Here is a 144,179-nt window from a genome sequence, read left to right on the forward strand (position 1 = left end):
CCAGAATACTGGAGTGGGTAGCCTTTCCCTTCTCCAGGGGATCTTCCCAACCCAGGGATAGAACCCAGGTCTCCTGCATGGCAGGCAGATTCTTTACCAGCTGAGCCATAAGGGAAGCCCAAGAATACTGGAGTGGTTAGCCTAGCCCTTCTCCAGAGGATCTTCCTGACCCAGGAATTGAACTGGGGTCTCCTGCATTGCAGGTGGATTCTTTACCAACTAACCTATCAGGGAAACCTCTCCCACAGGTTAGATGTTCAGTAAATGTGTGTTGAATGAATAAATAAATACTTTTTAAACCTTCTAGGAGAATATATTCCATTTCATTAATGAATGTATTCAACTGCCTATTCATTCAATGACATTTTTATTGTGCTAAACACTATTTTAAATGCTGATACAGTTAGTGTTCATTTAACTTCTATCACAGAAATAATACTTTTTGTGATTATATAATGGCAACCCACCCCAGTACTCTTGCCTGGAAAATCCCATGGATGGAGGAGCCTGGTAGGCTGCAGTCCATGGGGTCGCAAAGAGTCGGACATGACTGAGCGACTTCCCTTTCACTTTTCACTTTCATGCATTGGAGAAGGAAATGGCAACCCACTCCAGTGTTCTTGCCTGGAGAATCCCAGGGATAGCGGAGCCTGGTGGGCTGCCGTCTATGGGGTCGCACAGAGTCAGACACGACTGAAGCGACTTAGTAGCAGCAGCAGCAAGTACTCTAACATCAACTTGGCAATTTTTCCACTAATTATTTCTTCAATCAATATTTCATTTGCATAAATGAATTTTCAAACTGTCTTTTTAGTTAGTTGCAGTTTCAAGGAAGCAGTAAAATAAGCCTCTAAAAGAAAACTTGTTTATTTTCATGTGTTTGGATTGATTGATCCTAGTTCATAATCCTCTTGGTTTTATTGCTCTCCAATGAGTTACTAAATGTTAATTGATCATTGGACCTTACAAATTATCCTTTTAGAGTTTATTTTAGGTCATGCTGCTGCTGCTAAGTCGCTTCAGTCGTGTCCGACTCTCATATAAAAGACAATGGGGATCTAGTTTTGGCAGAAATAGATTTAATTTAAAAGAACCTATATTCTTAAATGATAGAATGTCTCCCAATTATAGAAGTAATATATCTTCATTGTAGAAAACATGGAAAATTCATGGTATATAAAGAATAAAGGAGCCACTTAAGTGGTATTTACACTTTTTATACAAAGTTGCATTCTGATTTTTCCCTTAAGAGTGTTTTGTGAGCATTAAAATAACTCTTCTGCAAAGTCTTAAGAACTTGTAAATCTTGTAACTAAGTGAAGAGTCATAAGACTACAAAACAGAGAAACTGTTTTCTGTTTCATGCAAAATACATGAAAATACTTGAAGTTTCACTTCAGGGTGCTCATTACAGCTTCCTTTTAAAATAAACCAAGGAAATATTTTTTTTAAAAACCTCTGTTTCCTCTCTTGAAGAAATTTTGTGATATACGTATCAGGTGATCTGGCTTTTTCCTTTTGAATACTTGCTAAAGAGTTTACCAGAGAGGAAACTTTTTCTAAATCAGAAATTAAGAACAAAAAAAGAACAAAAGGAAATTACTTTTCTTCAAGGTCTATCATGTTACTTTCCAACTTCCTTTTCCTTAGTAGGGAGAGAACATAATTCAAATAGTTAAATGATTTGGATTTATTTAGCCTCCAAAAGCCCAAATTTCTCCTGTGTACAAATAAGGGGATACAATTGGAAGATATTTAAATTCCTTTGGAGCAAAATATACATACAAAAGAGAACATATGTGTGTATGCATATGAAACATTAAATATTCATATATATTATATATAAAGATATATATAAGAAGATACAATATATATGTATGTATATTTGGATAGGCCTATAAATTTAAGTGTGTACCTGATACTTATCCTCTATATTGGAGAACCATATTTAACTTATAAATCAAAAGCTGGAATTTGGTTGATCTTAAATTCGATTGTCAACACCAGATAACTAGTAATTATGTTGGCTCCTAAAATTCTTGTGAGATAGAACATTGGATTAGAAGTCAGAATACTTGATTCTCATCCTAGCTCTGTTATTAATGAATTATCTTTCCCTGGATAAGCCACTTAACTTCTCTGGGTTTTCCCATTTTTTAAATAGGCTGGTAGACTAGATGTTCTGTAAGTTCCATCCTGGCCCATAAAATATGATTGTAGGACTAATCTAGTTCAATAATTCACTGATGCTATTTTCTAAAAATTATTCTGTCATACTAATAGTCAAGCAGAGTGTCAGAAAATGAGGTGCATTTAATCTAACACTTGTAACAAAAATTTTACATTATTTAAGGAATGTGAGCCAAGTGAACTAAAAGATATGCACATTTATATATAAAAGATATAGTATGTGTGTGCTCAGTTGCTTCAGCCATGTCCAACTGCTTTCAACCCTATGGACTGTAGCCAGGCTCCTCTGTCCATGGGAATCTCCAGGCAAGAATACTGGAGTGGATTGCCATGCCCTCCTCCAGGGGGATCTTCCCAACCCAGGGATCGAACCCAACAGCTCCTGTGTCTCCTGCATTGCAGGTGGATTCTTTTCCCATGGAGCCACTTGGGAAGCCCGAAAGATATAGCATATACATATTAAAATACATGTATGAAATATTTAATTTATATTCACATATAATTACTGTAAATTAAATACAATAATTTTAAAATTTCCCCTAATTTCTTGATTCCTCATTCTGTTTTTTGCATTATTCTTTACATTTTAAAGAAATAGGTAGATTTTACCAAATCAAATCTTCATCCATTTACTCATCATGTTATTATTTTAACTACTTCATATGGAGTACTACCTGTCAATATTACGGATACTAAGGATGCTGCATGATACCTGTACAGAAGGATATGGTTCCTGCCGTCCTTCAGTTTAGAGCCTGCTGAAGAAGAAAGACATTTAGCCAATGATGACACAATTACATAATCTTGAAATTGCAGTGAAAAACAAGAAGAAGAAGAATGGGGACCTAATTTGGACTTGGGAGTCAGGATCAATCTCTGGGGAAAAAAAAAATGACATTAGACTGAGGTTCCAGGGATGAGTAGGAAGGAATTAATCAGGTCAAGAGAAGGAGAATGAGCATTCAAGGTAGAAGGAACAGCAGATATAAAATACTTGAGAAAGGAGAATTGTGTAGTTTGGGAACCTAGAGGTCTGCACCGTGTGAGCCAGAGGGGACCCTAAAGACTTGGCCCTCATAGATCCAGTTAAGTATTATAGACCTTATTAAGAGAATATTTGGGATTTCTGAAGTAATTTAAGGTAGTAATATCACCAGATTTACATTTTTCAGAGGGAACTCTAACATTATATTATAAATCAACTGAAGGGGTGTGTGCGTGCATGCTAAGTTGCTTCAGTTGTGGCCAATTCTGTGCGACCCTATGGACTATAGCCCACCAGGCTCCTCTGTACATGGGATTCTCAAGGCAAGAATAACGGAGTGGGTTGCCATGCCCTCCTTCAGGGCATCTTCCTGACCCAGGGATCACACCCATGTCTCCTTCGTTGCAGGTGGTCTCTTTACCAACCAAGCCACCAGGGAAGCCCACAACTAAATGGGGTGGGTACAAAGACTAAAAGAAAACCAGCTGGAATTTAGAAAGATGGTAACAATAACCTGGTGTACGAGACAGCAAAAGAGACACTGATGTATAGAACAGTCTTATGGACTCTGTGGGAGAGGGAGAGGGTGGGAAGATTTGGGAGAATGGCATTGAAACATGTAAAATATCATGTAGGAAACGAGTTGCCAGTCCAGGTTCGATGCACGATGCTGGATGCTTGGGGCTGGTGCACTGGGACGGCCCAGAGGGATGGTATGGGGAGGGAGGAGGGAGGAGGGTTCGGGATGGGGAACACATGTATACCTGTGATGGATTCATTTTGATATTTGGCAAAACTAATACAATTATGTAAAGTTTAAAAATAAAATAAAATTAGAAAAAAAAAAGAAAACCAGCTGGAGACTTGCCAATAGTGTCAATAAGAGAAAATTAAACATGGATGAGAACAGTGGAAATGGAAAAAGGAAAGAGATTCAAGATACATTTTTGAGAATAAACCAACCTCAGTAATGGGATAAATACAAGTAAACCGAGGAGAGGTAAATAAGAAAGGTGATAATCTGATTTATGGAATGTGCAAAAGGATGGATGAAGATGGTATTCAGGGAGTTGAAGAAGACCAGATGAGAAACAGGTCTGGAGGAGGCTAGAGGACAGTCATGATCATGCTTATAAATCATTTGAAATGGAAATTTGGATATGTTGAGTGTGAAGCTCTGAAGAAAGTCCTACAAAAATAAATTGGGAATCCTCAGCATATACTTTCTATTAAAAGCCGTGTGTGTGTGTGTGTAGTTGAAAAAAAATGATGCAATATTATATGAAAATCCAGAGCTAGTTCTAAAGGAATTTAATTTTGAGAGAAAAAGAGGTGTCAGCATATAAGAGAACAGCCAAAAAAGGTGCAAGGAAATCCAGGAACATGATGTCACAGAAGCCAAGCAAAAACAATGTTGCCTGAAGGTCATCGTGGTCAATATTGCTGAATATCAGATAGTAATGAGTTCGTGGAGTTCATTGGACCACAAAAGCAATTTAAATGCAATAGGAGAGACAAAAGTTGATTGATGAGTACATGAGGTGGGTTGAAAGGATGAGAAATTAAAAAGATTAAAGAAAGCATATAGTTAAATTTTTTGAGAAGCATGCCTAGGAAAGGGAGTAGAGAGTGGTATATAAAAGATGGTGAATTAAAGATGGATGAGATCAGAACACCTGTAAAGGCTATTGGGAAACATCTTTTAAAAAAGAAGATGATCAAAATTCAATAAAGAGGGAAGATGAATGAAAATATAAACCAACTTGTGTCATTCATCTGGTTAGAATAAAATACATATTCCCCAGCCTGCTCTAAAAAAGCCTCCTAGTTAAATCTCTGGCTTTATCTTGTGCCATTCTTCCCTTCCCTCATTTCCTTTCTCATACACTAAGAATTCTCCCATGATTTCCAGTTTACAATCTTTGCACAATCTGCGTCCTCTTCCAGGAATTCTCTTCCCTCTGCTGTTTCCCTGACTCACTCTTTTCCATAATTCAAGTTTCAGCTGAGATGTTGTTCCTGAATATCCACTGAATCCAAAATGATCTCCAAATTTTCACGTCTGGTTCCTTCTTTTCATTCAAACCTCCATTTGTTTCCTCAGTGAAACCCTTCTGATCACCTACTATAAATTAGTAACACCCCTATCCCCAAGCCATCGCCCTGAGAATTCTTGCCACAGCACTTCTTGTGCCACATTTTACTGTTCATGTACTTGTTTATATGTTAATGGCATGTCACTTCTCTCTAGAATATAGGCTCTGTGAAAGCAGGGATCCCATCTTACTTGCTCCATGCCATATCTCCAGAATGTATGATAGTGCTTGGCACACGTAGGTGTGCAATAAAAGTTTGCTGAATGGTAAGTTTAATTTACAGGTCAGTCTTCTTAGAAAACATCTAGAAATTAAAAGCCACATTATTAAAATTTTAATCAAATTCAGTACAGATATACAAGTGATTGATTGGAAGATCGTAGTGAATAACATTATTTAAAATATTATAGATAATTTATTTTAATAGATGATCTTAATGATTCCATATCTCTTATAATAATATTAACTCTAACTTTCATCCATTAGGTATATATGCTATCTAATAGCAGGAGAAGGTTTCTCAGAAGTACTTTGCATTTAGAAAGTAGCCAGACTAATATAATAAATTTATTACGGATAATCCATTTCATAGATAAAACACATATATGAAATCAAGAATGTATTTATATTTACAAACATTTATTGCTATGCACAAAAATGAATGAAATGTAATAACTCAAAAATGAGTGAGTGAATAAAGGAACACATGTATACCTGTGGTGGATTCATTTCAATATTTGGCAAAACTAATACAATATTGTAAAGTTTAAAAATAAAATTTTAAAAAAAGTTAACAACACTGTGCTTTTAAAAAGCTATGTTAGAGTATAAACAAAATAATAAGGGGTCTGTTTGGTTGAACACCTCTAGGCCATGGAACTCACTCTTTTGAATTTAGACACTATTCAAATGCTTCCATTTCTCCTAGGCACAATTGTTAACATAGAATTCAGTTACCATGGTATCTTAACATTTTTCCCCAAATCAAGTGTAAGTCTTTTTCACAAAGAAGGAGGAGAGAAAAGTTTATTTCTGATGCCAGTGTTTCAGTGGAGACATTAGGCTTTGTCTGTGGGAGAACGAGGTTGCCGTAAGAAAATAAGTACAACAACAAACCAAAATATCGTGCTCAGTGGTTGTGCCATGCCAGCCCATTACTCCAGCTCATTTCTGGAAGGGACTAAAGATTAGAAAATGCCTCTTCCTGACTTGTAGTAGACCTATAAAACCAAGTGGGCTTCCCTGGTGGCTCAGCGCTAAAGAATCTGCCTGCAGTGAGGGAGGCAAGAGATGGGGCTTCCAGATGGGGCTTCCATTCCTGGGTCAGGAATATCTCTTGGAGGAGAGCGTGGCAACCTACTCCAGTATTCTTGCCTGGAGAATCCCATGGACAAAGGAGTCTGGCAGGCTACAATCCATAGCGTCATAAAGAGTCAGACACGACTGAAGTGACTGAATAGCAGCCGCAGCATAAAACTGAGCAACTCAGAAAGTACTGAAAAGGAATACTAGGGAAAATTATACAAAGAAAAAATAGCAACAGAAATTGTGGTGAGCTGAGCATGACCTTTGGAAAAAGAAGAAAGATTTTGCATATCTAAGAAAATCTCATCACAGTCCTCTCTGAAAGATTAAGAGGATTCAGTATTTTCTTTCATTTACTTGATGCAAATAGGTACGGCTTTCTCTGACAAAACATCACGGTTCTTACTTAGGTATTATCATGCAGAGACAGAACATCAAGTTTATGTTGGTTGTTCAAAGTCATTCTTAAAGATCAAGAATAAGAACTAAATTTAATAATTGGAAATATTTGCATGCCAGAGACCTTTTTCTTCCAAACATTTCTTTGGGCTTATAGTCTGTGTCAAAGGATGGGAAGCACTGTTACAAATGTGTCTCATCCAAACATTAATGAGGAAGCAAATCATTCGCCTTTTGAAAATTGCAGTACCTGTTTGGATGTCATTTATCAGCTGTCCGATGGAAAGAAATGAGGGAGAAGCAGGCAGAGAAATATTTCTGAATCCTGAGTTTTCTGGATGAAAAAGATGTATTCCTCTATGTATTACTTCTTATCTTATTAATACAACAGAATGCAATTATTTTACCCACTAGTATAGCATTTAGCATGTAAAGTATTAATTGCCAAAATATTTTGCAGTCTTTAAGAGAGCAGTATCTTAAAAATAATAAGTAAAATCAGTGTAAATGCAAATTAATCAACATTCAACTAGTGACAAATATTTGTGCATCTTCCAAAACACTTTGTCTTTAAAGCAATGTTAATTCTTTTACACATTTTTTCCCACAATAAGCCAATGACGCTTATTTGCTAAAACATAATATAGAATATGATGCCTGTTTTTTCTTTTCTCATTGTGTATCTTCTAGAAAACAAGAGGCTATTTTTTAAAAAAGTATATTGTTTGAAAATATTTTAGTAGAAGTTAAATGCTGTTTTACCAGAAATTTCTAAGGAAAAATGAAGAAAATTTGAATAACGCTTTTTTTTTTTTTTTGAACACCATCAGTCTATTCCAACATACGTAAATAGCACCTTTCAATTTCTGTTTCCATCTATGTTATGCTACAAAAGGCTTGTTTTTTTTCACCATTTCACATTGAGCAGGGGTACCTCCTTTATAGATGGCTCTGGATTCAATCCATTTTGTTACATTTTGATGTAAAAAGAAAAGAAATGGTAAAAAAAATAAAGTTCTGCTTTATTATGATTGGCCAGCTGTAATGCACTTTATAAATTTGAACCTCCAAAATGTGGTGCCATTTCAAGATATCGCTTCAATTGTCTCAGGGTACAGGTTAAGGTCACATTATGAATTTCCCTACATTTATGACCTCGACACGTTTTATATATTTTTTTGGTGGAGATTTTTCTTTACCCTGAGCTATGTTTGTGCTAGTCTGTAAAATCAGGTGATGACCCAGTGGAATCCATAGGGACATTAAAGAGATTGCAGAAACTGGTTTGGACCAAGAAAGCAAGAGTGCCCAGTCTGAATGAGATGAAACCTACATCAATAAACCTCCGTAAGTAAGAACTTAATGATCTCATTATTTACCTCTTTTATATATTGTATCAGTAGTGTATATGTGTCCATCTAATCTCTCAGTTTCTTTCCCTGTGCCCTGCCTTACCCCTTGGTATCCATATATTTATTCTCAACATGTGTCTATTTCTGCTTTTCAGTGAATGGGAAGGAAGTCCAAAAGGGAGAAGATATGTGTATATGTATGTCTGATTCACTTTGCTATACAATAGAAACTAACATACCATTGTAAAGCAACTATATTCCAATAAAAATAATTTAAAAACCTCAATGAGCTGATAAAAAATGTCTTAAGGAAGAATTCAGATAGTATATATTAATGAAGAACATTTTGATAAGGTCTTAAAATTATTAAATATTGAGGGCTTTTTCTTATTGCCAAGGTATTTGTGAAACAAATATCCTCACACTGTTCCTGAATTTCACTTAGTATCTGTGCCACTCCATCTCTCTTCTTCAGAATCAGACTCGGGGTAGAGTAAGAGAAAGCTATAGGTAAAGCTCAGCAAGATGATAAGGACCCGCATTGTCCACTTTTTGCATTCCTTGCCCTCACAAAGCAGCCCAATTCAGTTTTGATGTGAATGCCACTGGCAGGTCATGCAACTTTGACTTTCATTTATTTATTTACAAGAATGCCCTATTAATCATAATCTTGTGTTTACACTCACTAAACATTTGAACTTAAATAGAGTCAATGAATGGTGTAATTTACTAAGGGTTATATATATTTCTATTTCCTATAAATTTTTATACATTACCAAAAATCTCATCACACCTTACAGTACATGTAAAATAGGTCTTACTGATCAACTTTATGGGACCAAAGATATACTGTTCTCTGTTTTCTCAGTCTTGTTCTCTCTTTTCCAAAATATTTCATTATGAGAAACACATCATGCATAAATCTCTTTGCAGATTGATATTAAGTTAGAGAATTTTAGGTTATCAAGAGAACTTCAGAAAATCTCTACTGAGATTTCATTCTTTTAATTAAGACAAAAATCTGATTTGTTTCTTTATATGTCTTATACGTGTGACCTCAAAAAATTAAAAAAAATACTTAAGAATAAAAATACACCATATCATGTTTATAAAATATGAGGATTTTTTTTAATTTGTTATTTTTCTAAAGTATCTTTCAGTACACTATTTCCACATGGATTCCAGTCAAACTGGCTTTCATCTTTATACACAACTTCAAAAAAAAGTTAGGTAAATCCGTTTTTACAAAACAAATCACTTAATATACCAAAGACATACTCTTTAAAGAAATGCTAATTTAAAATTATTTTGTAAAATTATATGACTTCCTGGTTTAACCTGTGATGTTCATTCATTTCTATTATATAAAGGGAATTATAATAGTCATAATTTCTACATGTGCAAAATTATTTGACAGACTTACCTCTTTAACCTATTTTTCTTTATCATTCAGAAGATGAAGATGAAACATTGATTTCCTGTATGAAATTAGCCAAAAGCCAAGAAAAGAAAGTTAATGTTAATGCAAGGGGGAAGGAAGGAATGGAAATTAGACTGGATTCTATTTCTCCATCATTGGCTCGATCCAGTGCTTCAAATGGATGCAGCTGGGCAGAAATGCTATCCCATAATGAAGGGGAATTTCAGATGTGGAACAACTGGAAACCTTTTCCAGAAAACCCGTTGTGGACATACGTTGATTTCCAAATTGACCAGACTGGACTGTGGGACAATTGTTTCCACTGCACTCACCACCCCCGTCTCAAGTCTTCTTGTACAGATATGGATCTCCCACACTCATGGGTAAGTTCGTAAAATGACGGAAATGTATCATCTTATCTGGATGTTTGTACTAGCAGGAAAGAAACAGATAACAAAGGTGCTAATCAGTCAAATTTACCAGTCTCTGGAAAGTTGCCAGAGTTAGAGCTGTCTTTCCAGAAAGCAATGCAACTCTAGTGACTTCTGTTATCATGTTGCTATTGCATATATTCCTTTGCGTTCAAATAAACTACTGCATAGCTCAAACAGTAAAGAATCTGCCTGCAATGCTGGAGAACCAGATTTATCCCTGGGTCTGGAAGATCCCCCTTTGGAAGGGCATGGCAACTCACTCCAGTATTCTTGCCCGGAGAATTCCATGGACAGAGAGGTCTGGCAAATTACAGTCCATGAGGTCTCAAAGAGTTGGACATGACTGAGTGACTAACACAATGTTTTCCAGAGATTTCTTTTTAACTAAAAGAAAATAAAGGATGTTGTTTGCTGAATTATCTAAATTATTGCCGTTGTGTTGAAGTTTCACTGATAGTTAATACATGAAAGAGTCACTCAGTGGCTCAGATGGTAAAGAATCCCACTAATTTAAATGAGCATTTTCTGTGGGCCTGCTATTCTCATAAGTACATCATATGTATTATTTCATTTAAATCTCACAACCTTATAATGTAGGGAGTGATGTTCTAATATTAATTCTTTCCTGTTTTACAATTGAGAAAGATGAGGTATAAAAAAGTAACAGGTATAATATCACAAATCTAACAATTTGTGAAGCCAAAATCTAGAACCTCCACAGTCCTATGCTACAGATCCTGATTTTAGCTAATATATTATAGCATTTCCCACGTACTAAACTAATGGTATATGGCACACAAGAAAGCAATGATCTGGAGTTAGAGAAATCTGGGTTTGAATTCCAGTTCTGCTACTTGGGCAAATTATTGAACCCTTTTAAGCTTACTATTCTCAATTGTAAAATGGAAGGTGCTCAGTAGTTCAGTGATGCCAGACTCTTTGTGATCCCAGAGACTGTAGCCCCCCAGGCTCTTCTGTCTATGGAATGTTCCAGGCAAGAATACTAGAGTGGGTTGCCATGCCCTACTCCAGGGGGTAATAGAGAAACTAAAATTATATAGTATAGATATTCTAAGATTTAAGAGTGTGAATTTTTTTTTTTTTACAGATGAGTTACTCATCTGCCTGGTATATTCCTCTTTCCTTTAAAACCATCATCCTAACCCATAATACTTAGATCAAATACTTTGTCCTCTAGAAAACTTGCCTGGGTCATACCAGATAGGAGCAATCTCTTTTTCCTTTGAACTTCCAGATTACTTAAGGGTATTCTTCTTTCATTGTATAGGCATTAAATCTACATTAGCATCACGATATTAGACACTGACGACACAGAGCCAAATAATACATGCATTGGCCCTATCTTCATGGAGCTTATCACACTCCGTCCTGTAGCAGGACGAGCTGGGCATTAGTTTACTTGCTATAAATAATTTATGTTTATATTCTCCCTAGTCTCTAGAATGTTGCTGTTTGCAACTCTTTGAGACCCCATGGACTGTAGCCCGCCAGGCTCCTCTGTCCATGGAATGTTCCAGGAAATAAAACTAGAACGGGTTGCCATTTCCTACTTCAGGGGGTAATAGAGAAACTAAAATTGTGTAGTTTCAATCATGTTCAACTCTTTGCGACCCTATGTCTGTACGTGGCCCATCAGGCTCCTCTGACCATGGGATTTCCCAGGCAAGAATACTAGAATGGGTTGCCATTTCCTTCTTAGGGGATCTGCCTAACTCAGGGATAGAACCTACGTCTCCTGCATTAGCAAGTAATTCTTTACCAATGAGTCACCAGGGAAGCAGAAGTCATGGGCACTCAAATATTTGAGTAACATTTGCTGACTAAATGAATAGAAGTTTTAGAAACCAATAGAATTTGTTACCATAGATCTAGAGAAAAAAATTACTTCTTCGTTGTCTAACTGTTCTATATTAATGCAGTCATTGCTGTTGTTCAGAGCTAAGTTGTGTCTGAAACTTTGCGACTCCAGGGACTGCAACATGCCAGGCTTCCCTATCCTTACTATCTCCCAGAGTTTGCTCAAATGCATGTCTGTTGAGTTGGTGATGCTATCCAGAGGATGGTGGCTCATCCTCTGCCACCCTCTTCTCCTTTTGCCTTCTATCTTTCCCAGCAACAAGTCGTCTCCAGTGAGTCACCTCTTTGCCTCAGGTGGCCAAAGTATTGGAGTTTCAGCTTCAGCATCAGTCTTTTCAATGAATATTCAGGGTTGATTTCCTTTAGGATTGACTGGTTTGATCTTCTTGCAGTCCAGGAGACTCTCAAGAGTCTTCCTCAGCACCACAATTTGAAAGCATCATATATGAACTCTATTACCATGTGTGTATAGTATGAGTGTTTGTGGATGTGTGTTGGTTTCGGTGTGTATGCATAGTAATGTTTTTCTTTTACTTAGGTAATTTTGTCTATTTTAGTACATAGCTAAGGTAAATAAGTTTTATCTATAGAAAGTCAAACATCTGTAGAATGCTCAGAATTTCAGACGGTAATGTTCAGCATTTGTAACAGGAAAACCTCAGTGGACTTGGACAGAGGGTTCAAGAACATGTTAGAGTTAAATTGGTTTGGTAAATTTAATGAGACCACTTGCACTCAGGGATTTGAGACATAGAGTAAAAGAAGTTGAATGAGGGCAAAGTATTATTTTTATATTTTACATATATATTCTATAATAATAGCAAGTAAAACTATCTAGTTTCATTTTAGCATATCTAATATTTTTCTGTAATAATTGCAGGGCTCTTATTTGAGTTATACTCACTTTCATTCTAGGCAAGATACAGAAGGCAGGTAGTGTCAAGGAAAAAGCCTTCTCAAATGAGTGTTACATCAATGACAGGTAGTCAGTAGTGACCAGATTTTTTTTTTCTAAATGTACCAACATATGCAGATTCATTGGAGCAAGGCCTAAACCCCACATTTGGGGGGAAATAAAACTAATCCACAAATTAGTTTCTTGATCTCAGAAATCTCAACAATAGTGGATTCCTGTGTCTTTGATCTCATCATTGTATCAGTTTTGAGGCAGCCTGAAATTGGCTTGTCTTCAGACAGTCCTCATTCTTCCAGATACATCTCTGCTAACCAACTTCAGGCTCAAACTCTCAATTCTAGTTCTTCTAGAGCTGGGTGTAAATGCCAACTCTGACATCACTAGCAGAGTGAGATTGGGCAAACTCCTTACCCTCTTTAATGAACAAATTTCAATTCTGTATTGGTTTCAGATCCTACTCATTGCTTTTCCTCTGAGTGACTTTTTGCATGCTGAAAGCACTCATTTGTAAAACAGGGTTATCAAGGTCTACTACACAAGGGATGTTGGGATGATTAAATGAAATGGTGTCAGGACTCTGTCAATAGCGGGTGATATTTATGCCCAAATCAAAGAGTCCAGAGCTTGTGCTGGGCTTGGAAAGTAGCAATATTTTACTCAGTTGAAATACCATAAACAAGCTGAATCCAGACAGGGAAATATATTCTTTGTGAAGAGCTCTTCACAAAAGTCAAGAGGGGGAGAATGAGACATACAGATATTTCATGTGTGGTTTAGTTGTTGGTAAGGTCTATGGGATCTGAGGAGTGAGGAGAGAGATGTGATTATAGAATTGCTAGAAAATGAGAAAGACAAAAGATGAGATTTATGAAAGCAAATACCCCACAAGAGAAATGTGAAAGGAAAAGCTATATAAGGATGCCAGTCTTTTCTAATATCCGCGATGAGTGGTGTTGAGAGGGAATTCAGATGCATCTTAAGAAAGATATCAATGAACGCAACCAAAAATAATATTGAAACCAAGTGTTTACAATCAACTTACAAGAAGAGTGATTGAAGAGTACTTACGAAATCCTGCATGCTAAAAACTTGAAACATAACAAAAGAGAAGAATGAGCCATAGGCTTGGTGGGAATAAGGACAAGAAAGAATAAAGTTTGCATGTTCCAAAGGTGATGAGGTCTTCCTTTAATCTTATATTTTAAAAAATAATCAATAGCAGCTAATATATTTTTCCAAATCTGGGATTATTTTCCAGATTTTTAAGAATAAACAGTTTTTCAGATTAAGAAATGGAAATAATCTTGACATGAAAAAGGGGAACAGATATCCATTTTTCACTTTAAGTGTCTAAAACGTTTTGCAATCTATTATATAAAAATAGTGTAATATATTTAAAAATGATAATAACAAATGTTTTCAGGAAGAAGGAAAGTCAAAGGCCTCAAAGAATATAACAGAAACCCACACATAGAAGAATTAAAATGTAGTATAGACGGAAAAATGAGAATGAGAAACAAAAAATTTCATAGAGGTCAAAGAAAAATGAGTGAAGTTTCTATACAAAATCTCAAGGTGAGAAAATAAAAAAAAAATCTCTACTTAAAGCATCTTTATATGTGTAAGAAGAGAATGAGATGAGTGAAGCTAGAAGGTCTTATTGGAGTGTTACATGAACCCTTCAAAATTGCTCCAAAAGAGAGTGTGGAAAGTGGAAGATTTCTTTACTGAACCATTTTAGTGAGAAGAACGAATGTGTGCTAACGTTAACCTAGAAGTAAAGGAGCAAAGATTTTACATTAATCTTCTAATTCAAATAGGGAATACTGCTGCTGCTAAGTCGCTTCAGTCGTGTCTGACTCTGTGCGACCCCATAGATGGCAGACCATCAGGCTTCCCCGTCCCTGGGATTCTCCAGGCAAGAACACTGGAGTGGGTTGCCATTTCCTTCTCCAGTGCAGGAAAGTGAAAAGTGAAAGTGAAGTTGCTCAGTCGTGTCCGACTCTTGGCAACCCCATGGACTGCAGCCCACCAGGCTCCTCCGTCCATGGGATTTTCCAGGCAAGAGTACTGGAGTGGGGTGCCATTGCCTTCTCCATAGGGAGTACTGAGTGCTCTAATTATTGACATGGGAAAATGTTCAAGTGATTTCAGAGTTTCAATACTCTCCCTCCAAAACTACCGCACTATGGGAGAAATGGTCTGTGCCCATCTTCTACTTTCGTCTTCCTAGTCTCAACCTTGGCAAACTCTCCATCTCTCTGATGCTAGCCTACCTCTTTCAATCAACGTGACACATCATTACCAGATTAATCTACCAGATTAATTTACTTGACTAATCTACCTGATTAATGCTGCCTGGATAATGATTCTGAAGCTCAATAATATTACTGCTCCCCTTACAAACCTTTAAGTGTCTCATCAACACCTACAGGGTCAAAAGCAAACTCATTGACGTAATCTACCTTATAACTAGATCCTCACAAGTCTCCTTCACACACACATACACACACACACACACACACGCACACTCTATTAGCAAAGTTATACTATCATTTTGCTAAATCCAGATTTTTCCCCATCTTTATCGCTTTATTTATACTGTTTTCCCATTTGTATCTTCTTTTCTTCTCTATTTGATGAATAATATGGAAGTTTAAAAATATATATATAGTCAAGTTAGAATTCATGGTGTACACGTTGAAGGAAAAAATGTGTGAAAAGGAATGAGGACTGAGAGGACCAGTAAAAAGAAAATAAGGAGGGGCATGGTTTAGGAAAAAAGAAAAGTTAATTTCATAGATTCTATTATTATTTTCTCTGTACATTAGTGATGTTAGACTCCTGACAAAAAGTCTCTGTGGTCCCACTGATGAGGGTATTAATATTTTTACAGGTTCAGTGTATGATATACCAAGATGACTGCTCCCATATCCACCCAGAGGAAAACAGGCTCTGAGCCATCAATGCATAATTCCTCATAGTTTAATGCCCTTGTGTCCAACTCTAACAGCAAAAGCTATTTGTTAGAACAGCTTTAAACTTTTATTTGTTTACCTTGGATTTATGGTGGTATGGAAAGAGAACAGGTTTTAATTAATAGATTTGGACAACTTGTGAAAAGGAAGGCAGAATAAATGATAATTTGGACTGAGAAATTCCAAAGGAAAAATAGGAAAATGGGATAGAAAAGTACCGAAAGATATTTATGCCTGCTACACTTTGTGCTGAAATTAATTAACTTGAGAGTCAAGATAATAAAAATAATTTTAAGGCCCTAAATGAACAAGAAAAAATAATGAGTATTTTATGTGAAAAATTTTAAATTATAGCCAATATAATGTTTGAAGGAAGGATAATTAATATTTACTCAAGAGAAGAATTTGAAAAACAGAAGATGCTGCAACAGTTTGTTCATTCATTCATTTATTCATTCACCCATGTATTCACTCATTTAGCTAACTTATATCAAGTGCCTCCTAAGTCACTTAGGCTCTAAATGTGTGTGTGTGTGGGGCAGGGGGCAGGGCTGGGAAATCTACCATTTCATATCTGTAATGAGAGTTTGAAAGTAAAACTGAAAGTTGCTCAGTTGTGTCCGACTCTTTGTGACACCATGGAATAGCCCCAGAATTCTTCAGGCCAGAATACTGGAGTGGGTAGACTTTCCATTCTCCAGGGGATCTTCACAATCCAGGGATAGAATCCAGGTCTCCTGCATTGCAGGTGAATTCTTTACCAGCTGAGCCACCAAGGAAGCCCATTGAGAGTTTAGAGGGTCTTATTTAAAAAAGGTAAAAAGAAAAACAAATAATCACAATTCTTTGTATAAAAATTCACAAAGATGGGAAACATACAGTAGTAATTGTACATAAAATAATCCTGGAAAAGATCCAGCCAGATGTGCAAGCACATTTACATGAAAAAAAAAGAGTTCATAGAAGAAACACTTAAATTATGAGATATTATAATAGTGCAAGATATCAGATTTATGGAAATTATTTAGGCTGAATTTGAAGAGAGTAAATTGTAAATGTTTATGAAATGTTTAAATGTCTTTTATAATAAAATCCTGTATAATGAATATAAAAATAAAATGAGAAAATATAATTGCTCTATAAGTGTAAAATTGTATTCTAGAAGTCCAGGATAAGTAGAGGTATCATTAAACTAGACTTTTGAATATGAGCAATGTAGAATGCAAACGAATCTAATTATTTGGGTTGGTGTTTGGCTTTTCTCAATTTTACAAACCTTCTGAATATCAGTGAAAACAACAGATCTGTGCTAGTCCTAGAACTGTTATAGAAACCAAGAATCTCTCTTTTTCATGAATGGCCTTAAAGTTTTGCCTCACTTTTCTCTGTGTTGTTGTTGTTGTTGTTGTTTTTCCTTTGTGCTTGTTTATTCAAGTGCATCGGAGAAGGCAATGGCACCCACTCCAGTACTCCTGCCTGGAAAATCTCATGGACGGAGGAGCCTGGTGGGCTGCAGTCCATGGGGTCACAAAGAGTCAGACACAACTAAGTGACTTCACTTTCACTTTTCACTTTCACGCATTGAAGAGGGAAATGGCAACCCACTCCAGTGTTCTTGCCTGGAGAATCCCAGGGAGGGTGGAGCCTGGTGGGCTGCCTTCTATGGGGTCGCACAGAGTCGGACACGAGTGAAAGGACTTAGCAGCAGCAGCAGCAGCAGCATTCAAGTGCATCAAATTAAGGAGAAAGTTGAACTGGTACACTCCATAATAAAATCTCTCTAAAGTCATCATAAAATGTTTGTAATTTACAATAGCTCTTATGATAATGATATAGGATCCATGATAATCAATTATAACTACATTTTGGCTTCTACAATCAAGATGAAATTTGTTTCTCTGGATTCTCAAATAGACAAAGGCAGAAAACAAATATCAGTCTGAAGGGGACCCATTTATGCTTATTGACCATGGGAAACCTCAAGCTCCTCCTTCCTGAGAGTTTAACTCTTCTGCATGTATTAGCAGAATAAAGACAATCTAAAGCTGGACCTTGACCCTTGCAAAGAGAGAGGCGTAAATGTTAGGACATTTTATATAATGAGCCTTGGAGAATGTTCCAAGTATTGGTAGAATTTTTTCTGTGCCAGAGAAACAAGCTCATAATTCAAATATTGCTAAGTAAGCTAAAGACCATGCCTCATTTTGAGTGCACAGCCAGATGTGTCAGAAGTTATGTTGCACATCAAAGGAGCACAGGTTGGAGCCAGGAAAGCCAATTATGAACTCACTGCTGTCACTTACTGGCGTCTCTCTGGATCAGGCTGCTTAATCTCCATAGTCTTCTGCATCTTCATCTTCAGAAAGAGGGCCATTAATGATCTTAAAGGCCCTTTTCTATCTTCAGTATTTGGGTTATGAGGGGACACCAAGAAAGGTATATCCTATATGCAGAAAGAGATTAGTACAAAAAGATTGTCCTTCAGCTTTTTCAAATTAGCTCTCTTTTCACTTTTCAGATGTCCATTGCTGACCTTATTTCTATGATTTTTTTTTTTTTACGTAAGCTATTTTAGGTTTCGGTTTTTACTGTTCTTTGTTTTCCTGACCAACTGCACTTCCTCTGTCCTGGGTACTTCCTCATATTCTGAACTAGCAACCATGTATGTGAATACAGACTTTACTTGAGTTACAGCCAGATTCCTCTGATTATGAAAACTTCTTCATGAACCAAAATGTCTATTTTCTATTCTCAGGAGCTAAGAAGGCTTCCGTCACTCAAAAACTGTTTCTTAAAATCCTTTTGAGTGCCATCTCAAAAGACAAAATCCTGCTTTGACAAATGGGTGGGTGAAGTTTAAATAGGATTGTGAGGCAGGGGCAGAAGAGCAGGGGGCTTTGTGGTATAGAGAGTGCTGGGCTGAAATGAGACAGCCTCTTCTGCTGCCATCAGTCATCACACACACACACACACACACACACACACACACACACACACACTAGGTGCCACCTTTCAGATCTTGTTCTGATCCTGTGTTGTTCAGTTGCTAAGTTGTGTCTGACTCTGTGCAGCCCCATGGACTGCAGCACACCAGGCTTCCCTGTCCTTCACTATCTCCCAGAGTTCACTCAGATGCATGCCCATTGAGTCAGTGATGCTATCCAACCATCTCATCCTCTGCCACCCTCTTCTCGTTCTGCCCCCAATCTCTTCCAGCATCAGGCTTCTTTTCTAATGAGTTGGCTCTTCATATCAGGTGGCCAAAGTAGATGTGTCTAGTCATGTAGACATGTCTATATAATGACAACCATAGTCTCCATTGACTTATCACTTGACTCTATTTCAAGCGTTTCATGTATCTTTGTGTTACGATTCAGTTAGGTGGTATTATTACTCCCATTTTAATAATAAAAGAGAATAAATATTTATGTAATGTAACAGTAGCTTGCATAACTATATTTTAAGCCCAAATCTGTAAGTATCTAAAGTTTTCCTGCAAAAATCGTGGCTTTGTAACTTTCGAGCTTAAGCTAGTAGTGTATCTAGACTTCTTGATCTGTGAAAAACGAAGACGTTAGTTCCTACCTTGCAGTATAAAATGAGATGATATAAAATATAGTGAAATGATTTGACATAAATGAAATGATTCAACATAGGGGCCTAATTGCTTAAATAAAGTTCCTGTTTTTGAGATGCAATATAACTTTTCTCACATTTCATTTTTTAAAATGTACTTTCTAGGGAAAGCATTTATTTATTTGGGCTGTGCTCAGTCTTCATTGTTGTGCACGAGCTCTCACTAGTTTGCTAAGTGGGAGCTACTTTTCCACGTGGTGCTCAGGTTTCTCACTGTGGTGGCTTCTCTTGTTGCAGCGCATGGGCTCTAGGCATGTGGGCTCAGCAGTTGTGGCTCCCACAGCTGTGGCACGTGGGCTTAGTTGCCCAACAGCATGTGGAATCTTAGCTCCCTGAACAGGGATCGAACATGTATCCCCTGTATTGTCAGACAGATTCTTAACCACTGGACCACTGGGGAAGTCCCTCACATTTCATTTTATACTAGCTTTGTTACTAGGAAAAAATATTCTTTCATCCTAGAAATGGTGAAATTGAGACACATGAAGATTCAGTGGATTACCTGGGGTCCCATGGCAGATGATGGGAGAGGTGGTACTACATAAACCTCCTAACTCTCAATCCAGGCTTTTCCTATCACTAAGTTGTCTTTAAATGGTTCCGCAGAAAGAAAAATAAACATGGTGGCAAAGAGGAGCTGTACATGGTAGAAACTACAAGTCTTGGAGCCAAATAAGCCTGGTCTTAAACTGTGGCATCACTGCTTACAGTCCTGTCTGCTGCTGCTGCTGCTGCTGCTGCTAAGTCGATTCAGTCGTGTCTGACTCTGTGCGACCCCATAGACGGCAGCCCACCAGGCTCCCCCGTCCCTGGGATTCTCCAGGCAAGAATACTGGAGTGGGTTGCCATTTCCTTCTCCAATGCATGAAAGTGAAAAGTGAAAGTGAAGTCGCTCAGTTGTGTCTGACTCTTAGCGACCCCATGGACTTCAGCCTACCAGGCTCCTCCGTCCATGTGATTTTCCAGGCAAGAGTACTGGAGTGGGGTGCCATTGCCTTCTGCAATTGCTAAATTACTTGATATCTCTGAGTTTCAGTTTTTTATCCAGATAGATACAATGAAGATTTTTTTGTGGAGTACTTGCAAAGAATTGGATGTAGAGCATTGAATTATACCTGACACACAGTTGGAACTTGATGAAGAAGAGCTACTATTTCTAGTGACAATTACTACTCCTTAATTATAATACAAATTATAATTATGTGTTTGTTTTTTTTTTCTAACTGTTCCTTCTTCACCTGCATACAGGTTTCTCAGGAGGCAGGTAAGGTGATCTGGTATTCCCATCTCTTTATGAATTTTCTACAGTTTGTTGTGATCCACACAGTCAAAGGCTTTAGTGTAGTCAATGAAGCAGAAGTAGATGTGTTTATATATATTATATATATATAATATAAAATATAAAATTATATATATATTTATATAATTATGTGTTTATAATTATTTACCTTTCATTCAGTGAAAAACATTATGTTTATGATACATCAGTTCTTGCTCTGGGCTGCAGGGCCACAAAGCCAACCAAGACACACACCTGATGTTGGAGTCTCTCCATCAGTAGTTCTCAGCCATTTTGTATCATATGCAATAATGTTACAGTAAATGCACATTTACTAGTTTTCACTAATTTTTAAGATTTGTAAATATAGCTTGCCCTATTTTCTTCTTATAGATAAGAAAGCCAGAACTGCCTAGCTCTGCTAGCATTGAGACCACTGCTTATAGCTCCCCAGAAGTATGTGACCCGAGGCTTGTGGATCTCTGAGACATGCAGACCAAAAGGAAGTGGGACTCAGGGTACACGTACTGGGCTCTCCATGGCCCTTTTCTGACTCCCCAGATTATCACTGCATCAGTATATCAGCAGCATCTTATGGATGTAAAATGATTTTAGCTTTTTAAAACTCCTGTCATATATTTTTCCATAATCATATCACTTATGCATGTCATATTTTATTTTAGAGTCAGAATATAACTCTCAGATAAAACACACCTTTTTCCTAAGAGAATGAAAAATGATGGAAAGAAATCATGTCCCCTGTCTTTCCTGGGAAGTTGTAAAGCAACTGGTTGAATTCACTCTTAAAACCCTTATGAATATTCAGAGTAGGATCTTTATGCATCTCATGGTTCCTAGCTATTAAATACAACCATATTGATGAATAATTAGATTAGAAATACACCCTATTTGCCATTCATCTCAAGCTCAACCCAAACTGAAGCCCTCATCTCACCGATTGAAAGAGATTTTCAGCCAGGGCACAAAATAGATTAAAGTCAGGAACTCATTTATTTATTCACTCAACAGTTTGTTTTGAAGTATTTACAGTGTGCCAGATAAGGAAGATAAAACGTTGAGCAGAACAAACACTGCCATCCTCATAGTCCAATGAGAGACAAAAATAGAAATAACCACACAAATAAGAATGATAACTTTGATGAAATCTGTGAGCACCACATGGCTATATGGAAAGCCTGTAATAGGTAAATTTGATCTGGGCAAGGTGTCAAGAAACACTCTCAGGAGTGATGATGTTTGAGCTTCAATCTGATGTCAAAAGCAGGAGTGAACTAGCCAAAAAGAGGCTAGTTATGAGAGTTAGAGGCTGGAATGAGAGTTAGCATGACTGGGAGAGAAAGCAAGGAGATGAAGTGCAAGGCAGTTCTGAAGAACTGAGGAAGGACCAGATGGACCCCTTACAGCCTCATAAGTTATGCAGAATTTTGTTGTCCATCTCCTAAAAGCAATGGGAAGCTATGCAAGGAATGTTTTAAGCTAATGGTTTGGGGGTTTTGTCTGTTTCTTGTTTATTTGTTGAGGTATCCCCTGGAGAAGGAAATGGCACCCCACTCCAGTACTCTTGCCTGGAGAATCCCATGGACTGAGGAGCCTGGTAGGCTACAGTTCATTGGGTCGCAAAGAGCCGGAAATGACTGAGCGACTTCACTTCACTTCGTGAGATATATGCTTAAATTGACAAGATTGCTTTCCATACAGTAGTGAAATAGATTGGAAGGGAAAAATCGATGCCAGAAAATGGTGCCTTGAACTATAATGGGTAGAAAGAAGAGATGAACAGTTCTCAGGCTCACAGACTTGTGTCTCCAGAGTACGCATTTCTCCAAAGGAAAGAAATGCCAGTTTTGAAAGTCATCTTTTGTGATGCAAATAGAAAAGCCCCTTTCGCTTTAGGACAGATGGTCACAGATGACAGTGGAGAAGTGATCCAGTGATGTCACTGCACCTTGCAAATCTGTCTTTTCATTTTTAAAACTTAGAAACTCATAACCACCACAATGCCTTAATGGAATCATTACCAGTGGATGAGGAAATGTCATCCATTTGCCTCCTTTGACTTCACTTGGACATAGGCCATTGTTTCTACAAAGAGTGGCTTGGAGCCATGTAAGGTTTCAAGAGAAATTGGCCTTTCAGAGGGGCATAGGAATAGATAATGCATATTGCCACCGTAAAATCTCTAATGAATATTAAGGGTGGCTTTCATTTGTGGTGATTGAAATGAACTCATAAATTCTCTCTCTAGGATGCAGGAATTTTTTCCTCCCTGTGGAGAGATTTAATGGATTTGTGGCATTCTGAATGATTTGGCAAGAAATCAGAGGTACCTGCGCACTCACCTGCAAAGGGCATTTAGTTTCTTGCCTAGGATAGTCACCGCCACAAAATATTTTCTGTAGGAACCCAGAATGATTGATGCAACCTACTGTAAGTCACGACAAGGTGTCAACTGAAAAACTGGAAAAAAAAAAAAGTGGTTAAAGACACCGCAACTTTAAAAACAAATTTGACTTTCAGAGAAGGGTTATTTCCTTTTAGAAAAAAAGAAAAAAGTGAGACCTGCCACCTGCAAGAAATTTAGATCAGTTGTTTGTGGCGAGGGACATCATATTTTGAGACAAACTGAGCATTCCTACTGCTCTCTGTATGGAGTAGATTTAACTGTTCCCACACAGTGACAAATACATTGCAAAGAGCCGCAACAGAAATACAGTAAGTTGTAGCAGTTAATGGTACAACTTCCAGTTAAAACAATATTCTTAGGATTTCTCTTGCCAGTCCCCATTTTATGTGTGCTATTTTTTGATAAATTAATTTTTCACATTTGCAGAATCAATATCTTTCAAAGGTTCACAGTGAAAAGAATTGGAAGCAAGAGTTCTAGGGATCTTTGTAGTTACATGGGCCTGGGTTAGAAAAACCTACTCTGAAAAGTGCAAAGGTAATCTATGAAAACAGCACATGGGGATTCATATTAAAAATAGCATCCGCTCTAAGTTTTCTGTGTACTTGGAAAGAAAATGGAGGAAAAACCCAAAGCAGCAATTATCCAAAAGCATTCAGATTTTACGATGGAACGTGGCAGAGAAACTCTTTTTCAGAGAAGATAACTTTTAATTCTCTTGAATGCTAGACTTTCAATTCTTGAAGTAAAAAAGAGTTCTGGGTAATTTTGTTCTATTGGAGGAGTTTATTCCTTTGTGGGATGAATCCATGATCATACTTTCATATCTCATGAGTTAAGACATTATGAAAGAAGTTAATAACTCCAATGCCCTGTGTTCTATTTATATGAAGAAATTATGACTATAATTTAAAACACTGGATTCCTTTTTTACTGTTTAGCTGTGCTGCATGGCATGTAGGATCTTAGTGACCCCACCAGGGATCTAATTCATGTTTCCTGCAATGGCAGCATGGAGTCTTACCCACTGGGCCAGCAGGGAAGTCCCTAAGACACTGCATTCCTTTCTGACACAGGAAAACAAAACATGGTTCACTGGGGAAATTCTTCTTCATGTAGACTTGCCTCTCAGTAGGCTTCCCTTGGATGGGAAACTTCTTCATTTGAGAAGTTTCTAGGTTGGAGGATAAGTCAGATAGTATAGCTTACAGTTTCTTTAGCTGTAAAACAAATGAATAATACTGATAATCACTAAGATCTCTTCCAAGGATAAATATTCATGACTCAACTCTGTGAAGGAATAAGTAACAGTAGTTAATTATATTAACACATCATCTGGGCAATAGGACCTGATTCCCATGAAAGTATTCCCAAACTCAAAGTCTTACATTTTAATTTGTAAAATGGTGAGCCCCTATTATTATCTAATTTTACAATAAATAGGCAAGAGAAAATGTGTAGTGTTCTTTAAACTTGGATGTCTTACTGCTTGGATGTGCAAGGTTGATATAGTTCTATTTAGGAGGGGGTCTGGGGGAATTCATTCTAGATGAGAATTAGGGGGCTTTGGAAGCCTGAAGATTTGAAGGAGAGGAAAGATATTGAAAGAAATGTCTAAAAAAAAAAAAAGAAATGTCTGATGATTCCACATAAATCAATCTGTTTTCAAATTTGGCTAGAGTATTTTATTCCAAATCTATTTATCAGTGTATGGCTTCATAAACCAACTATATCAGATTCACCTAAGGTATTTGTTACCAAGGTTTGCCTAGTCCAGATTTACTGAATCAGAATTTTTAAAATCAATATTCTTTGGCAAGCTCTTTAGATGATATTTTTATGTCACCAAAGTTTGAGAATTATGTCTACAGAGTTCCTTGTTCCCTGATTTTTCAGTTCCATCTTCACCAGTCCAGGAAATCTTCTGGAGAAGCTCTCACATGCATATCACTTTCAGAAGTTATTTAATACCATAAGCACAACAATCCCATGAAGCAGATAATTCAGTGTTCCAAATGAGGTAGTAAAGGATAGGAACAGTATGGACCTAACAGAAGCAGAAGATTTTAAGAAGAGGTGGCAAGAATACACAGAACTATACAGAAAAGATCTTCAAGACCCAGATAACCACAATAGTGTGATCACTCACCTAGAGTGAGACATCTTGGACTACGAAGTCAAGTGGACCTTAGGAAGCATCACTACAAAAAAATCTATTGGAGATAATGGAATTCCAGCTGAGCTATTTCAAATCCTAAAAGATGATTCTGTGAAAGTGCTGCACTTGATACGCCAGCAAATCTGGAAAACGCAGCAGTGGCCACAGAACTAGAAAAGACCAGTTTTCATTCTAATTCCAAAGAAGGCCAATGCCAAAGAATGTTCAAACTACTGCACAATTGCACTCATTTCACATGCTAACAAATTAATGCTCAAAATTCTCCAAGCAAGGCTTCAACTTCCAGATGAACTTCCAGATGTTCAAGCTGGATTTAGAAAAGGCAGTGGAACCAGAAATCAAATTGCCAACATCCATTGTATCATAGAAAAAGAAAGGATTCTATAAAAACATACTTCTGCTTGACTACACTAAAGCCTTTGACTGTGTGGATCACAACAAATGGGGAAATTCTTAAAGGAATGGTGAATGCCAGACCACCTTACCTGCCTCCTGTGAAACCTATATCCATGTCAAGAAACAACAGTTAGAACCGGACATGTAACAGTGGACTGGTTCCAAATTGGGAAAAGAGTACGTCAAGGCTGTATATTGTCACCCTGCTTATTTAACTTATATGCAGAGTACATCTTGTGAAATGCCAGACTGGATGAAGCACAAGCTGGAATCAAGATGCTGGGAGAAAAATCAATAACCTCAAATGATACCACCTTTATGGCAGAAAGCGAAGAGGAACTAAAGGGCCTCTTGGTGAAAGTGAAAATGGAGTGTTTAAAATTCAACATTCAAAAAACTAAAATCATGGCATCCAGTCCCATTACTTCATGGTACATAGATGGGGAAACAGTAGAAACAGTGACAAACTTTATTTTTTTGGGCTCCAAAATCACTGAAAATGGTGACTGCAGCCACGAAATTAAAAGACGCTTGCTCATTGGAAGAAAATCTATGACAAACCTGTGTATTTCAATACACAGTGTATTGAAAAGCTGAAACATTACTTTGCCGACAAAGGTCCATTTAGTCAAAGGTATGGTTTTTCCATTAATCATGTATGGATGTGAGAGTTGGGACCATAAAGAAGGCTGAGTGACCAAGAATTGATGCTTTTGCACTGTGGTGTTGGAGAAGACTCTTCAGAGTCCCTTAGACTGCAAGGATATCAAACCAATTCATCCTAAAGGAAATCAATCCTGAATATTCATTAGAAGGACTGATGCTGAAGCTGAAGCTCCAATACTATGGCCACATGATGCAAAGAGCCAACTCATTAGAACAATCCCTGATGCTTAGAAAAATTGAAAGTAGCAGGAGAAGGGGACGATAGAGGACGAGGTGGTTGGACGGCATCACTGACTCAATGGATATGAGTTTGAGCAAGCTCCAGGAGATAGTGAAGGACAGGGAAGCCTGATGTGCTGCAGTCCATGGGGTCACAAAGAGTCAGACATGACTGAGTGACTGAACAACAGCTAATGAGGTAATAGGACTTGGAGGATTGAGGAAGTTGCCCAAGCTGTGTTTCAGGGTCAAACTGGGTTTTCAGTCTTCCAAATCCCATTTCTGTAAGATAGTCAAATTACCGTGGGACCTCACACTGAGAACACAGCAAAGGAATGCACTGGGCAGCCCTAGGGATTTTTCAGTACTAAAGACTCCCATGATCAGCCTGTATGAAAGTGTACAAGGCCTCTAATGGGGGCAGCTGACATTTCCCCAGAGATAGTTTTGTGCTTTCCAAACTGATTTGGTTGAAACTCCAGTTTAAGAGTATTTGGAACTTTTGATATATCAGAGAGTAGAAAGATTCCCAGACAGAGGGTATAACAAATGACCAGGCCTCTTATATATTTTCCAGATTTTATAAAATGCTTTTGAATATAAGTAGCTTCTATGATAATAACATAACTATTATTTATTTTTGTAACGTTCTAAATAGAGTCTGATTTTCTCTACTGGGTAATTGTTGTGTTCTTTCTAGTTTAATATCCAAGCTGGGTAAAAATCATTCACCTTACTCATTTGTGAAATTTTCCCCAATTTATTAGTGATGCTTATTTTTTATGCTCCCATTCATCAGTCGTCTCGTCTGCCAACTCCTCCTTTATATAGATGCATTGGATTGCCTTCCTGTAGTTCCAGTGGCATGGAACTCTGCCAACATTTCTGTGTGACCTAAGGCCCCTAACACAGGGTTCTACCCAACTGCTGAGGAGCGAAAACCATCCATTCTGTCAGAGGGTCAAAGACATGTCCAGTTTTGCTAATTACACAGCCCATTTACTTTAGTAATGGTTTCCAATATCATTTGGTCAGGATCTTTAAATCCTGAAGTGTTTGAACCAAATTAATAGGTTTGAATGGGATCTTGAGGTGATCTGTGTGTGTCTGTGTTTCTTTGCATCAGATAACACTAACATTACTCAAAAAGAAATAGTGAAAAGGTTTCATTTGAGTCACTGTGGCCAACCTTCCTCTGCCTTTATCTTTATTCTAAACCAACTTTTAAGTGGCATTATATGGTGGTAGCCAGATATAACACAGTAAGATTTTTTTTTTCTTTAATGTTTCTTCAAATGTCAGAATAGATTTGGGAAATGAAAATTGTTGGTGTGAAATGATAACAAAGCTGATAATCTTGAAATATTTATGTTAAAAGGCTTTTTGAAATTGAGTACTTAGGTTCTGTAATGTGCTTTTACTGACAGTCTATAACCCTTGGATATCCTTTATTCACCACAGTTAGAAAATTTGATGCCTATATTTATTGTGCATTAATTCAGTTCAGATGAAAGTAGGAAAGAGTCTCCTTTGAATAAAATGCAAGCTGAATTTAAACTCAACCAAAGAAACCACAGTACAAGTGTGGTTACTCCCAAAGAGTTGCCAGCCATCATCCTGGTCATTGTATCTGGGCAAATTGTGGGAAAGGTGAGCTTTCGTCTTTACCAGTAACAAAAGCAGAACTAACAAGAACTCCAGTCTGCATATATGGAAATGGGAGTGAATAAGCTGTGATATTTCTCTGTTCTTTCCACTGTCTACATTTCTGCCCCCTCCCCACCCCACTGGCAAATGTACATTACTTTGCCTTTTAAAATGAAACTGGTCAACAATCACCCAATCAAACCAGTATTTCTTAACCCCCCAGTATCCACAGAAGAAGTTTTCATTTTTTGTGTGGCTAGCATTGTACTCACCATGATGTTTAGAAGTTTCTGCAACACTGTAAAAGAGGAAGGCCATTCGACTTTAAAGGGAGAAATCTTGAGTTTAAATTTGGAATCCATAGTATACACAGGCACATTACTGTCTGAGTCCCAGTTGCTTCTACTGTGTAGTGGGAAAAATATAGCCTTTCTCCCAGACTTAATCATTAGGATGGCAAGAGATATTTTATGTAAAGGTGCTTAGCTCTCCACCTGGCATATAGATGGTGACCAAGACCCCAAGAGTCAAGTTTAAGAGGAAAGAAATACATTTTTAGAAAGCTGTACCTCAAAGCCAGGGTGGCGATTACAGATTCAGGTATAAACGAAGCATTTTGTTAGGCTCATTGACCTGCTTTGAACTTTACTATTGTCTAAACTTTTCAGTATTGCTCCGAGAGTAGATGTTAACTTTATCCATAGATGATAAATAGTTGAAATATTTACTGTATATTTCCAAGGGGTCTGTATGGTATGCGCACTCAGTTGCCACGTTTTGTACACCTCTTTGCGACCTCATGCACTGTAGCCTACCAAGCTCCACTGTCCATGGGATTTCCCAGGCAAGAATACTGGAGTCAGTTGCCATTTCTTCTTCCAGGAAATCTTCCTGACCCAGGGATCGAACCAGAGTCTCCTGAATTGGCAGGCAGGTTCTTTACCACTGAGTCATCTGGGAAGATCATCCATATACTATATATAAATCAGAATTTGTTTTCTTCTCTGCTTTACATGCTCTGTGGTGTGTCCATTACCTCCACTGAATTTCAGTTGTTCCCCAGTCCCTTTTCCATCCCTTTGAAGCCTGCGCATCATCTGGTAAGTATGTGTTTACTACAATGTCTCCTCCTGGGTTGATTTTGAGTCACCCTTGTCTGCTCTCAGTTTCTTTCTTTGACTGCTCCTGAAATATACTCCTTTGAGTTCTTAGGAGGAAGTGAGTGTAGTGAGGCATTGGAAAAGAATAACAAAATAGAAAGTGAGAAAAGGGAAGAGATCAGAAGAAGGGAAGGTGGCCCATTCCCTAGCTCTAAAGCTAACATTTGTATTTACAGCTGCCTGCTAAAGAAATAAGTGGGGTTGCTTTTGGCTTGCTCTTTTCTCCCTTAATTGGCTTGTGAATTTTATTCTACATAAAGGGTTTGTCTGCATGGTATAGTGGACAGAGAGGCTGGAGTTCAATTCTTGACTACTTGTCAGCTTTCTGACTTTAGGTGAGGGAGCTGCTTTGTATCTCCATTTCTTCTTTGTAAAATAGGAGATAATAACACTTTATATAGCTGTTAAGAGGCTTGAGTGAGATGTAATGATCTATAGTAGCATATCAATAAATGTTTGTTCATTTTCTTCTTCCAAAATCTGTCTTCTTCTCATCTCATTCTATACTTTAATAATAAACTAGACTGAATATATGAGCATGGAAAATGTTGGCTCTTCAACTATAAACTATATCCATATAACTCTTCTTTGAAGTAATATTTTGGAGGCATCTAAGTTCCTATCTTTGATGATCTGATTTTAAACCAATGCATGAGTCCAAATAATACATGCAAATCAAAAACTTTTTAAAGTGGAGATAATTTCCAATGCTGGGCAACAAAGCAGGAACTAAAACACGGTGTTTGGAGAAAGGAATGAAAAATAAACGAATGAATGCCATTGGAAAAGTACACTTAAATCAGTAACCTATGTAGACATAGGGAACTTTTGGCTTACTTTTGTTACCACTCTTAAATGTGCTTGTATTAGTTGTTCAGTCTTGTCCTATTTTAAAATTTCTACCACTATGGGTGCTGAGACGCGTCAATCACAGAGAGATAAGGCACTCTTCTGTCAATATACACGTTCACAACTGCTCCCAAATATTTTATATCTGTCCTCTCCTGTTTTGCAGGGTAAAACAGGAGATACAATACAATGTAAGGCCTCTGATCTCTCTAAAACGTCCTTTTATAGGAAACACTAACAGAGAATTCTTGCTGTTTGTGTATCCAGGGCCTAATGAGTGGGCAAGAAGGTCACATGACAGGAATTCAACACTACGTCTCGTGACAAATGACAGATGAAGAGGCCAGCTGCCCTTAGCTGCTTCCTTAAACCGAAATTCCTCATCTCTCTAAGCCTTAACTTTCCCAAGTGAATCATGATTTTTACATATCAGTGTCCAAGACATCTGAGCATTAACTTGTTATACAAGTTTTTCCTGTTTCTTTAGTACTCTGTGTTTGATCATCTCACTGATTTTTACATTTGTTATACTGCAACCTTCATATTTTTCAAAACGAAATGATATTAAATTGCTTCATCAATATAATATGATTAGAAGCATATAGTTTACATTTTGAGTTATGCAATGTAATATTTTGTAACATTATCAGTTATGGTATTCAGCCGATGAGATGAAAGATACATGGAGATGGTTTATATTCATTAGTTTATCTACTTATCTATGCAAGGATGACATGTGTCTCAGGAGGTTATAAGGGAACTACAGAATGTGAATCAGAATGCCTTACCAGGGTCTTGTTCGTTAGTGAATTCTGTGGCTTCAGTAAAAATAGATCCCTTGTAAAGTATGTGCGTGTGCATTTATGTTGCCTGAAACACGGAAAACACACACAAGACTTCTGTATTTATTTTAGGATCTATTCAAACTAGTCAAGATTAGAAACGGATACTAGTCAAGTTTAGAAACAGCTAAAGAGTATATGACCTTGGAAGTGTACGTGTCATCGGTTTGAACGCCACTTACTCCAATTAGAGAAAGTCGCTTGCTTGCGTCAAAGCTGCTGATTGCTGCAGTCCATGACACTTCTAGGAAATACCTCAACAGAAATAACAGCTGTAATCCAGCATCCTTAGTATTGATCTTAGTGATAGTATGCTTCTTAACAAGTTTTTTTGCTGGGGAACAGACATTTCAAGATGTGGATATAAACCAGATTCTGCAATTAAGATAAAGAACAAGAAAAACAATTCTGAGAAAACTTAAATGGCTTGCTACTGGAAAATTAATTTTATTCATATCATGGTTCTAAGATTTTTTAACTGAATTTTTAAATCAAGATCTCAATGTCAACATCATTTTAAGTGTCCAATTATATCATCATTTTTCATTGTGACATTCCCATCACTAAGTAAAGTGATCTGGTAGGATTGAATTTCAAAATATACCCATTTCTTTATCCAGGTGACATTATGCAGAAAGGAGAGCTCTAATATAATATCTTGGACCAAACTGAGTGGAGAAGGATGTTCTTTTCTCCATCCTTTGTGTTTGTTTCATAGACGAGGACATTCTGAGCAACTGTAGGAGACACTGAGGAATAAGCTTTGGAAACTTTGCAGATTCTCTCCATCCCCCATCTATGCTCCACACTTCAGCCGGAACCTTTTATCTAACACACAAGTCTGGTCAAGTTGCTCTCTTGCTTTGACAGCAGTTCTTTAGTAGTTTCCATTCCCTATAGATCATAATCGCATTACATTCAAATCTACACTATTTATTTAATATGATGTATCAGTTTCCTAGGGCTTCCCTGGTAGCTCAGATGGTAAAGAACCTTCCTGCAATGCAGGAGACCTGGGTTCTATCCCTGGGTTGGAAAGATCCCCTAGAGGAGGGCATGGCAACCTACTCCAGCATTCTTGCCTGGAAATCCCATGGACAGAGTAGTCTGGCAGGCTACAGCCCATGGAGTCACAAAGAGTTGGACACAACTGAGCAACTAACACTTTTACTTTTCACTTACTTTTCATCAGTTTCCAAGGGCTTCAATAATCCAATACACATCCTTGGCAATTTAAAACCATAGATATTTATTATCTCACGTTTCTGGAGGTTAGTCCAAAATCAAAGTATTAACAGGGCCATGATGTCTCAGAAAACTTTATGGGAAGATTCTTAAGATTCTTCTGGATTCTAGTAGCTCCAGGTATTCCGTGGCTTGTGGCAGCATACTTCCAATGTCTGCTTCCACCTTCAAGTGGCTATCTTCTCCCTGTGAGTTTCTAGGTATATGTGTCTGTGTCCAAATTCCATTTTCTTTTAAGGACACCTGTCATGTTAGATCAAGGGGTCATTCTAATCAAGGATGACCTCACTTGAACTAATGATGTCTACAACAACCCTATTGCCAAATAAGGTCACATTATGAGATCCTGAGGGTTAGGACCTTACCACATCTTTTTGGAAAGATATGATTCAACCCATTACATGTGATCTCCAAGTCCTTCACAGTCTGGCCTTAAGCCACCCGCCTGCCCCATTATCTGTCTTTCACCTTGTTAGGCGTAACTGCTCTCTGTGGTGAATTACCCCTCCCTCCCAGACCATACCAGACCTTCTCAGGCCTTTCACCCACTCATATACTCTTCTTCTTGGTGGAATGCCCCTGGATTTCCCCTGGTTTTCCTGGCCAATTCCTATTTCACTCACTATTACTCAAGTCCACTTTAGGATTTTACCTCCTGAGTAAAATGTTTCCTTATTCAGTCATATTAGCAATTTGCCCTCTATGCTTTCTCTGCTCGTGCCTCTTGGGTTGATACAGAACATATTATATTGAATTCTCAGTTTGTTGGTCTGTCTTCCCACTGAACTGGTAACTCTCAGCAGGTAATGCCCTTGACATTCCATCTTCGGACACCTGGTAGAGCTCCAGGCCCACAGCAGACATTCAAGACATATTTGTTAAACAAATAAGATACTTGCTTAACATATCTTGGAATACAACAATAATGATGAGAGGAGCTGTATAAGTAATATTTTATGCCTGTGGGGCATGCAGGTCCCACTCAGTCCTCTCTGAGTCTGTCTGATGGAGGGATTCTGCCAAATCTCTCTCCCCAGGGCAAGACAGTGAGTCACAGGAAAGGCCTTAAAGCATGCAGAGGTTTCCTAAGCTTGTGGTGGCCAGACGTGTACTGGCTTAAAGATTAACACCAGACTTCTAGTTTCCAAATTGGTACCTTCTCAAGGTGATACTGAGTGGATTGTATTCACCTGCTGATTTTCAGCAGAGGAGATGACCTTTGCAGGCTGAAATAAAGAAGTTGGCTCTGCATGAACCATATGACATACTTACCGATTGTGTTAGAGCTAAAAAAAAAAAAAATACACATTTCCCCCTAAGTATTTATCATTTTATAAAGAAAGTTTATTTTCTCTTTCAGAGGAGAAGTGTTAGTTTTCTAAAGTATCATCTCTACAAAGATGATACTTTGTAGATGATACTCTACAAGCTTTAATATTTAGAGAATTATAGAGCCAGGTTTGTAGTGGAGATAGGACCAATATAATTTCTTTCAATAGTAAAGGAGCTATTTCACTCCAGTGAATCTTGTGCAGGGAGGTTCCTAGGCTCAGGATTAGATGTCCTAGAATCAGGAGCTGAGTTGGTAGAAAAGAAAATGCAGTTGCTCATGTGCATAAAATCAGGATAAGAACTTCATAGGAAAGCTGTTAGGATAAAAAGTTATGTTAAAATATGTTCAACATTAAGAAAGAATGTTATATAAATCAATAATAGATCATTATCATCATTAGTAAGGTATGTTGACATATCTCATTGAGTTCTCCATAAAAGAGAAAGAATTTTGTGAAAGTGGTTTATAGTCTGTATGTTTCAAAATTTTTGCAAGATATTTTCTCTGATAATCTGACTTAAACATTTATTCTGCCTGGCATAATACCTTTTGGTTTTGAAGGAGTATTAATTCTGAGTTTGATCCTGACATTTGTCAATCCAAAGAAATAGCCTAAATTGTGCAGACCGAGTTGCTGATGGACAGGGAGGCCTGGCGTGCTGCGATTCATGGGGTCGCAAAAAGTCGGACACGACTGAGCGACTGAACTGAACTGAACTGATAGAGCTGACTTACTCATCTTTTCATCAAATACTTCCTGACCTCTTTCTGTGCCAGATACTACACTAGTGCTAGCAACAGAGCTGGCTTAAAACAAACAAACAAATAAAAGAGGTTAAAAAAAAAAACCCTCAAGTACCTATGTGCATTTAGTTGGAGAAGGCCCTCTAAGGAGGTGACATGGAGCCTGATACTTTAAGAATGAAAAGGAGCTGGTCAGGTGAAAATGAACAGAAGAGCACTTCAAACAAAAGAGAGGACTTGACCAGAAGCCCAAGACAGAAAAGAACTGAACAATATCCAAGCACAAAGAGAAGACCAGTGTGAGTGGATCAGGGAAAGAAAGGAGACTGGCATGCACAGGCCAAGGCCAGAGATATCCAGGCCTTTCTGTTCGTGAGAAAGACTACAGAGCTTGTTTTCAAAGTGCAATTACAAATCCACAGTTAAATGTTATCACCAAATCTAAGTGAAAGCAGAACTGAATTCTTCTGTAGAAATTTCCCTTGGTTGGTGGCTAAGGATAAACAGCATATTCAAATATCATCCAGCATGTGACGATGAGAGAACTGCAGGTTAGACTAGTCATTACGCATGTATCAGCTTTGGAAATCAGTGGCCAGACATGGTATCAACAAGTTGGGTCACACTGTGACCACAATCTAGAATGAAAGTAAGACTTGAAAGCCTGGGGATCTACTGCTTTTCTGCCTTTGCATTTGAAGGAGAAAGCATGAAAGTAGCATTAGCTGAGGTCTTTTTTTGTATCAGGAATTTTATACATATTGTCTCATTTAATCCCAACAATAATCTCATGAGGAAACATTATTTTTCCCTTTTACCCATCAGGAAATTCAAAATTGGAGAAGTCAAATGTTGCGCTGTAGTTTATATAGCTTGACTCGACTCAAAGCTATGTCAGTCTTCTAAAGTCCACAAGCTCTCATCACATCACATGCCTCCATGACAGGTAGAAAAGTGGACCCCCAAGCCAGACTTGCTCAGCAGAGGTCTAGTAACCAGAGGCTGTGATTGCTTTAGAGGTTGCTTATGGTGGTTGGAATCCCATGCCCTTAAAAATCAAACAAAGAATTCTCTCTCTTTCCAAAGAGATATCAGGTTTCAATTAACCAGTTAGTTTTCTTAGGTTGCAGGGCATTGATGTTAAGGAAATTATTTGCTTCACCATACTACTTGATTGACAGAGAAAAACAGACTTTTCTTTCATTTCTCACAAGTATAATTGCAAAAGTTATGGAAAATTTTCTTATTCAAGAAGAGAATGGAATTGAATTGTGGGTAATACACTTGTAAACTCCTGTAAATGATCACTTGATTTCTCCCTTCCCAGAAATGACAATACAAATGCTTTAAAATTAGAATGCAGAAAGGTTTCAGAGGACCTGTGCCTTGCTGTGGCTTCACGCTTTAGGTGGAAACCTCAGTCTATGTGTTGGGTAAGGGAGGGCAGTGTGTGCTATTTATAACATACTTGTTCTCTTAAGACCTTCTACCATTACTTTTGAATTAAAAGGTAAAAATGGAATTCCATTTAAATAAAACACATGTATACATGCATACACACACATGTATACATACTTTATAAATATATATATATGCATATATATGATGTGTGTATACATATATAATATTATGAAATTTGATTTTGCTATAGTAGACATTAAAAACATTCACCATAATCATGTTCCACTCCATTTCTTTTGTAATTAAACTGATATGCAATTAAAGTATTTTATCTCATAATTATAGTCAGAGTTGAAGAGATGATCACATTAGGGGTTTGGGTTGTATAAGTAAGAGGCTAGACAGCTACTAACATTTACAGCTTTACAGTTTTAACATAGCTTCAAATGTTAAGGAATGAAAAATATTCTGATCACTCTTGAATCTGCTATAAATTTTTCTGGCAAGTGTAAGTAGAAAGGAAAAAAGTAATTTTGTACTTCCTATTTAAGAATAGATTTCTGAAGAAAGGAAGCTCTTATATATCTCTCCAGGAATATTTTATTAATTACCTTTTTTTCAGTAGTTAGAGGAAATCATGGTCTATTGATCAGCATAGTCTACCTTCCTCCTGTGCTTCTGTGGAAAAAAGTACAAATTAAGCAGAGGATTTTTTTGACTTTAGAAGTACTTTTAAGCCTACACTTTTAAACTAAATGAAAGACTTTTTAAAATTCTGCAATGCTTTATAATTTTCAAAAGTTTAACACACACAAATCTTGTATAATTCTATGATAATCCTTTTTATTCTACCCCTATATTGCCACTTCCTCCCTCCTTCTCAACACTGGTAACCACTAGTTTATTCTCTGTATTTGTGAGTCTCTTTCTTCTTTTTTTTTTAAATTGCCCATTGTACTTTTTAGATTCCACATATAAGTGATATCATACAGCATTTGTCTTCCTCTGTCTGATGCATTTCACTTAGCATAATGCCTTCCAAGTCCGTCCATGTTGCTAAACAGGGCAAAATTTTAATCTTTGCTATAGCTGAGTAGTAGCCCATCAGGCATACTTACTACATCTTCTTTATTCATTCATCTGTTGATGGACACTTGTGTTGCCTGCATACCTTGGCAATTGTAAATAATGCTTCTATGAACATTGGAGTGCATATATATCTTTTTGAATCAGTGTTTTTACTTTTTTCAGATATATACCCAGGAATAGAGTTGCTGGGTCATATGGTGGTTCTGCTTTTAGATTTTGAGAAATGTCCATACTGTTTTCCATAGTAGCCGTACCAGTTTACATTCCCACATGCAGGGTAAGAGGTTTCCCTTTTCTCCGCATCCTCTCCATCATTTGCTATTTATGTTCCTTATTAATAGCAATTCTGACAGGTGTGAGGAGATATCTCTTTTTTTGTGTTGAACCTTATTTCCTTGATGATTAGTGATACTGAGCATTTTTCGTGTGCCTGTTGTTCATCTGCGTTTCCTCTTTGGAAATATGTCTATTCAGCTCTTTCACCCATTTTTAAATTGGGTTCTTTGGATTTTGTCTGCTGTTGAGTTGTATGAGTTGTTTATATGTGTTGGATATTAATCCTTTATCAGTCATAGTCTTTTCAAATATCTTATCCCATTCAGTGGATATTTGCTTTGTTGATGATTTCTTTTGCTGTGCAAAAACTTTTAAGTTTAATTAGGTCCTATTTACTTTTGCTTTTGTTTCCTTTACTCTAGGAGACAGACCCCCAAAATAGAACTGTGATTTATGTCAAAGAATGCTTTGCCTATGTTTCTTCTAGGAGTTTTGCAGTATTTGATCTTACACTTAGATCTTTAATCTATTTTGAGTTTATTTATGTAGATAGTGTTAGGAAATGTTCTAAACTCATTCTTTTACATGTATTTGTCCAGTTTTCCCAGCACCATTTATTGAAGAGACTATCTTTTCTTCACTTTATAATCCTGCCTTCTTTGTTATCAGTTAAGTGACCATAAGTGTGTGGATTTATTTCTGGGCTCTTGGTTCTGTTTAATTGATCTATGTATCTGTTTTTGTGCTGATTCCATCCTGTTTTGCTTACTGTAGCTTTTTAGTATTGTCTGAAGTCAGAGTATGATTCCTCCAGCTCCATTCTTCTTTCTCAGAATTATTTTGGCTACTCAGTCTTTTGTGTTTCCATACAAAATTTTAAATTATTTGTTCTAGTCCAGTGAAAAACATGATGGATATTTTGATAGGAATTGTATTGGATAGATGGATTGCTTTGGATAGCGTGGTCATTATAACAATATTAATTCCTCCAATCCAATCGTTGGATATATCTTTCCATGTGTTCATGTCATCTCCAATTTCTTTCAGCAGTGTTTTATAGTTTTCTGAGTATGGGTCTTATCCTTCCTTAGGTAGATTTACCCCCAGGTATTTTATCCTTTTTGACACAATGGTAAACGGAGTTGTTTCCTTAATTTCTCTTCCCGATAGTTTATTGTTAGTGTATAGAAATGCAACAGACTTTTGTATATTAATTTTGTATCTTGCAACTTTACTAAATTCATTGATGAGCTCTGGTAGTATTCTGGTGGCATCTTTAAACTTTTCTATGTATTGGATCAAGTCATCTGCAAACAGGGACAGTTTCACTTTTTCTTTTACAATTTGGATTCCTTTTATTTCCTTTTTTTCTTTTATTGCTGTGGCTAACACTTGCAACTATGTTGAATAAAAGTGGCTATGTTGAATAAAAGTGGTGAGAGTGGACATACTTATACCTGATCTTAAAGAAAAACAGGGAATTTTAATAGTACATGTACTATGCTCAGATAATAATTAATTTAAAAATATTTTTGTGCAAAGTTAATTCAATTTATTCAGTCAGTATTATATATTACGAACAGAATTTCCTTTTAGCCTAATAAGATATGATTCAAGAAGTACTAGATTATATTCTTAGTTTAAAAATTGCTTTGAAGATTTTCAATAAAACATTTGTTAATTGTTTTAGGCTATAAATAATGAAAAAGTTAACTATTTTCACAGGATACTGTATTTCTGTGCTTGTGAGAAGAATCTACAAAAATGGAGAGAACACAGTTATTTAAATGTGAGAATGGGTTTCTATTGAAAGACTTCATATTTGTTCCTGCCTTCTTCCTACTGTGTAATGCAGTAGCCATGTTTTATATCAATCTTAAATGTTATAAATTTGAAGTGGCAGGACAGGGATCAGCTTTATGTAATTAGCTACATGCTCCATGTAATTAGGAATTTAGCAAGTAAGATAGAGACACACATGTTTTCAAGGGCAGAATGAAGAAGACAGTTGGAGATGATAAAAATATGAATAGTTGGAAAAACTAGACTCTGCTTAAATATAGCATATAATCCATAAATATCTACCAAAAAGATGCAAACCCATTAAGACAAAGGCATTTGATAAAAGAATAGACTAGATGCCAGCTAATGTTTGTGATGATGGAGGGTGAATGGAGGATTGGAGAAAGTCAGTCTCAGAACCTGCAGGAAAGGATGCTGCAATGAAGTGAGTCCATGTGCACCAAAGAGCCCCTCAGAGCATCAGCATTTGAAACCTGCAAGGAAGCTCCCCTACTCCCCCAGAGTTCACTCAGGACATGGGAGGATTATTAATAGAATAATCCTGATGATCTCAGAGAACAAAATTCCAGAACCTGTCATCTAGGGTCTTCTGATAATATGGCTTGATTTTTATATGATGCTCTTAGCAATGTATCAATAGCCAAAAATCACTAGACATTTGAAGAAAGCCTCAAAGGTGAAAGCCAGAGGTCAAGGCAAACAGAAGAAAGAAATCAGAAAGAAACGAAGACAACAAAAGGAACAGAAGGAAATTATAAAATGGTAATCAATCACCTCAGAAAGATAAGAGAATATATTCCATTTATTTAGTTAGTTCTTAGTGTTTAGTATATGCCAGTCACTTTTCTACTAACTTAATAATGGTTTGTTATTTAATCCTCATAGCAATTCCTTTGAGGTAGCAACTACTGTCCATTTTAAAGAAAGGTTAAGTATAGTATAGTTGGTTAAGTATAGCCAAGGACATCTTAGAAAATTGCAGAACCATGATTTGAACCCAAGTAGTCATCAGCCCTGGGATTTCTTTGGAAGGAATGATGCTGAAGCTGAAACTCCAGTACTTTGGCCACCTCATGCGAAGAGTTGACTCATTGGAAAAGACTCTGATGCTGGGAGGGATTGGGGGTAGGAGGAGAAGGGGACGACAGAGGATGAGATGGCTGGATGGCATCACTGACTCGATGGACGTGAGTCTGAGTGAACTCCGGGTGTTGGTGATGGACAGGGAGGCCTGGCGTGCTGCGATTTATGGGGTCACAAAGAGTCGGACATGACTGAGTGACTGACCTGATCTGATCTGAGTCAAGCCTGGAAGGCTGCAGTTCATGGGGTCACTGCGGGTCGGACACGACTGAGCGACTTCACTTTCACTTTTCACTTTCCTGCATTGAAGAAGGAAATGGCAACCCACTCCAGTGTTCTTGCCTGGAGAATCCCAGGGACGGGGGAGCCTGGTGGGCTGCCGTCTGTGGGGTCACACAGAGTCAGACACGACTGAAGTGTCTGAAGACTGAAGACTTAGCAGCAGCAGTCTGTTTGAAGTCCACCCTCTTACCCATTATATTTTACCTCCTTTCCAAGAATTAAGAATAGAATATTCTCAAAGCTTTACTTTTGTTTAGTTAGTTTTTAAAATAGATTACTAAAATATACCCTTGAAATAAAGCTAGGACCTCAAAAATAACCTGTACCCATCTACACTGAACCTCCTTTCCATCTCCCCGACTCTCTCCACTCAAGTAATCGTTACATTAAGCACTATGTTCCTCATTCATTTATTTTATTTTTAAAAACTATATATGTATATTTTCTAAAGAGTTTCATGTCATTTAAAATTCTTTTGTGAACTCTTCTTCTCTTGCATTTCTAAGATTCATCCATATTGTTGCATGTTAATTGATTTCATTACATGTTACCGCTATATTTTAAAAAAAGAGCAAAGTGTTATGAAAGAAAATAATCAGAAGTTTTACAAAATACAACATTATAGTTAAAAGAAAATATTTATTATAATGATTAGTAGAAAGATAATTGAATTTCCTAGAGATTAAAAAAAAAAAAGGAAGAATAAGAAGGAAAAGAAGGAAACAGAGAAATATATCAAAATGAAAATATCAATCAGGGTTTCTAACATTGTCTTATTAAAATTTCCAGAAAGAGAGAACAGAGAAAGAGATGAACCATTTATTAATTAAATAGACGTTAAGGTTGTGTTTTTCCAGTTTGAAGAACCATTGAGTGAGCAGTACAGAGAATGAAACAGTAATGTATATTAAGACATATACTATGACATTTTAAGGCATACCAAAAATAAAAGGAATAATATGTATATATTCTTTCTGTGGGGGCAAGACGGTTAGGAGAAATCCATCTACAATAAACCAGGAATCAAAATAGCGTTAGACTTCTCAACAACAACTTTGGAAGCTAGATGACAATGGAGAGGCCTTCTAGATTCTAAGGAAGAATGAAGCTAGAATACCAACTCAAAATTGTGTTCGAATGTGAAGGATCTACAAGGTCCTAAAGCATTTCCATTAAGGAGCTATGTTTCTATAAATGAAAGAGTAGACAAAAAAGATGATGTGAGACTGAGGTCAAAGAGAATCCAAACCAAGAGGTGGTTGAGAATTTCTATTTCAGCCTTAGGATTGCATCCTTAGAAAACAATCTAACCCCACTCAATGAAGGAAAAAAGAAAATTTAAATGTTTGGTCATTTACAATTATAAATATGGTGAGTAAACTTCAATGTTCAAAATAAATCAGTTGATTAATTTGTTGTGGGCATTAATTTGGGATATATTACCCATTATGAACTCCAAAAATAAACAACAAAGGGAGCACAAAACACTATACCTAATTTTACTTATTCATTTACAATATTTACAAAATGATAATAACTATTGATCTAACTAAATAATTAAAAGGAAGTTGGGAAGTGAAAGGAGTACAAAATCCTCAAGGATAAAACAGGAACCAATAGATAATGTCTAATACATAAGTCAAGAAACTATGGGCCTATCTTATAGAAAAAAATTAATTTAACTAATGAGAAAAATTGTTTTAATACTAGAGGGATCATACAAAGAATTGAAATAAGTCTGGGAAAAATAAAAGGATGTGACAGGGAGCTTCTTTTTTTTTATTTTTTAGGGTAAGCATTTTCATTTCTACAAAATATGAAATGACATTTTGAAGTGTAAAATGGAAACTATATAAATGTGAAGATTATGACCATAATTTGGGTGTGATACTGAAGCAAGCAAAAACTAATGAGATGAAAGTCAAAGGTTAAGAGAATAATAAATAATTTTTAGAAACATAAAGTGGGTTTCTATAGCTCCAGATCAAGGAGGAAATAGAATACATTTATTATAGTAACTGGAGATCAATTTATAGATGGATACCTTATCAAAAGCCATCATAAGGGAACTTCAGAACCTAGGAAATTTCATAACATGAAGACAAATCTAATCTGTGCTCCTACCTCGATTTTAATAATTGTGAAATTAGAGAAAATGATTTTAATGACAGCATTGGGGGGCTTTTGATTCTTCTTAGAGGCACTACAAAGTAGCTTGGCTTGAGGAAGGACCCTGAAAAGCTAGAAGGTTTGTCCATGTGATGTTAAGTCTTAATTGAAGAAGAGGGCTTTAGACTAGTTACATGCTTCCTGGTTTCACATTTTATACACACCTAAAGATTGAGAGCCCCTTGGACTGCAAGGAGATCCAACCAGTCCATTCTAAAGGAGATCAGTCCTGGGTGTTCTTTGGAGGGAATGATGCTAAAACTGAAACTCCAGTTCTTTGGCCACCTCACACGAAGAGTTGACTCATTGGAAAAGACTCTGATGCTGGGAGGGATTAGGGGCAGGAGGAGAAGGGGACGACAGAGGATGAGATGGCTGGATGGCATCACCGACTCGATGGACGTGAGTCTGAGTGAACTCCGGGAGTTGGTGATGGACAGGGAGGCCTGGAGTGCTGTGATTCATGGGGGTCACAAAGAGTCGGACACGACTGAGCGACTGAACTGAACTGAACTGAAAGGTTGAAACACTTTCCAATCAGTAGCTCAGCTTACTCTCTCCCACCCTCAAATAAATCACTCCTATTTTATGTCAGGTCTTTAGGTATAACTATGGTACAGAGTGATGTTTATGAAGTAGGATTTTGGATTGAATCCTGACTCCACCACTTCCTAGCTATGCAAACTGGACATGTTACCTAACCGCACCTGGAAGTTGGGAATGATAATGTTAGTACCAGCTTACAGAGATTTTTTGAGAGTTACATGGGAAATATGAACGAAGCACAGAGCACAATGCCAAGCATATAATAAGCATTCAAAATGATAACTATCATTATTATAGTTAACTTTGAGAATGACTTCATGAATATTAAACCTTTAATCATAAAGGTATGAAATTTTGTTTTATCATTACTTATTGTGGCAACCACTTAGAAAATATATATTTATAATTTGTTGAATAACCTAAGTAATTTCCATATAAGAGCTTCCCAGGTGGCTCAGTGATAATCTGTCTGCCAAGCAGGAGACATGGGTTCACTCCTGGTGTTGGGAAATTCCCCTGGAGAAGGAAATGGCAATCCACCCCAGTATTCTTGCCTGGAAAATCCCTTGGACAGAGGAGCCTGGCGAGCTACAGTCCATGGGGTTGCAAAAGAGTAAGACACAATTTAGCGACTAAACAACGACAACAAATGTGCATATATTTTAATCAGATCCCCTGATTGTTTTAGTCAGTGATGACTGGTCCTCCTCATTTTTTTTTTTTTTTACTGAATCTCCTCTTATATTGTTTCAAACATCTTGTCATGCATAGATGTGATCTAAGATGTTCTCTCTTTCAAAACAGTTTTTTTTCCTGTATGATTCTTTAGGTTCACCATGCATCTCAGACTGTTAATCTTCTTTGTTTATCTCACATCTCTATTTCTCCTAGAGCTAAGATAGTGAGATAATGCACTACATTATCTCTTTAGAAATTTAAAATAAGAAATATTGTCACAGGGCCAAGTTCTCTCCCAAGACGCTTCCCAAGATACCTAGGGTGCGACCAGCAACTCTCCTCTATCAGAAACATAATGTTTTGAGCACACCAAGAGTGGACCCTTTGGGATAACCTTGTGGGATTAACCACCATGACTTTTTTAATATTTATAGTGAGAAACAGCAACTGCAGAGTTTCAGGGACTTGTTGTCCTTATGAACAATGCATTCTCTTTCTGCTGACGGGAATTAATCTGAATCTGAATTTGATTTGAATTTGATTATTACATCTTAGCAATCTGCCAGTAAATATTTTTTGGACTGCTGAAACAACTCTTTTATGTCTCACTTTACTTTCTCATCAAATACACCACGATAGCTGTCATCAATTTGCAATTTCTTTACAATTTTGACTTACCCACTATGACGCAGAGGTTGTAATTGACATACATGCCACAAAGTCCCAGCCTTTTTTCACCTTGCCTGGGTTAAGACCATTAAGGTAATGTGTGAAAACAAAGCACCAAGACTTTGCTCTTTTGCAATTTCCCTGTTTCAGAATATTTTTTAAGCAACATGTGGTTTAGTTCAGTCATGATGGGAAATTTTTGTGCTCTGTACTGACTTTCTACCTCATTCCTGCTCTATATACCTTTGACTTAAGAACTTGCTATATCACTCTGGGTGAGTCATTAAACATTTCCATGGATCCAGAATTCCACAAAATAGAAGATAATTGGTCACAACATTCGTTACTGTGTCAACTGAGGTTTTTTTGAGGGCTAAGGTGTTTAATACAGATTGTAACAGAACCTCAAATGTCATATATGTCTTTTAGTCTTCAGAAAACATTTTTTCTTGAGTAGAAGAGAAGGTTGGAAAATTGCTTCTCCCATATTTAATTCTGAGGATCAAGTTCAAGTATTATTTACATTTTGAATATTTCTTAGAGTCTTGATGATGGTAAAATGCCTAGAGGTCATAAAAGTAAGATTTTCTTCAGCTTCAGTCCCTGGGTTGGAAAGGTCCCCTGGAGAAGGAAATGGCAATGCATTCCAGTATTCTTGTACCGGAAAATCCCATGGACAGAGGGGACTGGCAGGCTACAGTCCACGGGACTGCAAAGAGGTGGGCACAACTGAGTGCAATGCAGAAGCTGCTAGAGTGCAGCACTTTTAAAAACTGCATATAGTCCAGCTATGGTCACCATGAATGTGACTATTTTCTACTCTTTAGTTATCACTGTAGAAATATAATCTATGGAAAACATTATTCCGAGCAAAACTATTAAAAGCTTCTGCGTCTTTAAGATCCATGAACATTTCTTGATATAAAACATCTTTTACGTAAGTAATTCTTTATTGGCATTTCCTTTTATTCTCACCAAAACCCTAACATGTAGTAAGCACATTATCATTCCCATGTTATTGACCAAACTCCGCAATTGAGTTAAATTTCTATTCACAGATGAAAAAATGGGGGCACAGAGGTTGTAAGTGTTTCAATAAGAAATACATTTTTTCATGACTTTCAGTTTCTGAAGTTGTTGTTGTTGTTGTTGTTTTACTTAGATCACTTCTTTAACTTAAGCACCAACAGAAAGTTTGAAAAGAAGCATAGTTCTAGGGAATTACCCAACTTCAGACTACTCAGGTTCTTTAGTGTCATACCCTGTCACTATCTGGAAACTACCAGCCTGATAACTCTTGAAAAATATAAACCTGCTCTTAATATCCAGTAGAAGAAGCATAATATCTTAACAGGTGTATTCCTTCAATTCTGTTACAGAACATAAACTATATTTTAGCTACTCAGGTGGCTTGATATATTATCAGACAGCACAAAACAGACAATTTAATATTTGTTAAATGAATCAGTGAAATTTGAACACTAGAACTGGGTTTTGGGGAGGAAGGGCTTAGAGGTATGAGTAAAGACTGAGAAATAAGGTCAGTTGATTTTTCACCTAGAAAAGCTGCTCATTAAGAATATGGTAACACTGTTTTTCAACCCAGGGGTTTTATAAACAAAATCTAGTTTGATTCCCTTAACAAGCCGGTTTTAATAGAAGTGGAGTTTCAGAGATTTTATAAGTCTCCCTTTGGTAAATCCCTAAGTAATAAGAAAGCTTGAACTTCTTGCTTTTACTTTCCAGGCTATGTTGGTTTTGACATTATAATAAAAAATGCTAAATCCTGTAGTTTGATGGGGAAATTCTTTCTAAGTCATATTAGCTCTACTCCAGGACTATTAAATAAGGACTTGGGATGCTTCATTTGAAGGTACCATTGATCCACTGGATCACCACTCTATTAGCAATTATCAACATATGGCAATGCAGTTTGTAGCAGAAAGACATCTGGTTAATTGAGGGTTCTGTTTAATTCATTTCCTTATTAATCAGAAATTTACAACATAAGGAGCTTCCCTGGTGGCTCAGATGGTAAAATCGTCTGCTTACAATGCTGGAGACCCAGGTTTGATCCTTGGGTTGGGGAAGATCCCCTAGAGAAGGAAATGGCAACCCACTCCAGTACTCTTGCCTAGAAAATTCCATGGCTGGAGGAAACTTGTAGGCTATAGTCCATGGGGTCAAAAAGAGTCAGATACAACTGAGCTACTTCACTTTCACTTTACAGCCTAGTAATGTGTTCACAAAGTAACATTATGCATAATAATTTACTTCTGGATTCATATTCCTATTTATATGAATTTCATCCATACTGTTCTTTAAAATGTGCATATATGCTTTAAATAGGATTCAGTTCAGTTCAGTTGCTCAGTCGTGTCTGACTCTTTGTGACCCCATGAATCACAGCATGCCAGGCCTCCCTGTCTATCAACAACTACCGGAGTCCACCCAAACCCACGTCCATCAAGTCGGTGATGCCATCCAGCCATCTCATCCTCTGTCGTCCCCTTCTCCTCCTGCCCCTAATCCCGCCCAGCATCAGGGTCTTTTCCAATGAGTCAACTCTTCGCATGTGGTGGCCAAAGTATTGGAGTTTCAGCTTTAGCATCAGTCCTTCCAATGAACACCCAGGACTGACCTCCTTTAGGATGGACTGGTTGGATCTCCTTGCAGTCCAAGGGACTCTCAAGAGTCTTCTCCAACACCACAGTTCAAAAGCATCAATTCTTCAGCGCTCAGCTTTCTTCACAGTCCAACTCTCATATCCATACATGACCACAGGAAAAACCATAGCCTTGACTAGACGGACCTTTGTTGGCAAAGTAATGTAAAGTAATGTTTCTGCTTTTGAATATGCTATCTATGTTGGTCATAACTTTCCTTCCAAGGAGTAAGCGTCTTTATGGCTGCAATCACCATCTGCAGTGATTTTGGAGCCCCCCAAAGTTAAGTCTGACACTGTTTCCACTGTTTCCCCATCTATTTCACATGAAGTGATGGGACCAGATGCCATGATCTTAGTTTTCTAAATGTTGAGCTTTAAGCCAACTTTTGCACTCTCTTTCACTTTCATCAAGAGGCTTTTTAGTTTTTCTTCACTTTCTGCCATAAGGGTGGTGTCATCTGCATATCTGAGGTCATTGATATTTCTCCCAGCAACCTTGATTCCAGCTTGTGCTTCCTCCAGCCCAGTGTTTCTTATGATGTACTCTGCATATAAGTTAAATAAGTGGGTGACAATATACAGCCTTGATGTACTCCTTTTCCTGTTTGGAACCGGTTTGTTGTCCCATGTCCAGTTCTAACTGTTGCTTCCTGACTTGCATACAGGTTTCTTAAGAGGCAGAACAGGTGGTCTGGTATTCCCATCTCTTTCAGAATTTTCCACAATTTATTGTGATCCACACAGTCAAATGCTTTTCCATAGTCAATAAAGCAGAAATAGTTGTTTTTCTGGAACTCTTTTTAGTATTGTTTAAAATCTAGCTTATTACATCTTCCAATAAGGTTTACATGGGAATGCAAAGTTGACTACCCTGAGTATTCTCTTCATTTTTTACATACTATAAAGTTCATATCTCAAGTTTTGCTTCATTTATTAGCTCAGATGTTTTCTTCTCTCTACTTATCTCTACCTATCTATCTCATGGAATGTGTTACAGATTTTTATTTTTTTATAAACTGAAAAAATGTGTTATTTTGAAATCTTCATGGCCCTTATAACTGCAGGGATGCTGATGTGTGAGGTTTAGTTAGGGATCTACCTCATAGAATATAGCAAGAACAGAATGTTAAAAGTTACCAAAGAATTACTGTTAAAAAAAAAAAAAACAAAAACTTTACCCATGTAGATGTGAAGTCATATCCTGACCAAAAAGAGGAAGTGGCAGGTTACTAGATTCAAACTTCTCTGTGGCTGTACACATTAGAGAGCACACTGCTGACAGTCTTCAGTCATTTCTGTAACTCCAGAAAGTGCACTCATTTGGAGTAGTGTGAATTCAAAATGCTGAAGAGAAAACCATCCAATGCTTCAGAGAAGGAAAAACATCAAAAGCCTAAGGTATGGTGATTTCATACATAGTCAAACAAAACCAATGTATTTAATAGAACGCACACAGAGACACATGGTTTTTATCTACCCATAAGAAATCAGTTCAACCATATGGTTGAAAGCTTCATGGCAAATATGGGAAAAACTGAATCGAACATTAGCTGTTAAATGATAGCTGACAATTATTGTCTATGTAATTTTATCTTATAGGGCATTTTTTATTATTTACAACTGTAACTGAACTCTGAGCTCATACTGTCAGCTCCATGGAAATCATTTTGGTGATCTCTGAAAGACTGACATTATGAAATCTTTGTGTATATTCTTTTTTTTAATATAAATTTATTTATTTTAATTGGAGGCTAATTACTTTACAATATTGTATGTTCTCAATAACTATAAAGGTGGCAAAGTCTATTTAATAATCTACCAAGTGCATTGTATTTCTTACAGTCTCAACTTTTCATAATGCATTATGAGAAGGTTACAAAATAGAGATGTTTTGATTGAATATTTGATGTTTCTCATTTCTTCAAACTAAAATATGATAGCTTATTATAGAGGCTATTTTTACTACTTTCTCTCTTGAACTAGCTCCACTACTTGAGAGAGGATTGGGTTGTTTGGGAAACATCAAAACTCCATAATGTATAGATTCGTTGAACTGATTCTATTTGAAATGTTATTCTATTCTTTGTCTTGAAAATAATTGTTAATGACTACTTAAAAAAAAGGTATGAGATAACAAAGTTTGGATTCTATTGTATGACTCTAAATTAGTTTCATTAGTATCATAAAGGAAAATATCTCTGAAATACTGGTGTCAGCGAATTTTTCCAAAACCTATACATTTTTTTTAGTTTCTTAGGTAAACATTTTAAATATGCTTGTAAATAAACAATAACTGAGGTCAAATGTCTTTTTTAGAGGGTTGATTTATTATCTATTATTGGAATTTATTTGCTTGGTATCTTCCAGACAGAAAGGAATTGGTAATTGATTGTGAACTTTTGAATTGTCATGGCATTGAACAATAGTCAATATTTTATATTTTATAACTCTTTGCAAGTTACCACAAAACCTCTCTGAAGAAAACTAAAAATAAATGATTTCTGATATTTGGAAACTGAGAATAAATGATTTTCAATATTAATTTTTTCTGACAAAAAGGCCTGGTAAAGGATAGGCAAGCATTTCTACTTAAATATAGCTGGATAACATATCATGATTTCTGTCTTTTCCCCTAGTAGAATAAAAATGCAAATGCAAGGTAACATTTCCCAAAGCGTACAACAAGCATTGCTTACCTTTCTATTTAAGATTAATTTTCTACAAAATTTGCTTGATTAAATGCAACCAACATTGAGTTGACAAAACTAGGTTTTAGGGAAATTAATTCACAAAAATTAATTCAAAGCAGTGGTTTTCATCCAAGTATTTACAGTTTAAAGTTAGAGTACCTCATAAGAACCCTATTATGTAGTGAGCTGCTATCATATTTATGTCATGGAACAACTTTCAAAATGATATTTTAGTCTATGATTATCTTTTGCCTTAATTGCAGGGGCTATTGTAATAGAAGTAGAATATTGTTCATACTACTGAGTTTCTTACTCATAAAAGTAAAAATATATTTGATAAAGTATATATCTGAGAGCAAAATGTATCACAGAAAATAGTCACATTGGAAACATTTTTTGTTGTGAATGGATTCCTGTTTTCTTTAGATGGATGGTTTCATTTTATATGAATTTAAAGAGATATGTGAATGTATATGAAAAAGTATTGTTCATACATTCCAGCTAAATCCTTTCCTTTTAATATGGAGTTAATATTTTTTTCCAATTATTATAATTCTGTCTTAGAAATAACTTTGCTTTAATTCATGTTTATTTTACTGGGTAATTTTCTTTATGTACTTTATGGACAAAAAGCCAAATCCAGAAGAGATGGTGGAGATTCCTACAAATAAATGACTAGTAGAATGAGGATTTCAAATCCTTCATTGACTAGAAGGGAATATAGGGCCTGTGTTTAGAAAGATAGAATAGAACCATCAAGAAACCAGTCTGAAATATAGGGAATTACTGTCTACATGGATTAACTGTATCCAGACAATCATGCACATCTCCTGACCCAGAAACGTACACTTTGTGCTGCAGCTTTTAGCATTACATACTCAGTCGTGTCTGACTCTTTGCGACCCTGTGGCCTGTAGCCTGCCTGGCTCCTCTGCCCCTGGGATTTTTCAGGCAAGAATACTGGAGTGGGTTTCCTTTTCCTCCTTCAGAGGATCTTCCCAACCCAGGGATCAAAGCGTGTCTCCTACATTGGCAGGCTGATTCTTTACCACTGAGCTATCTGGGAAGCCCCCTTGTGCTGTATTCTTTCAAAATTTCTGAGAGAGATTTCCTTGTTTTTCGGTTGTAAGTGCTAAAGTAGGTAAGAAGCAACCACATTAAAAATGAGGAAACTATTATTTAGTCACGCAGTTCATGTTAACTCCTGTGGCTTATAGTCCAGGTGACCTAATGTGCTGCTGGGCTTACTTGCTCAGCTGTGTCCAACTCTTTGTGACCCCATGGACTGTAGCCCACCAGGCTCCTCTGTCCATGGGGATTCTTCAGGCAAGTATACTAGAGTGGGTTGCCATTTCCTTCTCCAGGGGATCATTCTGACCCAGGGATGGAACCCCCATCTCCTGCATTGGCAGGTAAATTATTTACCCACTGGGCCATAAGGGAAACCCCTATACCCAATTCAAATCATGTATGCATATTATACCAAACATTGTTCCTTAAATATGAATTACGAAGCTGTTCATCTGAAATGGAAATAATGGAGAAGGACTTTGTTATTCGTATTTTAAAATATATTTTAAAATATGTCCTATGGTTGTAAGATGGTTCAAAATTTCCATGGATATATAATGCAGCAATAGGTTTTATGAGCTTATATTTTGAACTGTGGTATTGGAGAAGACTCCTGAGAGTCCCTTAGACTGCAAGGAGATCCAACCAGTCCATTCTGAAGGAGATCAGCCCTGGGTATTCTTTGGAGGGAATGATGCTAAAGCTGAAACTCTAGTACTTTGGCCACCTCGTGTGAAGAGTTGACTCACTGGAAAAGACTCTGATGCTGGGAGGGATTGGGGGCAGGAGGAGAAGGGGACGACAGAGGATGAGATGGCTGGATGGCATCACCAACTCAATGGATGTGAGTTTGAGTGAACTCCAGGAGATGGTGATGGACAGGGAGGCCTGGAGTGCTGCAATACATGGGGTCGCAAAGAGTCTGACACGACTGAGTGACTGAACTGAACTGAACTGATACAAAATAATTTATTATTTTCTTATGAGACTTATCAATGTCCATATATCAAAAAAAATCAAAACATATCAAAGTACAGTTTTACCATCTATAATTGATTAGTATGTCTTCTTTTTCATCCTTTATTTCTCTATTTCTCCAGTTTTGGTATGGACTCCTTTCTTCAAATAGTTCATAAATAGGACCAATTGCATTCACATGTATTATAACAGATTCATATTGTAGGTTAAGAAGGAGAAACCAGAAATATTCCATAATTGTTATAGTTCATGTTATAATTCATGTCTGTTATAACTCATGTCTCACAAGTCTCTTTGTAAATGTGCGTGTGTGCGCGCGAGCGTGTGCGTTCAGTTACTCAGTCTCGTCTGACTCTTTGTGATTCCATGGACTATAGCCTGCAAGGCTCCTCTGTCCATGGAATTTTCCAGGCAAGAATATTGGAGTGGTACCATTTCCTACTTCAAGGGAACTCTTTATGGGGCATGCTGCTGCTAAGTCGCTTCAGTCGTGTCCGACTCTGTGTGACCCCTTGGACGGCAGCCCACCAGGCTCCTCTGTCCCTGGGATTCTCCAGGCAAGAACACTGGAGTGGGTTGCCATTTCCTTCTCCAATGCATGAAAGTGAAAAGTGAAAGTGAAGTCGCTCAGTCGTGCCTGACTCCTAGCGACCCCATGGACTGCAGCCTACCAGGCTCCTCCGTGCATGGGATTTTCCAAGCAAGAGTGCTAGAGCGGGTTGCCATTGCCTTCTCCGTTATGGGGCATAAGTAAGTACAAATTAAGAAAGACATTTGATAAATTTCTTTTTGATAAATGATTGAGTATTCTACATTTAGATTAGTCAGTCCATAATAGCCTTGCTTAACATATTAGATAGGTACTGTACTTTCCTTTTTTAATTTTGTTTTTACCTTCTCATCACTAGTATCTACTATTTATTGTGATGTAAAAAAATTTAAGCACATCTAGGACTCAGAGTTCAAAATATATGATCTCAGTGAAGTGAAGTGAAAGTCACTCAGTCTTGTCTGACTCTTTATGATTCCATGGATTATACAGTCCATGCAATTCTCCAGGCCACAATACTGGAGTGGGTAGCCTTTCCTTTCTCCAGGGGATCTTCCCAACCCAGGGATCAAACCCAGGTCTCCCACATTCCAGGCGGATTCTTTACCAGCTGAGCCACTAGGGAAGCCCAAGAATACTGGAGTGTGTAGCCTATCCCTTCTCCAGTGGCTCTTCCTGACCCAGGAATCAAACCAGGGTCTCCTGCATTGCAAGCGGATTCTTTACCTACTGAGCTATCAGGGAAGCTCATGATCTCATTACACTCTATAAATGCTTAAATTATAGAATGAGATTTTCCTTAACTATTTTTTCTAACTGAACTGTGCTAGTTTGCTATATTTATTATGGGGTTATTACATACCAGTGTTTATAACTTTTTGTATGTTTATTTAATATTTGTAACATTTCTGTGACAGAATATCTCTTTTTAGCCTTGTAGATGAGAAGGTGTAGAGAAGGTTAATAAACGTAACACAAATATACACAGAAAAAAGCAAAACTGTGTAGTGTGAAATACATATGTCAATTTCTGGTACTCCTTCATTATTATGCCACAATTACAAGCTTAGAGACTGTAGATATTATTAATATTTCTGTCTTAGTTACCAGCTGAATTTTAAGGAAAGCTAGGACAATGTATCTTTAAGAGCTTCTGTAAGTTGGAAAGGAATTTAGAGGTTCTCCATTCCTGTCTCTAATTAATGCAAGAATTCCACCTGTCAAATCCCTCCAGATGCCCACCCAAGCTTTAAAACTTTAAATTGTAAAATAACAATAAGAACAACTTTGCTAGTATTCAAGTGCTCAGATTGTCAAAAATATCATGATCTAGTATTGAGATAAGTAAAAGCATGTATTTCCCTCCTAAATCTAGTATAATACCTTCAATGAAGTACGCTCTTAATAAGTATTTGTAAAAGGAATGAATTTTCTTGATTTCCTGTATGCAACCTGGTTCAAATATGAAAACTGACCAGTACTATGTATTTTCATTATTCTTGTTTGCAAGTCTATTAGTGTGTACATAAGAAAGTTTGTATGTCTGTGTGTAAATACATGTAATTCATTTCTAAGTTTTATTTAAGTTTTAAGAAAGACTCCAATATGTTGTGCAAGAATCCCTAGAGTGTCCCATTGTTACCTAACAAGTAGACCACTGTTCCAGGTCAGGAAATATGGTAGAAACTTTGAAAATAGAGAAGGAGTAGACCCCACAGAGGCTCTGACACTGTAATTAGAACAAGTTGACCTCTATTTGGCTGGGATTAATGATCTGTGTTAATAAATTTTAACTGAGGTTTTTCTTTTAGTAAAGGAGATTCAAATACCGCTGTTATTTTAAAGGAAAACTTTGGAATAATGGCAGTTCTGGAAATAGCGCTTTTATTTATTTATTTTTTTTTACCATTTTTTAAAATCTAAAGTGCATACTAAATGAGACACCATTAGTGTCACAGATGCTAATTTTCACTAGCAATGACTGAAGTGGCATTCTTTCCCATTTGCATTTGATCCTAGCAATGATGAGAGGTGATGAGTTGATTATGAGTTGTTTTCACCGCACTGCCCGCTGTGCAAATTTATGCTCCTAGACAAGGATGACACATAGTTGTGGCATTAAAGAGCTTTCTTCATTGCTTTTCCTATCAAGACTGTTAAGATATATTTTAACTCTTTTCTAACCAAGTATAAGAAAAAAGGTGAAGTGTTTATTTGAACTGGTGCTTACTTTAGACCAAGTAATTACACAAGGGGCTTATGGAACTCCTTCCCCTAACCTCCAATTTACAGAAAAGAAAACAGCCCTGTAGATATGAAAAATTTTGCCCAGGATAGCATAGCTGGCAAAAAAAAAAAAAAGTTGATTTGAGAGTATACAAGACAACTTTTTTCTTCTAAATCTGGGGGTTTCCCATTTGCTCCTTATTTTTGCAGCTTTCCAATTGGCCTTGGTGGTAAAGAACCCACCTCACAATGCAAAAGACATTAAGAGACATGAGTTTGATCCCTGATGGGGAAGATACCCTGGAGGAGGAAATGGCAACCCACTCCAGTATTCTTGCCTAGGGAATCCCATGGACAGAGGAGCCTGGTGGCTACAGTCCATAGGGTTGGTCCATAGGGTTGCAAAGAGTCAGATATTACTGAAGTGACTCAGCATGCATGCACTTCTTTTTGCATCAGCATCTGAAGTATAATTTTCAGATTTTAATTTATGCATTTTCAGTTAAACATTTTGGATTTTGAAAGAACGTGATTCCAAGTAAGGTATGCAATATACGATGTAGGTAATACTTTAAATCCATTTATTCCATTAAAAAATGGTGGGTATAAATAAATGTTTATTTTTACTTTTGGTTATTATTTCTCTGTGCCACTAAAAAATCTCTCAAAATGTTCTCTTCACTTATGTATTTAGTTAGTATTTATGCCATATTTGTTTTCTAATTAATATTTAAAGTAAATTATAATGCAAACCTAAAAACAAATAGCATAAATCAGAAGAAGAGAGAGGATAGACCATGGTAAAAAGTATCACTGAGCCACCAAGATTGGGTTGAAGGTGATTCTAAGTACTTGCCACTGATTTTGGTCCTACAGACCAGCAATATTGGCATTCTAGAAGTTTGTTAGAAAAACACTGTCTGGCCTACCCCAAGCCTATTAAATCAGAATATACATTGTAGTGAGATAACCAGAAGTTCTGTAAGATCTTTAAAGTTTGGAAATGATGTCTATATTGATGGCTTTTAGCCTAGGTTGCCCATTTAAATCACTGAAGAGTTTTAAGAAATACCGATTATTGGGTTCCATCTTCAAATATTCTGATTTACCTAATGTGGAATGTGCCATCAAGAATGTTTAAGGTTTTCCAATCTGGAGATATTTTTTTCTACTAATCTCTTCAAAAGACTTAGAACTTAATTCATTTTTTCTTTCTTTGATTCATTTTTCAAAGCTGTAAATATCTATTGAATGTTTGGGAATACAGTGGTGAATAAAACAAAGATTCATGTCCTCATAGGATTTATATTTATTAGAGATGACAGACAATAAATGAGATAAATATGTTAAATACAAAGTGTGCTAAGTAATGATAAGTGCTAAGAAGAGAAGGAAGAATATGAAATATTTGGGACTAGGGAAGACTTGCTGAAAGTGGGACATCTGAAAAGGATATGAAGGAAATGAAGAGCTGGCCATGACACTGAATAACGAAATCTTATTCTAGGCCACAGGAAGAGCAAGATCAAAATTCTGAAGGTGGGGGTGAGTGTCCCTGGTGTATTTGGGAAACAATAAATCAGAATATACAAAGGGAAGAGGAGTCACAAAGAGTTGGATGTAGAGGGTCCTCTTGGTCATTATAAGGATTTTAGCTGGTATTAAAAGATTTTGAGAAGGACAGAGAAAAATCTGGCTTACATGTTAGGGGGCTAATTCTTGCTTTTGTGTTTCACATACACTGAAGAAAGTGAGGGAGGAAGCAGGGAAAAGAGACCCTTTAGGAAGCTATTACAGAAATCAGGAAAGGATAATGGTGACTCACACAAGAGAAGTGGCAGGTTGGGTGTTGAGAAGATGTTGAATTGGAGATCTATATGTACATACTGTAAACTTTTGGAGGTATAAAAAATGAACTTACACATGGGCTCTAATGGTAGTAAACAGAAAGACTGCCACTGTCCTGCCCTGTTCTTGCTTCTAGCTCGTGTTCACACATCAAGGAGAAATGCCCTTATCCCTCCCTTCATAGCCACCAGACACTTAGGCCCATATGGATATCCCACTTCTCAAAAGTTTCTACATCTTTCCTCAAAACACAATTTTCTGTTAGATTTGATTTTCCTTTCTAGGGCACCTTGAATCAGAATAGAAGAACCAATAATTTGCTTATCTCACCTTGTTTAATTGTTTGAAAGTGGTAAATAATTTTGGGCTTGAAAAATTATCTTCAAACAAAGTATCAATTCACTCTAGCCTTCCCATTTTATTGAATATGAATCTGTAATCAAGTTTTATGCAGGCAAGTAGCAGAGGTTGAGTAACAAATATACTGGCTATCCTTGAAAAAAACCACTGTGCCCAGATGGTATATAGAAAGTTCTGGAAATAAATGGTTGAGAGAAATGATGGAAGTGTAGACTCCCCTTGGAAATATAGGTATTATACCCTACTGCTGCTGCTAAGTCACTTCAGTCATGTCCAACTCTGTGCAACCCCAGAGACGGCAGCCCACCAGGTTCCCCCATCCCTGGGATTCTCCAGGCCAGAACACTGGAGTGGGCTGCCATTTCCTTCTCCAATGCATGAAAGTGAAAAGTGAAAGTGAAGTCGCTCAGTCGTGTCCAACTCTTCTCGACCCCATGGACTGCAGCCCACCAGGCTCCTCTGTCCGTGGGATTTTCCAGGCAAGAGTACCGGAGTGGGGTGCCATTGCCTTCTCCATTATATCCTACAGGAAAGTACAAAGTCATTACCTTGACTACCAATGCACTGGATTTGCTAAAAATCAATTTAATGAAACACTTATCTCTTTAATCTTTCCTTGCCTTGCTAAGGAGACAAATGGCTTCATTATCCCTGAAGACGGTGTGTGTGTGCAGTGTGTGTGTGTGTTACAATGGAATTAAGCCCATGCTCCAAATATCTAAGTTTCCAAATTTAGCATTCCCAAACTGATTCATTTCTCTTTCTTTCCAGTGTTAAGGATTTAGGTGAACTTTTAGAAACAAGACATTTTTAATTAGCTTCTTAGGAGAGAACAAAAACGTCCTCCATTAAGAACTGATTAATAAGAATAGAAGAGAGTTTTAAGTTGTCTGGTGGTAATTCTTCTAAAGATAGCCATTTGTCAACACAGCTGGTCACGTCCCATTTCTCCCCTCATTTAAAAAGCTTTGGAAGTTTTCACCTGGTCTGTGTTAGTTTTCTAAGGCTTCCATAATAGAATACCATAGGCTAGGTGGCTTAGAGAACAGCCATTTATTTTCTCACAGTTTTGGTGGTTCAAAGTTCAAGATCAAGGTGAGGCAGAACTGGTTTTCTTTGAGGGTCATAAGGGAAGAATCTGTTCTAGGCTTCTTTTAGGCCAGCAGTTGGCCACTACTTGCCTCCCCTTCAGTCCCTCTGTGTACATAACCTCGTGTCTCTCTTTGTATATCCAGATTTCATCTTTGAAAGGCTCTGAACTCTCTTATACTTTCCTGTTTGTGCTTTCCTTAGCCTAGAATGCCTTTGTTCATCGCAACTCATGAACTTAAATCTCTATTTTAATATCTTCCCTCAAGGAAGCCTCCAAGAGCTAACCCGAGGCAGTACATAAAGAGAGCATTCTGGCAGAGCAGGGGGGAATATGAACTAAAGTCTTTTAGATCAGGGTTGAGGTACTATTTAACTATGGGATGTTGAACATTTTACTAAACATCTTTTGGGCTTTATGTGCTTATCTGAAGAAGAGGGGGTGTTAAAGCACATCACAGAAGATTGATAAGAAAATTAAATAAATTACCATGTGTAAATTTCCTAGCATAATGTTCATGTTTGATTAATAATCTCTCCCTCCTTTGTAGTTTAATAGAACTTGTTCCACTATTGTTTCTTTTACCATAGTTTATTCTAATATGTCCTCCCAAATGGAGTTACCATCTTACCAAATGGATAAGAACAAGGAATGTATCTTATCCATACCTGTAGCTCTGCAATTTCTGTTGAGGAACAAAGGGTGTTGAACTCTATCTAACTTTCAGACTCCATGTGCTTTCTGTTATACTTTGACTACCATCAAAAATATTTATAATATGGAATATAGTCATGATTTCTCAATATATGCACAATACTTGTGAAATGACTAATGGATAATATGAGTCATGTAAAGTAGTACTCTACTTCAAGACATAGTGTGCAAATGGGTCACTGGTAAAGATGTGGGCAACACCCACATAAAACAAAGTAACCATTCTTAGAATCAGAATGTAATGAGACAAAACAGTAATCAAAAGCTGTAATCTGTCTGAAGTGGGGGAAGAAGCATTTGCAAAGAGTGTTGCTTCCAGGGTGCTTAGAAAAGAGTGGGAGAATAGAATTTACCATTGAGTCTGCAGAATAATGCATATCAGCAGAAGCAAATATTCCATTAGGCTCAGCAGACTTGCTCACTTGGGTGAACTATATATTTCATGCTATTATAACTTTGTGTCTCTAGCCCTTAATACAACCGAATACAACTTTTCTTTGTCTCTGCTATACTAATCAAACAAACTTCCAACGTGTTCCACGTCTCTAGGGGTGACAACTCTTTGATTAGTCAACAAGAATATGCATTCCTCTTGGCAGTTGAATTTCTCATAACTAATCAACTCCTGATATTGCTAATTTTGGTATCTTATCAGTTTAGTTTATGAGTAAGTACCCCCGCAACCCCTCAGTCATTTATTTTTGAAAGCTTGAAGTTCTTGTACCTGTCAATGTGACAGTTTGACATTGGCCATGGGGACCAAACCAAGGCACTGGCTTCTTGGAAAGACTGGCCTAAGTTGCCAACTGGCCCCACCTTTTCTCTATATATATAAAATAAAGACAACTAAATAATGAAATTTCTTTTCTATACATTTCATAATTTTAACAATTTAAATTCCTGGAATAAGATTCAAGACAGATTTACCTTTAGCAGTATAACAGTACATAGTGATATGACATTAGTCTGTATATTAAATTTTTTTTCTGAATACCACATGGTTTTACTGAGTAACTTTGATTTTTTTAATTACGAGTAATAGAAAAATAACTCAATATATAAAGGTTGTAATGCTTATATTATTTATATTTTTAGCTGTTATTTAGTCATCATCTTTTCTAAACTAAGCTGTCTACAAGTTTCACGCCATCTACTTTAAGACTACAAATATCTCACTATAATTATTTACCAATTTTAATGTACCCACTACCAATGAAACAAAGGGTAACAATTTTTAAAATAAAATTCTTTCAAAGATAGATGTTTTGCAGTTATCAGAACACATAGTGTAGGTTTAGGAATAATCATGTACTGAGTTCATTTCTGCCAGTACTATGACTTTCCAACACCACTATTTATCTCTTAGTAGACTGAAATATTTTTATAGCCAAATCCAAATATGATGAAAGGAAAATAAATGTAATTGACAGTGAAGAAGTTATAGAACCTAAATGTCTCTTCTAAATAGCCTAGCATGAACTTACAGCTATTTTTTTCTACCTATTCTTTTCCTGTTTGGGATTACACACTGTATATTTGCCCCACATAAACATGTCTGTTCTTACTAAGAAAAAAACGTTTAAATCCCTAAGCATAGTGTCAGCAGGTGCTGCCTGAGATGGGAATGTTTATAAGCTTTATGATATTAACTGCAGCACTCAACCTCAGGTGGCATAAAGCATGCAAAAAAGAACTTTCTGTCAGTTTTATTATTTCTAAAAAGGTTCCCCTTGAAGCAGAAGAGTGACCTTGCTCTGCTGGGCTGACATATGCCACTGGATTAATGGTCGAGCTCTGCTGGAGGGAAGCTCACAGAAACATTACAACTCCAGAAGCTGGGCTGGCGGTGACCATTAATCAGGGGGACCAAAATCATGCATCAAACACACTCATTTAAAAGTAGTAAAAATGACTTAAAAAAAAAAACTTTTCAAGAATTAGCTTATTGTTTGTCATTACTTGTGTTCAAGGAGATCCCTGCATGACTAAAATATCTCCTGGGGAGAACTTTAGAAAGGTTATTATATACCCAGAGGCCAAGTGAATGTGGTGGAAACTGAAAGGCTAATGGAGGTAAAGGAGAGTTTTTGTTCCAGAGAATTTGATGGGAAAGTTTATTGAATGGATTCTATTTTCCCAGCTTAATTTTCACACTTTTATTTAACTGTGAATTTAAAGCAATGGGTACTATGACTGTTTGCCTCTTTGTGATGATTTTATTTTATTTTAAAAAGTGAAGTAATTGGATTTAGTGGCAAAAACATTTGGCTAGTAAATTTGGTTAGGAAATTTCTCAGGAACCTCAAGTTTGGGTCAACACAGTCAACAGTTAAATATGTTAATAAATATCTTAATGGACTTAAAGGTACTATACATTCTTCCACCACATGTTAACTAGTAAAATTTTTCACAACCTTTTCTCGGATTACTGAAAAGGAAAAAGATTTAAATCTAAATCCTTGAAAGAGAATATTCAGTTTAATTTAGCTAATAAAAAGTTATCTTGCTTTTTAAAAATTTCTTTGATGATAAAGTTGAATAAGCATAACTTTTATGTTTTCAATAGTTTGTCGTCTAGATTAATGATACTATGCATAATATACATGATATCATTTCATTGGTAGGTAAAACAAAGAGTAGATTAGTATATTTTATCATTAAGATTATGATCAATATAATAAGGCTTTTCCTAATTATTACTTCAAAGTTATTCTTCTCCTAAATAACTGTTGGATTCTTTAACCATGATATTCAATATTATCTTCTTTGTTAGCTGTATACTACTCTGGATAATTATTTATGCAAAATTATTTATTTGCTTTCAAAGATTATAAGATTAAAATAACTGACAATGAAGTGACCATAGTTAAAATATTATTTAATATTTGTCTATAAGTAGAAAAATATAATATGTACACAATAGAAAGTTAATTTCTAAATTTATGGGAGGATTTTACATCTTTCTTATAACTGGAAAATTTGAATCAATTTTTTTACACCCTATTCTATCAAGGTGCCTAGAAAACAAAACTAGTAATGGAAATTTTCTCACACAGAAAACACTTATCACTAAGTAGGGATGATAAATACATAAAATATATTACCTGTAACTCCTCATCCTTTTCCCACCATCTTCCCTAAAGCACATACCATCTTCTGTAAACCTGGTAGACACGGTTATCATGACCTCTAATTCCAAGCCTGAAAATAGCTTCAGAATGCTTCTCAACATAGTGTTCTCCATGAAGGTCCTAACAAACCATCCATGCTGCTGCAAAAAAACTTCCTGCCAATTTTGGTTTGGAAAGATAGTCCACCCAGAAAATGGGGAATCCTAGTGATGCATTCTTGTGAACATACAACACCTTTCTAATGTCCCCAAGTGACTATGTTCAAGTGAAGAGTTCAGACATATTAGACATATTGTTTGTCATCCTTTGCTCCTTTTAACACAGTGTGTGGTTCAATGTGTTCTAATACTTTATCTTCATTTTAGCAATTATTTTCTTCAGACTTGACAATGTCTAAATTGTTCCTCAGTCAATAACTATACAATCTCTTAGAGTAAATAATATTTGAAGATGTTTAAGCAAACTCAAATTGTATTGATTTCAGCTAATTTCATGTCCAAAATCTGAGATCATGTTAATGTATCTTGTTTTTAGACTATCAATAATATAGGTATAGACTTATGCATACAAAATGCCTTTTGCATATTAAGTAGTCAGTGCAAATATAAATAATGATGAATATAAATTTCCAAGATGACATCTAGTATACATTATTAATTTATTGTGTGTGTAAATATAATCTGCTTTTAGGAATTGCTTCTATATTTGTATGGCATTCATTTGAAAATGGCCCTGTTTAGTTCTTTTCAATAGAAATCAATTGATACCACCAATAGAGTGTAAATTCTTCCAGGAGAGATTCTTAACTCTTTCATACAAACAACCCTGACTCTAAGCACAAAGATTAGCCATAGAAGTCACTTAGTATATTTACACCAAATTTCATAATGTAGAAACATTATGCTATTTAATTAAACATCAGCAAGTCATTTTCTTTGACTATAACATGTTATACTTTGCTTTTGTATAACTGGGAAATGTATGTTTTTTGTCATTTAACTTGAAGAGAAACGTGTGAAATTTCTCATCTGCTGTGGTTTTCTCAAGCCTCCCAACTGTAGGATTTTCTCTTTCAGTCCTACATCACTTAAGACCAGGGGCAATCAGTGTGTGCTAAAATGATGCAGGTTGGTAAGTGGTCTCATAGGGAAGGTGTAACTTGATTGAGATCTTGAAGAATGGGCTGGATTTGAGTAGGAGGAAGAAAAGTAGAAGAACATTCCTTGAGAGAAAAATAGCATGAGAAACAGCTTAGAAACATAATTGAATGTGTCCACATTGGCCAGCAAGGAGTGTCAGTTCTGCTTAATCAGATTGCCTAGCATTGCCTGATCCCATGAGGAATCATGAGTGTACAACATGCTAAGTTAGGGCTTCGTGATAACTAAAGAAGTGTCACTTAAACTCTCTGAGCTTCAGTTTTCTTATCTGTAAACTGGAAAAATCAAGAACTACCTCAAAGGAGAGTTGTATTTGTTTAATGAAATGGTTATGGATAAATCACTTGGCATAAAGCAAGCTCTCAGTGGCCATCATAACAATGTGGAGCAAGCTTTACTTTTTGAGAAGAATGGAATGATAAGAACTGGTACTTTAGGAGTCCAGTGGTATGATTTTAGGTGATTGGAGAGTCAAGAGTTGGGACTAAGGGGCTGAAAGCTATTTCGTTGATGCAGAAATGACATATTTGTATGGTGGCAGATGGTGCTAGTGGTAAAGAACCTGCCTGCCAATGCAGGAGATATGAGAGATGTGAGTACAATCTCTGGATCTGGACCATCCCCTGGAGGAGGACATGGCAACACACTCCAGTATTCTTGCCTGGAGAATCCCATGGACAGAGGAGCCTGGCAGGCTACAGTCCATAGAGTCGCAAACAGTCAGACATGACTGAAGCAACTTAGAATGCACACACACAAACGCAAGTCAAAACAGTCAATGGTAAAGGAAATCAACTCTAAATTTTCATTGGAAGGATGCTGGAGCTGAAACTCCAATACTCTGGCCACCTGATGTGAAGAGCCGACACATTGGAAAAGATCCTGATGCTGGGAAAGATTGAGGGCAGGAGGAGAAGGGAGGGACAGAAGATGAGAGGGTTGGATGGCATCACTGACTCAATGGACATGAGTTTGAGCAAATTCTGGGAGATGGTAAAGGACAGGGAAGTGTGGCATGCTTCAGTCCATAGGGTGGCAAAGAATTGGACACCACTCAATGACTGAACAACAATGAGAATAAATGCCTACAACAGAGATTTGGGGAAAGAATTGAGCAGATGTGGAGGCTGAGAGAACGTGTGTGTGGTATCTTACATTATTTTGCATTATGTGGCCAAACTCCCCAAAGAGAGGAATGAGCAAATATGGGTTTCCAACAGTCTAGGTGCAAGGTTCAGAAGGCAGAATCAACACAGACTCTCAGGGGTAAGAGGACATAAGTAGAGAGAGATTTTTGTTCACACATATGCCTTCCAGCCTGAAGACAGGCAGAGAAGCTACTGTAAACTACAGCAGCTGCACAAGTGGATACCCTAGGGAAATTGATTTCCAAGAAGGGTCATAATGAAACAATTCTCGAGGTGGGGGGGGTCAATAGGGACCATTTAGTGTACTTGTTTATGGGTTTAGCAGTTAGAAAGAGAGAAGGAATAGAAAATAAGTTCTATAATAATGATGCAGGAGTGAGTAAGTCAAGCAGAAGTTTTACAGTAGGAAAAATGAGGAGCTGAGACATTTAAGATAACCTGATCATGGTCACATTTTTTAAAGTTTTCCATTTCCTTTGTATTCTATATGGTTTTAAAAGAGTTGGTAATATGAAGTGACAACTTTTGTTGTGTTATGCTTTTTACCTGAAAAGTCATTTAAGACATATCAATATTATTTAAGAATTCCTTTCTGACAAAAGAGTATCTTAATTTTTATTCAATTCCTAAAAGTGCAGCATAACTTACAGTCAATGTATCCAATGCAAATCATGAGATATGGCAATAAGTAATGCAGGGATATGATTGAGAATTCTGAAAGTTTGAGTTCTTTTTATTTATGAAACTTGTTTTTGTTACATTAAATAGACTGTTATGATAACCACTTTTACAGGTATGGCTCATTCTACAATGATTTTTTTTGTTTGTTTTTATAGTTTCCTTTCGGTAATCTTCTTTGAGGTAGTTTCAATTTGCTGAAAACATCTCTCGGCACATCAACTTCTGAAAATAAAGCTTTAGCATGGAAATTTTGACACAACTTTAAAACACTATGGTGGAGTCAGAATCTGCACTTCCTTTAGATGGTCTGTGCAGTTGATAATGAAAGATACTAAACCAAAGAGATCAAATAGACCAACTTTTGTTCTAAGAATCCAGATGTAAAAATATTTAGAGCTTTGATACATATTTGAGCACTGAGTTGCCTTTACTTGGGGTTAATGTTAGTGTTGAAGGTCACGTTTCACACTCTGCTTGTCTTTCAGCCTTCGGGCCCCTGGCACCCAAACAACTGTCTTCCATCATCACCACATGATAGTGTAATTATTTAACACTGAGGCAATCCTAACAGATTATTTTAAGTGAGTTAAACTTGTTTCACACTCTTCAAAAGACCTCAGCACCTGAATTAGTGAGAACAGTTAGATCCTGGAATGCCTTTGGATAAAGGCTGACAAGCTTATTGAGATTGGGCATATTATAGAATATTCATGCAAGCACGTGCTGAAACATAATTCTGAACTTTAAAAGCATATCACCAATGAAGGCTCTATGTGCAATATTTAGATGATGTGAGAACTCATTGGCACAGTGCGTGTAATTCTTATTTGCCAGTGTATTTCAAAATGCTGCGGATGTCTGACTCACATATGCAAATTTTTTCTTTGAAATAGACTGTGAAACTTTTCTGCTGATGCCTTACCCAAATATTAAGTCATCTTGGAGATAAGATTTTACTTGAAGATCCCAGAAGTTGGAGAGTGCTTAAAAAATGAAAATAAGGGTTCAGTTCTTCTGGTTTTGTTCAAAAGGTTGATTTACATTCCAAAAGACAGACTCCCTAATTGTTGTTCATGTTGATAAATTTAGGATGGTCATTGTTTTAAGAAACCAATTCAGTGCTACCTATCAAGCTAAGTTTATATACTTTTCATCCAGCTTAGTAGCAAGTTTCTTTGAAAACAAAAAACAGGATTAAAACGTTGTAATTGAATGATATAATAGAGAGTACAGCAGGATGGAAAATTGAAAAAAAAATTTTTTTTTGCAAATTCTGGTTCCCATGACAATTTCCTAATTGAGAAGGGCTCTATGATTTTCAAGAATACTACAAGCTTCATATGAAGACACATTCTATAATGATTAGAATTGTTATACAAAACAAGACAAGAAATGAGGCTAACAAAAAAGAATCTATTCTTAAGTTCTTATATATCGTTCACTGCATTGTGTAAGAACACACACAAACACAAAACACACAAATGTGTTCAAACACCCCAAATGCCATTTTTTGTTGTTGTTCAGTCACTAAGTCATGTCTGACTCTTTTGAGATGTCATGGACTGTAGCCCACCAGGCTCCTCTGTCCATGATTTCCCAGGCAAGAATACTGAAATGGTTGCCATTTCCTTCTCCAGGGGATCTTTCTGACCCAGGGATCCAACCTGCATCTTTTGGCAGGTGAATTCTTGATCACTGAGCCACCAGAGAAGCCCAAGTGCCACTTATTCATCTCTATTTTTGTGTACACCAAGTAGACTATATGAAAGAGGGTAATCTGTACTACGTAATCAGAGAGTCTTTAAAAGATAACACAATACACATTTATATTGAAACATTTGTTGTACTAAAATAAACTTAGAAACCAAAACTTTATTTTCTCCTTAAATTTGTCCATACCTCTAAACAAACATGACCTAAGCGATGTTAATGATATCTTTAAAAATTGGTTCCTTAGAAAGTTATGCAACCATTAATTTTTAAGACTATCTATTAAAGAACAGTTTTGGGTTCACAGCAAATTGAGAGGAAGATACAATTTTCCCGTGTGCTCCTCTTATCCCCACACCTTATTAACTCTTTGTAAATTATTTTTTGGCTTTTATATAGGTACCTTTGGTTCTTTTATTAACCCAACATTTTATTTGGAAAATTTGAAGCATATGTAAACACAGTTTAGTATAATCTACCCCATGTATGCATCACCTAATTAATCATTAAATAACAAGAGGTCACATGTCTTCTTTATGCCCACATACTTCCTGCCCCTCACTAGATTATTTTGAATTACAAAAAAAAAATTTCCTTAATAACATCATATAGTTACTTATTTAAAAATTTCCTCAGTTGTCTCCTGGATGTTTTTGCTAAAATACTTTACTTGATCTAAACACAATCCATGGATTATATCGTAGTTGATACAATGCTTAAACATTCTTAATTTATACTTTCCTTCTCCTCCTTTCTTTCTTTCTATTGATTGGTTGAAGAAACTGCGTTATCTGTCTGGTAGATTTTCTCATTGCCTAAACTTTTCTGATTGACATCATATTGTTGGTGTCCTTTGGTATGCTCCTCTATCTTATTTGTTGTGACCTGCTAGTTAGATCCAGAAGCTTGGTGTGATTGCACTTTTTTTTTTTAAGAATATTTCATTAATGATATTAGATGCTTCCATGATGAAGCACATATTCTGGTTCATTCCTTTTGTGATTTTAGTGGCCACTGACGATCGTTGCCTAGACCCATTATTGCACTGCCATCTATAGTGTCACTTCACTCCATTTTAGACCCAGTCACTTGTCTTATTCATTTTTAAAAATTTCCTATGTATTAGTTTCTGTCTCCTCCTACAGTGATACTATTGCATGGATAGATAAATAGGTTGTCTGATGTGTATGCTCAGTCATGTCCAACTCTTTGCGACCCCATTGACTGTAGCTTGCCAGGCTCCTCTGTCCATGAAATTTTCCAGGCAAGAATACTGGAGTGGATGGCTATTTCCTACTTCAGGGGATCTTTCCAACCCAGGGATGGAACCCTTGTCTCTTGTGTCTCCTGCATTGACAGGTGGATTCTTTACCACGTTCCACCTGGGAAGTCCCATTATTGCATTAGGGACTTACAAAATGGTACTTTTGTAATTTCATCACTTAATTGATTAGCTAGATTATACACACACATATACATGGAGAGAAAAAATTTCCCTAATTAAGTATCTTGTTACTCTAAAATAGTTTCATACAAGAAGGACAGATTAAATATTTGTCTTTCCTTTTATTTGTCAGTTTTAATAATCTGGATGCAACATTTCAAAAGTAACAGCTGGTGTTTTTCTTTTGAGTTAGTATCATTATGAACTCATGAATTCAGACATATATATTTCAAGGTACCTCAGTTATTATTCTTACTGATACTCCACTTGTCCCATATTTGGATACAATTTATCACAGGGACAATATTTTTAATATGGCCATTGTGTTGTTTTGGCATGGCCCCAGAGTCTTTGAAAGCCTCCCTGCTTTATGGTATGACAAGATTAAAAATTTGACAATATAGACTAAGAAGTCTGATTTCAAATATCATTAACACCATTATTTTCATTATCCCTTAACATATCCACTTATATATACTTATATCATTAATAATGGTGTGAATACTGAAAACAGGTTAAAATTAAAAACTTTTTTCCTTCCAGCTTTATTGAGATATAATTGGCATATAGCACTGTGTAAGTTTAAAGTGCACAGCATAATGATCTGACTTACATACATCATGAGATGATTATCACAATAAGTTTAGTGAGACTCATCATATCATACAGATATGACACAAAAATTTAAAAACTATTTTCCTTGTGATGAGAACTCTTAATTTTTGTATATAACACACCACAGTGTTAGTTATTTTTATCATGTTGTACATTACATCCCTAGGACTTATTTATCTTATAACTGGAAGTTTGTGCCTTTTGACTACCTTCATGCAGTCCCCCGTCTCCCCGCCTCCTACCTCTAGTAACCAGAGTCTGATCTCTTTTTCTGAGTTAGTTTCTGAAGTATAATTGACCTACGTGCTTGTGCGTGCTCAGTCAAGTCCCACCTTTGCGACTCCATGGACTGTTGCCTATCAGGCTCCTCTGTCCATGGCCTTTTTCAGGTAAGAATCCTGGAGTGGGTAGCCATTCCTCCTCAAGGGGATCTTACTGATTCAGGGATCGAACCCACATCTCTTGCATTTCCTGCATCGGCAGGCAGATTTTTTTCACCCCTGAGCCACTGGGGAAGCTAATTGGCCTACACCTTTATGTTAATCCCTGGTGTACAACATGATTTAATATTTCTTTCTTTTTTTTTAATTTTATTTTTAAACTTTACATAATTGTATTAGTTTTGCCAAATATCAAAATGAATCCACCATAGGTATACATGTGTTCCCCATCCTGAACCCTCCTCCCTCCTCCCTCCCCATACCATCCCTCTGGGTCGTCCCAGTGCACTAGCCCCAAGCAACTGGATTTAATATTTCTATATATTTCAACATTATCAACACACTGTCTAGTTAGCATTTGTTACCATATGAAGACACTACGCTATTATTGAATGATTGCCTCTATTTCACAATTTCACTCATTTCTTTTTTAACTGGAAATCTGTACCGCTTGACCTCCCTCATCTATTTCTCTCATCATTCCACTCCCACCCATCTGGAAATCACCTGTTTGTTCTTTGTATGTATGATTATTTCTGTTTTGTTGTGTTTGTTCATTTGTTTTGGATTTTTAGATTCCACATGTAAGTGAAATCATACAGTATTTGTCTTTCTCTGTCTGACTTATTTCAATTTAAAAAATACCCATTAGGTCCATCCACATTGTTGCAGATGGCAAGATTTCCTTCTTTTTTATTTCAGTGTGTGTGTGTGTGTGTATTTGTATACCACCTCTTCTTTACCCATTAATATATGAATATATACTTAGGTTACTTCCATATCTTGGTTATTATAAATAATGCTGCAATGAACAAAGGGACACATGTATCTTTTCAAATTAGTGTTTATGTTTACTTTAGATTAATGCCCAGGAGTGAAATTGCTGGATGGTATAATAGTTTTATTTTTAAATTTTTTGAGGAACGTCCTTACTGTTTTCCAATGTGGCTGCACCGGTTTACAACCCCACCAAAAGTGCACAATGGTTCCCTGTTCTCCCCGTCTTTGCCCAAACTTGTTATTTGCTGTCTTCTGACAATAGTCATATGACGTTATCAAATGTCAAATGGTTTTGATTTGCATTTCCCTGATGACTAGTGATATTGAGAAGCTTTTCATGTGCTGCTGTTGGCCATCTGTATGTCTTCTTTGGAAAAATATCTACTCGGGTACTCTTTCCATTTTTTTAATTGGGTTTCTAGGAGGGGAGTTGATGCTGACTTTTATGACTCCTTTGTATATTTCTGATATTAATCACTTTTTGGATACGTCATTTGCAAATATCTTCTCCTGTTCAGTATACAGCCTTTTTGTATTGTCAATGATTTCCTTTGCTATGAAAAAGCTTTTTAGATTTATGTAGTCCCATTTATTTTTGTTTTGTTTCCCTTGTAGGAGGGGACATATCCAAAAAAATATGTTGCTAAGATCAATGTCAAAGAATATACTGCCTATGAGTTCATCTAGTAGTTTTAAGGTTTCAGGTCTTACATCTAAGTCTATGATCTGTTTTGAGTTTAGTTTCTTATGACTGTGACAAAATAATCCAAATTCATTCTTCCGCATATAGCTTTCCAGTTTACCAATGCCATTTGTTGAAGTAGCTGTCTGTTCTTCATTGTATATGCTTGCTCCTTTCATTGTAGAATTGACCATTTAGTGTGGTGTACTTTGGGCTCTCTATTCTGTTACATGAATCTATGTGCTTGTTTTTGTGTCTATACCATACTATTTTGACTACTGTAGCTGTGTAGTATAGTTTCAAATCAGCCAGTGTGATTACTCCAATTTTGTTCTTCTTTCTCAAGATTGCTGTCACTATTTAAGGTCTTTTGTGTTTCTATGCAATTTTTAGAATTATTTGTGAACTCATGCAGGTCTGTAAAAAATACCTTTAATATTTTGATAGGGATTGCACTGAATTCACAGACTGCCTTGGGTAATATGGTAATTTTTGCAATATTAATTCTTCCAATAGATGAGCATGGTATATCTATTTGTAAGAGTCCTTTTCAGTTTCTTTCATGAGTGTCTAACAGTCTTCTGAGTACATGTCTTTAACCTCCATAGTCAGATTGATTTCTAGGTACTTTTCTTGGATGCAGTTGTAAATGGGATTGGAAAACTGGTCAAAATTTGTCATTTTTGTTGTTGTTCTTTAAACCATCAAATTACTGTTTTTTATTAGTTGCTTAAAATATTTCCTCTCTCTAAGCCATGAATTCAAAATAAAATTAGATTAATTATTTTTATTTGGAATTTTTAGGGATTGCCTTTATTTTTATTTAAATTTGTTTATAAATAGTTTTAAAGTCAAATCTGTGAAATAAGGCATATTTAGAAAATTGTTTTTTCTCTTTTCTTTTTCTTTGCTTATTTTACCCAATTTCTCTAAGAAAGAAAATACATATTTGCCTGTATTGAAACATACAGATGTAGTTCCACTCTTAGATAAAAAGCAGTTTATTATGTACATTTTTCTATGTTTGACTTTTATCATACACACTATATCCTGGGATCATTTCACATCAGATAAGAGATATATTTCTGGTTTTTGCAGATGTACACATTTCTATTATTTGAATTTACCATATACTATTCAATCAGTCCTCTCCTGGTGAACATTGAGGTTTATAGCTTTTCTATAAAAAATTTCCATTGAATGTGGATGTGCAAATCAATTTATATTCAAGTGTATCTGTTATAGTTGTCTAGAAATGAAATTTTGGGTCAAAGGTCAATTGCATGTAATTTTGTTAGTTTTTCCAAATTATCTTACACAGGTGTGTCATTTTACAAATACATCTAACTGGATAAGGAAATACTATACAGATTTATAGTTGAAGACTAAATATAATCTAATGCCAACAGAAGCAAATAATTATTTAAAATACGAATTGCTTTTTTAAGTTACTCTTTTGTTGATATCTATTTGTTTATATAATAGCTCTGTCTTGATGGGAGCTTTGTTACAAAATAATATTTGCCAAGTCTAATCCTCTATAATTATACACTGCAAAATTATCAGTATTGAAATATATTCTCATTGGTAAAGGACTATCATCTATGAAACCAGCTTACCTCCACATGATTCACCTTTTCATTAGAAAGTTAACAAGAGTAGAAATTACACATTTGTTCATTATCCATACCTCATAGTAGACATTAGTCTTTTTTCATCATAAGCCATAGCCTATACATTATGAAACCATCTCAGAAAGTCACTTTCTGACAAGAGAATAATGAAATTGTAAAAACATTATTTTAAATACTTAGATTTGCTTCTTAAGGGTTTCTTAGCATGGATTGATATTTTACTCCTCTGGCTTGAATCTGTTGAGTGATTTGTAATGAGATGACTGACAAAACCCAAAGTAATAGTTCTGAAAACCACTACTTCTCAATCTGCTTCTATTGATATAATGAGGGGAGAATTAATTTTAAAAGATGGTGACTATTGATTACTTAATGGCAGAAGATACTGTGGAGAAGTGCTGAGGTGAGCCTATTCTGTGCCCCTCTGGGCAACCTGACCCATTATCCAGAGGTGGATAACACATTGTAACCTTCATTAATAATTGATAGGCAGGGGATAGACTGGTTATAGGCTACAAAAGTGCCCTAAGCACAGGCTCCAATAGGCCATAAGAATGCTTCAAGTATATAAAAAAGTAACAGCTTTCCCTGTGTTCAGATTGTTTATAAGCAGAACAAGAACACACTCAATTCCCTTTCGCAATTTCCGGGCAATGATGGCCTGGCAGAAGTGCCTACTAGGCAAGTTGAAGTGATTAATGCTCTCAGAAATCATTCTAGGTCCGTAAGCCCTGCATGAGAAGATTGTATTTTCCAGAGTAGTTTTCAATTGCAGTCCTTCTTTTTCTCTCCTCTTGCCACAAGCTGAAGGGCTTCTTCAGCAAGGGTAGCAAGTCAGCAAAAGGTGTTAATTGTGTCTAACACAGCCCTCATCCTTGGGGTGGTGTTCTGTGTCACAGTGTCTATCAAGCTCACCCCTTGTCACATGCCAGGATCTTTTTATATAAACTCATTTAAAAGAGAAACAAGGAGTTTTAAAGATAGCTAGTAGGAAGATCTGAGAATAAGAGTGCTTGCAAGGACTAAGTACCTTTGACGCCGTCTTGAACTAAAACGGTGTGCGACTTTTAAAGGACATACAAAGTTTTACAGCTTACTGACTCCCATTTTTAACTTTTCTAATTATCAGGTTATTTTTCAGTACCACCAGCCTATTTTGAAAATATTATAAGCTTGAAATGAAATGAAGTTCTTAAGATAGAACATATATAAAGTCTGTAATGTCCGATATCCACCATCTCAAACAATATATAAAATTAAATAGTGAGAAAATATCAATTTTTGATTCCATGACTAAAGATTTTTGAAAAATGTCTTTAGAAGAATCATTTAGTTTGTAGTAATCAGGAATTGCTTATAATTACCTGCCTAGAATGAGTTACATAAGAATAAAAATTTAGCCTTATAGGCAAAAAGTATCCAAGAGAACAAGGTTTCTATTAACATATTGAGCTTTCTCTCAAAACCAGTGAATGAAATTGATCTAGAGGTCTCATTGTAATTTCAAGTTAAATGTGTAAAAATTCAGTTTTACCCCCAACCTAAGAGTGTGCATACCTAAATGCTGTTTTCAATTTATTAATAGGTCTGTGTATATGCTGCCTTCTCTTTCTGATATCTAGTAGAGAGTTTCAAATTATCAAGGGTCAGCATTGGGAAATGCATTTGCATTAGTTTTTTGACAAATATGATCTTTATGAGGCACAATGGTTAATCTACTCAAATGCTTGCTTTTGGTTTTTTATTTTGTTGTTTTCTATTAGTTGCCTGGTTGTCTAGCAACACATGTCATTCTTAAAAGCAAAATTAACACTATAAGTCCAAATAATTTAATAGATTTTCTACAAGGCGCTTAACACTATATCATAAACATACAAGACATTTTATGAACTGTAAATATTAGAATGTTAATAACACACCATCAGCACCTTTAGATATTCCAGAAAGAAGAGTCTTTTTAATCCTGTATTCACAAGAGACTTGGGCTTATTAAGCCATAATCTAATATATTTAGCAGTTTTATCAATGAAAGTCACAAATCCTGTTTCTTTTGCTTTTTCTTTCCTATTTTACAGCGCAGCAGCAGTTTTGGGAACTTTGATCGTTTTTGGAATAATTCCACAGCAAAACCAGATGATTCGACTGGGGTTAGTATTCCATTCCATTTTTATGAGTGTTATACAAAGCATTATGAAAAATTACGAAGCCAATATAACTTTTGCAAATTACAGTAAGCAAAAGATATATATTTAAAATCCATAGCCTTGCATACATTTTTGTGACAAATGAACAATTATTTAGTACCTAGCACCATGCTGGGCATTAAGAGTAAAAAGCTATCTAAGAAACATTAGAGATGTTTGGGAAGGCAGAACATCAATTTAAGAAGAGAATTATAATTTAAAGTAACACATATGAAATGACATACATGTTAAATTTTAAGTAAGTTATAATTGTTTAAATTTAGGAAGTGATTAAATGGCTTCATTGGAAACTAGTTAAGGAGAGCATAGGCTGCTCTGCTCATTTACACTTTCACACCTTTGTACACATTGAAATGGTGGTGACCATTTAACCATGAAATCAGCGGTGACCATTCCATGAGTGTGTTTGTGCTAAGTCCCTTCTTCAGTCGTGTCTGACTCTTTGCAACCCTATGGACTGTAGCCCACCAGGCTCCTCTGTCCATAAGATTCACCAGGCAAGAATATTGGAGTGGGTTGTCATTTCCTCTTCCAGCGGATCTTCCTGACCCAGGGATCTAACCCATGTCTCTTACGTCTCCTGCATTGAGGTAGATTCTTTACCACTAGTGCCACTCGGGAAGCTCCATATACATTTACAAACCATGAACACCTTAAAGTGTAGCTTAAGAAAAGCTTCCTATAAGCTTATTGACATCATCATCATCACTACATTTAATTGAGCACTTACCAGGAAGTAAGCACAACATTAAGCACTTTACCTAACTGTAAGTAGGAAATATTATTATTTTTATTTTATCATTGAAGAAATATGTTTGAACAAAATTACTTCTAAATCATACATGTCATAAATGACAAAGGCAGAAAGCGAGATCTTGTCCAAAGTTTGCTATTCTGTTATACTATCTCATAAGTCATGGGCCAACTGTAAAAACTGATTAAAGAAGGAATAACAACTAATAAAATAGTAGAGAGGAGGTATATATACTGAGAAAAGTGAAAGTATATATTTATCATTGAACCTGATTTATGTATTCATGTGGTAGATTTGTTTTAGATCAATAGGCTTTAGATATTATTCACATCTTATTCATTCTAGATATTGCATTGTTATTTTTTACAAAGAATTTTCTTTATCATGTCTAATTTCTCAGAATATCTTTCAGATTCCTATAGTGTATCTATCTATATTATCTTTAAATATGTTTATTTCAGCAACGGATATTCTAGACAAAAGTAGAAAGAAAATGACATCTATTACTTCTTTATAAATACCTCTGTTAACACATATATATGTACATGTGTGCATACTATATCCCTTTATATGTATATGTACATTACATATATCTTATTTTATTCACCTATACACTTATATATATAATTAAACCTTTATAGCTACATGGATATAAATATATAAAATTGTATGTAACTTTATGGTCTATCAACACTTACATAATTGTAAATAATACAATGCAAATAATAAGAAACCCTATACAATTTTTACAAATAGTGAGAAGCCTTATACAACACAAATAGTGAGAACCCAAATGTATTTCTTTTACAAATGGTATACAGTGAGAAGACCGATATAATTTTTTTAGCATGAGGGATTTCCTGTTGATCTTTTTTTAAATCTTTATTTTAAATTGAAGTGTAGTTGATTAACACTGTTGTGTCAGTTTCAGATGCAGGGCAAAGTGACTCAGTTATACATATATTAGTATCTTTTTTTTCAAATTATTTTCCTATTTAGATTGTTATAGAGGAGAATTCCCTGTGCTATACGGTAGGTCCTTGTTGGTTACCTATTTTAAATAACAGTGTGTACATGTCAGCCCCAAACTCCCATATTGTATAATCCTATACTTTCTATAATCCTATGTAGGTATATTTACTGTTATTAAGTTTTTATTCTAGAGTTGACCTATAAAAGTTGCTCAGGCTCATTCAAACTTATTGATTAGTAATGGTGGCCTAGCAATTTGTGAGAGAATTTAATGAACTTGATAAAGCAGTTTGTACATTTTTTAGCAAACCGTCATTCACTCATTCAGTAAATGTGTATTGAGCATCTACTTGAGTATCTCCCTTAGGCACTCAGAAAGTACTGTTACAATACAGGTGAAAATCCTTACTTCATGAAGCCTAGAGTCTAGGGGGAGACAGACTTTAAAACAACAACAACAACAAAAACCCATAAGTAAGTATATAAATAAACTGAGATTCAGGCTATGAAAGAGAAAAGCACAGAAAAATATTGAAATTAAATATATGTCAACAGGGTCTCCTCAAAGCTTCTGTAAATAATTATGGAAAAGCCTGAAATTAAAAATATTTATGGCCCTTTTTTGAAACTTAGGCAATGGTAAGTTAACACAGATAGTAATAAACTAATATATTTTCTTATTTTAGTTTATAGCTTTACGATGAAGATAGAAAAAGTTCAAGTAAAGAGAAAATAAAAGGCCTAACACTAAAATTTTTAAGTAGTTCCAAGTTGTATTTTATTCAGTGCTTCAGTTGTATTTTATTCAGGCAAAGATTCAGGCAAAGAATCTTTGCCTTTATAACCCTGAATGTAGACATTAATAAAGTGCAATGAGGACTTAAATTGGCTGTCCATTCATATTTATCATAGGCAATTCGGGGTAAGATGTGAAGTAAAACATAATATTTATTAACAATGATGTTAACTATGTGGTTACACCTTCATATTAAAATATTCAAGTTCACTAAACAGACGTTTCCCATGATTTTTTATATTCAGGGAATGACTGGCCACCCACCTATTGGAGATGGTGGACAGTACTAGACTAGATGACCTTCAAGGGTCCTTTCTTGCAAATCTGGGATATTATGTATATGTCACCCAAAAATGTCCTCCAAGGGGAAAAAAATGCCAAAGTTCTACGTAAGAAGTTCTATTTATTAAAAACTATTGAGGGTCAGTTATGTTCTTGGAAATATTTAGATGCTCAGGATGAATAAAGCAGATAAAGTCTCAAGTCTCATGGAGCATATATCATAGTGGGAGATGCAGGCAGTAAAATATAAAGAACAAACAAATATATTATTGGATACTGTTAAGTGCTTAGAAGAAGAATAAATCATAGTAAACATACAGGGAGTGTGGACATGTGTGGGCTATTGCAAATGGGGTGATCAGTCAGAAAATTTCTCTTCCATTACTTGGCATGTGGGTGGAAACCTGGATGAATGAAGGAAGACATTTGTAGATATCTGGTGGAAGCCAATGGCTGAAACCAGTACAAACATTGGTGGGAATATGAAAGAGAAATGGCAGAGGGACTAGTGTGGCAGTACTCAGTTACAGTTGTTTCAAATGTTAGCATGTATCAAAGTCACTTGTAGAGTTTGTTAAAACACAAATTGGCCCCAAGTGATTCTGTTGCTACTGGTCTTAGAACCACATTTTGAGAATCATTCCTATAGTGAACAAGAAAAATTTGAGAAGTAGCAAGGGGTGAGATGGTTTGAATTCTTTATCTCATATACACTGTATACAATGTAATATATATATTATATTATGGGCTTCCTTGGTGGCTCAGTGGCAAAGTATCTGCCCACCAATACAGAAGATGTGGATTCAATCCCTGGGTAGGAAGATCCCCTGGAGAAGGAAATGGCAAACCACTTCAGTATTCTTGCCTGGGAAATCCCAGGCACAGAGGAGACTGGGGGACCACAGTCTATGGAGTACAAAAGAATCAGACACAATCTAGTGACTAAGTAACAACAATATTATATTGCAATATGTATTATAATAATTGCATTATATCACATTATATTATGTTGTTATAGAGCCTTGTGAGCTGTAAACATTGTTTTATTCTGAGTTAGATGAGAAATCACTGGTTTAACAAAATTCTTAATAGGCAAAAATCAGAAGCAGTCTAAATAGAGATTTGATTAGTATGTGGAATACATAAAGATCTCTGTTCTAATGGCGGGAACAAGTTCATAATTAATGTTACTTGAGAATGTTGGAAATGTGCACGTATTCATAACCTGTAAGATGGAAAAACTGCAGTTTCTCTGTGGATTTAATTAACTCCAAAATTTAAAAAATAACCATTACCATTTCAATTTATAAGAAGCAAGAAGGTATGTTAGTACCTGTTCAGCATGGATAGATGCTGCAGCCTTTCTAAGGCCTCCAAAAAATATCTCTCATCTAAGTAGATATTCACTCATCATGCTTGGCATTTTTTTTCTATTTTGTCCATCTCATAAACAGGAAGGACTAAAGTAATTCTACTATACATCTATTAAAATGTAGCTAAAATTATCTTTAATAATATCAGATGTGAAGCTCATGTCTTTCGATAACAAGTTTTACTTTCTGAGTCTGTAATACAGGTAACCAGAGCTAGACAATTTTAAAAATATGCATTATTTTCATTTTGTTTGAAATTTTGAACACTGCTACACAGAATGTACAGGAAGCCCACAAATTTGGAATCTTCTAATGATGTTTTCAGATCAATGCTTTTCATTGCTTCATTATTTTGTCTTTTGTAAACAATTATAACTAGGTATGCGAAGGGGAACCCATAAATGAAAGTGGAGAACAAAACAAAACTTCACATAATGGAGCAAGTTTAGGTAAAAAAATGAGAGCTATTTCCTGGACAATGAAGAAAAAAGCGGGCAAAAAGTACATCAAAGCCCTTTCTGAAGAAAAGGTAAGCATCCTCTGTTAATCATTTGTATTTTTCTATTAATGTATTTCTTAAAATATGGAACAGGTTTTTCTAGATATAGAAGTACTTGGTAGCTTATGAAGGACTTCAATATACTTTTTTCCTTGATAATTTTGCCCAGAAGTTGGGTGGAAGACAGTATTATTGTTCACATTTTAATAGAGGAAACAAGAGGCTCAGAAAAATCCCGCATGTTGTATGTGAGGAACATAGATCATTTATGTTGGAACAAACAGTAATACTTCATTTCTTTTCGTTGGCAAATGATACTCTGTTTTATAGATAGGCTTCATTTTGTTGATCGTTTCATCAGTTGGTGAACATGTGGGTCGCTTTCACTTGGGGGCTATATTAAATATTGCTGCCATGAATGTCTTTGTTCAAGATTGTATGTGGAAAAATTCTTCATTTCTCTTGGTTACATGGTAACTCTGTCTGATACTTTGAGAAGCTGGCAAAGTATCTCCTAAAGAAATTACATCATTTTACAGTCCCACTACCAGTGTGCAAGAGTTCCAATTTCTCCACATGCTTGTCAACACTTGTTACTGTCTGTCTTTTTTATGTTAGTCTTTCATAATGGGTAGGAAGAGAACTATTGTACTTTGATGTGCATTTCCCTGGTGGCTTATGATGTTGAGAAACTTTTCATGTGTTATTGGCCATTTGCATATCTTCTTTTGAAAAATGTTTATTCAAATATTTTACCTGTTTTTTTAATTAGGTTGTCTTTTTATTGTTGACGTTTATGATTTTTAAAACAATATATTATGATACAAATCCTTTATGAGATATGTGATTTGCAATATGATATACTTTCTCCCATTTGTGGATCGTATTTTCACTTTCCTGATGGTATCGTTTACAGCACATATGATTATAATTTTGAGTAGCCCGATTTATTTTTTCTATCATCAGTTGTGCTTTTAGTGTTATATCTAAGAAACCATTGCTTGATCTAAGGTTACAAAGATTTACTCCTGTGTTTTCCTCTAAGAGTTTTATACTTGTAGGTATTAAAATTTGGTGTATCGCCCATTAATTTTTCTACATGGTGTGTGGTAGGAGTCCAACTTCATTCATTTGAATGTGGATATTCAGTTATCCCAACGCTTTTTATTGAAAAGGCAATTATTTCCCCACTGTATTGCCTTGGCATCTTTGTTGAAAAATGAACTGATCATAAATATATGGATTTATTTATGGGCTCAGTTCTATTCTGTTGATCTATATGTCTTAGAGCTGGTCTGTTTTTAACCCACTTCAACAGGATTTCTCTCCCCAGTACTCCATTCAAACAATAGAATAGTCACGGTCAGTATTAACCTCTGTGTTGCCAAATCAAATGGTCACCTTTCTTTCTTCTTACATACTTCTCAGCTGTGTCTGATGCAAGTGATGACTTCATTACATATGAAACATTCTCTTTTACGATTTCTTTGGGCATTCTTGTTTTCCTTCTTTCTCGTAGTTTCCTGTCTTGGCTATGCTTTCTTTCCTGTCCTTCTAAATATTGAGTCTTCCTGAGGCTTGTTCCCAGATGCTTTACTCAGTTTAGTCTTTCTAAGTGATCTCATTTTGTCTCATGACTTTGTTTTTCACAATTACATCTCTAGCTATGATCTCTTTGCTTATCTGTTATACAACCAGTTGCTTATTTGATATTATCACTTAGATGCATAATAGATATCTAGAACTTGATATCCCTAAAATGGAATTACTGACTCTCTATGCTGTACAAAGAGTTTGTTTCTTGTCCAGTCTTCCAAGTAAAAGCAAAACTGTACTAATGGTAGATGTTGGAAAGAAAGGAAGGGGAAGAGAGAGAAAGAAGGAGAAGGAAAGGAAAAAAGAAGAAAGCCTATCAGTTCAGTTCAGTTCAGTTCAGCCGCTCAGTCGTGTCCGACTCTTTGCGACCCCATGAATCGCAGCACGCCAGGCCTCCCTGTCCATCACCAACTCCCGGAGATCACCCAAAATTCATTCTTTCTCCCACTCTTCATAGCAATTAATCAGCATATCCTTCTAGTTTTAACCCCAAAGCATATCTAAAAACTCTTAATATCTCCATGTAAGTTATTTCTGCTTTAGATTAAGTAAACGACCTCTCTTGCCTAGATTACCTAATTGGTTTCCTTTCTTTCACTCTTTCCTCCATAAAAGCCACTCTCCACATGAAAGCCAGAAAGATATTTGAAAAGTCAAGTTCTGAAATTAAAATTTTACAGTACCAGTTAAAATTTTACAGTACCAGTTAAAATTTTACAGTACCAAAATGCATTCCCTTACTATGATGTGTTCATTACAGTCCTCTGAGAAGTAGACCCCAAGAAAGGAATAGACACACCAAAGACTTACTGGAGAAAATGCCTGTGAAGGATAAAGAAGAGAAAGAAAAAATGAGCTAGAAAATCCTTTAGAATAAAATGCAAGTCTGATAACTATAAAAGGAGACAAAGAAAGAAGAAGGATCATTCAAATCTCACACTTCAGCACTGTTTTAAGAAAGATTTGGCCAGATTGATAGGAAGTCCTCGAACCCAAGGTTTTCATTAAAGAAGCCCCACATCCCACCAGCATGGACTCAAATGGTAGCCCCACTATTTAAGTCATTGGTACATGGCTTCCTTGCGAACACAGTGGTGAATACAGAGGGCCAGTAGTTAGAGATGTCAGTAAAGAAGGGTCCCACAGCAAGAGATTTGCATGGTCACTTCAAGTGGCTTCAGAAGTTCCTTCTGATCTGGCTCCAGTCTACTTCTCTGAGCTCATACCCTAATACTCTCCTTGCTCTCACTCAGCTCCAGCTATACTGGCCTTGTTGTTTTCCTCTGCATGTGTGCATGTCCAGTTGCTTCAGTCATGTCTGACTCCGCAACCCCGTGGACTGTAGCCTACCTGGCTCCATTGTCCATGGGATTTTCCAGGCAAGAATACTGGAATGGGTTGCCATTTCCTCCTCCAGCGGATCTTCCTGACCAGGAGATGAAACTGTCTGCCTGCACCTCCTGCTTTGCATGTGGATTCTTTACCTGCTAGCCCCCTGGAAAACCCTTTCCTCTGCATAACTCAAGTTAATTCTTTGTTTAGCTATTTTGTTCCTGCTATTTCTTTTGAGTGGGATACTATCTCCAAATCTTCATATAAGTCACATTGTCTTATCATTCAGATCAATAATGCTGACTCTGTTACCATTTGGAGGAGGTCTTTGGTGGTCCCTCTAAATCAGTCAACCTTCCTCCAAACCTAATCTGAATAGCTAAACCTTTCACTTCATCCCATTTTATTTCCTTCATAGCACTTATTCTCTGAAATTGTCTTGTTCATTTTGTTTACACAAACCTCCCCAAAGAGTACACATGCACACACATGCATGCACACACGTGCGTGTGTGCACACACACACACACACACACAGCCTAAGAATGTACCTAAAATGTACCTTATTAAAGGTAGGACCCTGAATTTTGTTTACCATGGTATCCTCAGTTCCCCCAAACAATGCCAGTTGCTTAGAAGATGTTCTACAGGCTTGTACTGAATGATTGAACAAATGAATAAAGGAATGGATAAAAGCAGAGAATCAAACTAAGCATATATCATATGTTTATTCTGAAGTTTTATCAATGTTTAGAAATGCTAAAAAATGAGGAATATTGAATTATATTTTAATGAGTATTAAGAAATTCATAGGTTTTGTTGAAACTATCTAAATATGGAAAACATTTGAGGTGTTTTCAAGCAGATGTAATTTCTTTTGAGATTGTCTGTCTTTCCTAATTTTATGCAAGATTTGCTTTTCACTTGACTGGGTGGCAAGCACCGTATGAGATTTGTAAAGCTTCTTAGATAAGCTTTGCTTTAGAATTGCAAAGTGTGCATGTTTTATTCATATCTAGTGATCTGGTAGGGTGCAAATAAGTGACATGAAGCAACTATGCAGAGTTTAAACTTGTAATATCAGATCTCAAAGGATTAGTAATGGTGGTAAACAGATGATAAGAAGAACAGGAAGAAACAAAAGCACTTTAACAGATAAAGCATAAATGTTAATAAACCTAACATTTCTGATTAAATAGTCTTGGTATGATATTCATTCTAATTACAAAAATAAACTGGATAATTTCAGTTAAATTCCAAAATGTGGACTGTTTCAGCTAAAGAATTTTTCCAAGAATACCAAAAAACGTTTTGCTAGAAATTGAGCTAAGGATTAATGACACTCATATTTGATGCTGATGTATTCCTAAGTATTTTGTTGCTAAAGTATTGTCTTGTTTGCTAAATCAATGCACACAGTGAAAGTCTCCAAGGAAATCAGTTCTTTGCACTTAACTTCTGATATGATTTTCTGAAGGATGAGGAAGATGGAGAGGATACCCTCCCATACCGGAACAGTGACCCCACGCTTGGAACCCACATTGAGAAGATCTCCCTCAAAACCAGTGACTCCTTGGACAGTCTCTACAGTGGGCAGAGCTCATCAAGTAAGGCTATAGAAAAGTGACAAGATGGGAGATCTGGGTTGAGTAACTAAAAACAACGAATTGATTTCTCTCAGGCTTGTGAAAATAGCAACAAGCTTCCAGCTATTTGATTAGCATGTTGAATCTATGGAATTGCTATTATTTAAAATAATACATAGTATATTAGGATTATGGAATACTTTGAAAATTTTAGCACTGTGGTCAGCAGGGCTCTTGGGATAGGCCTTAAAAAGATCACATTGGGTGATTAAATCTGAATCCTACAATATAGTATGCTGGAGAGAACTAGCATTATTTTGAATCCAGATTTTTTAAAGTAATTGAAATATTCAGAAAACTAAAATCCTGTTCTCTGCCTTTTTTCCTTCCCTTTCTCCATACCCCACTTACTCCTTCCTTTCCTCTTCTCTTCCTTTCTTTCTCCCTTCTATCTTACTACCTCTCCCTTCTTCCCTGTCTTTCTTTCTTTTTCTTTCATTTTTTTCCCCCATATTTTATTTATTTCTTCCCTATCCTTCCCCTCTCACTATTTCCTTCCTTTCCTTTTTTTTGTCTGGAATATTCTGAAAAGAACAGGACATTTGCATCAATTCTAGGTATCCATCCAGCATTAGGGAGTAAAAAGTGAGGTGGTATATAAATACTAAATAGTAGGAATATCACCAATTAGGTAGGGCTTCCCAGGTGGTGCTAGTGGTAAAGAACCCACCTGCCAATGCAGGAGACATAAGAGACGCAGATTTGATCTCTGGTTGGGAAGATCCCCCTGGAGGAGGAAATGGCAACCCATTCCAGTATTCTTGCCTGGAGAATCCCATGGACAGAGGGCCCTGGGGGGCTATCATTCATAGGGTTCCTAAGAGTCATACACAAACGAGAGACTGAGCACATATCAATTAGGTGACAAAAAAGAATCAGCATGCGTTCAATAAGAATTTTCTAAAAAAATATCATTTTAACAAAGAAGTCACTCAGGCTTCAGTCATATGTCCTGCTACAATATTTTAATGAAACTATTGATACTACAGGATGCCTTGTAAATTTTTTAAATGTATACTGTTTCATGTCTTTTGAATCTTTTCAGGGCTTTTAAATGGTTTTTTGCAAAGTTTATTTTCCATTCCATTCTAAATCAGCTGCTTCTGTTATTTGAAGATGGATCACAAAGACCAGATGTTGAAAATATCCTGAATTTTATTCCTGCTTGCCTATTGGCTGTAGAATAGCTATTTTGTGAAGTAAAAGCTAATACAGAAACATTTGAAGGGTATATTTTGCATGTGTGAAATTCAGATATCATTAGTATTCATTTCTGCTGGAAGTTTTAAAATTCAAAATTGTGGGTGCCAAATGTGGGTAGAATTTTATTAACTTTAATATACCATGAAAAGCCAGGGCCTGAAGTAGTCATGGAAGAGAGAATAAGGGAAATGGGAGTCCACTTAGCCATTATCAAACACAGCTTAATATCTGTGACTAGATGCAACTCACTTTTTTTTTTACACCAGTCCATATAAAAAATGAGGGCTTCCCTGGTGGCTCGGACAGTAAAGAATCTGCCTGCAATGCAGAGACCTGGGTTTGATCCCTGGGTTGGAAAGATCCCCTGGAGGAGGGAATGGCAACCCACTCCAGTATTCTTGTCTGGAGAATTCCATGGGCAGAGGAGCCTGGCAGGCTATAGTCCATGGGGTTACCAAGAGTCAGACACGACTGAGCAACTTTCATTATATAAAAAATGAAGCATCCCTAGGGATCTTTATCTTATTTCTACACTTATTTGAATGAATGGTAGAGATACTGGGCCTGCTCCCTCATGAAACAGAGCACCAAAGGACCGCACCAAAGGAAAAAGAGAGGTGACGACTGAGAGTGGTAGGAGACTCAGAGTAACCACCCCTGTGAACCATTCTTGCCCCTAGGCAGCAAATACGAAATCTATATTTTTCCCCCCTTGAGGTTCCAGATCAGAAAGGAAGAGGACCAGAGAACAAGGTTTTGGAGCCGTTTTAATAGCCCAGTTTAGAACAGGTTTGAACCATTTAGGAGTATAGATACTATAACACACTTTCTCTTTCCCTGTCATTCACACTACAAGCAAAAACGCTACCTTTTATGCATAGAGCTGTTGTCTCAGAATGGCTTTTGGTACACAGGAGGAAGTCTGAAACACCATTTTTGCTACATCATAGTAAGTTGTAGGAAGATTTGTGGCTTATGCTTTGACCATTCCTGATCAATAGCACACAAAAATCAAACTGTTATTATAGGCTTCTGTCTTTGTTTACATGTACAAAATTCATTATCTGCCTTGTACAGGGCATTAGGGCTATACACTTCCTGCCTCTTTAGCAAGTAGCCAATGCTCAAAGCACTGTGCTACTGGATCAGATCACAGAGGCCGAAGTAGGAGAGTGCTTGAATTGGTGGTTGAGGAAAGAAGGATCAGGTTGACTGAATAAAGATCAGAAATGGCTCAGGACAGAAGTCACTGATGGAGAAGGACTGGGAGCAAAAATAAGCAGTCAGTCACTTAGAACCCCCGCAGGAGGCTGGCATCCAATTGTTCAGCATTGTTTCTGCTTAGTTATGTCCAGGTGACGGTTCAGAATGTTATGAACCTTCAATGAGAACTGTAAATGTCTGCTTTGCTTTCATCAGGTGGAATAACAAGTTGTTCAGATGGTACAAGTAACCGGGACAGCTTTCGACTTGATGATGACAGCCCCTACTCTGGACCATTCTGTGGCCGTGCCCGAGTACACACCGATTTCACACCAAGCCCCTATGACACTGATTCCCTCAAAATCAAGGTGTGTGCATTCTGTATGGTTTGTCTATGGCTGGGTGTATGATCTCTTTCAGGAAGTACAAGTATGGGGAACTAGGGATGAGTGTATCTTCCCAACAGGAGAAATGAGGACTGGTTTACTGTGGCAGGAATTCAAACAACACACAAGAGGTAAGGTAGGGCAATCCGTCTTTCGAGGCTATTCACAAAAGTTGTGTTTTGTAGATAATGCAGGATCATAGCCTTTTTTAATTAATTTATTTTTTATTGAAGGATAATTGCTTTATAGAACACTCGATGACATGAATCAAAGCAAGATCCTCTATGACCCACCTCCTAGAATCATAGCCTTTTAAAGGGAGAAGGAACTGTCTACATTTTTTCTGACTACCAAAAGCCTCACAAGTTATTAGAAGTGCCTAGTTGTACTTGATACTTGTTGGAGTAAAAATAATGAACCCAAGGAGACAGAAAGAAAATGGAAATATCAGGCAGAGTCAAGGAGAGTAAAGGCCTTAGGAGCCAGAGTTGGTCAGGCAATTTCAATACTTGAGTCAGTACTTGCAAATGCCACGAGTAACTGGACAATTTTCTCTCAATGATATTTCCTTCTGAATTCCCTTTTCTTCACTGTTGCCTTCTCTATTCATTTTCTTTTGCTGTAAGGGCTTCAAACAACACAAATATATTATTATTTCACAGTTCTGTAGGTCTTACATGTGGGCTCAATTGGGTGGTCTTTTTAAGGTCTCACTGGGCTGAAATCAAGGTGTCAGCTGAAGCTGTGATCTTATCTGAGACTCAGGGTCCATTTTCATGCTCACCAGCTGTTGGCATAATTCAGTTCTTATTGCGTATAGCACTGAGTTTTCTGCTTTCCTAAGGTATATTAACTGGGAGCCATTCTCAGTCCCCTGAGGTTGCCAGCCATGATTTTCTTTAACATGGCAGTTCACTCCTTCAATAGCTATAGCATAAAAGCTCACCCATGCTTCAAATCTGTTTTAAGAGGTCCTACCTGATTAAGTCAGAAGTACCCAGATAACTTCTTTTTAATTCCCAAATTAATAAATTTTGGGTATTAATTATGTATGCATAGCCCCTCCTGTCATATAACATAATCACAGGTTTGAAATTCATCATGTTCATACTTTTGTTTGTACTCAAGAGGAGGAGGTGTTACAATAGTACAAACAGAGGAAGATTTAGTGGTAAAATACTTTATAGATGTTAGATTATTCATTTTAGTGACACAAAGTCGCTATAGCTAAAGAGTAGAAATTATTAATTTTCTATACTGTCAGTACTGTCAAATAGCTGTGAAAAGAAGGGAACTGAAAGCAAAGGAGAAAAGGACAGACATACCCATTTGAATGCAGAGTTTTAAAGAATAGCAACGAGAGATAAGAAAGCCTTCCTAAGCGATCAATGCAAAGAAATAGAGGAAAACAATAGAATGGGAAAGACTAGAGATCTCTTCAAGAAAATTAGAGATACCAAGGGAACATTTCATGAGAAGATGGGCTCAATAAAGGACAGAAATGGTATGGACCTAACAGAAGCAGAGGCTATTAAGAAGAGGTGGCAAGAATACACAGAAGAACTGTACAAAAAAGATCTTCATGACCCAGATAATCACAATGGTGCGATCACTCACCTAAAACCAGACATCCTGGAATGTGAAGTCAAGTGGACTTTAGGAAGCATCTATATGAACAAAGCTATTGGAGATGATGGAATTCCAGTTGAGCTATTTCAAATCCTGAAAGATGATGCTGTGAAAATGCTGCACTCAATATGCCAGCAAATTTGGAAAACTCAGCAGTGGCCACAGGACTGGAAAAGGTCAGTTTTCATTCCAATCCCAAAGAAAGGCAATGCCAAAGAATGCTCAGACTACCACACAGTTGCACTCATCTCACATGCTAGTAAAGTAATGCTCAAAATTCTCCAAGCCAGGCTTCAGTAATACGTGAACCATGAACTTCCAGATGTTCAAGCTGGTTTTAGAAAAGGCAGAGGAACCAGAGATCAAATTGCCAACATCCGCTGGATCATAGAAAAAGCAAGAGAGTTCCAGAAAAATATCTATTTCTGCTTTATTGACTATGCCAAAGCCTTTGACTGTGTGGATTACAATAAACTGTGGAAAATTCTGAAAGAGATGGGAATACCAGACCACCTAACCTGCCTCCTGAGAAATCTGTATGCAGGTCAGGAAGCAACAGTTAGAACTGGACATGGAACAACAGACTGGTTCCAAGTAGGAAAAGGAGTACGTCAAAGCTGTATGTCACCCTACATATTTAACTTATATGCAGAGTACATCATGACAAACGCTGGGCTGGAGGAAGCACAAGCTGGAATCAAGATTGCTGGGAGAGACATCAATAACCTCAGATATGCAGATGACACCACCTTTATGGCAGAAAGTGAAAAAGAACTAAAGAGCCTCTTGATGAAAGGGAAAGAGGAGAGTGAAAAAGTTGGCTTAAAGCTCAACATTCAGAAAATGCAGATCATGGCATCTGGTCCCATCACTTCATGGGAAATAGATGGGGAAAAAGTGAAAACAGTGTCAGACTTAATTTTGGGGGGCTCCAAAATCACTGCAGATGGTGATTGCAGCCATGAAATTAAAAGACGCTTACTCCTTGGAAGAAAAGTTATGACCAACCTAGATAGCATATTAAAAAAGCAGAGACATTACTTTGCCAACAAAGGTCCATCTAGTCAAGGCTATGGTTTTTCCAGTGGTCATGTACGGATGTGAGATTTGGTTTATAAAGAAAGCTGAGCACCGAAGAATTGATGCTTTTGAACTGTGGTGTTGGAGAAGGCCTTGAGAGTCCCTTGGACTGCAAGGAGATCCAACCAGTCCATCCTAAATGAATTCAGTCCTGGGTGTTCATTGGAAGGACTGATGTTGAAGCTGAAACTCCCATACTTTGGCTACCTGGTGCAAAGAGCTGACTCATTTGAAAAGACCCTGATGGTGGGAAAGATTGAGGGCAGGAGGAGAAGGGGATGACAGAGGATGAGATGGTTGGATGGCATCACTGACTCAATGGACATGGGTTTGGGTGGACTCCAGGAGTTGGTGATGGACAGGGAGGCCTGGCGTGTCGTGGTTCATGTGGTCACAAAGATTCGGACACAAGTGAGTGACTGAACTCAACTGATACTGTCAATACCAAACCAATGTTAACCATAAATATTATAAACTATGAAGTGTTAATATTATTATTGTACATTCAAGGCACTCAGCTCTTCTCTTTATCCCTTTTAAGATATCAAATCAGAATAACCTCAGCTGGAGAATGAGGAAAACATTTCTTTCCACAGTTAGCTCCTTACTTGTTTCTATGAAATGATTTGAAGTCTAAGTCCAAGTCTTGGGGAAAGGAGGATTATAGCCAAGTAACCATTGTGGAGGGAGGGCAGTAGAAGGGAATACATTGAAAACATTTTGATTCAGGATAGATTTCATATTTCCCTATAATGCCATGCAGCGTACTACCCCTAGCGCTGCTTAAGGGGACGTTTGTGGAGCTCTTGCAGGACACAGTAAAAATCCCACAGACACCACAGGGTAATGGATACTACTGTCCCCAGCCAGGGTCTTATCCGAAATGACGTTGGATTTTTGCCTGTAGCCTGTGGGCTTACCTGTAATGTATTTTTACAAGTTTAAAGGATAATAAGAAGGGTGCAGCATAAGACTATAATACTTTGAGATAACCCCCTAGAGCTTCTGGGGATTTTCTAGGTCTGCTTACCTGATGTCTAGCCTAGGATTTGATTCCCTATAGTTAATGGCAGGAAAAACTAGATGAGCAACTCATAGGATCAGAATGTCAAATTGTCAATAAATTGGAAAGACCTGATCTTTTAATCACATTGGTTTCTACTTTTACAAATACAATTTGTGTATTAGATGGAAGAATGCACACTCAAGAGCAGCAGAAAAAAATATTTTTAGTAGCAGATTTAGTGCTTTGTTTGACGGTAGACCTCTAAAATGGCAAAAATGTCAGAATCTATAATGTAATCTCTAAGGTAGACAGCTAACAGTCTTAAAGGAGTAATTATGACTCTTAAATGTAGACACTGTATTTACATAGAAATCAACTTTCCTTACCAAAAAAAAAATACCCCTGTGAAGTTTTTTGTGCTTAACAATTACTCCTGCAGTCCTAGTCTTAGAGGTGAATAAAGAGACAGACCAATTATTCTATCAGTCCCAATGCATTCCATTCATATTTTAAACTATTGCTGTGAAACTCAATCTAAGTATTAATTAAATAACTACTAGTTGATTAAGTATTAATTAATCTAGAATAAATAGCATAATTTATCCTTAGTACATATATAATTTTGTTACATATTTTATATGTACAAAGTTCTGAACATTTTCATTATTTTAGATGGATGCAATACTTTAGATAGATTCATTTCACAAAGTATATGAATTTTTCTGATGAATTAGAAGCATAGACAGAGCCATAGACTTCTCTCTCCTCCCCTTCCCAACTTGGGAGCCCCTCCAGGGATGATGCTGCATGTATATTGTTTTTACAGGATAAATAAAAAGAGCATCATTTTTTAATTCAAACAACTTAGGCTTGAGTTCTGGTGCTGTGAGTTCCTGAGAAATTAATGCTTGCATTTCTCTTTCCATAATATTTAGAGTAATAATTATACCTAGCATATAGGTTGAAGAGATGTATTATGGACATAAAAGAGCTTAATGTATGCAAAATGTTTTGTAAACTACAGGATGCTCTACAAATGTAAGCTGATAAATTGATATAATTCCAAAAACATAAACACATCATCAAATACAGTTAGGAGTTTTTCTCAAGCATGTTAGAGTTTTCTTCAACATTACTAGCAAATAGCTTCCTTAAACTTTTAAAAGAAATTTCTTCTTAGATTTATTTCTAACTCTAGATCTCTTCAATGGTATGCCCTCATTCTAATTTTCAATGTTTCCAGTTTTTTTTTTTTTCCTACCAATTGTCATAGCATCAGAGTTCTCTGAAATCTAACTTATATTTCTTTGTCTTTAGAAAGGAGATATCATAGACATTATCTGCAAAACGCCAATGGGGATGTGGACAGGAATGTTGAACAATAAGGTGGGAAACTTCAAATTCATTTATGTGGATGTCATATCAGAAGAAGCAGCCCCCAAGAAAATGAAGACACAAAGAAGGAGTGGAGTGGAAAAGCCTGAGACTCTACAGGAGTTCTTAGAGAGGATTCACCTTCAGGTTAGCAAACCCATGGCCTGTTTGATTTTGATGGCATACAGATGCAATAACTGAGAAGAATGGATCAGTGTTTGTATTGCTAAAAAAAAAAAAAAAAAAAAAAAATACATGATTTACAGCAAGGGAAAATCTGTTTTCCAAGGATAGCTCTAATTTACCCATAACCACTTCTTTATGCATGGACAGGTCTTGATATAACATCACTTAGACTAAATTCTAATGATATTTAGCATTCACAGTAGAAATTGGGCTTCCCCAATGGCTCAGCTTATAAATAATCTGCCTGCAATGCAGGAGATGCTATAAGACACAGGAGACTCCTGTTCGACCCCTGGGTCACGAAGATCCCCTGTAGCAACCCACTCCAGTACTCTGGCCTGAAAAATCCCATGCAATGAGAAGCCTGGCAGGGTATAGTCCAAAGGGTCGCAAATAGCCGAACATAACTGAGCAATTAAACATGCATGTCGTACCTAGAAATTAGAACAAGAAAGTGCAGTGGAAAGTGAAATACACTTGGGGGAATAAAAGACTCAGAGAAAACATGGTAATGAGAATGATAAAGAGAATATAAAGAGTGAAGGTAAAAATTCAAAGAATTGAAAGGAAGAATGATAAGAAAATATATTTCCTACAGAGCAGAGATCAAAAACAACTCAACAGAAGGTAACCCAATTTGTTTTTAAAGAAATTTGTTAGAAAACAATGATCATTAAGCCCCCATAATGATTGTGTTAGGGAGACTGTTGTCTATATTTATAATCCAGTTATTTTCTAGTTATATTAGAGAAATTTTTATGAAGTATTTCTATGTTGTTAAATGGCATGTACATCCACTATGCCTAATCTCACTAAATTTACCGTTTTGCAATCTACTTCTAAAAATAACACAGCAGTATTTCGACAGTTTTCAAAATTCATCGTCAAGAAAATAACCAATTAATCTTTCCTTAACTGTTTTTCCTGAATTACCTAGTTGTATTCCTATCTGTAGACACACTACATAGACATTTCAATATTACTATTCAGTTCAGTTCAGTTCAGTCGCTCAGTCGTGTCCGACTCTTTGCGACCCCATGAACCGCAACATGCCAGGCCTCCCTATCCATCACCAACTCCCGGAGTTCACTCAGACTCACGTCCATCAAGTCAGTGATGCCATTCAGCCATCTCATCCTCTGTCGTCCCCTTCTCCTCTTGCCCCCAATCCCTCCCAGCATCAGAGTCTTTTCCAATGAGTCAACTCTTCGCATGAGGTGGCCAAAGTACTGCAGTTTCAGCTTTAGCATTGTTCCTTCCAAAGAAATCCCAGGGCTGACCTCCTTTAGAATGGACTGGTTGGATCTCCATGCAGTCCAAGAGACTCTCAAGAGTCTTCTCCAACACCACAGTTCAAAAGCAAATTGGTACCCTCCAAATGATATTACTCTTTGGAGGAGGCACATGTTTGAATCCTACTTCAGCTACTTGTTTGTTCTGTGACCTATGAAAAAACCAAGGTCAGAGAACGTGAAACTTACTCAAGAACTCTCAGTTAGTTACATCAGACTGGGATTTTTTTTTTTTTTTCCTGTTCTGATTCTGTGATCCTTCTAGGATACATTATTTTAAAACAGAATTGCTACTCTTTCTTTCCTTTTTCTAAATAAATAAAGGGCTAGTAATAAGTTCTTTCTGATTACTTAAAACTTTTATATCCTCTTATTCAATTTTAGTAACTAAAATAAGGATACTGGATTAATGATCAAGTAAAATGGGAAGAATATTTGAGGAAGTTGAAAAGCATTTAAATTCACTTTGCATTTTTATTTTGTTACAGAGAACAGAGGTTACATAAATAACATACAGACTTTGAAATCAGAAGCTTATGAATTTTAAACTAATATATATTAATGCAAATGATGGACAAAATATACATGCTAAGAAAAGGAAACAATACTTTTCCCTACCACAGTGTTCTAATGCTTAATAAAAGCTTTTAATTAAATAGAAAGTCTGGAACGCCCTAGGTTTATAAAATACCTTTCAACCAAAATGTTAGGTATACTTATATAAATTGTGTCTGTTTCAAATGCCTTTTTTGACCTGCCCCAAGAAGTTAATGAGGGTAGATAATTTTGCGATCAAGCAAACAGGAAGAGATACAGTCCAGAAATATTATTATAATATACTCTATGAGAGGCATTTTATTGATAGACTTAAAAAAAAAAAAAACACTAGCTTTGTCAATTTTGCTATTTGAGAAGTGAAAATGTGCCAGATGGGATAAGTGATCCAGCTATTTAATTGATCCATGATTTAGCATTGCATTGCTTAAGGTAATCATTTCTTCTTTACATTTGTCCTTCCAGAAGGTGAGAAATGTACAACGTGCTTTTTAAAGGTCCTGTGTTCATCTGTAGAAAACTAGTACAAATAAAACAAAATTAAGCAAAAGTTCTGTTGGCATCTTTTGGTTCCAATGCATTGTTTCCATGCATTTCTATACTTTTTAAAAATCTAAAAATAACTAAAAGTAAAATGTTTGCTCAGAGTAGTTTATATTGTACAAAGTTTTTTCTTCCCCACAGGAATATACTTCAACACTTTTGCTCAATGGTTACGAGACCCTAGAAGATTTAAAGGATATAAAAGAGAGTCATCTCATTGAATTAAACATTAAAAACCCAGAAGACAGGATGAGGTTACTATCAGCTGCTGAAAATCTCCTTGATGAAGAAAGTAAGTATGTGTAGCTACTCTTTTCCCTCACTGAGAATCAAAGGTTAATGTAAATAGTAAAATAATTAAAAACAAATTCCCAGTTTTATTTACTGAGAATCACATAAAGCATTCTTTCCAATAAGAAAAAGTGTTTTCTTATACATTTGGAAACAACTCTGGTCAAATCTATAAATAGAAAGAGGACCTTTACTTTTTTTTCTTTTTTTTTTTGCTGCTTACTGGATCCAGAAAATGAAAGGGCTTTACTGGGTACTTCATTTAGATTCTGCAGACATATTAATTTACACGCAAGAGGATGTCCACATTCCCTAAGACTGGGGGAGTCAGAGACAAATATTTAGTGACAGCATGAGCCATTAGCGAGAACTGTCATACGCAACTTCTGCAGAACTGCACAGAGAGAGCATGGCTCTGAGCTAATGAGCCTTTGCACCACACAAGAAAATTCATTTCATTACCATATAGTCACATCTTGTACGTGTTTATAGTATTCTTTCAAAATGCTATAATAGTTTGCAAAAATATTCAGCACTTACTTTTATTATCTGAGGTGGTTGTCTCTGTATTTGTAAGTATAAACTAAAGATGGAGTAACACAAGCAGATTCACTTGAATATTGATTGGCCACACCAATTGCGTTTATAAAGATAAGCTAGCCTTTGTTTTCACAACTGCCCAATCTGACCATTATTCTTACCAAAGCTGACTGGGCTCCCTAAACCCTGAGCTCTGCTGCTGTTGCTGCTACTGCTGCTGCTGCTGCTGCTAAGTCGCTTCAGTCATGTCTGACTCTGTGCGACCCCATAGACGGCAGCCCACCAGGCTCCGCCGTCCCTGGGATTCTCCAGGCAAGAACACTGGAGTGGGTTGCCATTTCCTTCTCCAATGCACGAAAGTGAAAAGTGAAAGTGAAGTCGCTCAGTCGAGTCCGACTCTTAGCGACCCCATGGACTGCAGCCCACCAGGCTCCTCCGTCCATGGGATTTTCCAGGCAAGAGTACTGGAGTGGGATGCCATTGCCTTCTCCAAAAACCCTGAGCTCAGGGAGTGCCGAACTCTGTCAGGAGTATTTCATTAGAAAAAAAAGGGGGATGGTATCTAATTCTAAAGATGAAAAAGAACTTATATCCCCTAATCCAACCTTCTCTTTACAAAGTAATATGAATAATAACAATAATTATTTTTTTGAACATGTTCTCTAAAACTTTGAGCCAGGGTCTTTACACTTACTATCTTCTTTAATGCTGTCCACAACTCTCCAAGTTGGTATCGTCCCTATTTTTATAATGAGAAATGAGAACATAAGAAACTTGCCCAAGTTTATGCACCTGGTGAATTAGGAAGCTAGGAACAGTGTTTGTGATGTTGTTAGACTTTCTTATACTGCAATTAATAGCCCAGATTGAGAGTCAAGAGAAAAGTTCTACATAGGACCCAGGCCTCCTGATGGTCCCCTCGTGAGCTTTCCTTTATTCTCCCTTCTATGTCTCACGAAATGGCGGTGTTGAACTGCATATATTTATTATACATGGGCCTTTTGTCTAGTAAGAATTAATTTACTTTATAGAAACCGTACCTTATTGAATCCTTACTTGCTCTCTTGAGCTCGCAAAGGTCCTCATCCTTTTCAAGGAGTTTTCACATGCACCACTAATTTGACACCCACAGAACTGATTTCATCCTTTAGGCTTAGGAGTTTGTATGCCTTCTTTGAAGTTGTGGCGGCTAGGAGATGCAGAAGAGAAAGGAATCAGGTCACAGAGGCAAACCAGGGTCAGACTTAAGAAAGGAACCTATTTACAAGCCAAAACAAAACTGATCAGTGTAAACTGGTCTAGGAATCCTTTCACATCTTGTCATTTCAAAACATGGATCCTCACTATGCAATATTATACTAAGAAATGGATTCTGTCTTGAAAGTGATGATTTTCAGTATCATTATCAGTACTCTCCCAAACAAGCTGATACTGAAATAGAGGGAGGAAAAACAGTATTTTTTGAACACTCGTAAATAATTGCTTTTCTTCTACAATAACATCCATGTAGCTATTTTGCCCATTTTACAGATGAGAAAATGTTTCGGAGATGAATTTCAAAGAGGCCAAACAGCTAGATTAGTAGTAGAGTTGGAGTTTTAATTAAAGGCAGTCTACTCCAAAAAACAAGTTCTTAAAAAACAATTAAAAAAAAAAAACAAGTTCTTTCTTCCACACACACAAACCAGTAAATATGAATAGAATAATGACTATTTGAAAATGCAAGCTTTCTACTGTTTTGTCAACTTCCCCAAGAACTTCAGTTCACTTGTCCATCTCAGAAAGTGGAAGTTAATATTTAAGTGAGAAAGGAAGTTTTGTAACAGCATGACAGCCTTAAAGGTTCAAAGGCTTGTATAGCTACATTGAAACAGGATTTGTGAATGGAATGGGCCAGAGAGGCTTGGTAAACAGGGCTTTAAGTCATGGAAGTGCGCTCAGCAGAGACCCACAGAGGACCATCAGTCCAGTCCAAAGGCCTGGGCCACGTAAGGTATCCACTGAATTTCTTTATTCTGCCTTCCACATCATCCATGTACCTTCTCTGTTAACAAAAGTACAGCAATTTATAGATGATATCATCTTAGAGCTAGGTATAATTTTAAAAACCATCTGACTCAAATTCTTCCTTTACAAGATGAGGAAACTAGAACTGGAGTAGCCTTCTCAAGGTCACACATCTAGAACCCAGTCTCCTAAACCTATCAGAAACACTTCTACTATGCCCTGGTCTCTGAAAACAAAAGACAATCTCGCCAAACTATGATGTGACTTTCCATGTCTGATATAAAAAGCATAAAAATTCCCTGAATTATTTCTCTTTAGAAAACAGTACTTGAAGGTCACTAGAGGTTGACCATTTAATACTATCCAGTAATGTACAAACATACCCATACAGAGCCAAATTCTAGGAAATGAAAAATGGAAAAAAAATGCAGATTCAACCAGTGTTTGTTCTCAACACACAACCCCGAGACTTTTCCTCTTTTAATCTTATGGTCTAAAATAGTATTAGAATATACATGTCAAAAAGATGCATATTGCATGTTAGGCTATTCTGACTGAAAGCTATTTATCTTATATGAAACTGCTTTGCTCAAGAAATAAAGAAGAATGACTTCTATTTGTTGATAAGATGGTGAGTTCTGATGATTTGGCACCATGCTGCTGCATGCTTATTTTTATCTATTCTTTACTCTGTGAATCATATCTTCTACAACCATGCTAAAGATTAAATGCACAACCTTCATGTACCTTGAATGATAAAGACCTTGAATATATGGTTGTTTAAAAATGAGACATTATTAAAAACAAATGCATGTCACAGTCATAGGTTTAAAATAGCTTTTTTTTCTTATGTGGAAGAACGGGGTATGCAAATTGAACAGGATTTTATGTATGCATCTTATTTTGATCATTGAATAATGTCAGTTTGGGGAATGTCAATAAATTCCTCGCTAAATTTAGCATTTCATTGCTATTTAGGTTGCAAAGTTTTGCTTTGCTTATCATTCAGTATAAAAATTGAGCAGAGTGCGCACCAGTTCTGATCACAGGAGTGAAAGCTCTGAGACAATGTAGAAAAGACCACAAACTCCAATGTGAGCCTTTAATACATTTAGAGGGACCAAAGGGTGGGGAATGGAACTGGAACAAACAGAAATCTAGACTTAGAACAAGCAGTTTCCCTTTTCTCTTAGGCCAAAATAGACAGCATTGTACCCTCTTTGACCTTGAAAATGTTAATCGGATTAAACTTTTTTAGGTCATTGCTTGACAGGAGGTAAAGACACTTCAACAAACTGACAAGAGGGCTGAGTGGTGTTAGGACTGATCGTTGCATGACCTCTAGAGCAGAATAGCAACTTTGGGTTCTACAATTCCAAGCAAGACTAGCATAGAGAGATTCTGAATTTCTTCTCACAACACATTAGAACTGAGCAGAATCAGGCTACTGGCTCCTTCAGCTGGGAATCTAGATGAGGTTAGAAGGAGAAGAAAAGTTAGGGCAACTACTTGGCTCATGAAGGAGCCAATGAGTGGAATCTGTTTATTTTGTGCACTTTAGAGTTTCTCTATTTATCATCTGAATTTTAAAATAGTTTGTTTACTTTGAATAAATATTCCCAGCAAGGAAAAAAGAGGATAGAGAATATGTGTGTGTGTGTATTTTTCCATAAACACAACCTTCACGACCCCTTTGCCTTGCTGAGAAATGCCTCTTTAAAATAATAAGATAGTTAACTGTTATTTATAGTAAATACTTTCTTTTTATTCAGAACTCATTTCTCTTTTCCTATGCTGACATGCACTTTGATGTGTCTTAAAAGTGTGTCTGTGACAATGTGTACAATCCTCCTCGGGGAAAATAGGTGAAGGAAATATCTTGCTCTCCCTATAGCCCAGGGATAATTAAAATTTAAATTGAAAACAAAAAACAACCTCGTAACAGAATAAGCAAACTCTATCAGAACCTGTATATAACATATTGGAGGTATTACCTGCACCCTTTGTTCACAGTACTCAGTGAGGAAGAAGGGGGAAGGGTGGCTTATATGCCAGGCCCTTGGCACCAGCTGTGGTCACAGCAGCCCCACATTGCTCAACTATCCCCGCTTGCGCCTTCCTGCCTGCCTACCTGCCCACGACGATGCAGGGCAAATGGCAAAGCCCAGCCAGGAGCCTGGAACATGAGCTGCCAGCAGGGGAGCTTTGTAGCGATGCCAAGCAGCAGTCCAGCAGTTGGCCTGACAGTGTGCCAGGGTTGCCTGGTGCCTTAGCCCCTGACATGCGTGCCTGTTGTTTCCAACACGCTTGCCATACGATTTGGATTGAGATTCAAGAAACATGCAGCTTTTAAGAAAATATATGCTATCTCCACAGACAGAGTAGAGGAGGCACATGGGCATTTTGCTTTTATGTATTTATAAATATGCATTTAATATCTATTTCTAGTCATAGCCATTTTGCCTCATGTAAAATTTCTTCAAAGTTTTTTTAGTTTTATCCCCTAAAATTTAAATTATGATAAATGCCATATTCCATATACTACAAAGAACAAAAAAATGAAATAAAAACATTATACTTCAGAGCACCATCTCCAGAGAAAACAGTTCATAGAATTTTCACCTCAGTCATTTAGAGAACTTGTAACATCTGTACATGCAGGGCATTCCTGTACTTGTCTTTATATTGCACTGTGATTGTGTACTGGGCATGGCTTTGTAGTGATTACCCTGGTCAAACCAGACACAATCCTATATCACCGTGTGCCTTCCCAAAGCCCCTAGTGTCACGCTTGGCATTGAATCCATAGTTAACAAATGCTTGTGGAAAGCATATATGTTGAATGAGAGAATGAAGAGAACTGTAAATAGTAAGCATAACTTTTTTTTTTTCTGGTTATAAAGTTTAGGATCCCCTGCAATCCCACTTTACACATAAAAGCTTTTGTAACAGGCAGCTGGGTCTTGGAATGTGTTGTTAAGATTCATTTCATGCATACATTAGCCATGTGTGCAGGTAAGGGTGAAAGTGTGTGAGTAGATTTCTAAAAATGTAAAAAACTATCAAAGTTTAAAATAGGTATACCTGTGGCAGATTCATGTTGATATATGGCAAAACCAATACAATATTGTAAAGTTAAAAAATAAATATAAAAAAAATAGGTATACTTTTGAATCTAGAAATTCCAAGTTTTAGGAATTTGATTAACTTCTACAATGCATAAAAATACTAGTTAAAACTAAAAACTACTAGGAGTTTTAGTTCAAAACTAAAACTAATATGAACTTCTATTAGTAATTAATTTGTTACAAATAAGATATAGGCAAACAGGACAAGATATAGGCAAAACCAGGATGAAGATATCAGGAGAATGAAATACAGACTGACATGAAAAGATGCCCAATATATAGTAAATGGTAGATTAGTAATATGTAACATAATCCTGTTTTGCCAAATATAATAAATTTTAAAATAATGAAATTAAGTTATCATTTCACCATGTCAAGTAAACAGGATTAAATTAATATTAAGAAATGTGATATTGATTTCCCAAGACCCCTAATGAAGCAGTATGATAATAGTTTTTTATATTATTTGGTCATCATCAAAATAGTCTAACAGGACAACAATTCAACCAAGGGTAGATACTTCCTGGGACCAATGCCTTTCATGGGGATGTGTGCTTGAGGAAGTGGTAACCTGACGTGAGGTCCCCATTGGTACGGAGCAATTAGATCTCAAGTGAGTGTGACTCTGTGCCACTGAAGGAGTCTGCACAGTGAGCAGCTGTTGTGAGTGTAAGTGAAAAGACATACTCTCCAGAACACAGCTCATTAGAGAGGTGACTATGATGCTTGAATGCAAAGAGAGGTTAGCAAACAGAGGGAGAGTCGTTTCAACTCCATATTCTCTCGTGGCTTCAGGAAAGCAGTCACTGGTTGGTTTCCCATGAAAAGATTTTGTATTCACTTTGTTTTTGTTGTTTTTTTCAAAAGGTGGACTAGTACTCAAATAAAATAAATACCAAATATTCACTAAATAGAAAATTAAAATGTTCAGGTAATTTAAGGACATGCTTAAGATGAAATCAGAAATAAGTAGGTTATGCCATATTTTCTAGTGAATGTTCCCCTCCATGGGCAATTCTATCTCTGGCCAAATAAATATAGCCACAGTGATCTGGAGAACGCTTGAGTCTAGGTTTGAGGACCTGATATGGAGCTACAAATGAGGCTGAGATTTTGAGCCATCTTAAAATGCTTCCCATGTGGCTCAGATGGTAAAGAATCTGCCTGGAGTGCAGGAGACCTCGGGTCAATCTCTGGGTCAGGAAGATCCCCTGGAGAAGGGAATGGCTACCCACTCCAGTATTCTTGCCTGAGAAATGCCAGGGCCAGAGGAGCCTGGTGGGCTAGGGTCCACGGTGTCACAGAAGTGTCTGGCACAATTTAGCGGCTAAACAACAGAGGTGCATAAGCCTCATTTTTCCTCTCTGAAGATGGTACTGGACTAGAGAAAACAGAGGAGGGTAATACAAAGGCCCAAGAGCTGTCTTCATTTGAATTGCAACAGAATTTTTTACTTTTCTTTAGTTCATATTTCCTTTAATTAACCTAAATATTGCATTCTTTTTATTAAATACATTGCTTATTGAGCACTTTCATTGCTCAGCTATTTTCCTATGCCCTCGGGATTGCATTATTTGATAGTACATGGTATAAAGGACAGAAGGTTCATATTTAAGGCAAACAAGATAATAAAGTCAAAATCTGAAATGTTTGAGTAAAGAAAACTAGGAAAGTCAAGCAAAAACTAGTAGTTTACATTTTTTATTAAATCTTCAACTTTCTAATATGTGAATATAGGACAGATTTTTCTCTTCAGGGCATGATAATTTTTTCCCAGAATTAGGACCTAGTTTGATTTCCTTAAAGCTTTCTTCACTTTTAGTATAATTGAGATGGCCAATATTTAATTAAATGTCACAACTCAATATAATTATTTTATGAATAATTATATTAGCTGTCTTATATTCTAATCACCACATCACTTTTTATCTCCATTGATCACTACCTTATGTTGAACCATGGGCTGTATACAATTCCATAAGAATTTTGGTAAGAAATGAAATATTTTAATATTCAAATTAGTTCTTTATGACAAAATATCTTCTAAATAATTTTTTCTTAAAATGATCATTTTATTTTCACTACATAGAGTGCAGAACTGTTTGGAGCTGCTTTCTGTACTCCTTTATGCCTGATGGTAGTTAGTAGCAATAATATATACCCTTTTTCAGATTATTTACTAATTCTTCAGTATACTCAGATTTTCAAATGTACAGCTTTCAGGATATTTGCAAACCATTCAGGGCTTTATTAAAAAATGGTACCATTTTAATGTTTTGTTCTTTATTAAAATAAAATACAAAACATTGTAAACAATCTCAGAAATATAGAACTCTAAAATTCTAACACTTTCATGTGTGAATTATATGATGTCCATTATGTTTTTATATAATTTTAAAAGTATAAAAATTATATATGCTAATTCTTTAACTTCATGTAGTATCAGAAATGTTTTTGTATAAAAAGATGCACTCGAATATCCTAAGGAAAGTCTGTAATTTTATAGTCAAACTGATTCTTATTCCAATGTGTTACTTACCTGGTTAGCTCAGATGATTGGACCATGGGACAAAACTGATGAAGGATATAGTTTCAATTTCTAGGTAGGTCAGTTAGCTTTACTCTGCTTCATGACCACATGAAGAGACTAAATGACTTAGAAAGAACATGTGAATGTATTAGTGTGAATTCATTTCCTCTGCTGGAAAAACTACCCATAGCATAAGACCTAGGCTTATGCCAATCCTTAAGTCATTAGTGTCAAGATGAAAAAAACAAAACAAAAAAACAAGAGGAAAATCTTGACCTTCCAAATACAAAAACTGAATACTAGATAGATTTCCTTTCCATCATATAACTTAATGACCTGCCTTTTCTTTTTATAGTTACAGTTGAGGGGCTCCAGCTGATCACCTGCCTGAAAATATTGCAAGCCTGGTGGGAAGCTTTTGAGGAGGCATAGTCATGTTTTCATTTCACTAGGAAATCATTTAGCAAATTACTGCTGTTCTGTAAATTACTGTGCTGCATAACTTTCATACTGAGAAACTATTTCCCTTTTCCATAAAAATTGCAGATGAAAGGTTTCTACAATAAATAACCTGTATTTAAAATGAACCATTCCTAGAATATGGAGAATGTGATACAGCATTTCTCAGGTGGAAACAAAAACAGATACATTTTATTACTAATATTAAAAATGGCATATTCTCTGTTTAAAGTTAGATTTATTGTTTCTTTACTTTGTTGCCCTTTGGGGTGAACATATAGACCTCTCTGAGGGTGAAATAACAACCTAAGTACTTATTTTTTGGAAAGGAAAAGAGCTAATTTTAGAAATCAGGGTTCTTTAAGCCTAAGTTTTATATCTTGAAGAGTCCCACAATCAGCAGTCAACCTAAACAGAGTACAGTGTTGGAAGTAGTTATTATGCTAAGTCGCTTTTAGGATGCCAGTCTGAGGAAGGGATCTCAGTTCTTTCAATTTTGTGTTGAGGTAATAAGCCCAAATATATCTGGGGAAATATGGTCTTATCCCCACCGCCATTCTGACGAACAGGATCACACTCTGAATATGGTAATCACTGCTGATGTGGCAGGAAGCACTGCAAAAAGGCTAATTCCTCTGGTCTTTTCCAGAAACACTTGGATAATGGAACACAGAGCCAGCTCTGTCATTTCAGTGGCAATAAGACAAAAAAACAAAGGAAGAGGAGAAGGTTTTTCCTTAAAGACCGGGGTCCCATTCCAGTGCTGCCTTTTCACAAAAGAAGGGCTTGGAACCACAAGTGAATGACTGATACTTATCAAGACTAGTCAAGATTAAGTAGATTCCCCTAAAGCTAAAAGGCTTATAACTAATAAAGACAAAATGCTTCACAATAGCCAACATTTTAAAACAATAATCCCAAAAGGTTCACATTAAGTTGAAGCTCCTTATACCAAGAACTAGTTATAACATCACTAGGCTTAAATTTCTGATAATTGAGCCCACCGTTAAAGTTGTGGCAAATGTGGAGAAGATTCAGAAGACTAGCATAAATGTGGTTTCATTGTGGCGAATAAAAACTTTGAAAAAAAGGTTAAAAGAACTGTTATGATTCATTTTGAAAATGAGTAGACTAAGAAATTATTTTTATCATTTTTTCCAACTTTTCTCAACCTATGTTTCCCATATAAAACCACAAAATATGGAAATAATTAAGTGACTCTTTGCTCCATTCCTCCATGAAAGGGGCATAATGAGTACCATTATAGATACATTGAGGAGAACTTAATTCACTAGATACAAGGATGCTAGGCTCAATTCTCTCTTGTAATGGAGGTTGATAGCAATTAGATATTCAGTGGACCATAAACGAATGTTGACAATTTATCAGAAGCCTTTAAAATGCATTTAAAAGCAGGAGAAATGTAGACGAGATAAAGCGTGGATTACTTGAGTCAATTGAGGAAAATTACACCGGTACACAATTTCCTTCTTCCAAGGATTTTGAAGTTTGGATCTACTTTCTTCTCATTGGAATGAAATGAAATGCATAGCCTCTGAAGGCAGAGATCTTAAACCACCCTGAAATGTATGTTCTTCCAGTGTAGGGCTATTCCAATGTCCAAAGTAGAGCAGTCTCAGGTTTAGAAGGGGACATAGCAAGGCATGCTCATATAGCTGAGACATGGTGGCTTAAGATCCATCTCCTCTCCTCAGGAAAGAAAGAAACTTTGCATTGACAAAGAGAACACTTAGGCTAAAAATTCTTGAGAAGAGTAAACTATAGGGCTCCTTAGGTTCTTTAGAAAGATCTTTCATTACATCTCTGATATTATTTTTTACCCAAAATGACAATGCCTGTTGTATTAAGAATACTGGTTTGATGACACAGGATTACCACCCTGAATATATATAATTGTCATTGAGAAATATAAACAAAGATGTAGCAGACTACAAAAAGCAGATTCAATAGATACAATGCTATACTATCTAAAAGCAACCTGAGGAATTCCCTGGCAGTCCAGTGGGTAGGAATTAGCACTTTTCACTGCTATGCCCTGGGATCAGTCCCTGGTTGGGGAAATAAGACCTCATAAGCCATGGGGCATAGCCAAAAAATAAAAGCAATGTCTGCTTTTATGTCTACTTTTCTGATGAATTCAAACATAGGAGAATTCTATGTTTTCCAAACATGGAAATTATTAGTTAAATTCCAAGTTATTGAAATTCTATTGTATATTATTTCTCACATTGATCTTTTATTCATTAATCAACATTATCATGATTCTCAAATTGTTCGCAAAAATGACTATTGAGTAGGATTGTACATTTAAACTGCAAATGACTTCTTCTGATGTTACTTTAAGGAGTATTTGGACAAGGCATCAGTCACACTGTGGCTACAATCTGCTTTCTTTGGCAACTTATCATCAGTGTAAAAGGAGAGTCCATATTGATTTTCACTTCTGTAAGCAGTTCACATGAATTCTGTGAAACTCCAAGTGAGCAACGTAGGGCAAACTTTATCTTCTAAGGAAATAGTGGCTCGAATATTTGAGAGCAAACATCTCATTTATGATGAACAAATACATCATTTACTTACAGAAGTTTCCACTGTAATGAAGTTGAAACAGCTAAAATAACTTGAAGATGAATGAATATGTGAACAAAACTTTTCTTGGCTTTGCCTAACCAGTTCTCTCTTTTCCATTTACAGCTATTCAAGAGCAAGAAAGTGAATCCATGCCCCTCTCCTTAAATAAGTCACAGTTAGATGACTGCCCAAGGGACTCTGGTTGTTACATCTCATCAGAAAATTCAGATAATGGTAAAGAAGACCTGGAGTCTGAAAATCTGTCTGACATGGTACAGAAGATTACCATCAGAGAGCCAAGTGACTGAATATACATTATCAACTCTGTATCTACAGATGTGTTCTATTTTAACTCTTCTTGAGCTAAAAATTCAAATAGGAGAGCAAAAGAAGTATTTGCAGATACTACCTGAAGTTAAAATGTTTTAATGGGAATAATTGTAAATAAAACCCCATATCTCTAACATTCCCAGTTATTGTAAATAATATGTATATTTATGTCTTTAAATGCTAAAATGTTAATATTTCACTTCCCTGTATCAGAAGAAGGATAAAGTAAGTTTGGGGTATGTTTATTTAGCTTTATTTTATAAGTGCAAATGTGATTCTGCAAAAAGACTCTCCCTTTTTTTATACATGCCTGTTTTCAATTTGTTTATATTGTTGAGTGAATAGTAACAGAGCATGTCTGCTTAATTGTACAAGCAGCATTTATACTCATTTTTATAATTACTGGGAAAGTGTGAGTTAGTATTGGAGACATTTTATCCTAATCCACAGTGGAGTTTTAGTAATTATTTTTTTGTTGATTTCTTCACTGTTTTCTGTATGAAAGTATAGATAAAAACATATTGTCAATTCTGATTTAGTAAAACTAATTTTAATAAATGTACAGATTTCTCATTTTTAAGTGTAAATATTTTTAATTTTGAAATACTCTAATTTTAATGATAAAAAACTGTATGCATTTGGTGTTCTCTAGACTGTTGTTAAAGTATATGTCACCTTAGAACTTCAGACAAAAAAAAATTTCTACCGGATAAGATTTTATTGTCAGTATATACACTTATAAAACATATATGTGTGTGTGAAGTCTCTCAATCGTGTCCGACTCTTTGTGACCCTGTGGACTGTAGCCTGCCAGGCTCCTCTATCCATGGGATTCTTCAGGCAAGAATACTGGAGTAGGTTGCCATTTACTTCTCCAGGGGATCTTCCCAACCCAGGGATCGAACCCAAGTCTCCTGCATTGCAGGCAGACGCTTTATCCTCTGAGCCACCAGGGAAGCCATCACCTTACCTCAGTCTCTTTCCTGAACTTCACATCTGTTTTGGCCAACTTCCTGAATAATTGTATGTATCAGCTCAGGCTGCCCTAACAAAACACTATAGACTGGTGACTTAAACAATAGAAACATTTCTCACTGTTTGGGAAGCTAGAAATCCGAGATCAAGTTGCCAGCATGTTGAGTTCTGCTGAGATCTCTCTTCCTGGCCTGTCTTCTTGCTGTATTCTCACAAGGCAAAGAGAGACAGCAGGCTCTCATTATCCCATAATGATGTCCTCACCCTTGTGACATAATCTAAACCTATCTCCCAAAGACCCCATCTTCAAATACCATACGATGGGGTTTAGAGCTTCAACATATGAATTTGAGGGGATGGGGAAGGCACAATTCACTATGTGATTTAACACAAAAATTAAATCACATACTTTCAGCTTAAAAATGTGTGATGGCTTTTCATTGTCTCTAGTAGAGTATTTAAACCTTCCAGGATATATAAAATCCTCCCCAACAAGTTTTAACCTACCCTATGAGTCATATCTTTCCTCTCCTACCTCTCACTCTATACTCTCCAGCCAAAGCAATACACTTGCAGTGTCCTGAATTCACTATTCCCTTTTTGACTTTTCTTACATTATTTCCTTTCCTGGAGTGGCTCCTGCTATTTTCTACATCCAGAAGCCTCCCTCTGTTTTCTGTCTTGAGACTCCCCACCAAAATCACTTATTCTGTGAAGCCTTCCATGATTCCCTTTGGTGTTCTTCTCTTTGTGTTTCCATAGCAATTTGTGTCTCTGTTGGTTAAAACACTTATCATCTTATGCTTTATTTATTATGACACTTGCCCTTCCATGACACGGTGATCTCCTTGTGACAGAGATTATTTTCTTTAGTCTTTTTAATTGCTGGTATAAAACCAGGTACAGAGTGGGCATTTAGGAGTTGTTTGCTGGAGTGCATTAAATATAATTATTATTCCCATACACATTCCATATCTACATTTAAACCAATCTGTTCAATCTATGAGCTTCCCAGGTGGCACAGTGGTAAAGAATCTGCCTGCCATTGCAGGAGACGCAAGAGACGTGGGTTCATTCCCTAGATAGGGAAGATCCCCTGGAGGAGGAAATGGCAACCTATTTGAGTATCTTGGCTGGAAAATTGCATGGACAGAGGAGCCTGGTGGGCTATAGTCCATGGGGTTGCAAAACAGCTGGACACGACTAAGCACACCATCATCTTACCATAGCCTCTCCACTGGAACCAGCTGAATCTTTCAGTATAGAAAGGCTGTAAAACTTTTACATGTTCTGGAATTCAATGATTATTCTGGTCCCAGGGAGAGCCTATGGTTTACAGATTCAAGTTTGTTGTGACAGAATGCATGGTCAGAGAAATTTTATTTCAGATAATTGGATAAAATCTTTACAATACTGTTTGAAAAGAGCAAAAATTAGATTATTTAAATCCTGGTTCCCCCCCTCACCCCCAACACACACACACACACACACACCATTCTATTACTTACATAAACAGGAATATACCTTCACCATGAAGTATTTTATCATAATTTTTTTAAATCAACTAAACTAAGAAAATAATTCATTAAAAAATAAGATAACTTTTCAAAGTCCTAAAATGCCAGGCAGCTAAAGATTTTCAGGTCTTAGATAACATCCAACTCACTGAGGTTAGTCAAGTGCCTTGCAACTTCCTGACTGAGGCCAAACTGATGACATTTCATGTTGAGAAACTTCCGTTATAGGCATAAGTTCTGAGAAAATAACATGATGAAATTTTAGATACTCCATCACCCCACACATGCACTTCCATCCCCACCCACCCCACCACCGCCAATAAAGAAAACTGTATAACTAATCAGCAGGCAGACTTCAAGCACTCCTTCATAAAGTGGGAAGTCATGCTAAAATTATGTAGAGGTTGAAAGCAAAATGAATAGGGACTAAATATAGGCAAAAGAACAGCAGTTTCTAAATTCGACCAGGTTTTGTGGCTATGGAAATAAGATAGAAGTAACCTTCACTTTATGCTACGTCCTGTCCTAACACTGAATTCATCTCCTCACACCCAGTGTTGACCTCAACACATCAACTGGAGATCCTGGTTTGAGGACTGTGTGATTTTGGGCAGGTCACTTATCCTCTGAGCTTCGTTTTGTTCCCATTGCAAAATATACACAATTGTTGTACTAATATTCCATAGCATTTTGTCAATTAAATGAGACAATGTGTGCAAAACACTCAGCACAAGGCATGCAGTATGTGCATAAAAACTGATGCCTGAACAGCAAATCAAGGCAGTGTGCACACTCCTACAACACTGGCATGGTCTTGTAGAGATCTGAAACCCTTCAAACACAAATGCCTGAGGGCTAAGACAGCTGTGTTCTCCAGCATCAAGGAGAGAGTCAGCTGATTCAACAGACCTTCATAGCCGAGGACCATTCTGTCATGACAGAATATTTCTTTGTTTACTCCTGTTAGTTAAGGAAGAGGTTTTATTGCATTTAGCTCTGATTCTTCACTCTTGTCACATGATAGGAATAATCTTTTAAGGATAAATGACTAAATATAGAAATGAATGCCCATATTAAATCAATAAAAGATTTGGGATTATGGCTGCACATCGGGCCTTAGTGTATACAGTATAGGTCACAGCTGAGTGTGATATAGCCAACAGAAAAGTCCTTGTAGAAAGACATGCTGAAAGTAAGGCATATATTTTTAAATTTTTATGGTGCATGCATGTGTGCTAAGTTGCTTCAGTTGTGTCTGATTCTTTGTGACCCCATGGACTGTAGCCTGCCAGACTCCTCTGTCCATGGGATTTCTCCAGGCAATGATGCTGGAGTGGGTTGCCATACCCTCCTCCAGGGGATCTTCCGACCCAGGGATCGAATTCACATCTCTTACGTCTCCCGCATTGTTAGGCAGGCTCTTTACCACTAGCGCTACCTGGACACTTAGGTAAATGATCTACCCTGGGAAACAAAGTGCAGGGGGAGAGGCTACCAGGAAAATATTTTCATTACTTTACATTTCTTACTCCATCATGCAATGTGTCCACATGATGTTATAAATTAAGAAACCATGACAAAAGAACCTATAGAGAATAACATTAGAATGTTCAGAGATTTCCTTTGACTTCTGGAGTCCCTGGTGAGCCCTAGCGCAAAGCACTGTTTCTTCATATAGTGCTAGTTGCTCAGTCATGTCTGACTCTTCACAACCCCATGAACTATAGCCCGCCATGCTCCTCTGTCCATGGAATTCTCCAGGCAAGAGTACTGGAGTGGGTTGCCATTTCCTTGTCCAGGGCATCTTCCCAACCCAGGGATCAAACCTGGGTCTCCTGCATTGCAGGAGGATTCCTCACTGTCTGAGCCACCAGGGAAGTCCCTGTTTCTTCATAGGGAGAGGTGAAATCCTGCTGCACAGGCCAACAGGATGGTTTTCTTCTCTGAGTTCATGGGCACTTGGCCAAATGATTGGGCAGGAATCATACTATTTGCAGAGTAAAATGGGGTGACATCACTTCCGGCACAATTTGTCCATATAGATTATACTTGTTTGCAATTCATCAACTCCTTCTCTCCTTTACATCCGTATGTAATGTAAATGATCATTTTTCTCTGAAGCTTCATAATGATGCACAGCTCCAAAAAGTGATAGAATCAGCTAAAAGGGAGCAGATGGAAGTTTTTTCCCCAATATGCATATTCATAAAAAAATAGAGAACTCAACAAAAGGAGATACAGAAGTACTTGTACCCAGGGGCTGCAGAGACTTGTATACAATAGTAAGTTGGTTTTCTGCCACTATTCATTCTTGAAACCTTTACTCATTCATTCCTGCAGAAATGACTGAAAATGCTCTGGGGGAAAAAAAATCTGTCTTTCTGTATAACAACATATATATTTCCCTTTGGACTTTTATTGCACCTTAGAATCCATGATTCAGGAATAAATGGTTAAATATTTTACTAGAGAAATATAATTAGAAGCAAACTATGGAAAAGAGAGGGGCAAAGCAATCAAGCTTAGACTGGGAAGAAGTGTGACTATTCTGTGCTATATATAAGAACTCTGAAGACTTTAGGGACAACCCCTAAAAATTAAGAGGCTTCCAAATCTGTCAGCTTCCAAATCAATAGTGAATGAACTCAAGCATGAGAGTCTTGAACTGGGGGGAGGAAGGCACGGACCAATTAACCAGTTGTGTGTGCAAACTTAGGGTCCCACTTCAGCACCTGCTGGGTATGCCTGGCTCCCCAAAATAGGAGTAGCCTCTAGCCTTCTCGCCAAGAGATCTCGAAATATCTTTGGAGGGTAAAAGCACTGGAGGAGAAAGGTCTGGTCTGGAAGGAATCTTGCCCTGGATATTACATTTCCATCTTCACAGTAGCAAACAAGGGATGCACCACCTCAGACCAAACCCTGGTCAGGCCAGCTCTTTGGTGGCCATGGAGTCCATGCCAGGCACAGGGATCATGATAGTTGAGGTGCTGCGAACCAGCTGCCCTGATTGGAGAACGTGTGGCTCTGGATCACCTTTCTGGGACACTCCAAGAGCCTCTTTCTGTTCTCCATCCCACAGCCTACTATTCCTCTCGCCAGGTGGGCATCATGGTGGTATGGATCAGCCTCTTCACCAAGTGGCTCAACCTCCTCTTCAAGTGGTTTCTTTCTGAGACAGGCCCTTTTGGTGGGTCGATGAGTCTGAGCTAGACTCCAGCCCAGATTCACCTGTTCCCCTCTTCTTATGAAACTGGTCCTGGCAGCCCTTCCCACACTGTTTCTGTGGGAACAGCCCTATGGCCCATAACGATGGCTATCTCTTCCCAGGTGGCCACTTGGATCCACAGTCATTGGGTGCGGGTGATACCTAGCTTGGCTTATTGACCATCCTGCTGGCAATTGGCTTGTCCTAGGTCTTCCTCTTAGCATATTTCCCTCACCAGGGCTTGACTGGCCTAATAACTGGTGCTGTCTTGGTTTGATGCCCCCTGTGTGCCCATAGCATGGAAGCTAAGCTCCTACGGGTGCCCTCACTGGCTGCCAGCCATGTCTGTTGACTCTCTTTACACTGGGCCTGGATCTTTCTTGGTCCATCAACCTAGTCTCTAAGTGGTGTAAACAGCCCAAGTGGGTACACTTGGACAGTCAGCCCTTTGTCTCCCTGAACCTGGGAACTCTGAACTCTCCCTGAACCCTGAACTCTCCCTGCCATGCCCAGGTATGGCGGGTACACCTGGGACGTGGCCAGAAGCTAGCTTGCCTTGCACTGGCCACAGGGCTGCTGGGTCCCTGGACTGGCTGGGCTACTCTCATCAGATCAGCCTTCTCTACATCCACAAGCACACTCTCTGGCCACAGCTGGTCATGGCCCTTATGTCCTGAGTGGTGCGCACCTTCAGCGCCCAAAGCGCCACCTATCTGCTCTTCCTGACTCTAGGCCCTCTTACTGCCACCTTCTCTCTCATGAAGCCAACACTCCATGACCTCCATTCTCCCAGAGGAAGCCCTGGCCACTTCCAGGCCCCACCAGACTCTGCTCCCATTGAATTTTTTACTTTTCCCACACCTTGTCTCAGTCCCCAAAAGGGCCTTCTCTCTCCCAGGAAGGATGGTCTTCCTGCCTTCCCTCCCAAATATCCAAAGAGCAAAGGCAACGGCAAAACCAGTAGGTTCCTGGAACACTGTGAGGGGCTCAGAGTAGCCCCATAAAGCCCTTCCATACTTCTGAAAAAAAAAAGAAAAATAGAGAAGGCCAACAATGTAAAAAAGTGAAGACCTTGGAGTTCCTTTAGTGGTACAGACAAGAGATATTTAGAAGCACACTGTCATACCAAACGGTATAGGAACGTTCAGAACAAAGTTCAGAACTGTCTGGATGGCAAGTAGCTATGTGTTTCCTTAAAATAGCTGATTACTCAGAGGCTAATGTAGTTCATGCTTATGTACTGGGGAAGCAGCACTGCTACTAGAAATTTTGTTAAGATATGTAGTATCAGGTGATACTGTGAAAGAAACTAACCATACAAGGAATGCTTTAGGAAAAGAAACATAAGAAAAGCATTCAAAGAGAGGTTATGATTTTGGTCACATAACTAAACAAGTGGTATTCATACTGTTTCTGACTCCCTGTATCACCCCCACTCTCCGTATGTGAAGCCCTGGTATCCACTCAGGGAAGCTAATCTGTGGGGACCACATTCTTAATTTGTCTTTTCAGGTTCCTGTTTGGTTCAATGAATGGAAAGTCCCATCAGGAAGACTGAAGGGAGAGAAAGGAGGGAAGTCAGGGTGTTTTTTCTCTGCATGAGATCACCTTGTGCCGGCCGTCTCCCTTAATCAAAGGTCAATAAACCCTCAGAGGTGACTTTTTATAATGACTCCCTTTCCTTCAAATTCTGGTAGTTGCTCCTTTCTCTCATCTCCTAAGGCCTGTATTTAACAACAGCTGTTAGCTTTCACTACCTGCATGGCCGCAAACGGTTCCCCTACTCTCCACTCTGCCCACGCGTTTGTAATTAGTCCCTTTATAAAGAAGACTTTTTTGAATTGTCCTAATGCCACTGTGCCATCTGTTTCCTCTTGGGAGGTGGGCAAGTGCACTGACCCACTACCATCGCTCTCAGTTCCAGTTACTTAGGTCATGTTCTTGAGTCCAGTGAGCCCTCCTCCGTGGCTTTACATTTCCATGGTCACAGGTCATTTCTATTTCACTACCCACCTCCATCCCTGCTGAAATCAAATAGTTTTAAGGTAAAGCATTTCCACTAACACTACCAAAACTCATGGCCTTTATTCTTTCAATTCCTCATTCATCTGTTTCAGGGGGCCCACCACTATATTTCTCCTTTTCCCAAGCAACTAAGAATCCTTGGTATTGGGGTGACTGGCAGTATATACAGGGAAGCTTTCATGGTGCTGTTCAGGCCAACCTAACTGCAAGGGACTCATATTCTATCCTTTTATAACAACGGAGTCCACAGTCCATTTTGTGAGGAAACATAGGGTCATTTCTATTAGGACAATATACCATCTACTCTGGTGGCTCAGATGGTAAAGCACCTGCCTGCAATGTGGGAGACCTGGGTTTGATCCCTGGGTCAGGGAGATCCCCTGGAGAAGGAAATGGCAACCCACTCCAGTACTCTTGCCTGGAAAATTCCATGGATGGAGGAACCTGGTAAGCTACAGTCTATGGGATCACAAAGAGTCAGACATGACCGACAACTTCACCAAAAAAAAAAAAAACCTCTACCCCATTAATACCCATCCACCAACTAAGTAATAGAATAGAATGAAGCTAGTGCATATTTTTAGAGAAGGCAATGGCACCCCACTCCAGTACTCTTGCCTTGGAAATCCCATGGATGGAGGAGCCTGGTGGGCTACAGTCCATGAGGTCGCTAAGAGTCGGACACGACTGAGCGACTTCACTTTCATTTTTCACTTTCATGCATTGGAGAAGGAAATGGCAACCCACTCCAGTGTTCTTGCCTGGAGAATCCCAGGGACGGGGGAGCCTGGTGGGCTTCTGTCTATGGGGTCGCACAGAGTCGGACACGACTGACATGACTTGGCAGCAGCAGCAGTGCATATTTTAGTTGCTTGCTACTTAATCAGAAGTACATGACATTAATATCATTTTGTTTTTTTTTTTAATAACTGTGACAACATATAGCTACTGAAACTTTACTAGCAACTTTTCATTTCTAAAATTCTGTATGTTATATTTCATCTACAGTATCATTCACCAATGTGGGTCTCTCATACACAAAGCCTTAGGCTGCAATCTCCGAAGAGAGTTATAGTAAAATATAGATGCCTAGATAATTTGCATGATTAATGAAAATATGTTTTAGAATATTAAACATTTAAGATGTTAGCATTTAGTAGGCTTTCAGACAGAAGTTAAAAGACTATTAGAATGACTGATGAATTGCTACAGTACATTAGCCCTCAGAACAGGGAATGTGCTAGAGGACATTTATGTAACTTCTTAGCATTTTTTTTTCTCCCTTTTCCCCCTTTCCAACTAAGCTGTCCTTTTGTGACCTTGGTCCAATTGCAAATGTCCAAGCATAGAATCTGGCTAAGTTCTGAAGACTTGAAAATTAGGTGGAAAGCTATCAACAGAAAGAAGGGAGTTGTATGAGCCAGGGCTTCATACATAATATCTGACACATAGTAGGAGATGAATAAAATGTGGTGAAGGAATACAACCTCCTTTTTCCTGGTGCTGAGGGTCCTACCTCAACACAGAGGGAAAATGAAATAGAAAATTCCTCCCTGGTTAGTGACAAGGTCACTGACAGTTTAGCTGTTCATAACTAGGGAATGTAGACACACTTATTCTCTCCAGTTGTTAGGAACTGTGTTTCAAAATGAAACTCCACATCCTGATGTCTTTCTGGAGCCTTTTATCTTTGATTGCTGCAGAGCTTATCAGCACCTATTTGGTCATTTATTTCCTCCTCTTGTTATACTTAGAGATGAAATATACCAGAAAGGACTGTCAAGGAAGTGTTTATATCCCTTCTGGGTAAAAAGTAAAATACCATTGAAAAGGTAGGACCACAAGAAATACCAGAATAAATTCTAAAGGTAGGAGCAATAAACTGCTTAATGGCCTTGCTGTGGGGGAGACAATTAACATTACTTTAATTTATGTGAGGTATTATCATGAAGTTATGAGCTCCCTCTCTGAGCTCTACTTGCCAAAGCCTACTTCTTTAGGCAGCATTTTTCCTTAAAGTGTTATTTAGTTTATAATTCTCTATACAGCATCCTCATTCCTGTGTCAGTGAGCATAGAGAAAAGTACACCATTTTACATCAGCCAGCATTGCACTACATAGTCATTAATACAAGAGTAAACAGAGCAAATGTAGCAGGCTGAATAACTGCCTCCAAAGACAGAAGATCCTAATCCATAGAAACTCAAAAGTGTTGCCTTATTTGGGGAAAAGTGAAAAAATGAAGTTGCTCAGTCGTGTCCAACCCTTTGCGACCCCATGGATTGTAGCCCATTGCATTTTCCAGGCAAGAGTACTGGAGTGGGTTGCCATTTCCTTCTCCAGGGGATCTTCCTGACTCAGGGATCAAACCCGGGTCTCTTACAGGCAGAGGCTTTACCTCTGAGCCACCAGGGAATCCCTATTTAGGGAAAGGGTCTTTGCAAATGTGATTAAGTTAAGGATCTCAAGACAGGGAGATTATCCTGGATGATCTGAGCGAGCCCTAAATGCAATCACAAGTGTCCTTGTAAAAGAGAGGAAGGAGATATGACACACAAAGAGAAGGCAATGTGAAGACACAGAACGGATTTGAGGATGCTGGCTTTGATGGCTGGATGTGTCCACAAGCCAAGGAATGTCAGAAGCTATCAGAAGCTGGAAGAGGCAAGGAAAGGATTTTCCTTTAGACCCTCCAAATGAAGTGTGACCCTGCAGACATGCCTTGATTTTGGTTCAGTGATATTGTCCTGGGCTTTTGCCCTTGAGAACTAGGAGAAAAGAAATTTCTGTTGTTTTAAGTTATGGATTTTGTGTTATAGTCACAGTAAACTAATACAGTAAATAAACCAGGTTTAGTCTTAAACAAAAGGATACTGACACTATCCATGGTCATTACTAGTAGACCATGGGAAAAACTATATTATTAGCAGCAAGTTTAATACCAAAGTATACCAACATATAAATCCTTTGAAAACTATATATACATATATATATTATTCTTTACTTACACATGTGTTGTGTGAATGTATTCAAGCAAACCATTTCTTTTAAATAGGACAAAAATCTCCTTCAATAAAATAATTAACTTCTGAATATGACATTCATGCTCATTCACTAAGTCATGTCCAACTCTTTGCAAGGTCATGGACTGTAACCTGCCAGGGTGCTCTGTTCACCGGATTGTCCAGGCAAGAATACTAGAATGGGTTGCCATTTCCTCCTCTGGGGATCCTCCTGATTAAGGGATTAAACACAAGTCTCCTGCATCTCCTGCATTCGCAGGCAGATTCTTTACCACTGAGACACCTGGAAAGCCCCTGAATATCACAGTTAAGTATTTGCTATTTTTACCCTTAAGATGATTTAGGATCTCACTTTTTAAGAATATGCTTTCTTTCATCCCAATGTGGAACATAACTGCTATGGACTTAAGAGCATAACGTAAGATTAAATGTTCTCACAAATCAAAAATATCCTGATTTTGGTTTTATTAAGAACAGAAGTTTCCTTTAAGCCTTGGAAATATTTATTTTGCTGAAAGAAAAATGACATTTTTTATAATGATTTATTTCTTGCTGCTACTGCTAAGTCACTTCAGTCGTGTCTGACTCTGTGCGACCCCATAGACGGCAGCCCACCAGGCTCCCCCGCCACTGGGATTCTCCAGGCAAGAACACTGGAGTGGGTTGCCATTTCCTTCTCCAATGCATGAAAGTGAAAAGTGAAAGTGAAGTCGCTCTGTCGTGTCCGACCCTGAGCGACCCCATGGACTGCAGCCTTCCGGGCTCCTCCATTCATGGGATTTTCCAGGCAAGAGTACTGGAGTGGGTGCCATTGCCTTCTCCGGATTTATTTCTTAGTTTATTCATTAAATATTTACTAAACATGTTCTAGATTCTGGAAACTCTAGTAGAGTTCTGGAAACTCTACTCAGCTCTGGGAATAAATAGCAAGATGAATGGCAACAGCTTCTATTCTGAAACAGTTAAGAGTTCAGTGTTCTCTTTTGGCAAATGTGTAAATAAATAAATACCTATGAAAAGTGATATGCTAGAATAGCAATATAGGTAAGTGGTGTGGAAGTAGGGTTTAAAAATAAGTAATTCATTTCAGAATCAAATGGCTCGATATGCTTGAGAACAGTTAAATGGTGTCTAGGTAGATGCAGTAGAAAAATATTTAACACATTACATTGGAAAAGTTTCTTATTCCTTATTTTGATGCCAAATACTTGGGTCATTTGTAGTCAAAATCATATTCAGTGTTGTAGTAGATAAGATTCAATATTTTTAGTTTCTGGAAAACAGAATTAGCAAACTAGAGTAATTTTCTCATAGTTTCAAAAACAACTTCTTGTCCAATAAAGGTTGCTTAATTAAAACTTACCCAACTGAAACGCCCATTTATCTGAAACAAATGTTTGTGCTATAGACATCAACCAACTCTTCACATGAGTAGCTAACAATAAACAATGGAATGATGCTCAATGAATATCAATTAAAACAAATTGCTCCCAATAAACTTTGTCCTAAGAGAAAATACATCCTGCCTATGCACGTTTTCACATGTGCTAGTGTATGTGTGCATGCATACACACACCCACACACACACACACACACACATACACAAAGCTTTGCCATTGTAACTTGTCTTCTTTAAAAGGTCGATTAGCATTAACTTCATCATAAAGATTGTATCTTCATTTTATCATTGAACCTAGTTCTAATCTCTGATTAGACATGAATTTCAAGTAGGACTAGCTACATAATGGGAGATGGCCAGAGTGCTTAGAATATTGGCCCAGTGCAAAACGAAAATGCAAGGCCCCTTGTTCGAAATTACTGAGAAGTTTAAGACAGCAATGTAGTACAGTAGTACAATCACTCAGTTGTGTCCGATTCTTTGCGACCCCATGGACAGTAGTCTACCAAGCTCCACAGTCCATGGGATTTTCCAGGCAAGAATACTGGAGTGGGCTGCCATTTCCTTCTCCAGCAGAACTTCCCAACCCAGGGATTGAACCCGGGTCTCCCGCATTGCAGACAGACACTTTACCATCTGAGCCACCAGGGAAGCAATAGCAGAGGATTAATCTGAATGTGGGGCCTTTGTAAAAACAGAGTTCTATGCAACAATACAGGTTACATGCCCATAAAGCCAGCCCTGGTTTCAGGTATTCCTTGTCAATAGTCTCTGTTTGCATTCTCCCAAGGACCATACTACAGGTGATGAAAATGAAAATGACCTGCCCAAAAGTCACATTATGATCAAATAGTCTTTGCACCAGCCTATATTAACTATGAAGGCATTGTTGGGCATCCATTAAAATTCTATTATGACCAAAGTTTTCATGCTTACTTGATTTTGCTTTTATCTGTTCTATCCAGCCTTACTCATATAATCCATAAGGCAGAGAAAAGGCCATGTGTTCACCAAACTGTGCCTATTAGGCTCTTAGGCATATCATGAGCCTTCTTGCATTCAATTCAGTCCATGTGACCAGTTCTGAGTAAAATTAGGGCTTGCACCATAAGATCTTCTTTGGGCTTCATCTTCTCCCCTCATTAGGTTTTCCACACTCTTTCTGTGCTTCCCTACCCCTTTAGCTATATGCTGCTGCTGCTGCTGCTAAGTCGCTTCAGTCGTGTCCGACTCTGTGTGACCCCATAGACGGCAGCCCACCAGGCTCCCCCGCCCCTGGGATTCTCCAGGCAAGAACACTGGAGTGGGTTGCCATTTCCTTCTCCAATGCATGAAAGTGAAAAGTGAAAGTGAAGTAACTCAGTCGTGTCTGACTCTTAGTGACCCCATGGACGGCAGCCTACCAGGCTCCTCCGTCCGTGGGATTTTCCAGGCAAGAGTACTGGAGTGGGGTGCCATTGCCTTCTCCGCTTTAGCTATATACCTGAAAGCAATTAACTCTGAATTGTGGAGACTACAGGAAAAGTCTGAACCACTGAGTTATACTTGGAGAGAGCCACTGAGGAATGCTGCTTTGGTCTGTGTTCAGTTCAGTTCAGTCGCTCAGTCGTGTCCGACTCTTTGCGAACCCATGAATCGCAGCACACCAGGCCTTCCTATTCATCACCAACTCCCGGAGTTCACTCAAATTCATGTCCATTGAGTCAGTGATGGCATCCAGCCATCTCATCCTCTGTCGTCCCCTTCTCCTCTTGCCACCAATCCCTCCCAGCATCAGAGTCTTTTCCAATGAGTCAACTCTTCGCATGAGGTGGCCAAGGTACTGCAGTTTCAGCTTCAGCATCATTCCTTCCAAAGAACACCCAGGGCTGATCTCCTTTAGAATGGACTGGTTGGATCTCCTTGCAGTCCAAGGGACTCTCCAAGAGTCTTCTCCAACACCACAGTTCAAAAGCATCAATTTTTCAGCGCTCAGGTTTCCTCACAGTCCAACTCTCACATCCATACATGACCACTGGAAAAACCATAGCCTTGACTAGACAGACCTTTGTTGGCAAAGTAATGTCTCTGCTTTTCAATATGCTGTCTAGGGTAGTCATAACTTTCCTTCCAAGGAGTAAGTGTCTTTTGATTTCATGGCTGCAGTCACCATCTGCAGTGATTACAGTGCCCAAAAATATAAAGTCTGACACTGTTTCCACTGTTTCCCCATCTATTTCCCATGAAGTGATGGGACCAGATGCCATGATCTCAGTATTCTGAATGTTCAGCTTTAAGCCAACTTTTTCACTCTACTCTTTCACTTTCGTCAAAAGATGAGCTCGATAAAGGACAGAAATGGTATGGATCTAACAGAAGCAGAAGATATTAAGAAGAGGTGGCAAGAATACACAGAAGAACTGTACAAAAAAGATCTTCACGACCAAGATAATCACGATGGTGTGATCACTCACCTAGAGCCAGACATCCTGGAATGTGAAGTCAAGTGGGCCTTAGAAAGCATCACTACAAACAAAGCTAGTGGAGGTGATGGAATTCCAGTTGAGCTATTCCAAATCCTGAAAGATGATGCTGTGAAAGTGCTGCACTCAATATGCCAGCAAATTTGGAAAACTCAGCAGTGGCCACAGGACTGAAATAGGTCAGTTTTCATTCCAATCCCAAAGAAAGACAATGCCAAAGAATGCTCAAACTACTGCACAATTGCACTCATCTCACATGCTAGTAAAGTAATGCTCAAAATTCTCTAAGCCAGGCTTCAGCAATACATGAACCGTGAACTTCCAGATGTTCAAACTGGATTTAGAAAAGGCAGAGAAACCAGAGATCAAATTGCCAACATCTGCTGGATCATGGAAAAAGCAAGAGAGTTCCAGAAAAATATCTCTTTCTGCTTTATTGACTATGCCAAAGCCTTTGACTGTGTAGATCACAATAAACTGTGGAAAATTCTGAAAGAGATGGGAATACCAGACCACCTGACCTGCCTCTTGAGAAACCTCTATGCAGGTCAGGAAGCAACAGTTAGAAATGGACATGGTCTGTGCTAGAGTGCCACATAAAATACTATCTTAAGCCACTTATGTTCCCCTGGGGATACCCAGGTGGCACAGTCGTAAAGAATTCATCTGCTAGCTAACAAAGGAAACACAAGAGGTGTGAGTTCAATCCCAGAGTCAGAAAGATCCCCCGGAGTAGGAAATGGCGACCCATTCCAGTACTCTTGTCTGGGAAATTTCATGGACAGAGGAACCTGGTAGACTATAGTCCCTGGGGTCACAGAGTTGGACATGACTGACTACACATGCATGCATGCATTCCCTTAATATTCTATGTTTGAGAATATAATATTCTGAGGCAGGGAGCATAGTACCCAGAGCTGTATCAAGTCCTTTAAGAAATTCTGATACAACTTTTGAAAACCATTGCTAACGTCATCTTTTCGGTGGGTTGTAAGTCAGTGTGTTATTCGTATTATCTTTTGAGGTTGTTTGCCTGCCTGCCCTGTGCCGTTGTGTCTGACTCTTTGCGGCTTCATGAATTGTAGTCCACCAGGCTCCTCTGTCCATGGAATTTTCCAGGCAAGAATACTGGAGTGGGTTGTGAAGTCGCTTAGATTCTCATAATAGCATACATTTATAATTTTCAAAGGACTTCTTAGGTGGCACTAGTGGTAAAGAACTCACTTGCCAATGCAGGAGATGCAAAAGACTCGGGTTAGATCCCTGGGTCAGGAAGATCCCCTGGAGGAGAGCATGGCAACCCACTCCAGTATTCTCTCCTGGAGAATCCTATGGACAGAGGAGCCTGGTGGGCTACAGTCCCTACAGCTGCAAAGAATCAGACACTAGTGAAGCAACTTAGCACATGTAATTTTCAAAGCATCTTTCCTATATATTTTTAGAGGATTCTAAAAAAAAAAATGAATTATCAGGGATAGAATGACCAATAACAACAATGACCCTTTGCCAAACATCCCCGCAAACCTCATAAATCATCACTGTCTGCTGGTAGACTTACAGACCTCAGAAATTCAAATTACTCTGAAATAGACACCGTGGAATCAGGCTGAAGCAAGAATCTGGGAATACTGTTCTCAGGAAACTCAGAGCCTGGTATTATTGTTAGGGACAAGCGGAGATAGCCAAGGTGCTTAGAATAATAGCAAGTGTTCTTTTCCCTTTGGCTGCAGAATGTCAGTATTTATGGGAAAAAGTCGATCAAGTACTTACTGGATCTGCTTAATCAAGCATAATTGTCACCATGTGACTGGCAGTTATTGGAAGCTCCTGTATGATATGGTGCCAGAACTAGTATGCAAAGATCTACCTATACTGCAGATAAGAGGAAAAATTACTTTTCCTCAGCACAGGAAATCAACGTGAAGCAATTAAGAACCCAGGTTTCTGAAATATGAGAGATTTAGCATCAGACTTAGTTTCAGGACTTATTTGCTTCAATTCTTAGGCATCTAACCTTTAATTTATTCCAATGTACAAAACAAAAACCAAAAAGATGTTAATGCTTTGCAGAGGCAGAGTTGTAGCTTAAACAAGTAAAGACACCTGGCATGATTTCTACAACATTTTACTTCTGTCAGTTTCACTATTTGTGTCAGTGATATTGTTTTTAATAAGAGTAATACTTTAAGAATTAAGAATGTAGAAGTACTCTTGCTGGGCACTCTCAAGTTTATACCATAAAGAATACCCTTAAACATCCTTCCTGACCACTCTAAAACTTAGAAATTATTTTTCCAGACACAGTGCCAAGCATTCATAATTACCTATTTCCCCTAGCAGTTAGACTTATATTCCAAATAAAACTTCAGTTGTCCAAACACTCAAAAGTTGTAGGAAATAATTCATTAAATATTTATGAAATATTGAACTATCATATCCATACCAAAGGAGTTTAATGAGAGAAATTATGTCCTTATCCTAAATCTTAAAAAGGACTCTGTGGATCCCAATTTATATAGTTTTTCACAGTGTTTTTTTTATACAGCCTTTATAAATGTTGTATTTACTATACTTTCAGAGCTCTAGGACAGGTTCCCCTGAACAAAGCCCCCGAATTCTTCAAAATCTAGGCTAATTACATAAATTTAAGGATTATAAGTACATTTCTGCCCCCGTGAGTCAGGCAACACATAAATTTTTATTAAGAAAATATACTATCTTTTTTCAATAATTAAAAAGCCAACATATTTTAATGTGTACTGAAATGTTGATAAAGAACAAATTCAGTTATCCAATAAATTTATTTTAGATGAACTAAAGGCAATTTAAATCTTGAACATCCTACATCTGCATAAGATCACAGACTAAACTGTATGACAGTAACTAAAAGACCTAAATATTTTTAGAGCAGTTAAATTATTATAAAAGGAAAACAGCTATTTCTGCATTAAGATTATTTCATAAATTGCTGTTGTTTGATCAAAAACCAACTCTCTGCAACCCCATGGACAGTAACACACCAGACTTCCCTGTCTGTCATTATCTCCTAGAGTCTGCTCAAACTCGTGCCGTTGAGTCAGTGATGCCATCCAATCATCTCATCCTCTGTCACCCTCTTTTCCTTTTGTCCTCAGTCTTTCCCAGCATCAGGGTCTTTGCCAGTGAGTCAGCTCTTTGTATCAGGTGGCCAAAGTATTGGAGTTTCAGCTTCAGTATCAGTCTGTCCAGTGAATATTCAGGGTTGATTTCCATTGGGATTGACTGGTTTGATCTCCTTGCAGTCCAAGGGACTCTCAAGAGTCTTCTCCAGCACCACAGTTTAAAAGCATCAGTTTTTCAGCTCTCAGCCTTTTTTTATGGTCCAACTCTCACATCTATACATGACTACTAGAGAAACCATAGCTTTGACTGCACAGATCTTTGTGGGCAAACTGATGTCTCTGCTTTTTAATATGCTATCTAGGTTTGTCATAGGTTTTCTTCCAAGGAGCAAGTGTCTTTTAATTTCATGGCTACAGTCACCATCTGCAGTGATTTTGGAGACCAAGATAATAAAATTTGTCACTGTTTCCACTTTGTCCCCATCTATTTGCCATAAAGTGATGGGACCGGATGCCATGATCTTAGTTTTTTGAATGTTGAGTTTTAAGCCAGCTTTTTCACTTCTCTTTCACCTTCATCACTAGGTTCTTTAGTTCCTCTTCACTTTCTACCCTTAAAGACATATCCTCTGCATATCTGAGGTTGTTGATATTTCTCTCAGTATTCTTGATCCCATCTTATGAGTCATCCAGACTGGCATTTTGTGTGATGTACTCTGCATGTAAGTTACATAAGCAGGGTAGCAATATACAGCCTTGATGTACTCCTTTCCCAATTTGGAACCACTGTGTTTGTACCATGTCCGGTTCTAACTGTTGCTTCTTGTCCTGCATATAAGTTTCTCAGGAGACAGGTATGGTGGTCTGGTATTCCCATTATTTTAAGACTTTTCCACAGTTTCTTGTGATCCATACAGTCAAAGGCTTTTGCACAGACAAGGAAGCAGAAGTAGATTTTATTTTGGAATTCCCTTGCTTTTTCTATGATGTAGCAGTTGTTGGCAATTTGATCTATGGTTCCTATTCCTTTTCCTTTTTCATGAATTGGGAGTTCAATAAATAAACTTACACTTGCAATGGGAAATGTGTCTATAGACCTACCTGTAAGATTCCAGAAAATATTAACTGATTACTTTCCGGATAAGTAAAACTCTGTTAAACTCTTTGAATACAGAATTGTAAGATACGTGGTCTTTGCTTTCAATAAATCTGTAATCTGGCTGGGGAGGTAGGACAAATACCAAAGACTAAAATAGCATAACAGCCCTGTAACAAAAGGCCAAACCTACAGGACAGAGTGGTAGCTGTAGAGTTCAGAGAGGAAGGTATCCCTAAGACTATAAGATTTGGACACTTACCTTCTAAACTGAGATATTCTGGTTCTCAATTTATAGTTTTAGAGGGAAGGGGGAAACCACACATAAATATACTAGGTAGCTGTGTAGTCCCCACTTTCAGTGCATTAAAACTTTAAATTGAATACATAAATTCAGAATATATCAAATTGTAATAAATATGATCATATACTAGCTAAGCTATTTTTGAAGTAACAACTACTTAGCTGTATACAATATGATTTATGGGGGGTACTGTCAATTAGAAATCAAATAACCACTAATTACACCAGAATGAGTTTCAGTTTACAACAGAAGATCAATGATTCATTTCTATATACCCTTTTTGTTGAGTTTTGTGGAAAACTGCTTACTTTTTTAGTAATTAGGAAATTTTTAGCCTATACAATTTTTTCATAAGGTTTTAAAAATTATATTGTATAACTTACTCAGTGATTAGTTACAGGGCCCTGTTAGATGGTAGGTTAAAGGGATATTTAGAGGCCAAAAATATATTCTATACCTTTAGGGACTTATCATTTAACTGGGAAGTCAGGACTTATATGCAATATAATAATACAAAGATACAACGTGGCCAAAGAATTCTATTGAACTAGGTGTCTCAATGTTTATAATATTCCCAAACCAAAAAGGAATTGATTCCATTCTTCACTGACTCTGTGAACATCGGAATGATGCTGATACACCCTTCTCTGATTTCAAATTCCCCAAATTTCTATTATCTGCAATAATATAAGACAGGGGTGAAATCCTGGGAGAAGAGAATTTATAAACATTAGTAACTTGAGTATCATAAATAACTGTTTTCCAAAAATTGCATACAAAGTACTTTAATGCTGATGGTCAAGAAGAGGGAGTCCTGTTTTCATGGAATCATAGATATCAGAGACGGAGAGGTCCTGGAGAGGATCTATGCCAATGTAACCACATTGTAGAAAAGATCTGAGGCCTAGAAGGGTGAAGAGATATATCCATGGTCACACCTGTTCACAAATAAGAATAATTCAGATTTGCACTGTGATCTTCTGGAATTAAGTCCACTCTCCTTCCTTCATACTATTCTGCTTCACCCTAGGTGAAACACAGGTCACTGGACAAAGTTGGATATTTAACATAATACTGCTATTTGAAGTTATGGCCCATCAGTACCAAGCAACTTCTCTAGTACTTGCAAACCCTCTGAAATGCGTGTTTCCTAAATAAGATATGGTCCCTAAGTAGAAAGAAAATAGAATCACTAGCCCAGATATCATTGATCTTAGTAACAGAAAAATTAAATATATATATATACATGTATATATATATCAGCAATATAATGTTTGTCTTTTAGAATCCTTGTGAGTGTTCTATGTCAGAATAAAAGGGTTTATGAGCTACAGGAGGCTTTAAAATTTTTCCCACCACTTCATGCAAAATACTAGATCTATGCTAGCCAATTTAAAGCAATAGCATACTTCCTATACGGTGTTTTGAACACCATCAGAGCCTGTGAAACAACATTTTGATTAGCAAAGTGAAGATGAATCACAATTACTGGCAAAGAGTTGTGTTACAGTTTTACTCAAACCAAGAACAATTGGTTGAAAAGAGGTGAGGCATCAAGAAGAAAAATTCATTCTACACACTGCATTCTGATTAAGCTCCTGTATCCCTGCATTTTAGACCCATGCTTTCCCCAGGATTCATCATGGCCCAATGATAATTACAAAGGTATGGTAATTGAAGGCCCTAAATCAAACCTGCAGAGTAGATCTGCTGTCACTGCAAGAATCATTTCATTGCAAGCTGGCAGGGAGGATGTGCTAGCCTTTCAACTGGCAGAGCAGGCCTCTTGGCTGGCACAGCAACTAGCTCTGCCTTAAATCTTCCTGAGCTACGCCCTGTTAGAGTAATTTGGCTAATTGAAAATGTCTGTCTTTGGAGAAATCTTTCATAACATTACTGTCATTTGCAGGTTGCAAAGGAAGCTCTCTAGAGCTGCAGTGCTGCCTGGCTACCTACAAAGTCCCTAGTGATCAAGGTCTCATCCAACGAGTCCACTTAGACAATAGGCCATCCAATGACCTGCCAGTCATTCTCTCATGCCAAAAGGCAAAAGTGAGCAGTGTCTTGAGTGGATATGTAGCCTCTAAAAGCAGACAGTGTTGATGAAGGATTCCCAGGTCCCTCTAGACAGTTCCAGTTATCTCAAGCACTGTGGAACTGGAATATCCCCAAAGGAAAATTTGCCAATCATTTTCAATGGGCTTCCCTGGTGGCTCAGATGGTAAAGAATCCTCCTGCAATGCAGGAGACCCAGGTTTGATTCCTGGGTCAGGAAGATCGAAGGGAATGGCTACTCATTCCAGTATTCTTGCCTAGAAAATCCCATGGACAGAGGAGACTGGTGGGCTACAGTCCATGGGGTCACAAAGAGTCAGACATGACTGAGCAACTAACACACTCAATTTTAACTCTAAAAATAAAGTTATGGCACAGGCCACTTGGGAGTAATAAGCAGGGGGAGTTTAAAATCAAAGCACAAAATTCTTTCACAATTCTTTGACAATTTTGGCAGAGACCACAGATGAGACACCATGTGTTGAAAGTTGTATGGGAAATAATTTTTAATAAAGTCACAATAAACATGATTTTGTTTCTAAGTATTCTTATTTCCTCATCATTTCATCTCTAAAAAACAGAACCAGTTTTCCTTAACTTTCAAAGCATTAATCTATTAGAAAATGTGCAAGGTTTCGATTCTTACCTTGAAATGAGAGGTTAAATTTCATACTGACTATGTCTATCCAAATAAATTATACCAAAATATATCAGTGGATTTGACAAAACAAGCTGAGAGAATTGGTGGGACAAAGAAATCAGTCTCTGAGGAGAAAAATCATTTTTGTTGTGTTCTTCCTTTCCAGCCCAGCTCAGCCTTAATTGGCCTCCAGTTCCCCCCTTTTCCTGTGTCTCTTAGTCCCTTATCTAATCCTGGTCTCATTATGTTCTGTTGGTCTCACCAATCTTCCTGCATCCAATGGCTTGCTCTCATTTCCCCTGTTCACCTCTTCCCCGAACACCACCTGGTTTATTTCCAGACTGCCTTTCTCCTTGCAGCTTATTGTTTCAAAGTCTCCTTAGCCACCGAAACCCAGAAATTACAAACCCTTACAAATATTTTAGGCAGAACAATCAATCTAAGAGCCCCCAAAACACAGACCTAATCTTTGGGATCTGATGTCATGATAGATGTGCCTCTCCACTAAGCTCATTGCTAAGGGATCTTACAACATGCCTTGCTAAGTGTTCTCTTATATGTTCTGGGATGAGTTCATCTGTTTAAAAGTATTCCCCAGCTCAGAAGAGCTACCTTCCAAAGTTTATTTGTAAATCAGTCCTTTGGAATTCTAGATGTCTTTTCTAACGCAAGCTATCTTACAAAGACCCTTTGGAATTTTAGATGTCTTTTCTAATGTAAACTATCTTACACAGATTGGTTTAAGTTCCAGATCAATCCAAGCCCACAAAGTGTATGAAAAATAATACTAAATGAAAAGATATTGGAGGCCTATTTGGTTACAGAAAGGTTCATATAGTAAAAGCCATGATTTTTGTCATGTATGGATGTAATAGTTGGATCATAAAGAAGGCTCATCACCAAAGAATTGATGCTTTCGAACTGTGGTGCTGGAGAAGACTCTTGAGAGTATCTTGGACAGGAAGGAGATCAAACCAGTCAATCCTAATGGAAATCAACCCTGAATATTCATTGGAAGGACTGATGCTGAAGCTGTAATTCCAATACTTCAGCCACATGATGCAAAGAGCTGACTCATTGGAAAAGACCCTGATGCTGGGAAAGATTGAGGGCAGGAGGAGAAGGGGATGACACAGGATGAGATGGTTGGATGGCATCATCAACTCAATGGACATGAGTTTGAGCAAACTCCAGGAGATAGTGAAGGACAAGGAAGTCTGGTGTGCTGCAGTCCATGGGGTTGCAAAGAGTCAGACACAACTTAGGGACTGAACAACAACTATTTGGTTAGAGCTGGAAGGGAGTATGGAGATTATCTAATCCAACTATTCTCCTTTATGGATAAGAAAACCAAAGCTAACATTTCCATTCCCAAATAGCATCCAAGAGGCAGAACTGGGATTCTTTATTACTTCCTGGCTTTATCTCAGTTATTCCACACAAAATCTTGAAAGACTGGTATTACCCATAAGAGGAAAGTAAAGCTAAGAGAATACAGTAATTTGGCTCAGTCACATAGTTAGTACCAGTAAAGTGGTGGAGCTGAGGTTTAATCTCAGTTTTCTCAGACTTCATGTATGTTCCAGTCCAATGTCCTTCATCAATATACAGTCATACAGTTTCATTGAGGATCTGAGGCATAATTAATCTATCTAGGATCACATTTCTTTTCCAATCCCATGTGAAAAAAGGTCATCCTTCTCATTGTGAATCCAAACCACTAGTGATGGCCCTATGATCTAAAGGTGGAAGACAAAAGAGAATAATAAATAAAGAGGTTAAACTGAATCTTGGATGAAAGCAATTTTCTTGAATCCACATTCTTTTCCAGTGACTGGCCTATATTATCTCTTTTTCCTTTCACAGCCCAGTTTCTTCAAAGTCGTCTAAACTTGTTTTCTCTTTTCTATTTTCTAATTATGGCACAATTTAATATAGTCAGGAATTTGACCCACCACTGCAATTGCTCAAAGATCACAGTGCCTTTTAGATCATTGAAATCAGTGTATTTCAATCCATTAACTACATCATTAAAATACTGCAATTAAAAGACAGCAATTGGCAGGATGGATTAAAATCTGATTCAACAATATGCTGTCTACAAGAGACATATTTTTAGTTCAAAGACACAAACAGGTTGAAAGTAAAAGAATGGGAAAAGATACCATGCAAATAGTGCACCAGAGACAACTGAACTGGCTTTCAAAATCTCAGAGCAAATATATCTTCACCCCACACAAAATAGAATACACATGCTTCTCAAGTGCAGTTAGAACATTCTTCATTATACAGTTAGGTGGTAAAATAAACTAGATTGAATTTAGAATTTAAGGTAATACAAACTATGCTCTCTGGCCATAATGAAAAAAATTCCTAGTAAGAAACAAGTTATTAAACATATTTGAGAAGAAATAGAAAACCTGAATACACCTATAACAAGTTAACATACTGAATTAATATCCAAAAATTTCCCACAAAGAAAAGTCCACAATAGGATAGCTTTACCAGTGAATTTTATGAAACATTTAAAGACTAATTAACACATTCCCAAAATCTATACTAAAAATAAAAGAATGGAATACTTCCCAACTCATTATGTAAGGACAGAATTATTCTTATACCAAAAGCTGAAAAGGTACCACAAGAGAAAGAAGTCTACAGAGCCATATTTTTTATGAACATAGAGATAGTAATCCTCAATCAAAATATTAGCAAAACAAACCCAACAGTATACAAATAAGACTATACACCGTGACCAAGTGGGATTTACCCCTGTAGTGCAAGTGTGGTTCAACATAAGAAAATAAGTCTGTGTAATAGATCACCTTAATAGAATGGAAAAATTTTTTCAATAATCTCAACAAAAACAGGAAAAGCATTGGAAAAAATCCAGCTCTTTCATGATAAAAAATACTCATTAAGCTAAAAACATAAGGGAACTTCTTCAATATGGTAAAAGAGTATTTATAAAAATCCCACAGCTAACATCACATTACATAAGATGGTGGAGTAGAAGGATGTGCGCTCATCTTCTGCGAGAATTCCAAAATTACAACTCACTGCTGAACAACCATCAACAGGAGAATATTGGATCAGACCAAAAAAAGATACCCATGTCTGAGGGCAACGGAGAAGCCCTTAGAATCACGTTTAGAATCAAATCTCATACCCACCAGAGATGTTTGGAGGGCTCAAACAAAACCTTGTATACACCTGGAGACCCCACAGAGAATAAGTCAGACCTGCCTTTGAGTATTTGAGTGTCCCCTGTGGAGGTACAGGTCAGCAGTGGCTTGTCACAGGGGCAGAGGCTCTGGGTGCAGTAGATCTGGGTATCGCATAAGCCCTTTGGGGGAGGTTATCATTTACCCCACCATAGAATCACCAGAACTTACACAGGACTGAGGGAACAGACTCTTGAAGGGTACAAACAAAACCTTGTGCGTACCAGGACCCAGGAGAAAGGAGCAGTAAGCCCATAAGAGACTGACCCAGACTTGCCTGTGAGTCTTCAGGAGTCTCCAGCAGAGGCCTGCGTCAGTGGTGGCATGCTGCAGGGTTGGGGGCACTGCATGCAGCACTGCATGCATGGGAACTTTTGAAGGAGGTCACCATTATCTTTATTACCTCCATCATAGTTTGGTCTCAGACAAAAACACAGAGGGAACACATCCCTGCCCATCAATAGAAAATTGGATTAAAGATTTATTGAGCATGTCCCTGCCCATCAGAAAAAGATGCAGTTTCCTCCACAGTCAGTCTCTCCCACCAGGAAGGGTCCATAACCCTCTTATCCTTCTCCATCAGAGGGCAGACAGAATGAAAACCACAATCACATAAAACTGATCACATTGACCACAGCCTTGTCTTATTCAATGAAACTATGAGCCAAGCCATATAGGGCCATCCAAGATGGACGGGTCATGGTGGAGAGTTCTGACAAGATGTGGTCTACTGGAGAAGGGAATGGCAAATGACTTCAGTATTCTTGCCTTGAGAACCGCATGAACAGTATGAAAAGGCAAAAAGATAGGACACTGAAATATCAACTCCCCAGGTTGGTAGATGCCCAATATGCTACTGGAAAAGAGTGAAGAAATAAATCCAGAAAGAACGAAAAGACAAAGACAAAGCAAAAACAACATCTAAATGTGGATGTGACTGGTGATGGAAGTAAAGTCTGATGCTGTAAAGAGCAATATTGCATAGGAACCTGGACTGTTAGGTCCATGAATCACGGTAAATTGGAAGTGGTCAAATAGGAGATAGCAAAAGTGAACATCAACATTTTAGGAATCAGCGAACTAAAATAGACAGGAACGGGTGAATTTAACTCAGATGACCATTATATCTACTACTGTGGGCAAGAGTCCATTACAAGAAATGGAGTTTCCCTAATAGTCAACAAAAGAGTCTGAAATGCAGTTCTTGGGTTCATTCTTAAAATGACAGAATGATCTCTGTTTCCAAGTCAAACCACTGAATACCACAGAAATCCAAGTCTATGCTCCAACCAGTTATGCTGAAGAAGCTGAAGTTGAAAGATTCTATGAAGACCCATAAGACCTTCTAGAACTAACACCCAAAGAAGATGTCCTTTTCATTGTAGGGGACTGGAAGGCAAAAGTAGGAAGTCAAGAGATAGCTGGAGTAACAGGCAAACTTGGTTTTGGAATACAAAATGAAGCAGGGCAAAGGCTAACAGAGCATTGCCAAGAGAGCATACTAGTCATAGGAAACACCCTTTTCCAACAACACAAGAGAAAACCCTACACGTGGACATCACCAGATGGCCAATATCAAAATCAGATTGATTATATTCTTTGCAGCCAAAGATAGAGAAGTTCTGTAAAATCTGCAAAAACAAGACCAGGAGCTGACTGTGGCTCAGATCATGAACGCCTTGTTGCCAAATTCAAGCAATAGGAAAATTTCCTGAAAAAGTAGGGAAAATCACTAGACCACTCAGGTATGACCTAAATCAAATCACTTACAATTATACAGTGGAAGCAACAAATAGATTGAAGGGATTAGATCTGATAGACAGAGTGCTTGAAGAACTATGGGCGGAGGTTCATGATATTGTACAGGAGGCAGTGATCAAGAGCATCCCAAGAAAAAGAAATGCAAAAGGCAAAATGGTTTCTGAGGAGGCCTTACAAATAACTGAAAAAAGAAGAGAAGCTAAAGGCAAGGGAGAAAAGGAAAGATAAACCCATTTGAACAGAGTTCCAAAGAATAGCAAGGAGAGATAAGAAAGCCTTCCTCAGCGATCAATGCAAAGAAATAGAGGAAAACAACAGAATGGGAAAGACTAGAGATCTCTTCAAGAAAATCAGAGATACAAAGGGAACATTTCATGCAAAGATAGGCACAATAAATGACAGAAAGAGTATGAACCTAACAGAAGCAGAAGATATTAAGAAGAGGTGGCAAGAATACACACAAGAACTATGCAAAAAAGATCTTCATGATGATGGTATGTTCACCCACCTAGAGCCAGACATCCTGGAATGTGAATTCAAGTGGACCTTAGGAAGCATCACTGCGAACAAAGCTAGTCGGGGTGATGGAATTCCAGCTGAGCTATTTCAAATCCTAAAAGATGATGCTATAAAGTGCTGCACTCAATATGCCAGCAAATTTGGAAAACTCAGCAGTGGCCACAGGACTGGAAAAGGTCAGTTTTCACTCCAATCCCAAAGAAAAGCAATGGCAAAGAATGTTCAAACTATCACACAATCGCACTCATCTCATATGCTAGCAAAGTAATGGTCAAAATTCTCCAAGGGAGGCTTCAGCAAAACATGAACTGTGAATGTTCAGTGTGAATGTCCAGATGTTCAAGCTGGATTTAGAAAAGGCAGAGGAACCAGAGGTCAATTGACAACATTCATTGAATCATTGAAAAGGCAAGAGAGTTCTAGAAAAACACCTACTTCTGCTTTATTGACTATGCCAAAGCTTCTGACTGGGTAGATCACAACAAAGTGGAAAATTCTTCAAGATGGGAATATGAGACCACCTGACCTGCCTCCTGAGAAACCTGTATGCAGGTCAAGAAGCAACAGTTAGAACTGGACATGGAACAACAGACTGGTTCCAAATTGGGAAAGGAGTACATTAAGGCTGCATATTGTCAACTTGCTTATTTAATCTATATGCAGAGTACATCATGCAAACTGCTGAGCTGGATGAAGCATAAGCTGGAATCAAGATTGCTGGGAGAAATACGTATAATATCATATATGGAAGGAGTCGCCAGTCCAGGTTCGATGCACGATACTGGATGCTTGGGGCTGGTGCACTGGGACAACCCAGAGGGATGGTATGCGGAGGGAGGAGGGAGGAGGGTTCAGGATGGGGAACACAGGTATACCTGTGGCGGATTCATTTCAATATATGGCAAAACCAATACAATATTGTAAGGTTTAAAAATAAAATAAAATTAAAAAAAAAAGATTGCTGGGAGATATATCAATAACCTCAGATACACAGATGATACCACCCTTAGGGAAGAAGGTGAAGAAGAGGAGAGTGAAAAAGTTGGCTTAAAGCTCAACATTCAAAAAAATAGGATCATGGCATCCGGTCCCATCACTTCATGGCAAATAGATGGTGAAACAATGGAAACAGTGAGAGACTTTATTTTATTGGGCTACAAAATCACTGCAGATGGTGACTGCAGCCATGAAATTAAAAGATGCTTGCTCCTTGGAAGAAATGCTATGACCAAACTAGACAGCATATTAAAAAGAAGAGACATTACTTTTCCAAAAAGTGTCTGTCTAGTCAAAGCTATGTTTTCTCCAGTAGTCATGTATGGATGTGAGATTTAGACTATAAAGAAAGCTGAGTGCCAAAGAATTGATGCTTTTGAACTGTGGTTTGGAGAAAACCCTTGAGAGTCCCTTGGACTGCAAGGAGATGAAGTCCATGGGGTCACAGAGTCAACACGACTGAGCTACTGAATTGAACTGAACTGAACATCACATATACTGATAGAAGACTCTTTCCTCCTAAGATCAGAAACAAGGATATTTGCTCTTGCTATATCTGTTCAATACTGTATTATTATAGGAGTTTAATATTATAGGAGTAATAAAAAATTAAAGACATCCAGATTGAAAGGGGTAAAACTGTATTTATTAGCCTAGGACATGTTCTCCTATACAGAAAATCCTACAAAATCTACTAGTTTTGCCTGGAGAATTCTATGGGAAGTGGATCCTGGCAGGCTAGAGTCCATGGAGTCACAAAGAGCTGGACATGACTGAGAGACTGAGCACACACAGAAGAAATCTACCAAAAAATTAAAAAGTATTAGAATGAACACATTAGCTCAGCAAGGTAGAAGCAAACAGGATCAATATTTAGAAGCCAATTGCATTTCTATTCACCAACAATAAGCAATCTGAAAATGAAATTAACAAAACTACTCCCTTTGTAATAGTGTGAAAAAGAATAAAATACTTAGCAATTAATTTGTTTAAAGTGCAAGATAGGCACACTGAAAATCACAAAACATCATTGAAAGAAACTAAGACCTAAATAAATGGAAATATATGGACATTCACAAATTTGAAGACTTAACATGGTTAAGATGGCAATAACCCCCCTCAAATGATCTATGCATCCAGTGCAATCCAAAGCAGTATCAGATCAGATCAGATCAGATCAGTCGCTCAGTCATGTCTGACTCTTTGCGACCCCATGAATCGCAGCACACCAGGCCTCCCTGACCATCACCAACTCCCGGAGTTCACCCAGACTCACGTCCATCGAGTCAGTGATGCCATCCAGCCATCTCATCCTCTGTCGTCCCCTTCTCCTCCTGCCCCCAATCCCTCCCAGCATCACAGTCTTTTCCAATGAGTCAACTCTTCGCATGAGGTGGCCAAAGTACTGGAGTTTCAGCTTTAGCATCATTCCTTACCATTTGGGGGGAAACTGACCCACTGATTCTAAAAGTCATATGAAAATTGCTTTGTCTATTGCTTTGACACAGTAGACAAAGCAATCTTGAAAAAAAAAACAAATTTGAGCTACTCACCCTTCATGACTTCACAACACTGGCATAAGATTATATATTCATATATACATATAACACATAGTGGAGTAGAATATAGAGTCCAAACAGAACATTCTGTTCAGTTGTGTCCAACTCTTTGCAACCCCAAGGACTGCAGCCTGCCAGCCTCCTCTGCCCATGGGGTTCTCTAGGCAAGAATACTGGAGTGGGTTGCCTTGCCCTCCTCCAGGAGATCTTTCTGACCCAGGGATTGAACTTGTGTTTCTTGTGTCTCCTGCATTGAGCAACTGCGGATTCTTTACCACTGTGGATTCTTTACCACTGTGGATTCTTTACCAACCGCGCCACCTAGGAAGCCGCTCTTCATGGCCACCTGAGTTTTAACAAGTGTGCTAATGCAATACAATAAGAAAGGAATATTGCGTTTAACAAATGATGCTTGACAACTATATACCCACATGGAAAGAATAAAATTGAGCCTGAGTCTACTAGACACGATGTATAAAAATTAACTCAAAGTGGATCATATCCAAAAATGCAAGAGCTACAACTATAACATGCTTAGAGGAAAACATAGGAGTAAATCTTCCAAACCTTACTTAGATTAGGCAATAGTTTCTTTGATATGACACAAAAAGCACAAACAATAAAAGGAAAATAGATAAACTGGTTTTCGTCAAAACTGAAAACTTCTGTGTTACAAAGGATACCAGGAAGAAAATGTAAAGCCAACATACAGATTGGAAGAAAATATTTATAAAACACATATCTGGTAATGGACTTGTATCCATGAAATACAAAGAATTCTCACAACTCAACAATGTAAGAAACAACCCAGGTTTTAAAATATATAAAAGATTTCAACACGCATTTCTCCAAGGATGATATGTAACAACCCATGAACACATGACATGTTCAGTATTACTGGTCTTCAAAAAATGCAGATCAAAATCACACTGAGATACTAACTCACACTAAGGTGGGTAAAATCAAAACGACAGATAAAAATGTTAAGAACGCAGAGAAACTGCACCCTTCGTGCATTGCAGTGGGGATGTGAAATGGTGTAGCTATTTTGGAGGACAGTTTGGTAGTTCTTCAGAAAGAGTTCCCATAGAGTTAAGTGTAGAGTTACTCTATGATTCAGTAATTCCACTCCTAGGTATGTATCCAACATTGAAAAAAATACTTCCACTGATACCAGGGCTTCTATCCACTCGAAATTTTCAGCCCAGACTTTCTCTCCAATGACTTATTTTCAGTGTCTCACATGAATCTCCAGCTCAGCCTGTTCAAAACTAAATTCATCATTTTCATTCCAAAATCTTATCCTCTACTCAGAGCTCCACTATCCATTTGAAAATCCAGAAAAGACCATCGACTCTTCCCTCTGCCTCATATTTCACACACAGTCAGTCACTCAGTCCCATCGATGTTAGTTCCAAAGCATAACTCTCCAAGTTTGCTCCTTACCCTTTATCTCCACTTCGTCTGCCTCAGGACCTGGAATCATCTCCTTTCACAGAGTTATTATCATCAGGATTCTAACTTAACTCCATACTTGATCTCCTCCAATTCATTCCCCAGACTACATTCTAAAATGCAAATCTGATTACACCGCTCCCCAGTTGAAAATTCTTCCTTGGCTCTCAAGTACTTTCCAAATGAAATTCAAACATTTAAACTGATTTTTAATTATCTGCTCCTACCTAATTCTCCAGCCTTATCATTCATCACTCTACCACTCCCACCTCATTACCCAATCCTCTGGTGTTGGAAGATTGCTTTCAATTTTTCCAATGTGGTTTTTTCTCATACTATTTGAACTAATCCACTTCCCTTCCATATATCACATCCACTCCTTTTACTGAAACTCTTACTCAGCCTTTGAGACTTAGCTCAGATATTAACCTTCTCTAAAAGGACAACCTGCATACCCTCAGTGTAAATCACAACCCCTGCCTTGTGCTCTCATATAATCTTGGGCATTCTACTACAGAAGTATCACTCTTGCAAAATTGTCTGTTTACTCTATTAATTTGATTGCTCTCTGGAGCAAAATTGTATCCTTAGCACTGAGTAAAGATCCAACACATAGTAAATGTGTAATAACCTAAAATATGCAGTGGAGAAATGGTTGGCTAATTTGTTTATTTAGACTGTATATAACAATCTTGGAATATATCCACTATTTATTAATAATTTATTAAGATGATGAAAATGTATAGTTGAAGAAATGCATATATATATATGTGTGTGTGTGTGTGTGTATGTGCCTATATGTATGTGTTAGTCTCTCAGTCCTGTCCGACTCTTTGTGACACCACGGACTGTAGCCCGCCAGGCTCCTTTCTCCATGGAATTCCCCAGTCAAGAATACTGGAGTGGGTAGCCATTCCCCTCTCCAGGGCATCTTCCTGACCCAGAGGTCAAACCCAGGTCTCCAGCATTGTGGGCAGATTCTTTACCATCTGAGCCATGAGGGAAGCCCTATATATGTGCATATATATATGAAATGTAGATGCATTATGTAATATATATATATATATATATATATATATATATATCTCTCTCTCTCTCAGATCAGATCAGTCGCTCAGTCGTGTCCGACTCTTTGTGACCCCATGAATTGCAGCACGCCAGGCCTCCCTGTCCATCACCAACTCCTGGAGTTCACTCAGACTCACGTCCATCGAGTCAGCGATGCCATCCAGCCATCTCATCCTCTGTCGTCCCCTTCTCCTCCTGCCCGCAATCCCTCCTAGCATCAGAGTCTTTTCCAATGAGTCAATTCTTCTCATGCACATACATAAAAAAAGAACCTGTACAGAAATTGAAAAAATGATGTTAACAGTGGTTCTCTAGGACATACGTTATAGATATTTCTTTTATTTTCTTTTTTAGACTTTTCTGAGTTTTTCTATGTGAACATGTATTTCTTTTACAGTAAGAATAATTTTTCAAAGATAAGCTTGTCTATTTTTTTCTCATTGATTCAGTCTGCCACAGTTTAAGGCAAACAAAGCAGAATTCACCCTTTTATCTCTGTTCTCGTGTCCTGAATTAGGCACAAAACCCACAGATGGGCTGGAAACTGCCAAGGAATTTAGGATTCTGGAGCTGCAAGCATTGGCAGAAGTTTTGAAGGCAGGAACAGTTCATGGAGTTTCCTCTTTTCCCCCTTCCTCCATTTTGCAGTCTCTAGAGTTGTTTTTCAGTCGCTAAGTTGTGCCTGACTCTTTGCAGTCCCATGGACTGCGGCACGCCAGCCTTCCCTGTTCTTCACTATTTCCCGAAGTTTGCACAAGCTCAAACTCATCTTTAAATTTGATACTAAAATAAAGTTGATCTGTAAGAAATCAAAATAGAAATAAGGTATGTAAGTGTTTGAATTTCTCATGCTTCGAATCACTATGATCACTATTTACAAATTACACTTAATTGCTTTCCTATAATTTAACAAGGGAAAAGAAACAGGGGAAACAAGAAATTTCACAGTTATTTCTTAATCTAGAACTAAACATGAGAAATTCACATTTAATCAGACTAAAATGACGATGCCAAGACTCAAATTTATATTTGAGAATAAACATTGCACTTAGATTTAAACATTTTTTACTTGTAAAATTATAATGGCTTCTTCAGAGCTTCAGAGGTTGATTGAGAAAAAACATTCAGTATGAAAGCAGTAAAAAATGTGCTGCAGATAACATAAGGTTCAGGTAGTATTTGAGAGTAAGATTCATTCTTTTTTTATTTTTAATTGGAGGATAATTGCTTTAAAATATTGTGATGGTTTCTGCCATACATCAACATGAATCAGCCATAGATATACATAAGTCCCCTCCTTCTTTAACCTCCCTTCTACCCCCTTTGCACCCCACCTTAGTTTGTAGGCTATTATTCTGATTATGTCATTAATCTGACTAAATCATATGGGCATCGATTCTGAATATTACAAACTGAATTACACTTCTAATAAGTCTTTCCTCTTTGTAAGATTTACAAAGCATTATAAAACTGTTAGTTCACATTTCTTTTATAAAACAATGGTCCTTAAACAATTTTTGATGAGGAGTAGAACAGTATAACGGAGAAGGCAATGGCACCCCACTCCAGTACTCTTGCTTGGAAAATCCCATGGATGGAGGAGCCTGGTGGGCTGCAGTTGATGGGGTTGTTAGAGTCAGACACGACTGAGCGACTTCCTTTTCACTTTTCACTTTCATGCATTGGAGAAGAAAATGGCAACCCACTCCAGTGTTCTTGCCTGGAGAATCCCAGGGACGGGGGAGCCTGGTGGGCTGCCGTCTATGGGGTCACACGGAGTCGGACACGACTGAAGCGACTTAGCAGCAGCAGCAGCAGAACAGTATAAACAAAACAAACCAATGCCTAACCATGCATCTACTTGTTTTGGTAATCTTAAACCCAGTTGTCTTTAAGCCTTTCTCTGGAAATTTCCTAAGTCAGAAATACTGTTAAATTCAGGTGTCTCCCAAGAGTCTGAAGCAAATTCAGCCGTAGTAGGGACATACCATGCACATGAAGACAAGAAACAGAGGAATCGAGGAAAGTCTTAAAGAGGAAAACAGGACACAATTTTGGAACACTTTGAATTTTGAGAAGAGGAACTTGGAACATAAAGAAAAGGAGAATGGTACTTGTCTCCTGGTATCTAGATGAGTTATCGGTACAGTTAAAAACTCTAGTTTATTTTGTGTGCATGCTCAGTTGCTCAGTCTTGTCTAACTTTTTGCAACACCATGGACTGTAGCCCACTAAACTCCTCTGTCCATGGGATTTTCCAGGCAAGAATACTGGAGTGTGTTGTCATTTTCTACTCAAGATTTCTCCCAAGCCAGGGATCAAACTGGAGTCTCCTGCATTTCCTTCATTGGCAGGAACATTCTTTCCCACTGCCCTCCTTCATCCCCTCCCCCACCATAGGCCTAGTTTATTTGCAAAGTATAAACATATTTATTTGTATCCATGTAAACCTCAACTCTTAAGTATCATATAGCCTCCCAGCCTCCTCATTTCTACCTGCCCTCTGATAGCCCACCTCCTAAGCATTCCCAACCTCATTCCAAGTTAGGAATTCTCTATCCTCTCTTAGTATCACCTCCTACCAGATATTTTAACTTAAATGTAAATTGAAGAATGGTTTTTTAAGATCCAAGTATACCTGGAGCAGGATGGCTAGAGAATGTGGACCTCTGTATTTGACCTCTTTCCTGACCCGGGTTTGACCCTGGGTCGGGAAGATGCCCTGGAGAAGGAAATGGCAACCCACTCCAGTATTCTTGCCTAGAGAATCCCATGGACAGAGGAGCCTGGCAGGCTAGAGTCCACACAGCCTCAAGAGTCGGAAATGAGTTAGCAACTAAACCACTACCACTTCTTTCACTCTCCACTTCGGGTGTTTGGAGTGGAAAAGGTCAGCTACCTTACAGCGTTCAGAGTAACAAAGGTATTCTTTTGTGGATGATTTGCTCCCTACAAGCAGACATGAGTCTACACATACACATGACCTTTAGCTATTATAATGTGTTAGTAAGGCCATACATCCGAAGTAACACAGCAAAAGTCACAGTATTCCTCATGACTGTGATCAAATAATATCATGCTTGATTTCACCTGTGAGTGAGAAAATTTTTCTATGATTTCTTTCAAAACATAGTTAACTCTTACAATCACTAAAAAAAAAAAAAAAAGTCTAATTTTGTAGAATAGCTATGAAACAGAAAGACTCATTAGGGAATGAAAGCTAAGAAAAAAAAAAAAATCTGTCCAAGGTCCCAAGATTCCAGGGTGGAGTCCTTAAATATATTGAAAGAAAACTGAAAGAAGAGCCATTAGTCTTGGGTTCCAGTCTCAGTTCTGTTACTTGCCACACATGGCAGAGGACAATTCTGAGTTATTCTAACTCAAGAAGTCAAAGATTACTTGCAGGATACTTCATTATAATTTCATGAAGTCAAGTGAGATAATTTGAGAGTTCTGTAAAAAATTTTGAATATCGTACAAGTACAGAGTATCACTACTATATCTATGGAAATAATTTAGAGATAGGGTTGGCTCATGTATATTAGACATATTGGGAATTTATTTCAAGCAGGGTGGTTTCTTTTGTAACTTTTTAATCAAAGTATTGTACACACTCAGAAAAGCGCACTAATCAATGTACAACATAAATTATCCAAAACTGATACCCATGAAATCTCCATCCAGGTTAAGAAATAGAATCTTTCCAGCAACATAAGTTTCACTTTATACCCATTCTGAACACCCACTCTTCTTCTTCCCCGGAGGGGATCACCATACTGAAATTTAATGCCATAGATTAGTTTGGCTTCTTTTAAACTTTCTCTAAATAAAATCATACAATATATATCCTTTTCTATTTGACTTTCTTTGTTCACTGTAACTTTTGTGAGATTGATCTGTGTGTAACAGCAGTTTGCCAATTGCCTTGCTCTACAGCAGTCATATGCTGTATATACTATTAATAATAAATAAGTTGTTATTGTAGTTTAGCCACCAAGTCATGTCCAACTCTTTGAGACTCCATGCACTGTAGCCTGCCAGGATCCTCTGTCCATAGGATTTACCCAGCAAGAATACTGGAGTGCGTTGCCATTTCCTTCTCCAGGGGATCTTCCTGACCCAGGGATAGAATCCACATCTTCTGTATTGGCAGGTGGATTCTTTACAACTGAGCCACTAGGGAAGCCCAATATGAGTATTTTCAATATATTTATACATTATTCTGGTGATTGCTGGACATTAGGTTGTTTCCAGTTTGGGAACAACCAAAAATAATATTGATATGACATTATCTTAAAGGTCTTTAGCTGTAGCTGTATATGCATTTCTACTGAATGTATGCCTCAAAGTGACTTTTCCAGGTTACAGGTTTTGTGTATGTGCATGTTTAGTAGACAATGCCAGTTTCACCAATGCTTTTATTAGTTTTCATTACCATCATCTGGTAAAGGAGTTCTAGTAGCTGCACAGCCTTGCCAACACTTGATAACATCACTCTTTTCATTTTAGCTGTTTTGATGTGTGTACAATTCATTACCATTTTTACTTGCATTTTCCTGAATCACATCACTTGTACCTATCTTGCCAGGAGCAAGAACTTCAATTTTCTGGTAGAATTTCTTCTTATAATGACAAAGAATAAACCTACCTCTACAGTCACAATTTATCTTCCTCCTTAGTTGAGGCATGTGAGTAGTCATGAATTGGGTCTATGTACATTTGTTGCCATATTCAGTAGATTTTACATTAGAAATTTGTCTCTGCAAGTTTTTTTTTTAAAAGCATGTTTGGGAAAAGCGGGATGAGGCAGCAGGGAATATTTCAAGAAGTCTATATGGAAAAATAAGAAAAAAAGACATAGAGGCTCTCACTCAAGATGGCTTACCAAAGGCTCTTGAGTTTAACTTCCCTGCTCCCTTAAATCCCTTTTCTAATAACACAGAACTAAAACGATAAAAATAAATCCATAACAGCACTTGAAAGCTGGGTGGTAGGCTACTAAAAACCAGAAAAGTGAAGAATTCCTGGAAGATATTATAAAACAAGTGGGAAGAGACTGACAGTCAAACCTAACAAAGCTGAGGAACTTTAAATCCTAGGCAGTCAAAGAGGAGCTCAAAATAGATGAGTTCTTTCAAGCACCAAATCACATAAAGAACAAAAGAGCCTATTCTGAGAGACGGTGCTGGCCATGGGGAGCTGTCCGGATAGTTAAACAAAGAATGTTTAACCGCTATGCCAGGAATTCTTCCCACTACCAAATTACTGAATCTCTGCTCCCAAGTACAGAGAAGTAGAATGAGAATTCCATGACAAGACTGAACTTCTAGACTGAAAAATTGGGGTCTTGTACCTTGGAGAACAAATGCACTCATTATAAGGGGTATATGCTATACCCCACTCAAATCTTGAGGAAAGCCAGCAGAAACAGTGATCTGAGCACCACTCCTAACTTTTTTTAAGTAAAGTCTTTTGAAGACCTGAAACTTGTAGAGGAAATAATTATAAAGGATTGAAATTCAATATAGGCACCTCCTTTGGTGACAAGACCTGTCCCTGTGCTTAAAGTGACCACATAATTTCTTGCCCAAACCAAGACACTTCTGGAACATGAGCATGGGTACTGATAATAATTTTGCTTGTATATAAGGCTTAAACCATGGCTGTCTAAAGTGATCATGGATATGTGGTCATGCCTACGTACACCACTCCGGCACAGAAATGGCAGAAATCGTGCAGTCACATTTCTTCGTATGATGAATGGGTCAACTGTGCTCACTTACTGCTCAACCAAATAGTATGCAAATTCTGTTCAAAAT

At 37.4% G+C, this 144,179-nt stretch overlaps 1 protein-coding gene and 1 pseudogene across 3 annotated transcripts; both read left to right on the forward strand.

Annotated features, from left to right (window-relative positions):
• The first annotated feature begins 7,996 nt into the window (after positions 1-7,996).
• On the forward strand, positions 7,997-106,551 carry LOC109560730 (SAM domain-containing protein SAMSN-1). Of its 3 annotated transcripts, none has more exons than XM_070786453.1 (9): positions 7,997-8,322; positions 9,781-10,130; positions 74,265-74,336; positions 78,950-79,099; positions 83,474-83,603; positions 86,265-86,416; positions 91,467-91,670; positions 94,241-94,391; positions 103,704-105,761. In XM_070786453.1, the coding sequence occupies exons 1-9, from the start codon at positions 8,298-8,300 to the stop codon at positions 103,715-103,717; spliced, it is 1,248 nt and encodes a 415-aa protein (XP_070642554.1). In that variant the 5' UTR covers positions 7,997-8,297; the 3' UTR covers positions 103,718-105,761. The 3 variants fall into 3 exon arrangements, with proteins under 3 accessions (XP_070642554.1, XP_019818811.2, XP_019818858.1); XM_019963252.2 differs by lacking the exon at positions 103,704-105,761 and adding an exon at positions 105,770-106,551 and having other exon boundaries at positions 8,136-8,322; XM_019963299.2 differs by lacking the exons at positions 7,997-8,322; positions 9,781-10,130; positions 103,704-105,761 and adding exons at positions 48,478-48,635; positions 105,770-106,551.
• A 4,862-nt stretch (positions 106,552-111,413) lies between these two features.
• On the forward strand, positions 111,414-112,399 carry LOC109562180 (glucose-6-phosphatase 3 pseudogene; annotated as a pseudogene).
• Positions 112,400-144,179: the final 31,780 nt, after the last annotated feature.

The sequence above is a fragment of the Bos indicus genome, chromosome 1 (assembly GCF_029378745.1).
Source record: "Bos indicus isolate NIAB-ARS_2022 breed Sahiwal x Tharparkar chromosome 1, NIAB-ARS_B.indTharparkar_mat_pri_1.0, whole genome shotgun sequence".
Lineage (NCBI taxonomy): Eukaryota > Metazoa > Chordata > Mammalia > Artiodactyla > Bovidae > Bos > Bos indicus.

What these genes read in the sequence shown, in the direction of transcription:
- LOC109560730 (XM_019963252.2), top strand. Translation starts at nt 8,298, where the DNA reads ATGAAACCTACATCAATAAACCTCC. An exon ending in ACCTACATCAATAAACCTCC is followed by an intron (nt 8,323 to 9,780) that starts GTAAGTAAGAAC and finishes TTTATCATTCAG; the next exon opens with AAGATGAAGATGAAACATTG. An exon ending in TGGATCTCCCACACTCATGG is followed by an intron (nt 10,131 to 74,264) that starts GTAAGTTCGTAA and finishes CCTATTTTACAG; the next exon opens with CGCAGCAGCAGTTTTGGGAA.